Below are 144179 nucleotides of genomic sequence, written 5' to 3'. Positions count from 1 at the left end.
AAGTCTTAGGATTTTGGCACGCGCTGGCCCTTTAAGCAGGGAAGAGTCAGCGCGTGCGCCCTCTAGTGGCTGCAGCCGCAGATCGTGGATGACGGCCGTGGAGGGAGGTGAGAGATGCAGTTACCTGACGACACCCAGAGGCTGCGGAGCGTTCAGATCAGGTCACTGGAGCTCGGGACGAGCATGAAGGAATGGAGGGTACGGGAACTGGAGCAAAGGCCGTGGAAGCAGCAGGAAACGGCGTGGCAGCCGTTACACCTATAAGCTTCGGCTGCCTCCTACTCTCAAAATCCCAACTCGTTCTACGTGTCTCTCATAAAGCCTGTGGTCCTGAACTGTTACAAAAAAATCCCCTGGTACTACAGCAGCTCCCAGTGGTTCTTCTGGCATTTTTGAAGTAAAGGAAATTCTGGACTACAATAGAGTAGGAGGAAAGACTTTCTATCTGATAGACTGTAAAGGCTTTGGTCTGGAGGAGAGGTCTTGGGAGCCTGAGGAGGACATTGAGCTCTCATCCAGAAGTTCCTCACCTGCCACACCAAGTGTCATCTGTACCGAAGTGTCTGCGACTTCTAAAGACCTACATTAACTGTGCTTTGGCCAGCTGCTACACCACTACGGCAGAGCGGCCTAGTGGGTCCACATACCCCCAGTTGTGACAGGAATACTCACAGCACAGAGCAAAGAAACCAGAAAAAAAAAAAGCAATAACTGCCAAAAAGCCCAGGGTCAGGAGGGTTTATACAGTACTGATCTGATGCATTGAATGAGGCTAGAGCAGCTGAGTAAAAACTGCTCCCAGGCTTAAAGTGGTTTTCCTACAAAGGACATTTATGACATATTCACAGGATGTCATAAATGTCAGATAGATGTGAGTCCCACTTCTGGAACCCGCACCTATCTCTAGAACGGGGCACCCAAAACCCCGTTCTGCCACTCTGTGTTGCGGCTGAAGCAGGTTAATTCCGACCATAAAGAAGGAAATAGCGTAGCTTGCTGAACCACGCTGTTTCCGTAAGTCCCACAGAACTGAATAGTTGTTATGGAAACAGTATAGTTTGCATGCTAGTCTGCTTCCGTAACTGCCATTTACTACTATGGGAGATACGGAAACAGTGTAGCTCAGTGAGCTACGCTGTTTTCATAACTCCCAACCATAAAGTCAGGAAGTGGCCGGGAGGCAGCGGGAGCAGAACAAGGTAGAACGGGCGTAGGGGGGCCCGTTCTAGAGATAGGTGTGGGTACCAGAGGTGGGACCGGCATCTATCTGACATTTATGACATATCCAGTGGCGGTACGGCCCAGTGAGTCCACAGACCCTTCGTGACAGTACGCTCAGGCCATGGACCCCGCTGGTCGATTCAAGACTATGATGACGTCACAGGAGATGCGAGCGGATATGCTGGACCTCCGGTCTCGACAGGACAAACTCCTCCAGGCGTTGAACATTCTTGCACGTCGGCAGGAGGCACAAACTGCCGTTTCTCCTATTACACCTCCTGCAAATGTGGATCCTCAGTCTACACCTCTTGGCAGTATTGACCCATGTGTTTCTTTGCCACTTCCTGACCGCTATGATGGAGAAGCAAGCACCTGTCGTGGTTTTCTTAATCAATGCCAGATTGTAATGTCCGTGGCTGCGGGCTGTCAGCTCCAGCCTCCCGCTGACAGCCGCAGCCACGAGTCGGCAAGCGCTGGCCCCAGCCTCCTCTTCAGGAGACGCCAGCGCTGGCATCCACTCACCTCCGCCGGAGCCCGCAGGGTGCGCGCGCACGCTCGTCCCCGCTCTTAAAGGGGCAGCGCGCGCACCGGACATCTTGAACGACCTTTGACCCGTGAGTACCCTGGGCTATAAGAGGGGTCCAGCCCCCTAGTTCGATGCCTGAGCGTTGTTAGTTTTCCCAGTCTGTCTTGCAAATGGTCGCTTAGTGTTTCCCGTTCCTGTTGTTACCCGTACCTTGTTCCCCGTTCCTGTTTCCCGTGCTTTGCCCTAGTATCAAGTCGTGCCACGTCCTGTGTCATCTGCCACGTCCAGAGGAATCTGCCACGTCCTGTGTCATCTGCCACGTCCGGAGGAATCCGCCACTTTCTGTGTCATCTGCCACGTCCTGTGTCATCTGCCACGTCCGTCGGAATCCGCCACGTCCTGTGTCATCTTCCACGTCCGGAGGAATCCGCCACGTCCGGAGGAATCCACCACGTCCTGTGTTATCTGCCACATCCGGAGGAATCCGCCACGTCTGGCGCAACTTGCGGCTCCTGTGTCATCCGCCACGTTTGGCGCCATCTGCTGCACCCATCTCATCTGTGCCAGAGCTGCGGCCACCATCTGGACTATTCAGGTACCCTTGTGCGGGACATTGTATTTCTGGGGTGTCCTGTTGTTTGGCCAGCTGCCTCCCCGCTGCGGCGGTACGGCCTAGTGGGTCCACTAACCCGCTTCGTGACAGTACGCTCAGGCCATGGACCCCGCTGGTCAACCTGAGACGTTGACTACACAAGCCATGCTGGCTGAGATGGAGGATCTCCAGTCACGACAAGACCAGCTCCTCCTGTCGGTGAACGCCATAGCCCATGGGCTGCTTGCTCCGTCCACAGTCATCACCGCACCCGTTCCTGCGGTTCCGCCTGCTACACTTCCTGTCTGTACCGGTACCAACCCCCTGTGTTTCTTGCCGCTACCTCCACGCTACGACGGAGATCCGAGGTCCTGCAGGGGATTTTTGAATCAGTGCCTGATCCATTTCAGACTACATGCCAGGTCCTTCTGCTCGGATGACGTCCGGATCGCCTTTATCATCTCTCTCCTTACCGGCAAAGCCCTGGCATGGGCCAATCCTCTGTGGGAACATCAGGGACCAGAGACCCGGGACTTGCAGTGCTTCTTACGGACCTTCCGCTCGATCTTTGAGGAACCTGGGAGAGTTTCTTCGGCTACTGCATCCTTGCTGACCCTACACCAGGGAGACCTCTCCGTGGGCGAGTATGCCATTCAGTTCCGTATCCTGGCTGCTGAATTGACCTGGAACAACGAGGCTTTGGTGGCTACATTCTGGCAGGGACTGTCTTCAGGGATCAAGGACGAGCTGGCTGCTGGCGATCTGCCATCTACCCTGGACGATCTTATCCTACTCGCCTCCCGTGTCGACATGAGGATCCGGGAACGTTCCCAAGAGGTTCTTCGGGGGAGAGAACTTCCCAGGCTGGATTCTGCTGTCCCGCAATCCTCCTCAGTCGTCCCACCAGAGGACCCGATGCAGAGTAATTATGTTAAATTGTCTACCCAGGAGAAACAACGCAGACGCACTTCTGGACTTTGTTTGTATTGCGGCCATGGAGGACATATTGTGCGTCTATGCCCCCAGAGGCCGGAGAGACCCCATTGCCTAAGATTGGTTGGAGAGACAACACTAGGTGGAACAGAATCTAGCAGAGGATTCGCTTCCAAACTGACTATTCCTGTGACCCTGGTATCCGGCGACAGGACGCATCAAGTCTCTGCCTATCTTGACTCTGGCTCTGCTGCAAAAAGAGCTTGTGGATCATCTTCAGCTGCCCACAGTTCCCCTGGAGACATCTTTGGCTGTGGCCTCAGTTAATGGACTGCCTCTGCCTGATCCCATTATCTCTAAAACCAAGCCGTTGAAGCTCCAGGTTGGAGTACTTCACTCTGAATTTATTTTGTTCCTTGTTTTGCCCAAGGCCATCAATCCTGTTCGGCTGTGCCTGCCTTGGCTTCGACTTCATGCCCCAGTCCTGGACTGGAATTCTGTAGAGGTTCTCCAATGGGGCTCCAAGTGCCATGGTCGTTGTCTGTTGCAGATCCATCCTGTCAAGCCTTCTCTGCCTCAGTCGCTGTCGGGACTGCCTCCCCATTTTGCTCAGTATGCAGATGTCTTCAGCAAAAAGGAGGCTGAGACGCTGCCTCCACATCGCACCTATGACTGCCCCATTGAACTGGTTCCTAATGCCTCTCTTCCCCGTGGACGGGTATATCCTCTCTCCTTGCCTGAGTCTCTATCCATGTCGGCCTATATAAAGGAGAATCTGGAGAGGGGTTTTATACGAAAATCTTCCTCCCCGGCCGGGGCTGGATTCTTCTTCGTTAAAAAGAAGGATGGATCCCTACGTCCCTGCATTGACTACAGGGGCCTCAACCTGATCACAGTCAAGAACAAATACCCGTTGCCACTCATCTCTGAGCTATTTGATCGCATACGAGGGGCCAAAAATTTTTCTAAGCTAGACCTGCGTGGAGCTTACAATCTAGTCCGCATTCGCCGTGGTGACGAATGGAAGACGGCATTTAACACCCGGGACGGGCACTACGAATACCTGGTGATGCCTTTCGGACAGTGTAACGCTCCAGCAGTGTTTCAGGAGTTCGTTAACGACATCTTCCGAGATCTACTCTATGTCTGTGTTGTTGTTTATCTCGATGATATTTTGATTTTCTCCCCAGATCAGACGACTCATCGGAGGCATGTTCGTCAGGTTCTACTACGATTGAGGGAGAATCATTTATACGCCAAGCTGGAGAAGTGTGTCTTTGAGAAGAGTTCTCTGCCCTTCCTGGGCTACATCATCTCGGATCAAGGCCTCAAGATGGATCCTGAGAAAGTGAAGGCTGTCCTGGAGTGGCCACGTCCCCAAGGCTTAAGGGCCATACAGCGGTTCCTGGGATTCGCCAATTTCTACCGTCAGTTTATTCCTAACTTCTCTTCTCTGACGTCTCCCATCTCGACCCTTACCAAGAAGGGTGTGAACGCCAAAGTGTGGACTCCAGAGGCAGAGTCTGCATTTAATAGCCTGAAGAGTGCCTTCACTTCAGCCTCGATCCTCCATCATCCTGACGTATCTCGGCAGTTCTCACTGGAAGTGGACGCTTCCTCTGTCGGTGCAGGTGCACTTCTGTTCCAGAGGAGCTCCAAAGGAAAGGCTGTAGTATGTGGCTACTACTCTAGACTGTTTTCTTCTGCTGAGCGCAATTACTCCATTGGAGATCGGGAGCTGCTGGCCATCAAATTGGCTCTGGAGGAGTGGAGACATCTTCTGGAGGGCGCTGCTCACCCCATCCTGATCTTCACCGACCACAAGAACCTCACTTACCTTCAGTCCGCTCAAAGACTTAATCCTCGTCAAGCCAGGTGGTCGCTGTTCTTCACCCGTTTTCTGTTTGCGCTCCACTACCGTCCCGCGGACAAGAATGTGAGGGCAGATGCCCGGTCCAGTTCGTTTGAGATGGAAGACACGGTGAAGTCCCTCCAGACCATCATAGATCCTTCCTGCATCGTCACTGCCAATCCTCTGCAGGTTAGAGACATCCCTCCTGGGAGGGCTTTTGTTCGGTTGGCGGACAGGAGAATTCTCCGCTGGGGACATAGTTCTAAACTTGCTGGGCACGCCGATGTCTGTAAAACCTGAGACCTGATTGCTCGTCACTTTTGGTGGTCCACGCTACATAAGGATGTTCTGGACTTTGTCTCTTCTTGCACGGTGTGTGCCTCTAACAAAGTGAGTCACAGCAAGCCTGCCGGCCTGCTTCAACCTCTGCCTATACCCAATGCCCCCTGGCAGCACATTGCGATGGACTTCGTCACAGACCTTCCCCCCTCAGCAGGATGTAACACTGTCTGGGTGGTGGTGGACCGGTTCTCTAAGATGGCTAATTTTATCCCGCTGACCGGCCTACCTTCTGCTCCTCGTCTGGCAAGTCTCTTCATCCAGCACATCTTCCGCTTGCATGGCTTGCCTCTTCACATTGTGTCCGACCAGGGGGTTCAGTTTACCTCAAAGTTCTGGAGAGCCCTCTGTAAACTCCTGGATGTGAGATTGGACTTTTCCTCTGCCTATCACCACCAGTCCAATGGGCAAGTTGAGAGGATCAACCAGATCATGGAAAATTATCTCCGCCATTTCATCTCTTCACAGCACGATAACTGGGTACAGCTTCTACCATGGGCCGAATTTTCTTACAACAACCACACAAGTGAGTCCACCACTTCCTCTCCGTTTCACATCGTCTACAGTCAACATCCTAGAGTCCCTCTTCCTGTGTCGACTTCATCCCAGGTTCCCGCTGCTGACTCTGCATATGGGGACTTCCTGCAAATCTGGCAACAGACCCGGTCCTCTATTTTGCTGGCAGTAGATCGCATGAAGCGAAAGGCAGATACTAAGAGAAGAGAGCCGCCTCAGTATCTTCCGGGGACTAAAGTCTGGCTGTCCTCTCGGAACATTCGCTTGAAGATGCCCTCATACAAGTTCGCTCCCAGGTTCCTTGGACCATTCGAGGTCCTGCAGCAGATCAACCCTGTCGCCTACAAGCTTCGGCTGCCTCCTACCCTCAGGATTCCCAACTCCTTCCACGTCTCCCTCCTGAAGCCTGTGATCTTAAACCGCTATTCCAAGACTCCCAGCCCTGCGGTTGCTCCCAGCGGCTCTTCGGACATCTTTGAGGTAAAGGAGATCTTGGAAACCAAGAGAGTGAGAGGAAAGACCTTGTATTTGGTGGATTGGAGGGGGTTTGGTCCCGAAGAGAGGTCCTGGGAGCCAGAGGAGAACCTCAATGCCCCTACTCTTCTAAAGAAGTTTCTCTCTCGCTCCGGTCCCAAGAAGAGGGGGCGTAAGAGGGGGGATACTGTAATGTCCGTGGCTGCGGGCTGTCAGCTCCAGCCTCCCGCTGATAGCCGCAGCCACGAGTCGGCAAGCGCTGGCCCCAGCCTCCTCTTCAGGAGACGCCAGCGCTGGCATCCACTCACCTCCGCCGGAGCCCGCAGGGTGCGCGCGCACGCTCGTCCCCGCTCTTAAAGGGGCAGCGCGCGCACCGGACATCTTGAACGACCTTTGACCCGTGAGTACCCTGGGCTATAAGAGGGGTCAGGCCCCCTAGTTCGATGCCTGAGCGTTGTTAGTTTTCCCAGTCTGTCTTGCAAATGGTCCCTTAGTGTTTCCCGTTCCTGTTGTTACCCGTACCTTGTTCCCCTTTCCTGTTTCCCGTGCTTTGCCCTAGTATCAAGTCGTGCCACGTCCTGTGTCATCTGCCACGTCCAGAGGAATCTGCCACGTCCTGGTCATCTGCCACGTCCGGAGGAATCCGCCACTTTCTGTGTCATCTGCCATGTCCTGTGTCATCTGCCACGTCCGGAGGAATCCGCCACGTCCTGTGTCATCTGCCAAGTCCGCAGGAATCCGCCACGTCCGGAGGAATTCACCATGTCCTGTGTTATCTGCCACACTTGTAGGAAACCGCCACGTCCGGAGGAATTCACCACGTCCTGTGTCATCTGCCACGTCCGGAGGAATCCGCCACGTCTGGCGCAACTTGCGGCTCCTGTGTCATCCGCCACGTTTGGCGCCATCTGCTGCACCCATCTCATCTGTGCCAGAGCTGCGGCCACCATCTGGACTATTCAGGTACCCTTGTGCGGGACATTGTATTTCTGGGGTGTCCTGTTGTTTGGCCAGCTGCCTCCCCGCTGCGGCGGTACGGCCTAGTGGGTCCACTAACCCGCTTCGTGACACAGATCCATTTCAGCCTGTATGCTAGGACTTTTTCGCCTGATGGTGCCAGTGTCGCTTTCATCCTTTCTCTCCTCAACGGCAAGACTCTTGCATGGGCGAACCCTATCTGGGAGAGACAAGGACCAGAGACCCGTGACTTGCCTGCCTTCCTCCGGACTTTTTGCATGGTGTTTGAGGAGCCTGGACGGGTCTCATCTACAGCAGCCTCTTTGATTAACCTGCGCCAATGAGACACCTCCGTGAGTGAGTACGCCATCCACTTCCGCACCCTTGCGGGAGAGCTATTGTGGGACAATGAGGCTCTGGTGGCCGCATTCTGGCATAGACTATCTTCCAGAGTTAAAGACGAACTTGCCGCCCGGGATCTGCCATCTACCCTGGATGACCTCATCCTTCTGTCTGCCCGGATTGATATACGAATCCGTGAACGTCTCCAAGAGGTTCAACGGGAGGCAGCCCTTCCTAGTCTGGTCCCTACTTTGCAGCAACCCCTGCTGTCCTCAGATGTCAATCCTCCTAAGAAGTCGGTAATAACAGACCAGTGTAAGTTATCTACCCAAGAGAGACAATGGAGACGCACATCTGGACTCTATCTTTATTGCGGTCTCGATGGTCATCTTGTGCGCCTGTGCCCCCAAAGATCCCAAAACCTAGGGTTGCTTGGAGTGACAACCTTGGGTAAACATGGACTTTCGTCTAAATTGTCCATACCTGTGACCATAGTGTCCGGCGAGAAAACGCATCAGGTCTCTGCGTATCTGGACTCTGGATCCGCTGCTAATTTCATCCACAGAGATCTGGTGGACCTTTTGCAATTACCCACCACCCCTCTGGAGAGCCCGTTGACAGTTGCCTCAGTGAATGGACTACCCCTGCCAGACCCAGTTATAGCTGTGACCAAGCCGCTGAGGCTCCAAGTAGGAGGCCTTCACTCCGAACTTCTGTCGTTCTATGTCCTTCTCAAAGCTGTTAACCCTGTGTTGCTGGGCCTACCTTGGCTCCGACTGCATGCCCCAGTCCTGGACTGGAATTCTGGAGAGGTTCTCCAGTGGGGCCCTGAGTGTCAAGGTCGTTGCCTGGTGCGGATTCGTTCGGCTCAGCCTTCGCTGCCTCGGTCATTGGCAGGATTGCCGGGTCATTATGCTGCCTTTTCGGACGTCTTCAGCAAGAGGGAGGCAGAGACATTGCCCCCCACATCGGGCGTATGACTGCCCTATCAAACTGATTTCTGGTGCAGCCCTTCCCCGTGGTAGGGTATATCCTCTCTCCTTGCCAGAGACTCTGTCCATGTCCTCCTATGTGAAAGAGAACTTGCCAGTTGTTGTGTTCCCTATAGTTTGTCTATGTGATGGTCTCCTAGTGTTTCCTGTTCCAGTCCCTGTCCCTATACCTATACCTGTTTCCAGTTCCTGTTCCTAGCAATCCATACATTCCTGGTCCAGTACTGAGCTGTGCCAAATTCGTGCTGCGCTACATCCATGTCTGACCTGCTTCACCTCGCCTGACGTCTGCCTGCTACCTAGTACCAGCCAAGCCTGCCCCGCTGCTGTCTGAGCTGCCACAGGTACCTATAGAACTATAGACATTGACCTGCTCCCTGTTGGCCAGCTGCTTTACCACCAAGGCGGTACGGCCCAGTGGGTCCACAGATCCTTCGTGACACAGACCTTCTACTCGATCTTTGAGGAACCTGGGAGAGTTTCTTTGGCTGCTGCATCCTTGATGACCCTACACCAGGGAGACCTTTCCGTGGGCGAGTATGCCATTCAGTTCCGTATCCTGGCTGCTGAATTTACCTGGAACAACGAGGCTTTGGTGGCCACATTCTGGCAGGTACTGTCTTCGGTGATTAAGGACGAGCTGGCTGCTCGCGATTTGCCATCTACCCTGAACGATCTTATCCTACTCGCCTCCCGGGTTGACATGAGGGTCCAGGAGCATTTCCAAGAGGTTCTCTGGAAGAGAGAACTTCCTAGGCTGGATTCTACTTTCCAGCAATCCTCCTCAGTCGTTCCACCAGAGGATCCTATGCGGAGTAACTATGTCAAATTGTCTTCCCAGGAGAAACAACGCAGACGCACTTCTGGACTGTTTGTATTGCGGCCTCGGAGGTCATATTGTGCGTCTGTGTCCCCAGGGGCCAGGGAGACTCCATTGCCAAGGATTGGTTGGAGAGACAACCCTAGGTGGAACAGTACCTAATAGAGCATTATGTTCCAAGCTGACTATTCCTGTGACCCTAGTATCCGGCGAGAGGACGCATCAAGTTTATACCTATCTTGACTCTGGTTCTGCGGCAAACTTCATTCAAAAGCAGCTAGTGGATCATCTTCAGTTGCCCACAGTTCCCCTAGAGACATCTTTGGCTGTTGCCTCAGTTAATGGACTGCCTCTGCCTGATCCCATCATTTCTAAAACCAAGCCGTTGAAGCTCCAGGTTGGAGTCCTTCATTTTGAACTGATTTCTTTCCTTGTTTTGCCCAAGGCCATCAATCCTGTTGTGCTGGGCCTGCCTTGGCTTCGACTACATGCCCCAGTCCTGGACTGGAATTCTGGAGAGGTTCTCCAATGGAGCTCCAAGTGCCTTAGTCGATGTCTGTTGCAGATCCATCCTGTCAAGCCTCCTCTGCCTCAGTCATTGGCGGGACTGACCCGCCAGTTTGCAGATGTTTTCAGCAAAAGGGAGGCTGAGACGCTGCCTCCACATCGGACTTATGACTGCCCCATTGAACTGGTTCCTAATGCCTCTCTCCCTTGTGGCCGAGTATATCCTCTCTCCTTGCCAGAGTCTCTATCCATGTCGGCCTATATCAAGGAGAATCTGGAGACGGGTTTCATACAAAAGTATTCCTCCCCGGCCGGGGCTGGATTCTTCTTCGTTAAAAAGAAGGACGGATCCCTTCGACCCTGCATTGACTACCGTGGTCAGAACCAGATCACGGTCAAGAACAAATACCTGTTGCCACTTATATCCGAGCTGTTTGATCGCATACGAGGAGCCAACATTTTTTCTAAGCTAGACCTGCGGGGGGCTTATAATCTAGTCCGGATTTGCCGGGGTGACGAATGGAAGACGGCAGTTAACACCTGGGACGGGCACTGCAAATACCTAGTGATGCCCTTCGGACTGTGTAACGCTCCCGCAGTTTTTCAGGAGTTTGTTAATGATATCTTCCGAGATCTCCTCTATGTCTGTGTTGTTGTTTATCTCGATGATATTTTGATTTTCTCCCCAGATCCGACGACTTATCGGAGGCATGTCTGTCAGGTTCTACTACGATTAAGGGAGAATAATTTATACGCCAAGCTGGAGAAGTGCGTCTTTGAGAAGAGTTCTCTGCCCTTCCTGGGCTACATCATCTCGGATCAAGGTCTCAAGATGGATCCTGAGAAAGTGAAAGCTGTCCTGGAGTGGCCCCGTCCTCAAGGTTTAAGGGCCATACAGCGGTTCCTGGGATTCGCCAATTTATACCAGCAGTTTCTTCCAAACTTCTCATCTTTGACGGCTCCCATCTCTACCCTTTACCAAGAAGGGTGTGACCGCCAAGGTGTGGACTCCAGAGGCAGGGTCTGCATTTATTAGCCTTAACAAAAGCCTTCACTTCAGTTTCGATCTTCCATCATCCTGACGTATCTTGGCAGTTCTCACTGGAGGTGGACGCTTCCTCTGTTGGTGCTGTTGCACTTCTGTTCCAGTGGAGCTCCAATGGAAAGGCAGTAGTAGGTGGCTACTATTCTAGACTTTTTTCTTCTGCTGAGTGCAATTATTCTATTGGAGATCGGGAGCTACTGGCCATCAAATTGGCTCTGGAGGAGTGGAGACATCTGCTGGAGGGCGCAGCTCACCCCATGCTAATCTTCACCAACCACAAGAGCCTTACCTACCTTCAGTCTGGTCAACAACTGAATCTCCGTCAAGCCAGGTGGTCGCTGTTCTTCACCCGTTTCCAGTTTGTGCTCCACTACCGTCCCGCAAACAAGAATGTGAGGGCCGATGCCCTGTCCAGATCGTTTGAGACGGAAGACACGGTGGAGTCCCTTCAGACTATCATAGACGCATCCTGCATTGTCACTGCTAATGTTAAGGATCTGCCAGGCACAGCTTCTGTATCCACGCCCATAGGTAATCAGTCTGCACCTGCTTCTATGTCTGTGAGACTGACTCCATCTTCCACCACTCAGGATGGCAGGCTTAGGAGTGGGAGAGCCTATCACAGCCTGGCCAGACGGAGATAGCTCCCGCCCTCTGTCTATTTATACCTGCCTTTCCTGTTCCTCCTTTGCTTGTGATTCTTCCCTGTTGGTTTCCTGGCCCTGCTGCAGCTTCTTGAACTACTTGTCCCTGCTTCGTATTGACCCTGGCTTACTGACTACTCTTCTGCTCTGCGTTTGGTACCTCGTACACTCCTGGATTGACTCGGCTTGTTCACTACTCTCCTGCTCTGCGTTTGGCACCTTGTACTCTCCTGGTTTGACTCGGCTCGTTTACTACTTGTGTTGCTCACGCTGTTGCCGTGGGCAACTGCCCCGCTTCCCTTTGTTCTGTGTTTCCTTGTCTGGTTGTCTGTCGTGCACTTACTGAGTGTAGGGACCGTCGCCCAGTTGTACCCTGTCGCCTAGGGCGGGTCGTTGCAAGTAGGCAGGGACTGAGTGGCGGGTAGATTAGGGCTCACTTGTCTGTTTCCCTATCCCTGTCATTACAGCTAATCCTCTGCAGGTTAGAGACATCCCTCCCTGGGAGGACTTTGGTTCGGTTGGCAGACAGGAGAAGAATTCTCTGCTGGGGACACAGTTCTAAACTGGCTGGGCACGTTGGTGTCTGTAAAACCCGAGACCTGATTGCTCGTCACTTATGGTGGCCCACGCTACCTAAAGATGTTCTGGACTTTGTCTCTTCTTGCACGGTGTGTGCTTCTAACAAAGTTACTCACTCCAAGCCTGCCGGCCTGCTTCAACCTCTGCCTGTACCCAATGCCCTCTGGCAGCACATTGCGATGGACTTTGTCACAGACCTTCCCCCCTCAGCAGGATGCAACACTGCCTGGGTGGTGGTGGACCGGTTCTCTAAGATGGTACATTTTATCCCGCTGACCGGCCTACCTTCTCCTCCTCGACTGGCAAGTCTCTTAATTCGACAAATCTTTCGCTTGCATGGCTTGCCTCTTCACATTGTGTCCGACCGGGGGGTTTAGTTTACTTCAAAGTTCTGGAGAGCCCTCTGTAAACTCCTGGATATGAGATTGGACTTTTCCTCAGCTTATCATCCCCAGTCCAATGGGAGAGTTTAGAGGATCAACCAGATCATGGAGAATTATCTCCGTCACTTCATCTCTTCACAGCACGATAACTGGGTACAGCTTCTTCAATGGGCCGAGTTCTCATACAATAACCACACAAGTGAGTCCATCTCTTCCACTCCATTTCACATTGGGGACTTTCTGCAAATCTGGCAACAGACCCGGTCTTCTATTTTGCTGGCAGTCGATCGCGTGAAGCGAAAAGCAGATACAAGGAGAAGAGAGCTGCCTCAGTATCTTCCGGGTACCAAAGTATTCGGAACATTCGTTTGAAGGTGCCTTCATACAGGTTTGCTCCCAGGTTCCTTGGTCCTTTCGAGATTCTGCAACAAATAAACCCTGTCTCCTATAAGCTGCGGCTGCCTCCTGCCCTCAGAATATCCAACTCCTTTCATGTGTCCCTCCTGAAGTCGGTGGTCATGAACCGCTACAGCAAGACTTCTAGTTCCACAGTTGCTCCCAGTTGTTCTTCTGATGTGTTCGAGGTGAGGGAGATCCTGGACTGCAAAAGGGTAGGAGGAAGGACTTTCTATTTGGTGGACTAGAGGGTGTGCGGGTTTGGTCCTGAGGAGAGGTCCTGGGAGCCAGATGAGAACCTCAGTGCCCCTGCTATTATAAAAAAAAAATCCTCTCTCGCTCTGGCCCCAAGAAGAGGGAGCGTAAGAGGGGGGATACTGTAGTGTCTATGGCCACGGGTCGTCGGGTTTACTCAGCTCCCGACGCCTGCAACCATGATTCTGCTCCGGTCTGCTGTGTCCCGTAGGAAACACAGAGGAAATCATCATCATCATCAACTGCCATGATTTCCTGGTCTATAAGAAGGCCCCAGGCATTCTGATCCTTTCCTGAGCGTTGTTAGTTTTCCCAGTCTGTCTTGCAAATGGTCCCTTAGTGTTTCCCATTCCAGTTGTTACCTGTGCCCTGTTACCTGTTCCTGTATCCCGTGCTGTTCTTGTTCCTGTGCCTATTAGTGTCAGAGTCGTGTCACGTCCTGTGTCATCTGTCACGTCCAGAAGAATTTGCCACGTCTGGCGCAACCTGCGGCATCTGTGTCTTCCGCCACGTCCTGTGTCTTCTGCCACGTCCGGAGGAATTCGCCACATCTGGCGCAACCTGCGGCACCTGTGACATCCGCCACATTTGGCGATACCTCATGCACCCATCTCCATCAGTGCCAGAGCTGTGGCCACTGTCTGGACTATCCAGGTACCCTTGCGCGGGACTTTTATTTCTGGGGTTCCTGTTGTTTGGCCAGCTGCCTTCCTGCTACGGCGGTCTCCCTGTTGTAGGGTCAGCAAGGATGCAGCAGCCGAAGAAACTCTCCCAGGTTCCTCAAAGATTGAGCGGAAGGTCTGTGTCACAAAGGGTCTGTGGACCCACAGGGCCCTACCGCTTTGGTGGTAAGGCAGCTTGCCAACAGGGAGCAGGTGAATGTCTATAGTTCTATAGGTACCATTCGCAGCTCAGACAGCAGCGGGGCAGGCTCGGCTGGGACTAGGTAGCAGGCAGACGTCAGGCGAGGTGAAGCAGGTCAGATATGGATGTAGCGCAGCACGACTTTGGCACAGCTCAGTGCTAGACCAGGAATGTATGGATTGCTAGGAACAGGAACTGGAAACAGGTATAGGTACAGGGACTGGAACAGGAAACACTAGGGGACCATCACATAGACAAACTATAGGGAACACAACAACTGGCAAGTTCTCTTTCACATAGGAAGTCATGGACAGAGTCTCTGGCAAGGAGAGAGGATATACCCTACCACGGGGAAGGGCTGCACCAGAAATCAGTTCGATAGGGCAGTCATACGCCCGATGTGGGGGGCAATGTCTCTGCCTCCCTCTTGCTGAAGACGTCCGAAAAGGCAGCATAATGACCCGGCAATCCTGCCAATGACCGAGGCAGCGAAGGCTGAGCCGAACGAATCCGCACCAAGCAACGACCTTGACACTCAGGGCCCCACTGGAGAACCTCTCCAGAATTCCAGTAAAGGACTGGGGTATGCAGTCGGAGTCAAGGTAGGCCCAGCAACACAGGGTTAACAACTTTGGGCAGGACATAGACATAGGTTAACGGCCTTGGAGAAGACAAAGAACGATAGCAACTCGGAGTGGAGAGCTCCCACTTGGAGCCTCAGCGGCTTGGTCACAGTTATAACTGGGTCTGGCAGAGGAAGTCCATTTACCGATGCAACCATCAACAGCCTCTCCAGAGGGGTAGTGGGTAATTGTAGAAGATCCACCAGGTCTCTACAAATGAAATTAGCAGCAGATCCAGAGTCCAGATACGCAGAAACCCGATGCGTTCTCTCGCCGAACACTATGGTATGTAATGTCTGATATTGTTTGTTTCATGTCCCCTCTAAACTGTAAAGTGCTGCGTAATATGTTGGCGCTATATAAATTAAGATTATTATTATTATTATGTTCAGGGGTAAGGACAATTTAGATGGAATTCCTTTCTTACCCAAGGTTGTCTCTCCTACCAACCCTAGGCCTTGGGTCTTTTGGGGACACAAACGCACAAGATGGCCTCCGAGGCCGCAATATAGACAGAGTCCCGAAGTGCGTCTGCATTGTTTCTCCTGGGTAGATAGCTTACACCGGTCCATGCTCACAGACTCCTTAGGAGGATCGGCATCTGAAGAGAGCAAAGGTTGCTGCAAGGATGGGGTCGGACTAGGGAGACCTCCCTCCCGACGAGCCTCTTGGAGACATTCTCGGATCCTCATATCAATCCGGGCAGACGGAAGGACGAGGTCATCCAGGGTAGACCGTAGATCTTGGGCGGCAAATTCGTCCTTAATTTTAGGAGACAGTCCATGACAGAATTTAGTCCCCAGGACCTCACTGTTCCACAACAGTTCTCCCGCCAGGGTGCGGAATTGGATGGCGTACTCGGAGGTGAGTCCTTAGCATAGGTTTAGCAAGGAAGCCCTGGAAGTCATGGGTCTCTGGTCCTTGTCTCTCCCAGATAGGATTAGCACATGCAAGGGCCTTGCCAGTGAGGAGAGAGATGACGAAAGCGACCTTTGCGCCATCAGACAAAAATGCACGACAGGTCCTCGCGTTTCCATCATAGCGGTCAGGAAGTGACAAAGAAAAATGAGGATCAACACTGCCAGGAGGTGTAGTCTGAGGATCAACACTGCCAGGAGGTGTAGTAGGAGGAACGGCAGCTTGTGCCTCCTGCCGACGTGCGAGAATGTTCAAGGCCTGGAGGAGCTGGTCCTGTCGAGACCGGAGGTCTAGCATATCCGCCCCCATCACTTGTGACATCGTCATTGTCTTGGATCGACCAGCGGGGTCCATGGCCTGAGCGTACTCTCACATAGGCTTCGTGGACCCACTAAGCCGTACCGCCTTGCCGGTATGGCAGCTGGCCAACAGGTCTCAGGTCAGAGTCTATAGTTCATATAGAGTACCTGTGGCAGCTCGGACAGTAGCAAGGCAGGCTCAGCTGGGACTAGGCAGCAGGTAGACGTCAGGCGTGGTGTAGCAGGACAGGCGTAGCATACAGCACAGCATGACTACAGCACAGCATGGCACTTGACCAGGATAGCACGGGATACAGGACACAGGAACAGGGAACACTGGGAACTGGAAAACACTAGGAAACTATTTGCAAGACAAACTTCGGGTACGACAACAACGCTCAGGCATCGAAGCAAGGGGCTGGGCTCTTCTGATAGTCCAGGGCACTCATGGGCTGATTACACATGAAACTCCGATGCGCGCACACCCTACGGGACCCGGCCGAGGTGAGTGGAAGTGAGCGCTGGCGTTTCCTGAGGTGGAGACTGGGGCCAGCGCTCGCAGACCCATGGCTGCGGCCGTCAGGAGGAGAGTGAATCTAACGGTCCGCAGCCACAGACATGAAACCCTCTTCTGCCCTCTGACTGAAACCTCAATATTCCTCATAACCTGAGCCCAAACCTGCTTCAACTTGTCTATATATGACAGCTTCAGGAATGTTGGAATCAATGGAAGAACAAGAACCAAAACGAGGATTGAAACCATAATTACAGTAAAAAGGATATGTCTTGGTGGCTCATGAACCCGCTTGTTTAGTGGTAATTGAGCTAGAGTGAGAATTGACACCAAGTCTGTCTGTGTTACGATTAGCAGCAGGACTGCTGCTAATCAATGACTTGTGTTATCTCTGTCTTTGGGCATTGCAAAACAATGCCTTTGGTCTGAGTCTGGATTTGGTCATCATTAAGCTTTGCCTGGTTGGTTAGGGTGGAGTACTTTTCTTGGTCTAATATATATACTTCAGGCTGGGATTACTCAGATACTGGTTATACTGTTCCTGGCATGTGCTAAACTCTACTTTGATTCTGATTCTGCTTTGTGTCTATATTCTTATTTGTGTATTTGTTTGTACTGTGGGACCTGTAGGTCCTCTGAGAAATCTAGTTCTACTGGGTTGTTTGCCTTTCCTGTGCATTTGATCTGTTGACGAGCTGTTGTCTTACCCTGTTTTAGGATAGCATTCAGATAGGGTCAGTGTTAATGCTATTTATCTGCCATCCACTCCATTTATGCATCGTCTCCATCTTCTACTACCTTCCATCTTCTACTACCTTCCGTATTCGTTCCACTCATCCAATGTTGAGTAAATTGTGCCATTTGTTTTCTGTTATTATTGATGCCTGCTTCACCCATTCGATAGCAATTGTCTGGTGTTGCGGTCTTGAGCACCACCAGCAGCGTAACATTATAACCAGCCCCACCGGGAGCCGCCTCATGTCTGATCCTAATCCTGTGCAGATTTTGACTGATCAGACTCAGACCTTGAGTTCTGTCATGCAGAATGTTCTAGCTTATTTGGTTTCTAATGAACAACTTACTTGTAATATGAAGAGGGGTCATGTTACTCCTGTGGCTTGTCCTGAACCTAGTTTAAATTTTGATCGTTCTCAGCTTAAATTTTTTTTGTGAGAGTTGTAGATTGTATTTTTCTTTGAGGCCTAGATCTTCGGGGTCAGAGGCCCAGAGAGTTGGAATTATTAAGGGGTCCAGTCCTTAGCATTCACTCCCCTTCTGGTAAGAGCTAAGATGGGAGCAGTATGGGATGAGAAATTTGGGATGAACTGACGATAATAATTAGCGGATCCAAGAAATCTTGGTATAGCTCGGAGACCCTGAGGACGTGGCCACTCCAAGATGGACTTCACATTTTCCGGATCCATTTGAAAGCCACGATCGAAGACAATATAGCCCAAGTAGGGCAAGAACCTCTTTTCAAATACTCCAGTTTCAAGTATAATTTATTCCCCCTTAGCCGCAACAGAAATTGGCGTACATGCTTCCGAAGCGTCGTCAGATCGGGTGAGTAGATCATGATGTCGTCCAGCTATACCACAACACAGACATACAGAAGATCTCAGAAGATGTTGTTCACCAACTCTTGGAATACCGCTGGAGCGTTACACAGTCCAAAGGGCATGACAAGATATTCGTAGTGACCGTCTCGGCTTTTAAATGCAGTTTTCCATTCATCACCCATGCGTAAACTAATTAGGTTATTAGCCCCGCATAGATCCAGCTTAGTGAAAACCTTGGCTCCACAAATCCCGTCGAAGAGTTTAGAGATAAGCGGAAAGGGGTACTTGTTTTTTACTATGACTTGGTTTAACCCACAGTAATCAATGCACGGTCGGAGTGACCCATCCTTTTTCTCCACGAAGAATCCGGCTCCGGCTAGTGAAGTAGACTTTCTGATGAACCTCCTCTCCAGGTTCTCAATGACATACTCTGATATGGCCTGGGTTTCAGGCAAGGAGAGCGGCTTCAGGGAGCAACTCTATAGGACAGACATACGGACGATGAGGAGGAACTCTCTGCCTCCTTCTTGCTGAAGACATCAGCATACCTGGCATACTGTGGAGGCAATCCAGAGAGTAGCTGAGGTAGTGTAGAATGAACGGGACGAACCTGGGGCAGGCAGCAGTGCAGACATCGGGGTACCCACTAGAAGACCTCTCCGGAATTCCAATCAAGGACTGGAGCATGTTGGCAAAGCCATGGCAATCCTAGCAGGATGGGGTTGATAGCTTTCTCTGTCTTATCCAAAGCTATCAGCTCTGAATGAAGGACTCCTATCTGTAGTCTCAGTGGTTTGGTGATAGACAGGATTGGGTCAGGCAGAGGTTGTCCATCTACAGAGGCGACCGCCAGAGGTTTCTAAGTCCTTCTGCATAAAATTTGCAGCCGCTCTGGAATCCAGTAGGCAGGCACTCTGTGTGATCCTTCACTGGTGACAATTGATAAAGGAATAGAAGTCTGGGAGAGTATTTAGTAGCATGGGTAAATTCACTTAGAGTTGTCTCTCTAATCAACTCCAGGTTCTGGAGATTTCCCGTTTTCTGAGGGCATTGGCGCACAAGATGGACCTTGTGACCACAATCCAGAAGAACGTCTGCATTACCGCACTTGGTCAGACAGTCTGACCAATTACATTGGCTCCTCCAGAGGTACAACAGGAGAATGCAGAAGAAGTTTTTGAAACGTAGGTGCCAATTGATAAGATCTCTTCTTCCGGCAAACTTTACAAGTGTGCTCTTGGATCCTCATATCGATCCGTGTTGCTAGCAGTATCAAAGTATGCAAAGTAGAGGGAAGCTCTCGAGCTCCCAGTTCATCTTTTATATGTGGAGCTAGTCCCTGCCAGAAAGTTGCCACTAGAGCCTTATTATTATTCCAAACATGATCTGCCGCCAGTGTACAGAAGCAGATGGCGTACTCCCCTACAGTTGATTCCCTTTGATTGAGAGTCAGCAGTGAGGCAGCTGCAGAGGATGTTCGACCTGGTTCCTCGAACACTATACAGAAGGTCTCTAATTCAGAGAATTCTGAATCCTCTCGTTCCAAGATGGGGTTCACCCATACCAGGGCTTTGCCAAAGAGGAGAGAAATAATAAAAATGACCTTGGCGGGGTAGAGGGGAAGAGATGGGCACATAACTTGAAGTGAATCGTACACTGGTTAATGAAACCTCTAGAGCTCTTAGTATCCCCGTCGTAGCGAGGAGGTAGAGGCAACGAGGCTGCAGACCCAGGACAGGCAGGACGGATAGCAGGTGGTGGAGCAGCGATAGCAGCCAGAGGAGGAACAGAAGGACGATCCAAACAGCTAATTACGTAGTTTACCGCCTGTAGTAGTTGATCCTGGTGTGCACGGAAGTCACGCATGTCTGCTTGCATCATTTGGACCGCACTTTTAGGTTGACCAGTGGGATCCATGGCCTGAGTATACCGTCACGTCTGTGGGATATGTGGACCCACTAGGCCACTCCACCGTAGTGGAGTAGCAGCCAGCCGAACTACGGTCAATAATAACGTTTAGAACAGGAATACCTGGATAGAAGTTCGGACAGACACTTGGTGTAGTAGACGCTATGGCACAGATGATGCTTTGGCGTAGTAGACACTTTGGAATGAGTCTACAAAAAAAGGGGTCAATTATGGCACAAAAGTCATGAACTATTATAAAAAAAAATACACTTTATTAACCCTTTCACGACCAGTGACGAAAATGAACGTCATGGTCGAGTGCTAGTTCCCGCACCAGGACGTTCATTTTCGTCAGATTTTCAAACTGTCACTCTGTGTAAACACAGAGTGACAAGCCCGTTCTGACAGCTGTCCTAGACAGCTGATCAGTTCTGTGAGTGGTCGAGAGACCAATCACGACGTCCTGGCGCCACGATCGCTATCATTGGTCAGTTACTGACCAATCATAGTACGTGACGTAGCGGGGTCGGTGGAAAAGCCTGTGTTCGGCTCTGATCTCCTCAGTCCTGTCAGTTGTGTTGAGGAGATCAGAGCTGTGCTGCTTGATCCTCCTGTCATCGTCAAAAAGTTAAAAAACAGAGAAATGTAACCCTTACACTGCCTCCCCAATGTCCCTGTGACCATTCCCCTTATCCCTGTTACATTTTTTCTTCTTTTTGTTTTATAAAAAAAAATTGTAAAAAATAAATAAATATATATAGAATTTATCGTTCAGGTAGCGTTAGGTAGCGGCAGGTGTAGGACGTTAGTTAGCGTACTTTTTATTTTATTTTTGTTATAAAGAAAAAAATCCCAAATTTTTTTTTGTAATTGCTTAGTGTTATAGGTAGCGTTAGGGATTTGCCATTCATTTGCGTTAGGTGTAGGGCTAATTAGGTGCATTTTAGGGTCTTGTATAAAGAAAAAAGAATTGTTTAGTGTTATAGGTAGTGTTAGGGATTGGGCGTTAATTAGCATTAGATAGGTGTACGGTTAGTAAGGTACATAGTTAGTCGTTACACATTACCTAGTGCGTGTTAGATATATATATATATATATATATATATATATATATATTTATAAGATTTTGATCTAAAATAATGGCTCAGCGGATGTTTACAGCAGAGGAGGCGTATGCGATGATGTGCTCTGATACAGACACTGCAAGCGAAAGTGAGGAGCAGTTTTTATTATCATCCTCATCATCTAGTAGCGACAGTGATGAGCCCCAAGCACAGCGGAGCAGGCCTAGTGAAAGTCAGCCGAGTGTTAGTGACCCTGATTGGCAGTCCGCCGCCACATTTATTCCCCAAATTCCTGATTTCATACCTGCCGCAGGAATTAACATCAACACCACAGGATTTAGCGAGGGAGATTTTTTTAAAATCTTCTTTTCAGAAGATTTAATTAATCTAATACTTACTCAAACAAATTTATATGCCACCAATTTTATTTTAACTCACCCCGATTCATTTTATGCCAGGGAAAACAACTGGAAGCCAGTTGACAAAGCAGAAATGCTTAAATATTGGGGACTACTATTGAACATGGGCCTTGTAAAAAAGCCGACTATAAGATCGTACTGGTCGACAGATGTCCTGTACGATACGCCCCTATATCGTGCAGTGATGACGCGCAATCGTTTTGAGGCTGTAATGAGATTTATCCATTACAACGACAATGCGCAATGACCCCCAGCAAGTGACCCCAGCCATGATCGGCTATTTAAAATTAGGCCTCTTATAGAGCATTTCAATTTAAAATTTGCAGAGGCATATACGCCTGATAAAAATTTTGCTGTGGATGAATCCCTGGTTTCATTTAAAGGGAGGCTAAAATTTCGGCAGTTTATCCACCAAGAGGGCCAAATATGGCATGAAGGTATATAAAATTTGTGAGAGCAGCACTCGTTTTACCCATCGTTTTAGGTTATACGAGGGAAAGGACACCCAGATCAACCCCCCAGAATGCCCAGCCATGCTCAATGTAAGTGGCAGAATTTTTTGGGACCTAATTCACCCGCTGTTGGACAAGGGTCATCACTTGTATGTAGATAATTTTTATACGAGTGTACCCTTGTTCCAATGTCTATTGGCCATAAAAACTGTAGCTTGTGGCACAATTAGACGGACCCAAAAAGGCCTTCCAAAGACCCTGGTAAATTTAAAATTAAAACGTGGTGAAAAGAAAACCCTTTGTAAGGAAAAGGTAATGTTGGTTAAATACCGAGACAAAAAAGATGTCTTTATCTTGACATCAATTCATGCAGATGAAAGCAGCCCTGTTCCTGTGCGTTGGAGGAATGCCACCATTTCTAAACCCCTCTGCATACAGCAATATAATAAGCACATGGGAGGGGTGGACCTTGCCGACCAAATGCTGCAGCCCTATAGCGCAGTAAGGAAGTCAAAGGTCTGGTACAAGAAATTGGCAAAACATCTGGTGCAAATGGCACTTTATAATTCTTTTATTATTTTTCGGAAGGCAGGCAACAACGGACCTTACCTGAACTACCAGTAAAAAGTAATAAAAAACCTAATTTTCAGAAACCAGGGTGGGGATGGCAGGGCTACTACAACATCAAGTGAGGCCAGCAGGGTTATTCCGGGACAGCATTTCCCTTCCCAAGTGCCCCCAACCGCTAAAAAGACACGTCCACAAAAAAGGTGCCGTGTGTGTTTTAAAAATGGTATTAGGAAAGACACGGGCTACCAATGTGAGTCCTGCCCAGACAAACTAGGGCTGTGCATACACGAGTGTTTCCGAATATATAATTCCTCACTAGATTACTAATTTTTTTTGCAGATTTTATTTGCACTCCTGTTTTGTAACTTCAAACATTTCCATTATTTGATTTTCTGATTCTTTTCACCCCATTTTCCATTATCATATTGGACACGCTAAAATTAAAATATTCATTTTACCCCTAGATGAATATCTTGAGGTTTTTTTAATTCATAGAATTATTTTTCTTTGGCATAACACCTCAAAGCGTCTGCAAAATAAAGTGGCGCCTGGAACGAGCTAGAATTGTGGCATGATGTTTTCGTGAATTTCTAATAAGCAATCTGTTACTTATCAATATACTATGGGCTTTATTTTTCTGGTGATTGGTTGTTTTGAGCACATTTTGGTTCCTACGTTGCCAGGCAGAAACCTGTTATGTTGCGCCACGTCACTTGGCAACATTTATCTCTCATATAGGGATTGATGGGGCTAAAGAGATGTTGTACGACCAATCCCTTTTGAAAAAAATAATAATTTTATAGCTCTGTAAGTCTTATTGCATCCTGAAAACATGCTCAATCTGACCAAACTCAGACCATTAATAATTGCTGTGGACTAATACAATAGCGGGACAACTGCTTTGTTAGCAGGACATAGCCACAAGCACAATAATTTCCATTACTTCTTGCCAAAGAAAATTTGCCATCACGATGTGCACTACAACCCAAGATAGATATCAAGGGGTATATTTTTCAAAGTGGGGTCAGTTCTTGGAGCTTTCTGTCGTTCTTACAGCTCAATGCCTTTGCATGCATGAAATGGGGCCCTGGCAATTATTAATTTGCGCACTCAAAGCCAAAGGGTGCTTCCTCCATTCTAGGCCCAGCCATATTTCCAGTGTGCAGATTAGGGCCACAATGGATACATTTCTGAATATAGAAGAAATAGCAAAATAAAACGCGTAGTCAATTTCCTTAGTCTCCATTGCAAAAAAATGAACATCTCCAAATAGTTTTAGTTTTCTAAATGGGGTTGTTTATGGGGAGTTTCTATCGTTCTGTTAGTTCAAAACCTCTCCAAATGTACAGCGGGGCCTAAAACATTTTCAAGCAAAATATGAGTCCTGAAAGCCTCCGGGTGCTCCCTCCCTTTCGGGCCCTGCCGTGTGTCCAGGCAACTCATTAGGGTCACAATGGGGGCATTTTTGAAAACAGGAGAAACAGGGTGATAGATTTTGGTGTGTGTTTCTTCATTCTCATGGTCGCTTTACAATGAAATCGGTCTTCAAAGTGATACTTTTATTAAAAAAGAGAAATATTATTATTTTTCACCTGCTATGCATTAAATTTAGCAAAAAACTGTGGGGTCAAAATACTCACTACACCCCTAGATAAATACCTTAAGGGGTCTAGTTTTCTAAATGGGGTCGTTTATGGGGAGTTTCTATCCTACTGGCAGCTCAAAGCGTCTCCAAATGTACAGTGGGGCCTAAAACATTTTCAAGCAAAATATGAGTCCTGAAAGCCTCCGGGTGCTCCCTCCCTTTCGGGCCCTGTCGTGTGTCCATGCAATGCATTAGGGTCAAAATGGGGGCATTTTTGAAAACAGGAGAAACAGGGTGATATATTTTGGGGTGTGTTTCTTCATTCTCATGATCGCTTTACACAGAAATCGGTCCTCAAAGTGATACTTTTATATAAAAAGTGATTTTTTATTTCACCTGCTATGCATTAAATTTAGCAAAAAACTGTGGGGTCAAAATACTTACAACACCCCTTAATAAATACCTTAAGGGGTCTAGTTTTCTAAATGGGGTCGTTTATGGGGAGTTTCTATCATTCGGTTAGTTCAAAACATCTCCAAATATACAGTGGGGCTGTAAAGGATCTGCCAGGTCCAGCTTCGGGGTTAACTTCCAGAGGTAATCAGTCTTCACCTGAGTCTATCTCTCTGAGACTGACTCCAGCTTCCACCACTCAATCCTGTCTCCTTCCGGCTGGAGTTACCTCCATCTTTTCGTATACACGACGTGTTTCATGCCTCCCTCCTTAAACGCTGCTCCCCGTCCTTGGCTCCCTCGAGGAAACCTCCTGTTCCCGTTCTCACCCCTGAGGGGGTGGAATTCGAGGTGGCCAAGATTGTAGACAGCAAGATGGTCCAAGGCTCCCTCCAGTACCTGGTCCATTGGAGAGGATACGGGCCTGAGGAGAGGACTTGGGTACCCGCCCGGGATGTTCACGCTGGGGTATTGGTCAGGAAGTTCCACCTTCGTTTCCCCAGTAAACCAGGTCCACTTAGAAAGGGTCCGGTGGCCCCTCATAAAAGGGGGGGTACTGTAAAGGATCTGCCAGGTCCAGCTTCGGGGTTAACTTCCAGAGGTAATGAGTCTTCACCTGAGTCTATCTCTCTGAGACTGACTCCAGCTTCCACCACTCAGGCTGGCAGGCTTAGGAGTGGGAGAGCCTATCGCAGCCTGGCCAGACTCAGCTAGCTCCCGCCCTCTGTCTATTTATACCTGCCTTTCCTGTTCCTCCTTGCTTGTGATTCTTTCCGTGTGGTTTCCTGGCCCAGCTACAGCTCCTAACAATTTGATCCTGCTCCATTCTGACCCTGGCTTTCTGACTACTCTTCTGCTCAGCGTTTGGTACCCCGTGCTCTCCTGGTTTGACTTGGCTTGTTCACCACTCTGTTGCTCACGGTGTTGCCGTGGGCAACTGCCCCTTTCCCTTTGCTTTATATTCCCTTGTATGTTTGTCTTGTGCACTTACTGAGCGTAGGGACCGCCGCCCAGTTGTACCCCGTCGCCTAGGGCGGGTCGTTGCAAGTAGGCAGGGACAGAGTGGCGGGTAGATTAGGGCTCACTTGTCCGTTTCCCTACCCCTATCATTACAGGGGCCTAAAACATTTTCAAGCAAAATAGGAGTCCTGAAAGCCTCCGGTTGCTCCCTTCCTTTCGGGCCCTGCCGTTTGTCCAGGCAACGCATTAGGGCCACAATGGGGGTATTTTTGAAAACAGAAGAAACAAGGTGATAGATTTTAGGGTGTGTTTCTTCATTCTCATGTTCGTTTTACAAAGAAATCGGTCTTCAAAGTCATACTTTTATGAAAAAAGAGAAATCGTATTATTTTTCACCTGCTATGCATTAAATTTAGCAAAAAACTGTGGGGTCAAAATACTCACTACACCCCTAGATAAATACCTTAAGGAGTCTAGTTTTCTAAATGGGGTCGTTTATGGGGAGTTTCTATCCTTCTGGCAGCTCAAAGCCTCTCCAAATGTACAGTGGGACCTACAACATTTTCACGCAAAATATGAGTCCTGAAAGCCTCCGGGTGCTCCCTCCCTTTCGGTCCCTGTCGTGTGTCCATGCAATGCTTTAGGGTCAAAATGGGGGCATTTTTGAAAACAGGAGAAACAGGGTGATATATTTTGGGGTGTGTTTCTTCATTCTCATGGTCGCTTTACACAGAAATCGGTCCTCAAAGTGATACTTTTATATAAAAAGTGATTTTTTATTTCACCTGCTATGCATTAAATTTAGCAAAAAACTGTGGGGTCAAAATACTTACAACACCCCTTAATAAATACCTTAAGGGGTCTAGTTTTCTAAATGGGGTCGTTTATGGGGAGTTTCTATCATTCTGGTAGTTCAAAACATCTCCAAATAGACAGTGGGGCCTAAAACATTTTCAAGCAAAATAGGAGTCCTGAAAGCCTCCGGTTGCTCCCTTCCTTTCGGGCCCTGCCGTGTGTCCAGGCAACGCATTAGGGCCACAATGGGGGTATTTTTGAAAACAGGAGAAACAAGGTAATAGATTTTAGGGTGTGTTTCTTCATTCTCATGTTCGTTTTACAAAGAAATCGGTCTTCAAAGTCATACTTTTATGAAAAAAGAGAAATCGTATTATTTTTCACCTGCTATGCATTAAATTTAGCAAAAAACTGTGGGGTCAAAATACTCACTACACCCCTAGATAAATACCTTAAGGGGTCTAGTTTTCTAAATGGGGTCATTTATGGGGAGATTCTATCATTCTGGTAGCTCAAAACCTCTCCAAATGTACAGTGGGGCCTAAAACATTTTCAAGCAAAATATGAGTCCTGAAAGCCTCCGGGTGCTCCCTCGCTTTCGGGCCCTGTCGTGTGTCCAAGCAATGTATTAGGGTCAAAATGGGGGCATTTTTGAAAACAGGAGAAACAGGGTGATATATTTTGGGGTGTGTTTCTTCATTCTCATGGTCGCTTTACACAGAAATCTGTCTTCAAAGTGATACTTTTATGAAAAAAGTGAAATTATATTTTTTTGCGCCTGCTTTGCATGAATTCTTACAAAAAAACTGTAGGGTCAAAATACTTACAACACCCCTTAATAAATACCTTAAAGGAACAGTGTCATCACAAATTATTTTTTTATATGTTAAAGATGTTAGTGCTTTATTAAAAACGTTTATATTCATTTGTGTGTTTGTGTTTTACTTTTTCTTATTTTTACACTTTTTCTTCCCTATGGGGGCTGCCATTTTTTGTTCCATTTCTGTATGTGTCGATTAACGACACATACAGACATGGAATACGGCAGCCACAGTCCCATAGGGACTGCGAACGGCTCCCGTCCCATTGACTTCAGTGTACGGCGTCTGTGTGGGAACTGCGCATGCGCCGCTCCCACACAGTCCAATTCGAAATTGGCGCCGTCCGGCGCCATTTTCCTGTGGACCGGAAGTCGCGGCCGGACAGTAATATTACTACTTCCGGTCGCGGCTTCCGGATTTGTGCACTTGGACCAGCGGCAGCAAACGGAGCGGACGGGCCGGAGGGAGCCGCGGCGGCAGGAGCAGGTAAGAGATTTCAATGTATGTTCGTGTTTGTGTGTGTTTACTACTGTATGTAAACCTACTACACTGTGTGTTAGCTCAAAAAATGGCGACATACAGTGTAGGAGGTTACACCGTTCAAACCCCTCGTTTATCCCGGCACTAGCCAGGATAAAGGAGGGGGGGATGCTGAGAGCTCACTAGAGCGAGGGCTTTTTACCCAATTTTGCAAAGCTGCAATTTTGGGAATAGCTCCATCTAGTGACCAAAAATGGGTAGTATTATAAATTAGAATTAATTTATAATATTTCCTGACTCGTGAAAAAAATTAAAAAAATTTGAACAATGTTTAATCACCCACACACTAAATGTTTAATTTAAAAAAAAAAAAAACATGTTTTTCTGGCAACACATTCCCTTTAAGGGGTGTAGTTTTCAAAATGGGGTCACTTGTGGGGGTTTCCACCATTCTGACACCTATGAGAATGTGAAAACCTGGCTTGGTGCAGGAAAACAAAATGTACTTCAAAATTTATAGTCTTCTAAATTGCTCAAAATGTATTTATTTTTTTCAAAAGTGCTGCCAAAATAGAGTAAAGAGAAGGAAATATATATTTAATAAAAAAATATTGTACAGTATGTATGTACATATGTGACATATTGCAGTTAAAAATAGGGAAAAATGATAATTTTTACAAAATTTCTTCAATTTTTCTATTTTTTAATTAATTTCCGCAAATCGTATCAGTCTACTTTTACCACTAAAATGAAGTACAACATGTGACGAAAAAACAATGTCAGAATTACTTGGATATTCAAAACTTTGGCAGAGTTATTCTCTGATAAAGTCAGACATACCAGATTTGACAAATCTGGCTTGGTCATTAAGGTACAAACAGGCCCGGTCATTAAGGGGTTAAACCACTTTTCAACTAAGGCAGATTTAAAGTGCTCATATCAGAAGTGAAGAAGACTTGCTGGGATGAAATTGCTACTGTGCTCCATGATCTCACGTTAATGACAAATAGAGAGGACTCCCTAAAGGAAGCACATGATGATATTCGTCAGTACATCTCCCAGCTCTAACTGAATCTTCCCACGCATGTCACATACCTGAAAAGCACCAATCGCCACCTGAAATATTTGAATAATAGAAGGCGCAGAAATAACGTTAGGATGCGGTAGCTATCAGAGGCCGCAGATGAAGAGGCTCTGTCACCACATTATAAGTGCCCTATCTTGTACATAATGTGATTGGTGCTGTAATGTAGATTACAGCAGTGTTTTTCATTTAGAAAAACGATACATTTTGACGGAGTTATGACCTATTTTAGCTTTATCTTAATGAGTTGCTTAATGACCAACTGGGCGTGTTTTACTTTTTGACCAAGTGGGCGTTGTGGAGGGAAGTGTATGACGCTGACCAATCAGTGACCAATCAGCGTCATACACTTCTCTCCATTCATTTATACAGCACATAGTGATATAGCTATATCACTATGTGCAGCCACATACACACACTATAACGATACTCAAGTGTCCTGACAGTGAATATACATTACCTCCAGCCAGGACGGGATGTGTATTCAGAATCCTGTCACTTCTGTAGCGTCTGTGTGAGACTACAGCACAGCACAGCGAGATCTAGCTGTAAATGACAGTTTACAGCGTAATCTCGCGAGACTACGCCTGCTGTGCTGTAAATCACAGAGAAGTGCAGAGACGTGGTCAGGATTCTGAATACACATCACGTCCTGGCTGGAGGTAATGTATATTTACTGTCAGGACACTGCAGTAATGTTATAGTGTGTTTATGTGGCTGAACATAGCGATATAGCTATATCGCTATGTGCAGTGTAAATGAATGGAGAGAAGTGTATGACGCTAATTGGTTGCTGATTGGTCAGCGTCATACACTTCCCTCCACAACGCCCACTTGGTCAAAAAGTAAAACACGTCGGGTTGTCTATTAGGAAACTCATTAGCATAAAGCTAATATAGCTCATAACTCCGTAAAAAATGATCGTTTTTCTAAATAAAAAAACACTGCTGTAATCTACATTACAGCACGGATCACATCATGTACAAGATAGGCCACTTATAATGTGGTGACAGAGCCTCTTTAAGGTTTACATTGGAGGCCATCTTCAATATGATCTTAGGGAATCACCCTCTCATTAAATTAAAATGGACAGAGCTGATCAGGCCCTATTCCGTCGCACTGAAATGTCGGCTATAACATGCAGCCGACACACGCAGCTTATGGAACAAGCACAGCCCATGAGCCCACACCATACTTTCCCTCCCGGCCTCCACCATATATATACATGCCAGATTTCAGGATGGGATTAAAGGGGTTATCTCACCCCTTCCTGTGTGAGGCGCAATGCTGTAACCTTTCGTTTATTCAGGTAATGCAGTAAAGGGGCCACGGCGCTCCAGGGAACAATGCCCCTTCATTCTGTTTAGCCGTGGGATCCCCATCGACCACACATTGATGGCCTACCCTAAGTTTAGCCTATCAATGTAAAATCCTTCCCCTTTAAAGGTGTTCTTCGAAAAAGCACCAGTGGTGAACACAGAAATCCATTAGATCACTTTTTTCATTTTCAGATCCTATGTGGAACAGTTAAAGCTGTAACCTGATTGGTTGCTATGGGTAACACTGACATTTCTTCTTAGAACAGTTCTTAGCTATGAGGCACATTGATGTTCCTCTTCCATTCCCAAACGTTTGGAGGATGTGCAAAACCTTGTGCGTAGTAAAGCCCAGGAATCTATATTCCTAAAGCATCCTGGTAAGCCCCCAGCTCCTATTTAAACGTACAAAGCCACCAACCAAGCCCAAAACGTGTTCTCTCTTATCTATTGTATACTATTGCCCACACTAAACATGGCCGACGGACAATTATCCACTATTCTTTGAACGGTTATCGTCATTTTCCGAGAATTACGGCGGTCATCTTTGTTCCTGGCAACTTCCGCAGAGCATCGCCTGGCCACGCTTCTACGCCTGCGTGCTGACGTTGTCCGTTGGCGGTCGGCCATCTTTTCTGGCGCCGGGGCTTTCGCTCTGTGGTGTGTGCGGAGGGGAGGATAACGGGAGCCCAGGCTGCGAGTAAGTGCTTGCGGCCTGTAAGACTCCTAGGGGGTTTAGTGTACTGTAACCGACTTTGCCGCATACGAACGGCAACTAAGCAAAAGCAGCATCCGCGCCGACCCTTTCCATAAGCGTCATAAGTACGCGCCACTAGCACCGCCATTCACGCCGCTGCCGGGAACACACCGCTTAGAGCTCATTCTCTGTGATAAAGACGCAGGAACACCCAGGTGAGAGCTCCTTTACCTCCATTACGTCTCATTGACGCCCTTTTTCTGCAGGTTGCTTGATGTGCTCTGTGTCGTGTGTCTGGTGACGTACAGGCCTCAGGGTCCCCCACATCCTGCCCCGTTTTATGGAGGGGGCTCTGCACCCTTTAATGGAGCCGTTGCCTCGTACGATCAATCTGAGATTACACGAGGGATATGTGATGAATTTCCCTATAGTCCCTTATTGATGCGTGTAGCGATCTCCGATCCACACTATAGCTGGCTATAGATGTAACACGTTTGTACCATTCATAGCATTGTGTGGATTCCATACGATTTATTTAAATCCATTGTAACCACCCCACCCCCAATCAGAGATTTATCTAAAATGTGATTGTCCCTGCCATCTGATGGCTCTTGTACATTGTTATAATTGTTTCGTTTATTTTATGTTTGCTAAATAAAAAATGATCCTGTGCTGATGATCAGATCCCAGAAATCATGTCTTCTATGACCGAGTGACCACATTGAATTCGGTTATTTCTAAGCAGAGTAGTAAGATCTCAGCAGTCTGTGTAGACCGCCCAGCACCTCCTGTCCTGTGGAGCCTCCATTCATGATAATATGATGGGTGCACGCTCAGTTATACAATCAGCATCTCTTCCATGGATTTCCGGTGTGCTGGTGGTTAATGGAATGGATTCACTTCTATCTATCTCCACCTGCCCCAGTCCTTTATCGCAAATAGCTCTACCACCGTTCTTGCTTTTATCCCATTCTGCACTGATTTGCAGTCACTGGCATTTATGTAATGCAGCAGCAATGCGATAAGTCATGTTTAAGTCGGATATCACATTATTTGTAATATAGCTTACAGCAAGAATATCGTATGATTATTACAGTAGCGCATGCATAAAATACCGTATGATTATTACAGTAGCGCATGCATAAAATACTGTGTGATTATTACAGTAGCGCATGCATAAAATACTGTCTGATTGTTACAGTAGTGCAGGCATAAAATACCGTATGATTATTACAGTGGCGCATGCCTAAAATACCGTATGATTATTACAGTAGTGTATGCATAAAATATCGTATGATTAGTACAGTAGCGCAGGCATAAAATCCTGTATGATTATTACAGTAGCGCATGCATAAAATGTCGTATTACAGTAGCGCATGCATAAAATACTGTATGATTATTACAGTAGCGCATGCATAAAATAGTGTGATTATTACAGTAGCGCATGCATAAAATACCGTCTGATTGTTACAGTAGCGCAGGCATAAAATACCGTATGATTATTACAGTAGCGCAGGCATAAAATACCGTATGATTATTACAGTAGCGCATGCATAAAATAGTGTGATTATTACAGTAGCGCATGCATAAAATACCGTCTGATTGTTACAGTAGCGCAGGCATAAAATACTGTATGATTGTTACAGTAGCGCAGGCATAAAATACTGTATGATTATTACAGTAGCGCAGGCATAAAATACCGTATGATTATTACAGTAGCGCAGGCATAAAATACTGTATGATTATTACAGTAGCGCATGCATAAAATACCGTATGATTATTACAGTAGCGCATGCATAAAATACTGTATGATTATTACAGTAGCGCATGCATAAAATACAGTAAGATTATTACAGTAGCGCATGCATAAAATACCGTATGATTATTACAGTAGCGTATGCATAAAATACCGTATGATTAGTACAGTAGCGTATGCATGCATGCATACGTTGCACCAGCTTCATTTATGGCATAACTGCTGTGAATCAAGGTGCTAAGGTCTACGGTTATCTATTATTTGACCATCTAAATCTCTTCCTATGAGATGGTCTGGGTAGTGTAGCCGTGTTTTATTTCCCTCTGTCATTGCATATACCAGAGGCGATTGAAGTTGTAGGATCTAGGACCGCCAGATGGGACAGAACTGCATTATCTTTGTCTTAGAATGGCCTCCTTGGGAGTTCGGAGACCATCTATAAACAAAAGGTTTCAGCTCATTATCTCCACAATGAAATCAGGAAGTGAGCTAATCACTGCTGCCCCTGCCTCCCTTTGTGGTGTGAACCAATAGTGGGACCTCCCGTGCATCATTTCCATTCACTGTGTCCTCTGCTATTAGGTGAAATATTATCCAACACATTTCCATCATTCAATAGTTTTTTTTTTTATTTCGACTGAAATTCCTACTTTGCCAGTGTGTATATTTCAAATTATGTTTATTAGTAAATTGTAATGTTTTTTTATTGATCTATTGCGGGGAAAATATTTATTACTGACTCGTCCCCTCTATAAACAGTTCTTTAAAAAAGAAGTTATAATATGTACTGTCTTCTCAAGGGCTTTCTATTAGCTTGTCAGTAATAAATGGTGGATCTAAATTGGGGCACAGCTTTACCGGACACCATTTGTAGGAATTAGTGATGTCTTAGTGGTTAGTACTGGGGTCTTCGGATCAAATCTGACTGGAAACAACTGCATGGATTTTGTATCTTCTCATGTATGTGTGGGTTTTCTCCAAAACTGTTCTGCTACGTTCGTGTGTGGCGTATTTGTTGGGGATTGTGCATTTAAATGATACAACAAAATGCAGTACAATAAGAAAACGCCATTTACTCATAGCAGAAAAAAAAATCTGCGTTGGGCTAGATTCAGACAAGCGTGTACGATTTGCGCATGTAAAAAAACGCAGCTTTTTTCCTACATTTCTTGTCCGTGTGTGTTGCGTATTGGCATCAGTGGGCTTTGCATGTGGCATGCGTTTATGGCGTCTGTCCAAGCCCTTAATTTATTTATTTTTTACATTTCTCTGCTTTTCAATGTATTTGATGCATGAAACACGGACAGCAGACAGGTGTGCGTCTGTGTACTGTCCATGGTTTTCACGCACCCATAGACTACAATGGGCAACTAGTTGCGTGAAAACGCACTAATATAGGACATGCAGGGAGTTTCACGCAACGGGCACGCTGCATGAAAAACGTATGTGTGAATAGCTCCATTGATATCAATGGGGCCGTGTGCTGTGCTCAACGCACAGCACACGGACGAGTATTGGGCTCGTCTGAATGACCCCTTAACCCCTTAGTGACCACCAATACGCCTTTTTACGTCGGTCACTAAGGGGCCTTAGGCTAGGCTGACGCCTTTTCACGTCAGCCTAGTCTAAGTCCTGCACGGGTCTCCCGTGCAGGCAGGAGCCTGGGCTCTGCTGTCTGATGACAGCTGAGCTCCTGCTCCAACGCCCGCGATCGAAGTTTACTTCGATCGCGGCCGTTTAACCCGTTAAATGCCGCCGTCAATAGCGACCGCAGCATTTAACTTTGTTTACAAAGGGAGTGAGCTCCCTCTGTCACCCATCGGCGGCCCGCGAATGCAATCGCGGGTCTTCGATGGGGTGTCATGTCAGCCGGGGGCTTGATAAAAGCCCCCAGGTCTGCCCTGGACATATGCCTGTTAGGACGCGCCGGAGGCACGTCCTAACAGATTGCCTGTCAGATTTACACTGACAGGCAATAATGCTCTGGTATACGAAGTATACCAGAGCATTATAGCAGCGATCGGAAGATCGCACAGTAAAGTCCCCTAGTGGGACTAATAAAATAAGTAATCAAAGTGAAATAAAGATTATTAATAAAAGTACAGTAAAAAAATAAATCCATTTTTTTTCCATAAAAAGTGGTTTTATTTAGTAAAAGTGTAAAAAAAAAAAAAAAAAAAGTACACATATGTGGTATCGCCGCGACCGTAATGACTCCATTAATAAAGTTAATATGTCATTTAAACCGCAAGGTGAACACCGTAAAAAAAAAAAACGCAAAAAACCATAGCGAAATTGCAATTTTTTTTCATTGCCCCCCAAAAAAGTCATAATAAAAATGAATCAATAAGTCCCATGCACCCCAAAACAGTACCATTCAAAACTACGTCTTGTCCCGCGGAAAACAAGCCCAAAAAATCACTACATTGATGGAAAAATAAAAAAATTACGGCTCTTGGAAAGCGATGATGCAAAAACAAATAATTTTAGTTCAAAAGTGTTTTTATTGTGCAAAAGTCGTAAAACATAAAAAAAACTCTACATATGTGGTATCGCCGTAATCGTACCGACCAATAGAATAAAGGTAACATGTTATTTACGTCGCATAGTGAACGGCGTCAATTTAAAAACGCATAGAACAATGGCGAAATTTCAGGTTAATAAAAGTTAATATAAAAATGATATGTACCCAAAAATGGTGCTATTAAAAAGCACAACTAATCCCGCAAAAAACAAGTCCTCATACAGCTATGTAGACAAAAAAATAAAAACGTTATAGCTCTTTGAATGCGACTATAGAAAAACGAATAAAATAGCTTGGTCATTAAGGCCTAAAATGGGCTGGTCACTAAGGGGTTAATGTGAGCGTTTACCTGCGGATTTACTGCATATTTTAAAAGGGTTATCCTGGATAGCGTGTACATGTCACGACTTCACTACCGCTTTGTTAAAACTGCACGTTAATAAATGCATGTTTTTTATTGCTTCAACTATGCCTGCGGTTTCTATCAAGGACGCAGTACCAGGAAATGTTCGTAAACTATTTTAATGGGGAACCACACTTGATTTTCAGTGCAGTTGAAATCGATGGGTAAACATATCCAAAAACACACTACAAATAGGATATGCTGCAATTAAAATAAAATAAAAACAATACCCAGTACGCCCTAAAAAAACCAAAAAAAAATTCAATGTTAGCTATAGGGTGAATGGTATTTCATAAAATCCCATGCATAACAATCTGCACAACACAGTAACTACCACAGTGGGGAGACCGCCCAGTTTGTATACACAATCAATAAATTGGTGTCCTATGAAATTGGCCCTATTGTGTGAAATTAGATTGAAATACATCTGGAATAGGTATTTGTATGAGGGATTACAATCTGCAGCGTATGTTGGTGTTACATAGCTAACCGCAAACAAATAGATTCTGCGTCAAATCTTCCACCCACAACATAGAATTGCCATATATTGTTTCTTTATATTTACTATTTAGTTGCTATTTTTTGCAAAGGAGTTAACAATAATTGCAGACATATTGGTTTCACTTTTGATATAGGACAAAGGACGCGCATAGCAGCGGAACACAGTCAGCATGCAGATCAGTGCAGTGTTTAATGTCCACTCATTATTGCAGGTTAAACTGCTGCTCACTGTCAAATAGGTAGACATTAAAGAGAGACTGTCACCAGGTCCTAACATCTAATGTAAATATATTACGTTTAGCCGCTCCCTGTTTCCATCACCATTTTTTGTTTTGTTCCAACCCCCGCCCCCCACCCACTCCCCCCGGGTTCGTTTAGTGCCTGATATGGTAATTTACTACGGGGTATCAACTACGGTCAATCAACCTGGTTGGAGCTATCTTCACTGCCATCTACCATCTTCAGCTTTCAGTGAGAGCATGCTGGGAGAAGACCTCTAGTCAAACACATTTGTCCTAAGTTGGCTTGCGTTGATTGGACAGTGACAGAGGCAGTGAAGATGCTCCACCCAGGGAGACTTAAAGAGGCTCTGTCACCAGATTTTGCAAGCCCTATCTGCTATTGCAGCAGATCGGCGCTGCAATGTAGATTACAGTAACGTTTTTATTTTTAAAAAACGAGCATTTTTGGCCAAGTTATGACCATTTTCGTATTTATGCAAATGAGGCTTGCAAAAGTACAACTGGGCGTGTTGAAAAGTAAAAGTACAACTGGGCGTGTATTATGTGCGTACATCGGGGCGTGTTTACTACTTTTACTAGCTGGGCGTTGTGTATAGAAGTATCATCCACTTCTCTTCAGAACGCCCAGCTTCTGGCAGTGCAGACACAGCGTGTTCTCGAGAGATCACGCTGTGACGTCACTCACAGGTCCTGCATCGTGTCAGACGAGCGAGGACACCGGCACCAGAGGCTACAGATGATTCTGCAGCAGCATCGGCGTTTGCAGGTAAGTCGATGTAGCTACTTACCTGCTGATGCTGCTGCAGAATCAACTGTAGCCTCTGGTGCCGACACGATGCAGGACCTGTGAGTGACGTCACAGATCTGCACTGCCAGAAGCTGGGCGTTGTGAAGAGAAGTGGATGATACTTCTCATCAGAGCGCCCAGCTAGTAAAAGTAGTAAACACGCCCCGATGTACGCACATAATACACGCCCAGTTGTACTTTTACTTTTCAACACGCCCAGTTGTACTTTTACTTTTCAACACGCCCAGTTGTACTTTTGCAAGCCTCATTTGCATAAATACGAAAATGGTCATAACTTGGCCAAAAATGCTCGTTTTTTAAAAATAAAAACGTTACTGTAATCTACATTGCAGCGCCTATCTGCTGCAATAGCAGATAGGGGCTGCAAAATCTGGTGACAGAGCCTCTTTAAGGGGGTTTTACACTGGGTGATTATCATGCAGACAAGTGTTCATAGTACCCACGGCAGCGATCAGCAGATGAACAAGCAAACGCTTGATCATCTGCTGGTCATATCGTTTTAAAAACGTAAAATATTATTGTTGTTGGCTGCGCATCTCACTGTAAACAGGTAGACGCGCTGCCGACATGATTATAATGTATGGGGACGAGCGAGCAGAGTAACGACCGCTCGTCCCTATCCATAGCTCCGTGTGACAGGAGCAAACGAGCACCGATCAACGGTGTCTTGTTGATCGGCGCTCGCTGCAACGGCCGCTTATCAGCCGTTGTAAAAGGGCCTTTACTGGACTTCATACCCCATTGGCTAACTACAGTGAATTACCATATCGGGTGCCTAAAGAACAATTATTCAGGAACAGGGGGAGCAAAACAAAAAAAGACTCATGGAAACAGGGAGGGAACGGGCTGAATTTAATATATGTACATAAGATGTTAGGACCTGGTGTCAGGTCCTCTCTTTAAAGGGGTTTTTCAATCCCAAAAAATGTGTAGCCTATCCTCTGGATAGGTTATTAATATGTGATCGATTCCGGTCCGTCTCCATGCACCCCGTTGTGATCTGCTGTTTTGAAGTGGTTGCAGCGCTTGTTTAATAGTGCTGCTTCCCCTTCATTTCTACTTGCTCACTGCGAGTTGCCGACCACACTTGTAACGGAATTTCACAGTATTATAGTTTTCTCCCTTTCAAAACAGCTGATCAGGGGTGCCGGGAGTCGGACCCCCACCTGAGGTTAGGCCCTCTATGTTTTAGGCTGGAAAACTTCCATAAGAATAATTTAAAGGGGTTGTCCACTACTGGACAACTGATGACCTATCCATTGGCTAGGTCATCAGTACCGGACCTGTGGGGGTCCGAGAACCGGACCCCGCACTGTTAGGCCACTCCGGCTGCCTGTGTGCACCGGACGTCCATGCAGGAAGCTGTTTGCTCCGGTCATGCAATAGCGGCCGAGCTGCAGTACTGCAGCACTGCTCCTTTTCAAGTGAATAGGAGCAGAGCTGCAATTCTGCAGCACGGCTGCTATGCAATGTACGGAGCCAACTGCGTCTGGCTCTGTACATTGCGTAATGTGCCATAAAATCTGGTGCCCGCAGGCCACTGGAGCAGCTGATCGGTTTCGCGGTCCAGGTGTCGGACCCCCTCAGATTATATATTGATGACCTATCCGGTTATACTGACTTCATAGGTTTACGTAGCATTTAAAAGGGGTTGTCCACTACCAGACAACTGTTGACCTATCCACTAGATAGGCCATCAGTATTGTTTACAACCACATAATACACTGTTAGGCCCCATGCACACGACCGTAAAAAACCTCCGTTTTTGCGGACCGCAATTGCGGTCCGCAAAAACGGAGCCATTCACTTTCATTGAACACTGACACCTTTCCGTAGCACTACGGAAGGGTGTCAGTGCCGTGGAAATGTTCCGGGAATTATGGAACATGTCCGCTCTTTCGCATTTTGCGGGCCGTGCTCCCATACTTTGTATGGGAGCACGGCCCGAAAATGCGGCTGTCAGTCAGCGGCCGGCCGTGCCCGCAATCGCGGGCCGTGATTGCGGGCACGGTCGTGTGCCTGGGGCCTTAGATATGGTGTATTATGTGATTGTGAACAACTTTTGAATTGTTTTTTATAAAAAAAATAATAACTTTTTGATCTGCAGCTTATATATATCCTGGATACATAGAATCTATAGCTTGCCGTCTAAGCCAAATCCGTCAGGTCTATAGAGCTGACTGATTTGGTGAATGCTGGCCCTGCTTGTCTCTGACGTGCAGGATCCAGCTATTCTCAATCACACCTACGGTCATGAACTTAGGACCAGCGTTCACTGAAGCAGTCAGTCCTGACAGATTCAGGTTAGGCTTCATTCACATCTGCTTCAGGACTCCGTTCATGTCTTCCATCTGAGCTTTCAGGCAGGGGAACCGATGAACGGAATCCAAATAGAAACCATAGGTTTCCGTTTGCATCAACATTGATTTCAATGGTAACGGATCCGGTGCAAATGGTTTCCGTTTCTTTCAGTTTGCATTCCGTTCATGGGTTCCCATGACGGAAAGCTCAGACTGAACCAATGAACGGAGTCCTGACGCAGATGTGAACGAAGCCTAAGATGACAAGATACAGCTTCTATGAGTATTCTCACAGTAAATTCTATGGAGGGACATGTCCTGTTTTTCAATGGACCATTCACACACTCTGTTGAAACAACATACGTGCGAACAGCCCCATTGAAATACATGGGTCCGTGTGACGGCCGTTGTTTTAACGGCCGTCACACAGACAAGATTAATTTTCGTGTGAATGAGCCCTAAGGCCTTTTCAGGCCCAGTCATTAAGGGTTAAAGGACTTCAAAGACACTGGAGGAAACGCATTCACTAAAAACAATGAATACAAATCATGAGCCAAAACACCATTGAAAACGCCTAAATAGCATGGTGTTTTTTATATGCATTATAAAGGGAACATGCCAGCAGTTTTGAGCCCTCAAAACTTCTGACAACGCTCTGAGCAAAGTAAAGGTAACTTTACACCGGCCGACCCTCGGCCAGTGTAGCGAGCACCGATCAACGAGACATCCTGTCTCACGGAGCTATGGATGGGGATGAGCGTTCGTTTCTCCGAACATTATTATTTCGGCAGTATATCGTGATTCCGACAGGCATCTATTAAAGAGGCTCTGTCACCACATTATAAGTACCCTATCTCCTACATAAGGAGATCGGCGCTATAATGTAGGTCACAGTAATGCTTTTTATTTAAAAAAAACGATCTATTTTCACCCCTTTATTAGCTATTTTAGATTTATTCTAATGAGTTGCTTAATGCCCAAGTGGGCGTGTTTATACTTTAGACCAAGTGGGCGTTTTACAGGGGAGTGTATGACGCTGACCAATCAGCGTCCTGCACTCCCCTCCATTCATTTACACAGCACATAGGGATCCTGCTAGATCCTTATGTGCTGTCTTATACTAACACATTAACAATACTGAAGTGTTTAGACAGTGAATAGACATTCCACGGGATGTCTATTCACAATCTCTGCACTTCGTTACTCTGTCTGTGGTAGTTACAGCAGAGGACGTGTAATCTCGCGAGATTACGCTGTAAATGACAGGTTACAACGAGATCACGCTTCCTCTGCTGTAACTACCATAGAAACAGTAATGAAGTGCAGAGATTGTGAATAGACATCCAGTGGAATGTCTATTCACTGTCTAAACACTTCAATATTGTTAATGTGTTAGTATAAGACAGCACATAAGGATCCCTATGCGCTGCCTAAATGAATGGAGAGAAGTGCATGTCACTGATTGGTCAGCGTCATACACTCCTCTGTACAACGCCCACTTGGGCATTAAGCAAGTCATTAGCATAAATCTAAAATCGCTAATAAAGTGGTGAAAACAGATAGTTTTTTTTAAATAAAAAGCACTGCTGTCACCTACATTATAGCGCCGATCTTATGTAGGAGATGGGGCACTTATAATGTGGTGACAGTCTCTTTAAGCCCTGTCGGAGGCAGGGCTTAATGGGTGCACTAAGATGGCGAACCTGGGGGCCTTCATTAAGCCCCCTGGCCGCCATAGCAACCATCGCCCACCCCCCTGCGCGATTGCGTTGCGGGGGGCGTGATGAGCTTTTAGAGGGGGTCGCCCCCTCTTTCTAACGATTTAAATGCTGCGTTCGCTATTGACCGCAGCATTTTACGAGTTAAACGAGCGGGATCGCGCTAGAGTGCGATGCCGCTCGTTACTCTGAAGTGTCGGCTGTAACAAATAGCCGACACCCGCATCGTACTACCCACACCCGCTCCATACTTCCCCCTATCTGACTTTTGTCGGGAACGGGTTAAAGCTATACGACCAGCAAATGATCGAGCGTTTGCTCTCTCATCTGCTGATCGCTGCCCTGTTTACACAGGGCAATTATCGACAACGAGCGTTATATTAATGCTAGTTTGCCCCATAATCGTCCTGTGTAGAACCCCCTTAAGGAGTACAGTTTAACTATACCAGAAGTGTCGGTCATGCAAGTTGCATCACAGAGAAATCAACGGTTTAATGACCCGGCATTGCGTTCGCTAGAGCTCCATAGGCAGCGTCTTGATCAAGTCCTCCCACTTTCTCCTCACTGAATGCTGCCAGCCTAGCCTATTCCTTCTGAGTGGCGGTTATAGCGGTCTCCTGATTAGACACTAGAGCCGTCACTCAGAGGGGAGGGGCTATTATGGTTCAGTGAGGAAAGACTGGAGCACTCAAACATAAGGGACCTCCATAGCACTTGCGAACGCGGCACCCAGAACATGTCCGACACCACCGGTATAGTTAAGCTTTTCTCCCCACCCTCTGTCAGCAGTTTTGAGGGCTCAAAACTGACAACTGACAGATTCCCTTTAAAACGCTTGAAAAAAGTGTGTGTATGAAGGAGGACTGACGTTCCCACATGTTCTGGAGCAGATAAACACCAACCTACGTACAGCTGGTGCTCTGGGATGAGCTGTGCGCTTTAACTTTCTCCTGGGCAGTCATTTGCCTTAGACTGGATAAACTCCTAATAATTACTGCTACACTGAGGTGTTCTATTTATATAGAAAGGTCTCAGGTGAACTTGACGTTCAGAGCCAAAGTTTAATGGAAAGTATCACAAAAGCGTAAACTGGAAGAGCTCCTATAGTGATGTCATCCTTGATGAAAGCAAAACAATCAAAATAACCCAAAAACACCAATAACTGGATAAAACTGATCTTCATATCAGAACAGGGGCTTCTACCACACTAAGTACTAAAGGCTCTATTACACCGGCCGATCAACGAGACAGCTCGTGGTTCGGCTCTTGTCTGCTCCTCTCACAAGGAGCTATGGATGGGGACTAGCGGTATTTACTCCGATCGCTCGTCTACATACATAGCTGTATCTTGTCATCTTAGGCTTCGTGTTTTTTAACTTTTTACCAACTGGGCGTTGTAAAGAGTAGTGTATGACGCTGACCAATCAGCGTCATACTTTTCATCGTTACAGCCCAGCTGGTTTCACTGCACACACTGCGTGCTCTCGCTGTGAATGGCAGCACAGCGTGCTCTTGCGAGATCACGCTGTGCTGTCACTTAGGCCTTATTCACACGAACGTGTTTAACGTCCGTGATACGCGCGTGAAAATTACACACGTCGCACGGACCTATGTTAGTCAATGGCGTTGTTCAGACATTCCATGATTTTCAAACTAAAACTCACGACATGTCCTATACTTGGGAGTTTTTCGCGCATCACGCACCCATTGAAGTCAATGGGTGCGTGAAAATCACGCGCAGCACACGGAAGCACTTCCATGTGTCCCGCGTGATTTGCGCAACAGTAGATAAAGAAATTAAGGAAAAAATAAAGCACTTCCTTCATTTCTTTTTCTAAGCATCAAAACCACGTGTCATAAGGATGGCATATGCGTGAAAATCACGCAGCATTGACTGATGACACACGGAACTGCAACGCGCGCAAAACGCTGTGTTTTTTGCGCACGCAAAACGCACACGTTCGTGTGCATAAGGCCTAACTCACACATTTACTTTACCGAAGTGTCTTCAGAGTGAATAGACATGGTCTCCAGCCAGGATGCGAGATCACGCTGTGCTGTAGGGATGTCACGATACCAGAATTTGGACTTCGATACCGATGCTTTGTGTTGTGATTTCGATACCAAAACGATACTTTGCCAACAGTAATAATAAAAAATGAATAAATTCTTCCATTTTCTGATTTGAGGCACGAGGTGTTATTGAATTTTGAATGTGCCTCACATTAATAGTAATTAACCCCATGTTGTTTCTCAGTCATAATGGGTTAATGTATAAGGTACATGATGGGGTTAATTACTATTAATGTGAGGCACATGGAGGTTAAATTCATCATCACACCTCGCGCCCCACAATAAGTGAAAGAAAGCAGTTTTTAATTTATTTTTTTACAGTGCACACATCATATGACACAAAAAAATAGTTGTGAAGGTTGTTACGGCCGCGCCAATACAGAATGTGTATATTTTATGTATTGAGGCTTATTTTAATGTTTGTTGTAAAAATTGTGTATATTTTTTTAAATGTAATATTACCTTGTTTTTACTTTATTTTTAAACTTTAATGTACTGGCATACATCTATATGCCAGTACATTATCCTGTGTACGGATCGTACACATGTAGTTCTTAGGACATACCTCAGTATGCCCTAACAGGAAATATGGTAAGACAGCCCTGGGGTCCTTCAATGGGCCCTGAGTTGTCTTACCATATATGGTATGCCCCTCAATCGCGTCACAGGAATTTCCTGTGACGCAATCTAAAGGGCATCCCCTCTTCTAATTTTCCCCTGAATGCTACAGTCAACTTTGATTGCAGCATTCAGGGGAGTAACGGCGGAGATGAGAGGTTTCTCTGAGCTCCGCCAGCGGGACTGCGGCTGTGTAATACAACCATCGCCCCCCGCTCCTGACATAGTGCGTGCGCGGTCAGCATGAGGTGATGCGGCCGCCGCTGCACTAATGAGCAATGGTGCAGGCACTGAAGACCGAACATGGGGGTGTTTTGCAGTGCGCCCGCCATGTTCTGTCTTCATTGCAGGCAATCATTAGTACAGCACCGGCAGCATTACCTCATCCTGACTGCGCACACTTGTTGTCAGGAGCGGGGCGATGGATGTATTACACAGCCGCAGCCCCGCTCTCATACATTCATGTGTTACTATACTGAGCTGTGCTGAGTTATGTTAACTTAAAAAAAAAAAATCTTTATTGAACTGTTTTTTTACCCCTTTAGGGGACTTGAACCAGCGATCGTTGGATAGCTTTCGTGATATACTGCAATACTAATGTTCTGCAGTAGATCGCTATACTGACAGTCTTCTTTGACAGGGCTTCAAATGAGTACAAAGATGGCTGAACTAGAGGCCTTCATTAGGCCCAAAGCTGCCATGACGACCATCGGGACCTCGCGAACACATAGAAGGGAGTCCGATGACGGCACGTCGGAGTGGGCTGTCCCCTGATTCTAACAATTTAAATGCGGCGGTCGCAATTTTCTGCGGCATTTAAGGTGTTAAACATGCGGAATCAAAGTGATCTTTGATTCCGCCCATTGCAGCGAGGTCTCGGCTATTTTGCACAGCCATTACTCACTAAGTATCGAGGGCGCTCAGCCTGCGAGCCCGCTCCATACTTCCCCCTCAACGGCTGCCACATACATGGCATGTCGTTAGTTTTTAGGTTACATGGAAAGCCTTTGGCCTATTTCATTTCATATTTTCCCTACTTACATACTCGAGCTCTCTTCCTGCTACCAGATTTGTGCCAGCTCATGCGTTGTCCAAACCATATGAAGTGTGTATCTGATTACAAAGTGATAAAGGGCACAACTGAGGGTTTTTTTTTTTTCTTTTCCTCCCATTCATTTTTACAGTAAAAAGTAGATGACTTAGCCTATGTGCCTGATGGGATTGAACCCCAGCAGTTACTGCATCCACTGGGTGTGATGCTCCACAATTAAACCAAGCTCATTGTTACTCTTTTTTTTGTTTTGTTTTTTCTTCCTATTTAGGCCTTGTATACATTGTCAGAAATATGTTCCCATTAACCCCTTAGTGACCAGCCCATTTTAGGCCTTAATGACCAAGCTATTTTATTCGTTTTTCTATAGTCGCATTCAAAGAGCTATAAAGTTTTTATTTTTTCGTCTACATAGCTGTATGAGGACTTGTTTTTTGCGGGATTAGTTGTGCTTTTTAATGGCACCATTTTTGGGTACATATAATTTTTATATTAACTTTTATTAACCTTTTTGGGGGGGGGATTATAAAAAAAAAATGAAATTCCGCCATTGTTCTATGCGTTTTTAAATTGACGCCGTGCGACGTAATTAACATGTGACCTTTATTCTATGGGTCGGTACGATTACGGCGATACCACATATGTGGAGGTTTTTTTATGTTTTACGACTTTTGTCCAATAAAAACACTTTTGAACTAAAATTATTAGTTTTTGCATCATCGCTTTGCAAGAGCCGTAATTTTTTTATTTTTCCATCAATGTAGTGATTTTTTGGGCTTGTTTTCTGCGGGACAAGACGTAGTTTTGAATGGTACTGTTTTGGGGTGCATGAGACTTATTGATTCATTTTTATTATGACTTTTTTGGGGGGCAATGGAAAAAAATTGCAATTTCGCCATAGTTGTTTGCGTTTTTTTTTTACGGTGTTCACTCTGCGGTTTAAATTACATATTAACTTTATTAATGGAGTCATTACGGTTGCGGCGATACCACATATGTGTACTTTTTTTTTTTTTTTTACACTTTTACTAAATAAAACCACTTTTTATGGAAAAAAATGGTTTTATTTATTTTTTTACTGTACTTTTTATTAATAATCTTTATTTCACTTTGATGACTGATTTTATTAGTCCCACTAGGGGACTTTACTGTGCGATGTTCCGATCGCTGCTATAATGCTCTGGTATACTTCGTATACCAGAGCATTATTGCCTGTCAGTGTAAATCTGACAGGCAATCTGTTAGGACGTGCCTCCGGCGCGTCCTTAGGCCTCATTTACACGAGCGTGTGCGTTTTGCGCGCGCAAAAAACGCTGCGTTTTGCGCGCGCAAAAGGCACTTGGCAGCTCCGTGTGTCATCCGTGTATGATGCGCGGCTGCGTGATTTTCGCGCAGCCGCCATCATAGAGATGAGGCTAGTCGACGCCCGTCACTGTCCAAGGTGCTGAAAGAGTTAACTGATCGGCAGTAACTCTTTCAGCACCCTCGACAGTGAATGCCGAACACAATATACACCAACCTGTGAATACAAAAAGACTTTCATACTTACCAAGAACTTCCTGCTTCCCCCAGTCCGGGCTCCCGGCCGTTGCCTTGGTGACGCGTCCCTCTCTTGTCATCCGGCCCCACCTCCCAGGATGACGCCGCAGTCCATGAGACCGCTGCAGCCTGTGATTGGCTGCAGCCTGTGCTTGGCCTGTGATTGGCTGCAGCTGTCACTTGGACTGAACTGTCATCCCGGGAGGTCGGACCGGAGTTATCGGTAAGTCAGAACGTCTTTTTTTTTTTTTACAGGTTCATGGATTTTCGGAGCGGAAGTCACTGTCCATGGTGCTGAACCAGTTTAACGCTTTCAGCACCGTGGACAGTGACTGTCTCCTGACGTCGCGTACCCGAACATTTTTTACCGGTTTCGGTCAAAACGATTTTGGCCGAACCCGGTGAAGTTCGGTGCGCTCATCTCGAATTTGACACTCCGTTTGGATGTTTGTAAACAGAAAAGCACGTGGTGCTTTTCTGTTTACATTCAGGAGTTTGACAGCTCTTGCGCGAATCACGCAGTTCGCACGGAAGTGCTTCCGTGCGGCATGCGTGGTTTTCACGCACCCATTGACTTCAATGGGTGCGTGAGTGCGCGAAAAACGCACGATTATAGAACATGTCGTGAGTTTTTTTCTGCGCACACGCGCTGAGCGCAATTCACGCATCGTCTAAACTGCCCCATTGACTAATATAGGTGCGTACGACATGCGTGCAAAGCACGCGCGTCGCACGCGCGTATATTACGTTCGTGTAAATGAGGCCTCACAGGCATATGTCCAGGGCAGACCTGGGGGCTTTTATCAGTCCCCCGGCTGCCATGACACCCCATCGGAGACCCGCGATTGCATTCGCGGGCCGCCGATGGGTGACAGAGGGAGCGCACTCCCTCTGTAAACAAAGTTAAATGCCGCGTTCGCTATTGACGGCGGCATTTAACGGGTTAAACGGCCGCGATCGAAGTAAACTTCGATCGCGGGCGTTGGAGCAGGAGCTCAGCTGTCATCAGACAGCAGAGCCCCGGCTCCTGCCTGCACGGGAGACCCGTGCAGGACTTAGACTAGGCTGACGTGAAAAGGCGTCAGCCTAGCCTAAAGCCCATTAGTGAATCACGTAAAAAGGCGTATTAGTGGTCACTAAGGGGTTAAAGGCTTAGACAAATCATTTTCTAACACACTATAAAGGAATTCTGAGTTTAAGGAATGGTCTGTTGTTTAGGGGCCCCGTCAATTAGCCAGAGCAGAGAGTGCCCGTTCCTTCTTACCTGGAGGAAAGTTGACAACATGTGCAGTCACTCTCTATCGATCATGCATTATAATGAACAGCCGAGCTAGTTTACATGGCTGTATCTATATCGCCCATTCTCTAAATCAGAGATTGAGCACAGGTCTGGCAATTCTACAGTGGAAAAATTACTTTAGAGGCTACCTCTAAAGTGTGTTTTTGCTTTTTCTTTTTTTTTTTTTGTATATAATGCATGTGTTTTGTCATTTTTACATATTTTTTTTTCTAATTAACACTTATTCAAAATTTTATTTAGTTTTAGCGCTGCAGCTTCTATGTAATCCCTATACACAAAAGCTTCATAATGCCGCTGTAAGCTTAATCAGTCAGTGTGCTGGACTCGGCTTACGGCAGCGTTATGCAGCTACTATCTAGTTGTGTGTGTGTGTGTGTGTGTGTGTGTGTGTGTGTGTGTATACACACATAGAAGTTCCAAATTGTGAAGGCATAAAATTGTGAAGCTGTGGCTTCTCTAGGATCATTTGACACTGAGTTTTTGGACGCTGAAAAAACGCGCCAAAAAACTGCTGAAAATGCCTCTCTGCATTTTTTTTTTCCCCCCCGTGAGCGGGAAAAACGGCTCGCGGGAAAAAGGGACATGCCCTATCTTCAGGCATTTACGTGTCTGACCTCTGATTGACCTCAATGGGAGGCAGAGAAAGCGCACTTTGCAGTGTTTTTTTTTGCGCCCAGTGACTGCATGCGAAAAAAGCGGGGAAAATCTGCCTCAAAATTCCAAACTGAATTTTGAGGCAGATTTTCTGCCTGCAATAAACGCTGTGTAAGGCTATGTTCACACGGGGTATTTTGCCAAGTTTTTTGACGCGGAAACCGCGTCGCAAAACTCGGCAGAAACGGCCCGAGAACGCCTCCCATTGATTTCAATGGGAGGCGTCGGCGTCTTTTTCCCGCGAGCAGTAAAACTGCCTCGCGGGAAAAAGCGACATGCCCTATCTTCGGGCGCTTCCGCCTCGGACCTCCCATTGACTTCAATGGGAGGCAGGAGAAAGCGTATATCTCGCTGTTTTATGCCCGCGGCGCTCAATGGCCGCGGGCGAAAAACGGCGCGATAATTGCCGCGAAAATCGGCGTGCAGGGAGAGGAATATCTGCCTCAAAGTTCCAAACGGAATTTTGAGGCAGATATTCCTCCCCCAAAATACTCCGTGTGAACATAGCCTAAATCCAGCCTGAGACTTTTTCTGTACCTTGACTTGTTAGGCAGTACGACATAGATTGATCTGTCAGACTTTCGTCATGAACTCAAGCTGGTTGATATTTCATTTTTTAAAACCTCAACAGAGAAGAGTTTGCTGCTAGTGTGGCATAAGATTATATAAAGTTACACACCAAATGCCAATCCTATTTATTCTGCTTCCTAAGGCGGGATTCACACGACCGGGTCGTTCCCGAACCCGAGTGCCGGCCGGTAAAATCGGCCATTCTGCCCGGCCGGTTTGCATAAAGTTATGCATCCGTGCCGGGCCGGGCAGATCCGGACAGTGACATCAGCGGCAGCTCCTGAAGGGGAATCCCCATGTGTTCGGGGATTCCGCTTCAGGAGTTCCCCCTGATGTCACTGCCCAGATATGGACAGAGACATCAAGCGCTCTGTCCAGGAGCGGAATCCCCGAAAACACGGGGATTCCGCTCCTTTAAGGAGCTAAAGTGCGGCTAGCACATAGCAGAGCGGGGAGATACCTCCCTGCTCTGCTATAGTGGCGTCGCTGCAGTAGTAGCAGCCGCAGCAGCAGCAGCTGCTGCTACTAGCGGCGCCATCGAAGGTGTCGCCGAGCCAGGGTGCTTTTAACAAGCAGGGGAAGGGAGCCAGCGCAGCGCTCCCTCCACCTGCTGTACACCCCGGCCCTGCAACACAGTGTACAGCGATGCCATTCGTCAGAATGGCATCAACTCCTCCTCCTCACATGCACTCTGCGCTGTGAGGAGGAGGAGATAGAGCGCAAGCTCCGGAAAACCCGGCCATCACTCGGAACACATTCCGGTGATGGCCGTGTAATACCCGGCCCCATAGACTTCTATGGGAGCCGGGCGGCCGGGTGCCCGGGCAAAGATAGAGCATGTCCTATTTTTTGACGGCCGGATTTCCCGGCCGTCAAAAAATCGGTCGTGTGAATAGCCCCATTAGGGGTCTATCATTCCTAATGCAGCCGGGTGCCGGCCAATTTATGAACGGCCGGCACCCGGCCGGGAAACCCTGCCGTGTGAATGAGGCCTTAGTGTACAGGATTTTCCATGTGAGTTTTTTTATATTTGATATTAAAGGTTTTTTTTTCACAATTATCACCTTTCCACAGGATAGGTGATAAATTTATGATCGCTGGGGGCCGCACAACTGGACTTTCGCCAATCTCTAATACAGGGAGCCGACACCCCTTCCTTATGTACACGACCGTAGCCAAGTGCACGGCTGTGATTTTCGGGTCGGCCGGCCACGGAGTGTCAGCCGCGAGCCGCCCGCAAATCGTGGGCTTTGCACATGGCCGCAGCCATTATTTTCAATGATCCCGGATCGCAGACCACGGGCGTAATAAGTCATGCCCGTTCTTTCTGCGGTCCGGGCTCCTGGGCTGTGCACGGACCGTGGAAACCACGGTCGTGTGCATGGCCCCATAGGAATGAATGGGGTCGCAATTCTCCCGTGGAGAATTGCGGCCGCAAAAGCACGTTCTTGTGCATGGGGCCTTACACTGCAGGATTGTAGGGGATACGACTTTGAATGGAGCGGAGATTGCACATGTGCACCGCCACTCCATTCAATGTCTATAGGACAGACTGAGACAGCCAAGTGTAGCACACAGCTGTTTCCGTCGGTCCCGTAGATATTGAATGGAGCAGCAGGGCACATGCGGAACCGCTGCTCCATTCAGTCGTTTTCTCTGCGATCGTGCAGTGAGAAGGAACAGGCGTCGGGACACCCATCTAAAGATCGGTGGGGCCTCCAGTGATTCACTTATCGCCTATCCTGTGGATAGGAAATAAATGTTAAGGCTACATTCACAGGACTGTAAAAAAAAAGGCCATTAAAAACTGATCAACTGTCAGTTTTTCATGGCCGGTTTGCATCAGTGTTTGTCCAAATTTTCATCAATTTCCAGTTCGTCTGTCCGTTTTTAATGGCTTTTTGCCATCCATTTTTTAGATATTGCCAGTGCCCACATATAGTGCCACAGTGCCCACTATAGATAGTTCGAGTGCCCACATTGTGCCACAGCACCCATGAAGATAGAACCACAGTGTGCCCTCTATATAGCGCCGCCAACCCCTTGCCATGTAGATAGCGCCACTGCAGCTCACTGTAGGAGCAGAATCCCTCTGACCAGGGATTCCGCTCATAGATGGAGTCCTTGACGTCTCTGTCCATATATGAACAGTGACTACAGGAGAGCATAATCCCCTGCCATAGTTTCGGCAGTGTTCTGGCTGGGTATTCCACTTCAGGAGTAGCCCCAGACGTCCCTGTCTGTATGTGGATAGTGATGCCAAGGGCTTCTCCAGGAGCGGAAGCCCCGGCCAGAAGCTGGCGCCAGGGATTCCGCTCTTACTGGGAGCTACAATGGCGCGGTTTACGTGGGATGCGGGTTGCTATCTATATGATGGGGCGTCCTAACTACAAGACAGGACTCCCCAGCTAGAGATCTTGCGATGCTCTGGCCGGGGACTCCACTGTTGAAAGCCCTGACTTCACTGTCCCTATATGGACAGTAATGTCAAGGGCTTCCCTTGGCTCAGTGCCCAAAGTAGCTGTGTGCGGAGAGTCCTCGGTCAGTATCCGTTTTTACCAGCAGTTACAAGGATTGATTCCTGAAAACGACCGGTAAAAACTGATCCATTGAGTTCTATTAGAGCCGTCTGGCCTTAAAAACAGACAAACGTAGGACACTTCCTATCTTTTGGCGGCCAGTATTCACGGGCCGTAAAAAAAAAACGGCCATGTAAATACACCTATAGAACTTCATTGTTCTGAAAACAGCCGTTTGACGGTCGTTAAAAAGACTGTTGTCTCGCAGCCGTTTTTCACTGTCGTGTGGATGTAGCCTAATTGTGTGAAAACCCCTTTAATGCCTGTTGCACACGACAGAGTGCCACTTGGGCTGTTTTTCATGGCATCCGAGTGGCACCCGAAAGTTTTCTCAGACCCCCTCACTTTAGCGGGTGAATCGGGTTTGTGAAAACCGATCCGACTTTTCGTTCCGTGGAAAGATACGACATGTCCTGTCTCTGCACAGATAACTGATGGGACCCGGCCGCCACATGCGGTCGTGCATGAGGCATAAGGATGTTATGACTATCAATAACCATATTTTCATGTGTGCAGGTGAGAACTGGGCATAAAAGTGAGGCAGAGGCTGTATCAGACTCGATGAGTTTCTTTCGTCATGTCGGAGAAGTCAGGCCAGAGCACAAAAGCAAAGGATGGGAAGAAGTATTCTACACTCAGCCTATTTAACACGTACAAGGGAAAGTCACTAGAAACTCAGAAAACTACAGGTAAGTCTTGGCATCATCATGTAGTATGAAATTACATTTAAAAGCTCCAAATCCACCTAATCAATTTACTATATTTGTAGCTTATATGTACTTATTTTGCATAAACAGTAGGTTGAAGGGGTTGTCTGAGAGTTCAAGTTATTCAACTAGCTGATGGAAATTGTAAAAATAAATAATAATAATTACTTGCCTATTTAATCCCCTGCCGCTCCAGCGCTGATGCTCCAATAGTCCCCGCTGGTCTGTTTGTTTTCCTGGCCCAATGATAAGGCTTCAGTGGTCATGTGATCGAGACCAATAACGTTCCATACCGGTCATCGTGCCAGAAGAATAAACACAGATCACCGGGTGCCATAGGAGCATCGGCACTGGAGTGGCAGGGGATTTAACAGGTGAGTAATTGTTTTTTTACTTTATAAAATGTGCTTCAGCTACTTTTAATTTCTTGAACTCTCAACCCCTTAAAATTGAAAGAATTTAGGCTACCCTTCATCATAAGGGGGTCCTCCATTGAATGGGGATCTTATTCTGGTTGGTGCATGTAATGTAACTTCCCTGTAGTGGATTTCAATATCTTTTAAGTTGCTTCTCTGTAAATAAGGTGCATTATGTAAGAAATAATCAGAGGATAAACAGTGAAAGCGTTAATGGAGAATTAGTATTTGTTACATTTCCAATCATTTCTACACTACTTGACCTGTAATTCTTTGTGTTATCACACATTACCTCATATAGCATAAACAGTATTTTTGACTGTTTGCAGCATTATAGGACTCTAAACTGCAGTCACTGGTGATTTTGATCCTAGGGGTGAGGCACTAAATTGCATTTGACATACCGTCCAGACCAGACGATAAACAGTAATATAGTGCAGAAACCGTACCTGTACAGGATGACACGCTACTGATAACACGTTTGCTCCCCATGTTTTTGCTTCTATATTGTTTAGTAGTATTGCACCATTTACCATACTTTATATATTTACAACTTAAATCTATCAGCTGGGCAGCCGTTATGACTGTCTATGATTAACCGACAGGAGGGATATAAGTAGCCACTGCCACCATAGCAATTTATTAAAGGAGTCTTCCTTACTTAGTCATTTATGGCATATCCACAGGAAATGCCATAAATGTGTGATAGATGTGGGTCCCAGCTCTGAGACTTGCACCTATATCAAGAACGGAAATCACCCAAACCTCGTTTCGCACGTTGTGACGGATGCTGGCTACAGATTCTAGTCGGGGACTAGTGGAATGAGGGGCCGCGTATGTTTGCGATTTTCTCCGTTCTGTTTAGCGGGAGTTACGTAAACAGCTGAACAGCTATCCCCTCTCTTCTAGTCCCCATCTGGAACAGCCAGCTGCCGGCGACCGCACCAGGTGAAACTGGGTCGATATTTGTGCAGGTTTCTGAGCTGGCACCCGCGTTGATAAGACATTTATGGCATATCCCGTGACTATGCCCTAAATGTCTATGTTGGGAATACCCCTTTAAGTATTTAGAAGCAGTGGGCAGCCCCCATAACTATGGTTGGGGGCAATAATGGGTGTACTCTATGCCCATTGCCGCTCTTTAAGATTCTGCCTTTGATGGATCAGTCTCGTGACTGATCCATTTTGAATAGCAATAGATTTACATCTCTCAAAATCTACTCGGCGTTATCTGTATATAGATACCCTGTACACTAAACAGAGCGGCATATTCACTATATGCATTGTCCAGATGCTCAGCATCAATTGATTGATAGATAGATCTGTCTGTCTGTGCCTGTCTGTCTATGTGTGTCTGTCTCTCTCTGTCCATGTCTCTCTGTCCATGTCTCTCTGTCCATGTCTCTCTGTCCATGTCTCTCTGTCCATGTCTCTCTGTCCATGTCTCTCTGTCCATGTCTCTCTGTCCATGTCTCTCTGTCTATATATATATATATATATATATATATATATATTATAATTTAAGGCTTCGTTCACACACGTGGCATCCGTTTTAGTGGATCTGTTGAAATTTAAAAAAAATGGACAGACTGAATGCAACGGTAAAATGTTTTTGTTTTGGACGGGTCAGTTTACCAGATCAGTCAAAAAAAATGGACACTCTTTCAGTTTGTCATCAGCTAGCCCTTATTCACACGACAGGGTTTCCCGGCCGGGTGACGGCCGTTCATAAAACGGCCGTCACCCGGCTGCAGTAGGAACAATAGACCCCTAATAGGGCTATTCACACGACCGTTTTTTTGATGGCCCGGGAAACCTGGCCGTCAAAAAATGGGACATGTCCTATTTTCGGCCGTTTACCCGGCCGCCCTGCTCCCATAGAAGTCTATGGGGCTGGGTAATACACGGCCATCACCGGAATGTGTCCCGAGTGATGGCCATGTATTCCGTCGCTCGATCCCTCCTCACAGCGCAGAGTGTATGTGAGGAGGAGGAGTTTATGCCACTCGGACAAATGGCTGGAGGACTTCTGTAACGTTTCTGTGGTACTTACAGCAGAGCAAGCATAATCTTGCGAGATCATGCTGTAAATGACAGGTTACAGCGAGATTACGCTTTGCTCTTCTGTAAGTACCACAGAAACGTTACAGAAGTGCCGAGATTGTGAATAGACATCCCGTCCTGTCTGGAAGGAATGTCTAGTCACTGTCTAAACACTTCAGTAACGTTAATGTGTCAGTATAAGACAGCACATACTGATCTAGCAGGATCCCTATGCGCTGAGGAAATGAATGGAGAGAAGTGCATGACGCTGATTGGTCAGCGTCATACACTCCTCTGTACAACTCCCACTTGGTCAATAGTAAAACACGCCCGGTTGTCAATTATGAAACTATTTAGCATAAAGCTAAAATCGCTAATAACATGGTGAAAAAAGATAGCAGTGCTTTTTATTTAAAAAAAACTGTCACCTACATTATAGCGCCCATCTCCTTATGTAAGATATAGGGCACTTATAATGTGGTGACAGAGCCTCTTTAAAAGTAAGTTGGGTGATAAGTATTTTATATGGAGTTGCCTTTTTTATGTGGAGTATAATTATCTTTTTTTGTAGTTGCTGCACGCCATGGTCTTCAAAGCCTGGGAAAAGTTGCCGTGTCTCGGCGCATGCCACCACCTGCAAATTTGCCCAGTCTAAAGGCAGAAAATAAAGGCAATGACCCAAACGTGAATATTGTTCCCAAAGATGGCACTGGCTGGGCATCCAAACAAGAGCAGTCTGAAGAGGAAAAGTAAGTTCCACACATTGATGCTCTTCATCTCTTGTCTCTTCTTTATACTTAATTTGTTGCTGTACGATCCATTTTCATTTTTTTACATTTTTCTAAGTGTATTACCATTTATTTCTTCTAGAACACCAGAAGTGCCGCCTCCACCTCCAAAGCCAGTCGTTCCCCCTGTAATTGAGGTTCCTGTTGTTACCAAATCTTGGGCCAATACCAAGCCAGGTGGGCAAGGAGACGGTAAGATGGGGTTTGAAGCTATTACTGCTTTCAATCTTACTGTGTTATAGATGGGTTGCAACTATTGTTCCTTGCGTTCTAGAAGTCCACTGTTCTAGAATGAAGTGCAGATCGATCTTTTTCTGCATAACACTGTCAACTTGAATAAAACACTGGACACTTATACTGAGTCACGTATATCCTACAAAAATTATGAGCACTAAGTGCTACAAAATTACAACCTTATTGTATATGTAAACCACAATTTTTTTTAAATTCCTGGATTCAAAGAAAAGCCGCAATGGGCAGCAAGGATGCCAAGTCAAACCAGGCAGTATTACAGAATCCATAAAAGGGTGACCCTGTTACATTCCAATAGATAGCAAGATGTGAAAATACAAATGTAGATGTCCCCACTAACGTTTGCAGGTTTTGAGCAGGGTAAGGGCACTGCAGACATTAAGGAGTTAAATGCACAGGAATGGCAGTGAAATAAAGTACATATTTGCACCCAGCAGCTAATACTGAGCAGAGTAGGCAGGTAACAGACAATAATCACAAACTATAGCACAACGTACCCATTGAATGTACTAATGCTTAAACTGGCAGGCGTCCACCCCGATGCGCGTTTCGGCTATGGAGCCTTCATCTGGGTTAACACCCTGGAAATAACATGGAGGATTTGTAATACGACCGTGTGCATAAGGCTTATTTGCCAGATACAGTTGTCATAACCTTACAGTCCCGCTTGGCAACTATCAATTACTAGCCATGATTTAGTTAACTTTCCCCAATTATTTATTAGAAAGATATGTACCAAAATAAACCACATGTCAAAAGTACTTGTACAAATCATACTGGTTCATGAGATTTTGCAATACTTTGACTACAAGTTTACGGTATTAAGACAATTGTAGGTATTGTATCTGGTTATAAAGTGGAGATTGTGTTGTCTTTCCAGGTGTTCAGGTGAACAGTTATTTTCAGCAAGAATTCCCCAGTCTGCAGGCAGCTGGGGATCCGGAAAAAAAAGAGAAAGATGCAACTGACGACAATTATGGACCTGGACCCAGTTTGCGGCCACAAAGTAATGCATATATCCGTGTTGTGACTTAGTGTTTTACGTTATTAAATTTGCACGCAAAGATGCATCTTGCCACTAGATGCAGAACATAATAATTCTGTTTTACAGGGGCCTTAAAGAGTGACTTATGAGCTTTCTGTATCTCAGTCTTTGTGAATTGACCCTCTAATCGCTGACTTCTGAAATTATTGCATTGTAGTCTTTTTGTTTCTGACAACATATGTCAACTAGTGGAGGTCTGGGATATTCTGGGCCTTAAAGACCAAACGGTTAACCTTTTTTTAGTACATTTAGGTTAATGACTGACATTATTTATTTTATTATTATTGATATGCTTTTTAACCCCTTCCCGACATTTGTCGTAAGTATACGTCATAGAAAGCCAGTGCTTCCCGCAAAATGTTGCATACTTACGACAAATGGATGGCACCGGCTCAGAAGCTGAGTCGGTGCCATCATCCCCAGATGTCAGCTGTATCATACAGCTCACGCCCTGCTGTAATAGCAGGGACCGAAGTTAGCTTAGATCCCCTTAACCCCTTAAATGCAGCGGTCAAAAGCGATCGCTGAATTTAAGGTGTTTTTCAGCTCATCGGCACCCTAGCAATGAAATCGCCGGGGTGTCGGTTGCTGCAATCGTAACCGGAGGCCTAATAGTAGCATCCCGGTCTGCCTAGCACGGAAAACTTCTAGCCCCCGCCCGGAGACTGGGCCTAAAAGGCTTCCGTAGCCGTCTGCAAGATTGCGCCAGCTGAGCCGGCGTCATCGCTGCATCTTTGTGGTTGTCGGCAGATCGGCAGCCCTGCCATGCAATCAGGGCTGCGGACTGCTACTATGGCAACAGGAGACCTAACAATGGCCTCCTGCACTGCCATTATGGAGGCCGACTCACGGATCTAATACATTGCACTACATAGGCAGTGCAATGTATTAGAAAAAAAAAAAACTTACAGTTGGATATTCAAGTCCCCTAGTGAGACTAAAGAAAAGTGGAAAAAATAAGTTGTGAAAAATATAATACGTTTCAAGTAATATAATAAAACCCAATCGCCCTTTTTCCCTTATCAAGTCTTTTATTATTTAAAAACAAACATACATATTTGGTATAGCCGCGACCGTAACAGCCTAAACTATAAAAAATGTATTTATTCCACGTGGTGAACAGCTTAAAAAAAAATTCCAGTATTTCTGTTTTTGGTAACTTTTGTCCTACAAAAATTGAAATAAAAAGTGATCAAAAAGTCGCATGTATCCAAAAAGGATACCAATATAAACTATAGCTCGTCTCGCAAAAAACAAGCCCTCATACAGCTACGTCGACTAAAAAATTAAAATGTTATGGTTCTCTCAACAAGGCAACAGAAAAAATACATTATTTTTACAAAAGTAAGTTTACTGTGCAAAAAGTTGTAAAACATAAAGTGCTATAAATTTGGTATCGCCGGAATCGTACTGACCCGCAGAATAAAATTAACGTGTAATTTATGACTGGTGGTGAACGCTGTATATAAAAAAAAAAAACTAAACTATGCCAGATTTGCTGTTTTTTGGTCACCTTGTCTCCCAAAAAATAGGATGAAAAGTGATCAAAAAGTCGCATGTACCCCTAAATGGTACCAATAATAACTACTGCACATATCGCAAAAAAAAAGCCCTCATACCACTAAGTCTATGAAAAAATAAAATTAGTTAAGGCTCTAATAAGTCAGGAAATAAAAATATGCGGTTGTGCAGGTCCGAGGGGAACATTTCTTCTGTTTCAAGAGGCGATTTATCAAGGCCCTAAAATTAGGGAACCAGGAAGGGGAGGGCCCAAACAGATCTGCTGGAAGAGGGGGTGCCTGCATTCTACCAGGACAACACTTCCCAGCAAAATTCCCCAAACTGCAAAGGTGCGGAGTGTGGACCAAAAGGCGGCTAAGGAAGGACATAATTTATCGGTGCGACACCGGCCTGTGCATAAAGGATTGCTTCACAGCGTAAGGCTTCGTTCACATCTGCGTTGAGGACCCGTTCTGATGTTCCGTCTGAGCTTTCCGTCATAAGTCAGTTTGACTACATTTGGGGTATTGCCGTACTCGGGAGAAATTGCTTTACAAGTGTTGGGGTGCTTTTTCTCCTTTTTCTTTTTTGAGAAAATGAAAACTTTTGAACTAAAGCTACGTCTTACTGAAAAAAAATTGTTTTCACTGCCCGATTCAAATTAAATTTATGAAACACCTGTGGGGTCAAAATTCTCACTACACCCCTAGATTAATTCCTCAAGGGTTATAGTTTCCAAAATGGGGCTACTTGTGGGGGGTTTCCACTGTTTTGTCCCCTCAGGGATTCGCAAATATGACATGGCCTCCGCAAACCATTCCTGCTAAATTTGAGCTGCAAAAGTCAAAATGGCACTCTTCAAAATGTTCACACGGCATATTTTCGGGCCGTAAAAAAAAATCTCAAGCAGAACGCCTCCAAACATCTGCCTATTAATTTCAATGGGAAAAACTGTGTTCTGTTCCGACGAGCCATTTTTTTGAGCGGAAGTTTTGAAAAACGGCCGCGAAAAAGAAGTGCAGGTCACTTCCTGGGACATTTTTGGAGCTGTTTTTCATAGACTATTGAAAACCGCTCCAAAAATGGCCGTAGAAAACACAGCGAAAGTCGCGAGTGGCTTAAAAAAAAGTCTGAAAATCAGGAGCCGTTTTCCCTTGAAAACAGCTCCGTATTTTCAGACATTTTGAGTTTGTGTGTGAACATAGCCTAAGCCTTGCTGTGTGTCCTAACAGCCGTTTATGATCACATGTGGGGTATTGTTTTACTCAGGAGAAATTGCTTTAAAAATGTTGCGCTGCTTTTTCTCCTTTAGTTCTTGTGAAAATGAGATTAGCTAAACATACATTTTCGTTGAAAGAATGTCAATTTTTCATTTTCATAGCCTACTTTCAATAATTTCTGCAATAAACCTGTAGGGTCAAAATGCTCACTATACCCCTAGATAATTTCCTTGAGGGGTGTAGTTTAACAAATAGGGTCACTTTTGGGGGATTTCCACTATTTTGGCACATCAAGAGCCCTTCAAACCTGACATGGTGCCTAAAATATATTCTAATAAAAAGGAGGCCCAAAATCCACTAGGTGCTTCTTTGCTTCTGAGGCCAGTGTTTCAGTCCATAAGAATACTAGGGCCAGATGTGGGATATTTAATAAAAATGCAGAACCTGGGCAATAAATATTGAGTTGCATTTCTCTGGTAAAACTTTGTTACAAAAAAAAATTTGATTCAAAATGAATTTCTGCAAAAAAAATATTACATTTGTAAATTTCACCTCTACTTTGCTTTAATTCCTGTGAAACGTCTACGGGTATGTTCACACGATTAACAAAATACGTCTGAAAATCAGGAGCGGTTTTCCCTTGAAAACAGCTCTGTATTTTCAGACGTTTTTTGAGCAACTCGCGTTTTTTACAGCCGTCTTTGGAGCTGTTTTCAATAGTCTATGAAAAACGGCTCCAAAAACGTCCCAAGAAGTGTCCTGCACTTCTTTTGACGAGCCGTCATTTTACGCGCCGTATTTTGACAGCGACGCATAAAATGACCGGTCGTCGGCACAGTACATCGTAAGACCCATTGCAAGCAATGGGCAGATGTTTGCCAACGTATTGGAGCCGTCTTTTCAGGCGTAATTCGAGGCGTAAAACGCCTCCATTACGTCTGAAAAGAGGTCATGTGCACATACCCTCAAGGGTTAAGAAACTTTCTAAATGCTGTTTTGAATACTTTGAGGGGTGAAGTTTTTAAAATGGGGGTGACTTTTTGGGGGTTTATAATATATAAGGACCTAAAAGCCACTTCACAACTGAACTGGTCCCTGAAAAAATAGCCTTTTGAAATTTTTTGCTAAAGTTCTAAGCCTTGTAACGTCCTATAAAAATAAAAGGATGATCAAAATACTATGCCAATCTTAAGTAGACATATGAGGGATGTTGGCAACAATATTGTGTGGTATAACTGCCTGTCTTACCAGAAGATATATTTAAATTTAGAAAAATGTTAATTTTTGCAATTCTTCACCAAATTTTGTTTTGTTTCACAAGTAAATATCGAATTTATTGTTTTTGAAAATTAAATACTAAATGTACTGAGCAAATTTTAACAGTAACATAAAGTCCAATGTGTCACGAGAAAACAAATCTCAATCGCTTGGATAGGTAAAAGCATTCGTCAGATTTGAAAAATGAGGCTGTCAGGAAGGTCAAAAGTGGCCAAAGCGGGAAGGGGTTAATGTACCTTTTTTTTTTTTTTCCTTAGGAATTATGCTAAATAAATAAATAAATTTGCAGCGTATTGCAGTAGCAGCAAAGTGAATGGGATTTTAACATATCTCCATTTGCTGCGGAAAAATTCTGCACATAATACGTGCATAAATTGACCTGCTGTGAGAATTATAAATCCATAGCATGCAAAGTTATGCTGCACATTTGTTGCAGAATTTCCCCATTGAGTTCAATGGGACAGTCAAATTCCACAACATTTGCCATTTTTGCGGAATTTGCTGTGACTATGCTGAGTATTGCAGTACGTTCTGCAGAGTAAAAAAAATAAAAATAAAGCCTATACTTGACTCTCTGGGCAATATTCGGCTGGATTTCCGCGTTCTGGTTTGTATACACTACAGACTTGTATAAAATACCCTAAAAAGACTCCATTCTAACTACCTTAATCTGCTATCCCTACAGCTGATGTGGCCAGTTGGCGGGAAGGTGGAGGAAGAAACCTTGGAACTCCGCTGCCACCCTCTGAACAAGAAAATGCTGCATCACTTGGAGAGGAAGGATCGGCCCATCCTGCTCTCCCTGGTGCTGCAGATCAAAGCAAGATTGCTGATAAACGTGCCGCCACGACTCAGCTTAAACTGAATGGACAGCAACCTGGCCTGCCGCCTCAGTACAGAGGCATGATGCCTCAATTTGCTGGAAATGTAAGTAACATTAGTCTCCTTAGTTGGGATCCCAGTTTATTATATTAAACTCTGTATGTAGGGTCATTCAGACTGTTGTCAAAAAACGTTTAGTGGAAGGTTGTGCAGCCAATTGAATATTTGTTGAACAGGGGAAGCAGCTAAATTTCTACTGTAAGTAGCAAATCTGAACTACATGCTTTTATTCTTCAATTCCGTTCAAGGCTAATACCCTTCTGCTAAACAGACCTGCTGTCAAATGGGGGGGTTGGTGACTATATTTACACTTTCTCCCTAAACCACTCTTATTTTTCCAGATGTTCCCTTCCTACCCTCGACTTCCGTTCCCCCCTGTGCAGGGACAAACTAGATATCCTACACCAGCAGAGGCCAACAGGTAAATATGGCACGTTCTGAACATATTTAAAGGGTGGGGGGGTGCAGTTTCATTATAGATGAGAATGTAACTGCGCTGATATATTTATACATATATATCGTCCTAACTATTGAACGTGACTGCAACTCCTTGCAAATATATGCACCCTAACTAGGAAAAAGGGTCATTCAATCCTAACTATTTATATCAAATAGTATAAAATTTATTGAAAATACATAAAATATAGCACATAATCAAATCAATGATGGATCACCAAAAGACCAGTACACGTACAAAATAAATAGTGGACAGCCGCATTAGAATAGGAGACTATTATGAAGTAACAGATCAGTATACATGAAAGATCTCTAATATAGCAGATATATAACCCAATAATGATTTATGTAATACAGTGATATAATAGATTGCCAGTTCACAATGTTAAACACTATGTAATATGGGTAATAAATGCAATAAAATTGTATCACCTATCAAGAATGGAACTGGAAAACAATGTATGTGTATAGGTACAAACTGCACTAGATCTATCGGGTATAAACAGTGAAAAAATAGCTAATCTCACACGCGTTTCTAATTAGTTTTCCTCAAGTGGCGTGATCTATTGTAGGTATGCAAATCTGTAGTGTATCTTGCGTTTCTTAAAGTTTTATTTTTCTGGCAATTTTTAAGCTGTAATTTTTTTCATGGTTATTTCTGAGCCTCGTTAGAAGGCTTTCTAATTACTGTGAAAAACGACTGCTTTGTATAAAATGTCACTGGGGATTTCATAGATTGTGATTCCGCTAAATGATTTAATATTTTCAGACAGCCTAGACGACCACAAGCATGGGCTGCTGAGGGCATTGAGCGCCCTTCTATCATTAGTGCCAGTGAACTGAAAGAGCTGGATAATCTGGACACTGAAGCAGACGAAGGCTGGGCAGGTAAATTTTTCTCGCTTTATGCTTTGAGTAAGGATGGATTCAAACGCGGCAGATTTTCTTGCTGAATTGTTCTGCGATCGAAACTCCGTTTCATTCATCTGAATGGGGTTGTTTCTGCAGGAGGTGCATGGATTTCTGCAAGTTTCATTCAGATAAATGCAACTGATTTTCAGTCGCAAAAATTTCTGCGTCAAAATTTGCCCCTAAAACTGCACCCTGAGGCCCCGTGCACACGACCGTATCTTTCATCCGTAATTACGGACCCATTAATTTCTATTAAGCTACTGACACCTTTCCGTAATATTACGAATGGTTGTCCGTGCCGTAGAAATGATAAAACACGTCCCTTTTTTCGTCCCTAAGTACGGCACCAACTCCCCATAGAAGTCTATGGGCGTGTCCGGAATTACGGAAGAGTTGCTATGCGACGCCAGGGGATTACCCAAGATTCCTACCAGTTTCAATAAATAAAGTTAATCCTTTTGTATAATCAAGTTATACAATTTTCAAATATACTTTTTAGTAGCAATTCATGATGGGAATCCTTCAATAGAAAGCTTAAACGTCCGTGTACTGTAAGGCCTCATTTACACGTCAGATTTGGTTAGGATTAAGCATCAGTATTCTGAAGCCATAACCAGGACTGGATCCTAAACACAGAGGAAATATAATGGAAAGATTTAGGTTGGGGCTAGACCTAGACTACTTTTTTTTTTTTTGTAGCGAGCGATTAATCGCTATCCATTGGAATGCAGCAGACTAAAGCTAGCGGTTTTTAGTTTTTCTTTGGGGGGGGGGGGGGTTTGTAGTGAGATCATTCGCTCTACTCAAATGCATTCCTATGGACAGCGGAAAAAAAAGTCTGTCTAGACAGACTGGTATGGTATGTCTGGTATGTGAACACAGTGTTTTTACTCAAGCAGAAAAAATCGGGCTCACTTTTTTCTTTATTTTTAAGGCAGATTTTGAAATGCAAGTAGTTGTTTTTTTTTATTTTTTTTATTTAGCAAATGGGCAAATCGCATTGATTTCAATGGAGGTTCAGAAGCGGAAACCACTCCACGATAGGGCATGAGGTGTTTTTCTTTTTCCCCACAAACTGACAAACTCCCAGTAAAAAAATTAAAAGCCTACCTGTTATTGAAATAATTTGAGGGAAATTTGGCGTCGAGTCCGAAGGGGTTTCTGTGTGAAAATCGGCATTAGAAAAAGCTGTTATCTGGGCCTCAAACTACTTTGCATTCGCTTCTGATTTTGACTTAAAGAGGCTCTGTCACCACATTAATTGCCCCATCTCTTACATAATGAGATCGGCGCTGTAATGTAGGTAACAACAGTGTTTTTTTATTTAGAAAAAGATCTATTTTCACCAAGTTATGAGCGATTTTAGCTTTATGCTAATGACTTTCTTAATGCCCAACTGGGCGTGGTTTTACTTTTGACCAAGTGGGCATTGTGGAGAGAAGTGTATGACGCTGACCAATCAGTGACCAATCAGCGTCATACACTTCTCTCCATTCATGTAATCCGCACATAGTGAACAACGCAGGATCACTATGTGCTGTCATATACACCCACATTAACGTTACTGAACTGTCCTGACAGTGAATAGACATCACCTCCACCCAGGACGGGATGTCTATTCACAATCCCGACACTTCACGAACGTTTGTGTGGAATTTACAGCACAGCAAGCGTGATCTCGCAGTAAACTGTCATTTACAGCGTGATCTTGCGAGATTACTAATGTACTTTTTTTATTTTTTCTTAGGAATTATGCAAAATAAATAAATATATTTGCAGCGTATTGCAGTAGCAACATAATACATGCATAAATTGACCTGCTGTGAGAATTATAAATCCATAGCATGCAAAGTTATGCTGCACATTTGTTGCAGAATTTCCCCATTGAGTTCAATGGGACAGTCAAATTCCACAACATTTGCCATTTTTGCGGAATTTGCTGTGACTATGCTGAGTATTGGGCGTTTTTACTTGTTTTACTAGCTGGGCGTTGTGAATAGAAGTGTATGATGCTGAATAATCCGCATCATCCACTTCTCTTCGTTAACACCCAGCTTCTGGCAGTGATGCAGGACCTGGGGCAGGAAGTGACGTCACAGCGTGATCTCTCGAGAACACGCTGTGTGTCTGTGCACTGCCAGAAGCGGGGTGTTAACGAAGAGAAGTGGATGATGCTGATTCGTCAGCATCATACACTTCTATTCACAACGCCCAGCTAGTAAAACAAGTAAAAACGCCCAGATGTACACACACACAATACACGCCCACTTGGACTTAACTTTAAACACGCCCAGTTGTACTTCATAAAGGCTAATTTGCATAAATATAAAAATGCTCATAACTTGGCCAAAAATGCTCGTTTTTGAAAAAAAACAAAACGTTACTGTTATCTACTTTGCAGCGCCGATCACATGCAATAGGAGATAGGGGTTTGAAAATCTGGTGACAGAGCCTCTTTAAGAATGCTTATACAAAATAATGACCATTTCTGCAATGTGTGAATGAGTGCTTAACTGTATTCAGTCCTGCACCATCACATGATTAAGACAGCTTTTTATTGACTAAGTAAAAAATAAAGGCTCATGTTGAATGATGGCAGGCAAAGATCTTGAAAACCGTGAGGAATTAACACAAAGTATAAAATGGTATAACTTCGTTCTGTAAGGAATAAAAGGCTTCATTCACATCTGCGTTGGGATTCCGTTCATGGGTTCCGTCGGAGCTTTCCGTCAGGGGAACCCATGAACGGAATCCAAACAGAAACCATAGTATTTCAGTGGTGACGGATCTGGTAGAAAATGGTTTCTGTTTGTCACCGTTTAAAGATTCTCTCATTTTGACTGAATCAAAGCAATAATAGACAGCGCTATTCTGTCAAAACGAGGGAACCCTTAACCCTCTCATGCCAACAATCTGTAGATATACGTCCTTTACGCACATACCCTGTGATGCCAGGGCATGAATATTCAGATCCCTGTTTCAGCCGGCATACCGCTGTGAAAAGCGCTCGTAAGCCGGCGGTGTCCGTGTCCACGGCTCCCCAGCAACCTGTTCTCTGACAGCCGAACCGATTGGTTCGGCTACAGAGAATATGAACACCGTTATGAACTGCTTCCTGACCGCCCACAGTAAATTCACGTTGGCGCTTGCTGGGCTCTGTGCAGCGCCGACGTGAATTCACAGTGGGTGTTAAAAGCGCGATCCGGGTGTCTCAGAGTAGCGCTGACACCCAGGTCGCACTGTTAACCCCTGCCTCTGGCCCCGGAGACATGACCGGGACCTGATTGTATCTGGTCCCGATCATGTGATCACAGGGAAAATGTGTTGTAGCAAAAAACTAGAAAGTTTGTTGCTACAGCAAACTTTCCTGAAGAGTGATTGCGGGTGCCGCCGTTGGTTGCATGGCAAAACCGGAGGCCATACAACGGCCTCCGGTCTGCCATTCACGGAAGCCTGTGAGGACCAGCTGGTCCTCATAGGCTTCCTGTCAGTGTGACTGTCAACGTCACACTGACCGTTTATAACACGTTTCACTACCTAGGTAGTGTAATGTATTATAGCAGCCATCAGTGCTGCAGGTCTTCAAGTAAATAAAAAGTTATAAAAATGTTTTATAAAAGTGTAAAAACCAGTTATAAGTTACAAAAACAAAAAATTATTTTTTTCCTATGTCTTTTTATTATAGGAAAAAGAAATAAAACGTTAAAGTACATGTATTTGGTATCACCACGTTCGTAACGACCCCAACTATAAAACTATAATATTTTTTTTATCACCCCTCCCAAAATATAGAATAAAAAGTTTATCAAAAATTTGCATGTTACCCAAAATAATACCAATAAAAAGTACAACCCGTCCCGCAAAAATCAAGCCCCTTACACAGCTTTTTTGACTGAAATATAAAAAGATTATGGCTCTCAGAATATGATGACACAAAAAATAAATCATTTTATAGAAAAGTGATTTTATTGTGCAAACGCCAGAAAACATTAAAAAAAAAACTATATACATATGGTATCGTCGTTATCGTACCGACCTGCAGAATAAAGTAAAATGTAATTTATAGCGCACAGTAATAACTGTAAAAAACTGTCAATGTATGTTTTTTTTGTCACTTTGCTTGCCTAAAAAGTGATCAAAAAAATCACATGTACCTTAAAATGGTACCAATGACAACTACAATTGTAATGTAACAAATAAGCCCTCGCACGGCTCCAGTGGAGAAAAATAACAAAGTTCTGGCGCTCAGAATATAGCAACAGAAATTGTGCAGTGTCCAAAAGCGGATAAGATTGGGCACCATTTATCAGTGCGACACCGGCCACATAATTATGAATTATTTATTTACCCCATTATTATACCCTCTTATTATGCCCTGATGTACTCTGCCCAGCTTACATATGCCACCACATTATAAACTGAAATACCAGCAAAACCCCAAACAGAACTGCTACCAAGCAAATTCTGCGCTCCAGAAGCCAAATGGCGCTCCTTCCTTTCTGAGCTCTGCCGTGGGTCCAAACAGCAGTTTATTACCACATATGGGGTATTGCCGTAATCGTGAGAAATAGCTTAACAAGTTTTGGGGGTGCGTTTTATTCTTTCTTCCTTGTAAAAGTTACATTTTTTTTAAAATATTTTTTCAGAAAAAAAAGTAGATTTTCATTTTCACAGACATATTCCAATAAATATAGTAAAAGACCTGCCGGATCAAGATGCTAACTCTACCCCTAGATAAATTCCTTGAGGGGTGTAGTTTCCAAAACCACTTTTGGGGAGATTCCACTGTTTTGGCACCACAAGACCTCTTCAAACCTGACATGGTGCCTAAAATATATTCTAAAAAAAATCCTCTAGGTGCTCCTTTGCTTCTGAATATTGAGTTGCATTTATCTGGTAAAACCTTCTGTGTTACAGAACAAAATGTATTACAAATGAATTTCAGCTAAAAAAAATGAAATTTGTAAATTTCACCTCTACTTTGCTTTAATTCCTGTGAAACGCCTAAAGGGTTAATAAACTTTCTGAATGCTGTTTTAAATACTTTGAGGGGTGCAGTTTTTAAAGTGGGGGTTATTTATGGGGGTCTATCTAGTACATAAGGCCCTCAAAGCCACTTTAGAACTGAACTGGTCCTTGACAAAATAGCCTTTTGAAATTTTCTTGAAAATGTGAGAAATTGCTGCTAAAGTTCTAAGCCTTGTAACGTCCTAGAAAATTAAAATAATGTTCAAAAAACAATGCAAATATAAAGTAAACATATGGGGGATGTTAGTAATACCACACAAAATTGTTGCTAATTTGTTTTACAAGCAGATTACATTTAAAATTCGAAAAATTATAATTTTTGCACATTTTCTTTACATTTTGGTGTTTTTCACAAATAAGCTATGAATTTATCGACCAAATTTTTCCACTAACATAAAGTACAATATGTCACGAGAAAGCAATCTCTGAATCGCTGGGATAGGCAAAAGCATTCCAGAGTTATTACCACATAAAATTACATATGTCAGATTTGAAAAAATGGGGCTGGTCATTGAGGCATCGATGACCCTTGGTCCTGAAAGGGTTAAACAACGTTGACAAACGGAAATCCATTTGCACCGGGTCTATTGAAATCTATGGTGATTCAAACGGAAACCTATGGTTTCCGTTTATCTCAGTCAGGATTCCGTTCGTGGGTTCCCCTGATGGAAAGGTCCGACGGAACCCATGAACTGAGTCCCAACACAGATGTGATATAAGCCTAACCTTGATTTTCATAAACAAATACCCCTTTATACACATGGGAATTTTGTGTTTTTTAACTCCTTAAGAACCAGGCCTATTATGTCCTTTAGACCAAGCATTCTTTTGGTTTTTTTATTGACACATTCCTAGAGCCACAACTTTTTTATTTTGCCATCGACATAGTTGTATGAGGGCTTGTTTTTTGCGACACTAGATGTTTTTTTTTTTATTACTACAATTTTTTGGCGTACATGGGACTTTCTGATTTAAAGAGGCTCTGTCACAGGTTTATAAGTGCCTACCTAGGTAATCTGATAGGCGCTGTAATGTAGATAACAGTGGTTTTTATATTGAAAATTGATCATTTTTGAGCAAGTTATGAACAATTTTAGATTTCTGCTGATTAATTTCTTAATGACCAACTGGGCGTGTTTTTACTTTTTGACCAAGTGGGCGTTGTTCGAGGAGTGTATGATGCCGACCAAACAGCGTCATACACTTTTCTTCATTCATGTTTAGCTGTACTCCCAGCACAGCGTGGGATCCAGCCAGCATGCGATGTCTATTCACACTCGATGTCGCGCGAGCACAGTGATGTCCATGCATGTCATTCTGTGTTGAAAGGGTTAAAGTGCACTGCCACTTCAGGGATCTGGTGGTTAAAAAAGGATTTTCCGTCCAAACATAAAACTGGCTATATATTAGTAATTGGTTTTGCTGAAAGATATGACTTTTCATTTTTTTGTTTTAAATTTGGTTTAAACTTACACTAATGTGAGCTTATTTTAAGAGGGAGAAAATTTTTTTATGGGGAGAATATCAGAGAATCCAGGGGGCCATGGCCCATAAACAGACGTACCTGTTTATCACACAGCAGCTGTGCCCTCTGATGGAGGTGCATCTACAGTAGACACATGAACTGCTGAGTGACTTGAGAAGGGATAGTAGCTGGTTGACACCAGAGGATAGAAATTGTTGTCCGCCTAGGCAACATCCATTACACATGGCATTGAAGGCACTTTACAGTAGTCAAGGCACAATATGTCAGTGAAATTGTTACAACAAGACCTCAAAATGAACATTAACATCCATCCCTCTCCTTCCCCTGATTCTTGTGTATAACATGCATTCTCTTTTCTCAGAAACGAATAAGTATTATGTCGTATTACCCAATGTCAAACCATTTGCGGTACTAGGATTCTTAATATATTTAGTCTGCCCCAGGTCCCTGCCACATTGTCCTCCAGATAGCAGGAGGTGCATCTAAACGCCGTCATGAAATGTTTAATCTCCTATTTCATTAAGACCCCCTTCACATCACGTTTGTGCCCTATCGTTATTGTGTACGTTTATCTTTAAAGGTGTTCATAGAGCTCCACTAGCCTGACGGAGAACTAAAGACCCGTCGGGCTGGTATACATTGGTATACCTTTTTCCTCGTTCGTCTGGGGGACATGGACCATGGTTATACACTGTTGCCACTAAGAGGCTTGACACTAAAATGAAAGTGGCTTCTAATACAGTATTTGCCCCCTGCCCAGACACTGAGCTATTCAGTCTTGGCTTAGTGTCTGTAGGAGGCAGACACTTTTTGCTAACGCAGCAGAATATTTACCATTTTTTTTTTTTGTTACTCGTTTTCACGGATCCTACAAAAAAAGTGTACCGCTTGGTGCACGTTTTTTTTTTGTTTTGTTTTTTTTTAAACATGAGAGCCTGAGGGTGATGGATGCTATTGTATAGCATCAGTCACAGGTATATTTTAAACTTCTATATCAGAAAGCTCCCGACATTACTGTCCATAAATGGACAGTGACGTCAGGGGCTTCTTCAGGGCCGGAGCATCCAGCCAGAGTGACTGCGATTCTCTGGCTAGGAACTCCGGCATTGAAAAGCTCTTGACATCATGGACAGTGGTGTAAGGAGCTTCCACGGGCACAACACCTCAGGTAGCACTCTATCCAGGGGTACCGGTGACATATCCCACTGTATGCCTATACAGTGAGATACATTGCAGTACTCCTTCGGAGGTATACCTCCGATGGAAGGTAAAAATGTGATGTGAAGGGTGCCTAAGAAATATACAAATAAGGTTTTTTTACTTTAAAAAAAAAAAAAAGTTGCTTGCCTGTTTCGTCTGTTATCTATTTTGTTTGTTTTTTAATAAGAACCACAGCTTCTACTAGTATGGGACATTTCAGATATTTGTGTATGTCTTCTATATACTGTCTTTACAAATGGCTTTAGTGGGGAACTTTGATACATTAATTTTTTTATTTGTTTAACATTTTTATCACCTGCAGGAGCACAAAGTGAAGTAGATTACACAGAGCAGCTGAACTTCAGCGATGATGATGAGCAATCTGCAAATCACAAAGACAAAACAGAAAGCTGGTAATCTACCCTCTTTTTGTCTTATTTATCCATGTATCTGCTGTCCAACTTTAAGAATTTTATGATTTTGTAATGTAGTTGGCTTATAGCTCCTGTATTATTTTGAACTGTTTGTATTTATCCCCTTTTGTACTTTGAATTAAAATACTGTTTTTCTTTACTCTTCATGTGTTCTCCCCTCTATTTTGTTTGGTCACATTATGAACATATAGGGTCGAATATTTACTGTCCATAATGGTCTGGCTCAACCCAGACATTATAGCCTCACCTCTAAAGAGCAGTCATGTCATCAACAGAATAATGACTGATCTTTGATCTGCCACAGAGTGCTCTTTAGTGTAGATGAGAGTTTGTATTAGTTTCAGCTGCATTTAAAGGGAACCTGACGCGTTGAACATGCTGTCTTACGTCATTATTTTATAGAGCAGGAGGCGAGGACGAGAAAGTTTTGTGCGCAAAGATTCAGGATAACCTGTAATTTATTCATTTTAAATCCCTGTGGGCTAAAGGGTCCAGTGGGCGGTCTCGACCGTTGATTGACAGTCTTCCCTGTATGGTTGTGAATGCGGAAACAGCTGTCAATCACTGAGTAGGACCGCCCATCGCACACTTAAGGCTATGTACACTTTTGAAAAAAAAAATGTAATAAAAACGTGTACGTGTTTGGCGCAACTTTCCAATAACTTATTATTAAAAATTATTTTTAATTTTTGAGATGCAGTTGCTTTGTATTCTGTATACAGAGCAGCTATATCTTGCGCTGAGACCTGAATTAGTCAGGTTCAGTGACAGCTGGTCCTGTTTGTCTTTCTGCATACAGCTATATATCCATTTGCTCAGCTCCTCATACTCTAACATTCTGCTCACAGATCAGACTGCATGTTTGACGTGACGGATTACCTTTAAGGTTTTCATCATTAAATAATGTTGATCTTGTCTAGTAATTCATATTGAAATTTTTATTGGTTTAGTAGAAAGTGATCATCTTTTTACCCATCAAAAAAATTATAAATGGACAGTGTAACGTAAATTTATTTATTAAATATTTTACTAAACTATGTGGTCCTAAAGTGAGGTATAGCAAAGAGCGGAGTCTTAATTCCATTCCAGAACCTGTCACGCCTACACACCGTTTCTCCTTATGGGCATTTGCTCACATGGGAGCAATTTATTAAGACTAGCGCTTCATACACCAGTCTTAATCTATAGATAGCTGGAGTAAGATGTGCCCGTCTGCTTCTAAATTAGGCACATGTCTGACTGTCCGTGTGCCTGAAAGTAAAATCTGGCGTAGATTTGCGCTATAATTTCCATCTGTTTCTGGTGTAAATTGCGGTCGCAGCAGGCACCGCCCCCTTTGTCAAGCCCCACCCTCTTTTTGGAAATGTGCTGTTGGTGATTTAAATGCAGCAAAAGTCAACATTTTTGCACGAATTGCAAGTTTTCATGCATTTGTTTTGGGGTTTTTTTCTTCGCCAGAAAACTGATGTAGAAAGTTAATCATTTCCCCCAAGGTCTCCTCGGTCTGCTGTTTTATAGTTCCTAAGAACACAATTCATCTGGCGATTAGGAGAAGTTTACATTCATGTGGCATGCAGGCTTATGAAGTCTTAGGCCCCATGCACACGAACGTGTTTTTGCGGCCGCAATTCCCCCGAAAATCCACGGGAGAATTCCGGCCCCATTCTTTTCTATGGGGCCATGCACACGACCGTAGTTTTTACGGTCCGCGCATGGCCCGGGAACCCGCACCGCAGAAAGAACGGGCATGTCCTATGACGGACATCTTCTGCGGTCCGGGCTCATTGAAAACAATGACGGCGGCCATGTGCATGTCGTACGATTTGTGGGCGGCCCGCGGCTGACAGTCCGCAGCCGCCCGACCCGAAAATCACGGCCGTGCACACGGCTACGGTCGTGTGCATGAGGCCTTAATGCCATAACAGACTATATGAAATTATGTACAATGGATGACCTGAATATTGCCTTTATTATACATATCATGATCAGTATAATTGGAGGTTAAACCTTTGGATGTGAATTAGCCAATTTGCACGCACATGTCATCTGTTCCTATACATTAGCTCAGTCTTTTTGCTGATAACTTAAAGGGTAACTAAACTTTCAAAAACTTCTGACATGTTATATTGACTTGTCAGAAGTTTTGATCGGCAGGGTTCTTGGCACCGAAGCCCCCACCAATCTCTAAAGCGAAGCGACTGAAGCGCTCGTGTAAGCGCTGAGCCGCTTCGTTTCTGAATGTCTTTTCTCAGAAGACCAAGCAATTGGTGTACAGGCTCAGAATTTCTATTGAGCCCGTACGCCAATTGCTCGGCTTTCCGAAAAAAGCCAATCAGAAAACAATCGGCTCAGCGCTCGCTATGTCAGAAGTTTTTTGCATGCTTAGTTACCCTTTAAGAAAAGGGGCACAATGTTGTATCCAAATTGGGTTTCTTTACTTGGCATGGGGTGTTTGACAAATCATCTGTCCCTTAGGCCTTATTCAGATAGGCGTATCGTACCCATGTGTAATATAACTCAATGCATTTGAATAAAAACTTCCCCCTAAATCTACAAGTACAGCCCTGATCACACGATATCTCTGGCTTGAATTGGTCCCATCAGGCTGGAGATATTCTGCGATTAGGGCTCGTACATGTAGGTTTAGAGAGCTTTTATCCACCTGCAGTGTCTCTTTTAAATAAGTGTATGTATATGTTGTATTATGCCCAAACCCTATGGTGTTTTACACTTTTCAGGAGGTTTATTGCAGTTTTGTCTGAGATTTTCATATGTAATAATAAAGTACTATTCTGTTTAGCTCTCCGCATGTAACACCCGCAACCCCCAGAGTTTACATCCGGAATAAGGACCGTTGTATAATACACCCATCTGAATAAAGCCTTACTTGGTCAAATTCTGTCTTGCTGGTAGCTGGAACTATGTGTACACAAACACGCGCAATGGGGCTAAAGCTATTGCAACACTGCTGTCTCTAACATTGAAAGAACTTTAATAGTACATGCGGCGGTCCTGACATTTTTTTGATGTTACATTGTAGTGTATTGGCTTAAAAAAAAAAAACGAAATGCGTAGCACAAGCACAGCAGCTTGTTTTTTAATTCAGAACCTCAACACCGATATTTCCGATGGACCAACTAGAGAAATTTCCTAAAATTATTACTTTTCAAAATCTGCGATCGCCGTAAAATCATACAATTGTACATTGTGGTAACGATGCAACCTTTTGTTGCACTTTTATACTTTATGAATGTACCATAAGTTCTTGTAATACCAATAAGGCTGTATTTGAAATCTTGTAATAAAAATCCCCTCAAATCGTTAAAACACTCTTTAGTTAAACAAAATATATGTGCGGTTTTAGGCCTCGTTCACATCAGCGTCGAGCTACGTTTGGGGTTTTCGTTCATCCATTGCTTCTGTTCCAAATGGTTTCCGTTTGTTTCCGTTCTGTAAGGTTTCCTGTTTTGTTTGCGGAAACAATAGCGTAGTCGACTATGCTATTGTTTCTGCTAAAAAAACGGAATCCTTACAGAACGCAAACCATTTACAGCAGAAGCATTACCATTGAAATCAATGGTAATGCAAACGGAAACTATGGTTTCCGTTTAGCTTTCCCTTCATCTGTTCCTCTGGATGATCGGAAGCCCCAAACTGAACCACACACTGATGTGAACGAGGCCTTAAAGGGGTTTTCCTTTCAGAGATATTTATCACATATCCACAGGATGTCATAAATGTCAGATAGATGCGGGTCCCACCTCTGGGACCTGCACCTATCTCTAGAACGGGGCCTCCTAATCCCCGTTCTACCTCGGTGTGTTCCCACTGAAGAGTGTGATTTCCTACCATGTAAGATGAAAACAGCGTAGCTCGCTGAGCTACACGGTTTCCGTAACTCCAACAGTAGTGAATGGCAGTTCCGGAGAACAGCATAGCGCACATGCTACGAAGTTTCTGTAACTGCCATTCACTACTGTTGGAGTTACGGAAACAGCGTAGCTCAGAAAGCTACACTGTTTTAATCTAAGATGGTCGGAAATCATACGCTTCAGCCACAACACATAGCAGTAGAATGGGGTTTAGGAGGCCCCGTTCTAGAGATAAGTGCAGGTCCCAGAGGTGGGACCCGCATCTATCTGACATTTGACATATCCTGTGGATATGTCAAAAATGTCTCTGAAGGGAGAACCCCTTTAATAATAGTAAGCTTGGTCTTTGTACATGTTCAGCCTTCTAACATTCTGTGGATTCAAATCAACATCCCCCAACTATGTCTACATCCTAATCCTATACTCTGTGTGTATGTGTTAGCATTGATGTGGGTGGTGACTTGGGATCCACAACTGACCGAATGCAAAAAACTGAAAGGAAAATGTATGGTTGTTAGAAGGCTACAAATCAAGAAATCTCCCATTACTGCAGCACCAATGAGTGATGCCGTATTTTACTAATTTCTATAGTAATCAAATAGAAAGTGAATATCTGAAATGGTTTCATGTATTTTTAATGTCCGCAGACTTTATTATTTAATTAGAATATTCATATTAAAACACATGTGAAACTCTTGTACTTAGGGATGATCGCATCTCAAAAAAAGAGCAGGTTCAACCAAAACCTAATGATAATTCAGAAATCTGCAAAGAAATAGAGCGACCTGCCAGCACTTCTTCACAAGCTTCTACTGAGCAGAAATCTCTCCTTGGGAAAGGTCCACCTCCTGATCCACAGGTAGGTTGGATTGTGTGTTTGCAAATTAATTATAAAATATGTATGTGTGGAATATTTTGTGTGTTGGAGGTCACCACCAGGAAGTATGTTTGGGGCATTTTTAAAGTCTGGAGCCGTTGACCACTAGTACTTCTAAGTATAGGATAGTACAGGGGTCAGCAACCTGTGGCACCGGTGCCACAGCCGATGCATGGTTTGCTGGCACGCTTACCTCTGTCCAGTGCTGTTGTGTGGTTGGCGTCGCTAAACACAGGGGGAGGGAGCAGCGCTTCATTATACGCTGGGTGGTTCTGATCAGCAGTGACAAACACAATGAAGCACTGCTCTCTCCTTGTGAATACTTGGCAAGCACACAATGCAGCACTGCTCTCTCTTTTGTTGTTCAGCATTGCCAAGCGCATAATGAAGCGCTGATCTCCTGGAAATCACCGCTGCAAGGACAGAGTTCAGTAAGGCTCTGTTAAAGAATAAGATAGCAACAGTTAACAGTTCTCTCCTATGTGCACTCTCCCGAGCTGGTGCTCAGTAGCCACGGTCTCTCCTATGTGCACCCTCCCAAGCTGGTGTTCAGTAGCCGTGGTCTCTCCTGTGTGCAGATCCTTCCAGCTGGTACTCAGTAGCTTAGTATGCACCATAGATGAATCATCTTTGCAAAGAAAGTCAGGGACAAGGGTTACGCTTATATGAGAGATTAATTAATTGGCTTATGTCACGTAACTCATGACTCATTTTTGCCTGGCACACGGAGTACTTTATCATTTTGTTGTTTGTTTTTTGGCACACCATACAAAAGCTTGCCTACACCTGGGATACTATATAGGTTATTTATTGTATGTAATACAGTTATGGCCCATATTCCACCTGTATCATACTCTGGTTTTCTAGTGTTCAGGTTCTACACTGTTGGGCATTAGCCTGGAGGCCTAAAAAACTCAAATACTACAAAAGTATTTAGGTTAAAGAGGGAAGAGGTATATAGGTTGGCCAGCATCTGGGTTACAAAGGTTGGCTGACAACTTAGCGCCATCTATTGTAGTTCACTGGTTTCTGACCAGGAAAGATGGGCAACTACCACCTCTCTTGCTTCTCTGACAGAATGGTAAGCAAGGCCTGAATTATGTATGTCCATTTTTAGACAAAATTATTTCTAGAGCTGTTGGACAATTTCCATTTTGTATATATTCTTCCTTACGCGTGTGAACGTGGCCTCTGATTGCTTGATGATTATGGTCTCTTCAGGGTGTAGTCACGCGTGCAAGTTTTGTTCAGGATTTTTACAGGATTTTTTTTTTTTTTGTCATTCTACTTTTCCTCCTCTTTGAGTCAACTCCTGGTTTTGGCTTCAAAAACGTCTTGAAAAACCTGATCAAAACCTGTGTGTGAATATACCCTAATTTGGCTATTTTCACCTAATCAAATAACCAGAAGAGCCTGGGGCCATTCAGACTCTTGTCGCCAGCTACATTGGCAACTGTCGCATAACTGCTACAGTATCAGATGCGTATTTGGCGTTTATCTTATTACATGAGATCCTAGTCTTGATATTGCCACACGACCGTCGTGTAAAAACACAGATATATTCCTATGGATTCATAAGGCTATGTTCACACGGAGTATTTTGCCGAGTTTTTTGACGCGGAAACCGCGTCGCAAAAACGGCCCGAGAACGCCTCCCATTGATTTCAATGGGAGGCGTCGGCGTCTTTTTCCCGCGAGCAGTAAAACTGCCTCGCGGGAAAAAGAAGCGACATTCCCTATCTTCGGGCGCTTCCGCCTCTGACCTCCCATTGACTTCAATGGGAGGCAGAGAAAGCGTATTTCGCGCTGTTTTATGCCCGCGACGCTCAATGGCCGCGGGCGAAAATCGGCGTGCAGGGAGAGGAATATCTGCCTCAAACTTCCAAATGGAATTTTGAGGCAGATATTCCTCCTGCAAAATACCCCGTGTGAACATAGCCTAAGAATGCTCCATGACAATCCATGCCGTGTCAGCCTAAGTCACAAACACTTGTTTACTTGTGTAAATTTGAGACTTGAGAATGCTATACCCAGGCGTGAATGCTAAAAATAAACCGGAAAATAACTTGCCAATGATGTTTTCTGTAGAATCCTGAAACTGTCGTGCAGAGAACGCTGCTGTTTTCGGGGTGGGGCTTAGACAAAGCGAGGTGCTTATCATTCCTGTTCTATATCAGACAGAGCAGTTGGGGATGTTTCCTTCAGCCTAAGGGTATGTGCACACACACTAATTACGTCCGTGATTGACGGACGTATTTCGGCCGCAAGTCCCGGACCGAACACAGTGCAGGGAGCCGGGCTCCTAGCATCATACTTATGTACGATGCTAGGAGTCTCTGCCTCGCTGCAGGACAACTGTCCCGTACTGTAATCATGTTTTCAGTACGTGACAGTGGTCCTGCAGCGAGGCAGGGACTCCTAGCATCGTACATAAGTATGATGCTAGGAGCCCGGCTCCCTGCACTGTGTTCGGTCCGGGGACTTGCGGCCGAAATACGTCCGTCAATCACGGACGTAATTAGTGTGTGTGCACATACCCTTAGGCTTCGTAAACATTTTAAGATATCTGACAGTTGTCATTGCCCTATTAAATAAATAGAATCAACAGAGGGAAGATTAAGAGGAAATTCCGGGTTTCATTTTGATGCGGGAGGGCAGTACTACTTTTTCTACTTTTAGACCCACATTTATTAAGCCTGACATTTCATACATCAAAAAAAAAAAAAAAAATTCTGCAAATTGTGCCAAATTTATTAAAAGGCGCGCGCACACACCTCCTAAATAAATTTTGCCGTGTTTTGCCCTGTCCTAAAGTTGGAAAATAAAATCCACACCAGCTGTTAGCGGATTTGCAGACCACGCACACTTTTCGTTACACTATTCGAAATTGGCGAGTGCCGAGAAGTGTCACAATATTTGTGCAAAAATGGCGAGCATCATCATTTGACTTTTTTTTTTTTTGGGGCTCCGTGCATGCCAAGAATTGGCATAAACTGATTAATAAATGTGGGCCTTTGTGGTGTTTAATGTAGTTTACTACCAATTTTTCAGTCTTATAAATCATATGTTCTTTGTCATGTTACAGGATAGACGCCAAATGCCTCCATCCCTATTATCTCTTGATAAGAATATTCCTCCCCTTTTGCAACCAAAAACCGCTCCTCAACAGGTATGTTTTTTAGGGTCTTTTGAAATTTTGAGCATTATAAATTACCCAACTTCTAGAGGTTGTATCTAATATGCTCTGTATTTGAAAAATTTTAAGCATCATTTCTTGAATTAAAAACTACAATTTCTCGTGTCTTTGAGCACAACAGCGTCTGGAGTATAGATCCTGCCACTAGGAGGCTGACATTAGATAGTGTGGGCTCCTATGCAGGCTATACCCCTCCCAAAGGCACTAGGATTATCAGTTTTAGTCCTCTGTCTGTAGGAGGCAGACACAACCTGCTTATCAGGTCTGCTGGATTGTTTACTTACCTACAGGTGGTGACGGCAATAAGGGTCAGACTCTTTCTCCCCTTCTATGTCCGGGTTGTCCTAAATGCTGGGCCACCATGTTAGTCGCACTTTCCTGTAGTTGCCAGGGAACTAGGCCAGCTGCTTCTCAATCTTATGGTCTCCCACACCTTCCTGTGGTGCTCCTCCACACACATCCCATCAGGGACATCAATCATAAATTTAGGCTAGGACGGGAGGTGCTTATCGTATGGATACATTAGAGCAGGGGTCAGCAACCTTCAGCACCCCAGATGTTGTGAAAATACAACTCCCAGCGTGCCCTGGCAGCCAAAGTCTTTATTATTTCAGTCAAAGGCTGTCAGGGCATGCTGGGAATTGTAGTTTCATAACAGCTGGCGTGCTGAAGGTTGCTGGCCCCTGCATTAGAGAATGGGTCTTCCTTAGCAGTATGTTAATGTGCAGGCTTTCTCCTCTCACCCCAGACAGAGGAGCATCATTATTCATTCCCTGCAATCGTCATAGCAGTCCGCTTCTTGAACAGGATAAAGATTAGGATACACGGCTCCATTTTTGCTTGCTTGACCAATCCAGTTCTCTCTGCTCGTTATGTCTTGCCCTAAGATCGCTCCAGAACTCCTCTGACAGCAGGCACAACCTACATGGACCAGGTCCTTATGCCAGGCCATAGACCTGTCAAGAGACTTGCAGTTTGATAGCGGCCTTATAGCGTCTGCCACCCCAGCAATCCGCTCAGGCTGGTCCCTCTGCGGGATTTAGGATCAAGACGGGTCACATTTATCCTAAGTATCTACTAAATGATCTCCTGTTAGAACAATCGCTGCTAAGACTCCCTCCTTAGAGGACCAGTCCGCCTCCTCAGTCTAGTCCTCTGACTTGGATTCTGAGTCAGGGTAGGAAACTAAGCTGGCTTCCGCCATGCGGGATTTAATCTTTACTGTATGGGACACAACATTTTTAGGATGATGCCTCCTCTCCTGCTCTGGAGGAAGTAACCTTTCATCGCCGTAAATGTTAGCATGTAATCTTCCCTAAACGAGGGAATTTGAGAAAATCCTTCCTAAGGACCAGTGCCTATCCACTTCCAAGAGGACAGATATGCTGTTTTTCTTTTTCAGAGGATCTGGTAAATAAGTGGTCTGTTACTTCTTCAGTGGACCTGCTTTTGTCAAGCCTTTCCAGAAGTACCACACTTCCTCTATCGGACACAGTATCCATTAGCGATTCCTTAGATAAGAAGCTTTGTGGCAGCTCGATCTACATTGTGCCCGGCCTTTGTTTCCTCCTGCATTAGCAATACCTGTACTGTCTGGGCTGGACTGCTATAACAGGACATTTTTCGCAGGAGCACTACACGAAAATTTGGCATATCTTGTTGCCTAGACGTCAGCAAGTATCAAAATATTTCCAAAGATTTCATTCCTTTTGTGACTTTTATCCTAGAAATCCACTTGAAGGTTTGCCCCCACTCGAGTCCCTTTTTTGGGTGGAAGGACGACTTTCAGGAATTTTTTTTTGCTGACCTGGACTACGCCTAGTTCGAGAGGTGGAGTCCGTGTGCAGCATAGAATTCTCGTCATTTCTTCCAGGTTCTTTTTTTTTTTTCTGTCAATACCACCTTGGTCTTCCTTTCACCAAGCTTTTGTCTCTCCTCCTTCAGGGAGTTGTCCCAATTCCAGGGTTGAAGTCTTTCAGGGGCACTGTTCATAGTACCCAAAAAAAGAGGGTCAGGCCTATTCTGGGTCTGAAAAGGCTCAACTGTTTTGTTTGCACTCGCAAGTTCCGCATGTAATAGTTTTGGTCGGTGGTCGCATTAAAGGAGGAGACCTTGCAAATTAATCTCCTGGAGATGTGGGCCATATTCCTAGACCCCTCGCCTTCAGAGCTATTCAGTCAGGATGCAGTTTGACAATTCTATGGCAGTGGCCTCTCTGAACCAGCGGGGGGGACGCATGAATCAACACGGCAATGCAGGAGTCCTCCCAGATTCTGCATTGGGCTGTGGATCACGTTTCAGCCCTATCAGCGGTCTATGTGCCTGGAGTAGACAATTGTGCTGCAGATTTTCTATGTCAAGAGAGACTCGATCCGGGAAATGGTCTCCCCACCCAGAGGTTTCTCCTCCAAAATCTTCGAAAAATGGGGGACCCCAAACATGGACCTTATTCACGTCTTGTCTCCGCTATAAGGTTACAGCCTACGTAGCCAGAGCTCAAGACCCTTGCTCTTTTGCGGTGGACGCCCCGATACCTTTGTAAGAGTTCACGTTTCTCTCTCAGCGTTCCATGGCCTCTTTCCCAGCGGTCTGATATTCTTTACCAAGGTCTGCTATTCCTCACCGCATTTACCTAAGCTGTGTTTAACATGTTGAAGCCGAGGTTCTAAGATGTTGCGGGCCTCCCTAAAACGGTCATCCAGACCATGCTGAAGGCTCGTAAACTCTAATCGGAAAAAGTTTACTTTCGCAAACGGAAAGTCCATTTCTGCTGGTGCTAGGAGCACAGCTTACACCCTCTCGTCTGCTCCACTTACAAAATGCTGTCTTTCCTCCAGTCTGATGTCGACCAAGGCCTGGGTTCGCTTCTCCAAACGGTCAGGTTTCTGTCCTGTCCCAGCGTACTCTTGCCTTCCGCTCTCAGGTGAATACGTTATTTGCAGGCTGTGGCTCATAGAGATTAGATTTCAGTCTGTGATCGTGAAAAAAAAACTGTTGGGGCATCCTGGGCGGTATGGCATTGGCCTCAGGTCTACAAGGTTGCCACTTGGACTTCAATTAATGCTTTCTCAGGACCAAAAGATACTCCAAGCTGTTGCGCTCTAGGCTGGTACCATGGCAGATCTCTTAATTCCCCCCATCGCGGACTGCTTTAGGGTGTCTCACGGTGCTATGTCCCCCAACAATGTTAATTAGGTGTACTCGCTATAACATAATTTTCTCATTAGATTTATTGGGTGACACAGATTCTGCCCTCTGGTTTTTCCTGGACCTGGATTTCATGATTGCTCCGCTTAATCCCAGGATCTGTTTGGTTTTTCTGTTGCTTCTCAATGTGGCCATTTCTTCTCGTCATCCTGTTTTTGCATAAACGGTTTAGCCTAGCGCTTGGGGGAGGGGTATAGTCTGCATAGGAGGAGTGAACACTTTTTTTATTTTATTTTATTATTATTATTGGCAGGGACCTATACCCACGTCAATGATAAAAAGGATTTTACGTTGAATTAAAAAAATAAAATTATTTTATTTAAGCGGTTTAAAAGAAAAATCATGTGCAAATTGTATTATGATTTTATTTTTATTTGTTTACATGTTATAGCATCCATCTCAAAGTCGCCCAGGGGCACCATCAAGATCAGCGCCTGCGCAGTCCCGTCCCAGTGAGGATGAGTTATGGAAGCAAAGACGTAGACAACAAGCAGAAGTTTCTGCTGCTGTGGAACGAGCCCGGAAGAGACGTGAAGACGAGGAAAGACGAATGGAAGAGCAAAGGAAAGCTGCATGTGCAGAAAAGTTAAAGCGATTGAATGAGAAGTTTGGAACTGCTGTAACAGTCACTTCTTCTGAGAAACCTGCATCTGAAAAACAACTTGACGAAAAGCTAGTAACTGAGCAGTCCGTTCAAGAGCCCGCTCCCCTCCAGGAGGAAGAGGATGTCACTGAACTTGAAAAGCCTACGGAAGAAAAGGAACCAGAAAGAGCAGAGACTCCAATACAACATGAAGAAAAGGAAGACCTGATCCCTCAGCCTGATATTGAACCACCAGAAGAAAGTGAAAGTGCCAGCGTTTTGGAAGAAGTGTCATCTAATCTAGGTATAGTGCGTGTTCCATGCAAATGTTTTAGTATTGATGTATTAAATACACTGTAAGGACATGAATCTGGGTTATTAATGCCCCGTTAAAACTAGGAAAATATGCTGGATACAGATGGACCAATTCTTCCCAATTTAACATGGCAATGTGTATTTTTTTTTTTTTTTCCATAGGGTCAGAAGAACCATTATTTGCTAGGAAGGATAGCGTTTCAAGTGACAGAGCAGACACCCCTCCAGACATACCTGTCCAGCTGCCAACACCTGTTCTTCAGCCACCTTCAGTTCCATCTTCTGTGTCTAATCTTCCACCTTCCCCGTCACCAGAATCAAGGCCTGTAATACTACATGAGAGTGAATCTGAAAGTGGCACACAAACGCGTCCTCCACTTTCTTCTGGATACTCCAAACAGTTTCAGAAATCTTTGCCTCCAAGATTCCAGAGACAGCAGGTACAATTCTGTAAAGGTTGTTTTTAATAGCTTATGAAAAGGAACTAGTTATAGAACACTTCTGACATGTTAGAATTCCTCATTGTTGTGGGTCTGTGCGCTGTGATGCCCACCGATTGCTGTGCTGTTTGTCTCGTATTCACCTCTCCCAAATAATGCAAACTAGTGCAAGTTTATGGCTTGCTTTTGCCAATGGGAGCCAAAAAGTTTGTATAGCGCTGCAGGCACTTTGTTCTAACAATCGGTGGGGTGCCCAGCACTCTGACTCCACATATGAGGACTTTAAATATGACAGACTTTTTCAATGAAGTCCTATGGAGTTAAATTAAAGTACACCTCTAATTAGACCTTAAAATGTTTGAATTCAGTGAATCCCAAGTCGTTATATAGTTCTAGAATGTGAGATGATGTCTGCATGCTGGTTTTCATGGTATCTGGAGAAGTCAGGCAGAGACCATTACTGTTAACAACCTAACAAAATTGGAGCTCTGTCTGATTAAACAATTCTACTTTTTCACCCCGAAAGCCATTGGTGAAAGAAATTAACCCATAAGCGTGGCTACAGACACCTTAAGTTCTAGGATTTGGATGGAGTTATTGTTGTAAATATTTGCTGCTTATTTATTTTCTCAGGAACAGATGAAACAGCAGCAGTGGCAGCAACAGCAGCAAGGCGTGCTATCCCAGCCAGCCCAGCCACAACCTACTAGCCCTATTCCTCCACCACAACACAGGCCTCTTTACCAGCCCTTAGGACCACATCCACAACATTTGGCTTCCATGGCCTTTGATCCTCGCTGGTTAATGATGCAACCTTACATGGATCCTCGTATCATGTCTGGAAGGCCAGCAATGGACATTCCACCAATGCATCCTGGTATGTTTTTATTTCTTGCGCTCTGATCACCTGTTTTACTATCTTTTCACTTAATAAAGATTGTTCACAGTATGTATAGCTTTCTTGCTGACATGACCTTTGCCTCTGTCAAACATATTGAGTAGATACATTGTGCTCTTTGTTCATACAGGAATGATACCAACCAAACCCCTAATGAGACGTGAGCAGATTGAACCCTCAACATCTGCTACTGAACCGTATGAACACATGGCTCGATCCGTTAGGGACCATGGTGTCCCGATATCTGAGCCTCGCATGATGTGGGGAGCTGAGCCCTACCCACACTCGGACAGCCCACAGGTTTCTTCCTCTACTAAAGAGCCGGAAGAGCCTGAAGATTACAGGTAGGATTGTTTGCCACAGTGTAGTTTTAGTCAGTCAAACAGTAGGATTAGGGTTAAATTTATGAACTACATGCCAGAAATTCTGTATATACGAATAAATATTTTAAGTAAGCTTGTATTAATCACTGCACTGATTCTATTTCAGTGGGCTAGTGAGTAGCAACTAGTCTGAGCCATATATTGGCGACCTGTAGATTTCTGGGCACTGCAGTTTTCTAAGAGAGAATTTTAGTTAGTTATTCCCTTCACTAAGACCCCCAGCGATGCTGAAAATGAAGGGTCCCGCAGCACTGGATTAGCGCTGTGGCACTTTAACTGTTTTTCCCTGCACAGCTTCGCTCCCATTCACTATTTGTGCAGGGAGCTGCAGATCTTGATTGGGGCCGTGCTGCAGTCCACTGCAGAGCCTGTGGTTGGCTGCTGTTCAGGGAAAAACATTTAAAGGGCTGTAGCGCTAATCTAGTGCGATGGGCTCCTTCATTCCCAGGCTCTCTTGGGGTCCCAGAGGTCTGACCCCCACCAATCAGAAGGTGATGGCATATTTATCGATTTGAGAGGGAAAAATCTTAACACTAATGCAGTTGTGTAAGTCAGAAGCCTTTATAGGTATATTGTCATTATGGAATTTTACAATTTGACGTATATCCATCTGGTTTTCCTTAGGTCTGAAGCGTCACTGGACCAAGATGTCATCACTGAAAACTACTCATTGGACCATAGTCCATTTGAACCCCAGCACAAAACTGATTTCTTTTCAAGAACAAGAGAGCCAGATCTTCACAGTGCCCCGATTAGACATTCAGAAACTGTTCAACTACCTCAAGCAGAAGAAAAAGACATGGGAATATCAGCTTATGAACCATCAGAGAAGCAAGCACCTACTGAAGAAGCATCTCACATTGATATTCAACCTGTGCTAACCAGAACTTTATCCAATGAGTCTGCCCACGGTCAGAAACAAGAAGACCGGAGATTAGATACAGTACAGATGAATGCTAAAGTATCTGTTAGACCACCTGAACCAGCAAAAGAAACCATAGATGAGAGGCAAAGAAAAGAAAGTTTTCAGAGTTCTAAGCCACTAGATATATCAAAAATGGAAAAGCCTTTCAAACCCAAGTCTGAAACAAGATGGGGCCCCAGACCAGGATCCCGAAGCAGAGAAGAAGGTATAGATAGACCAATAAGACGATCTGGCCCCATTAAAAAACCTATCCTTCGTGACATGAAAGAGGAGCGTGAAATGAGAAAAGAAAAGGAAGAGGAGAAGACTGGACATGAAAAACCTATGAAGCAAGAGAGAGTTGAAAAGAAAACACTACCACCGCAGCCAGTGCCAAGTCCAGTGTCGGCAATAAATAAAGCTGAGCAAGATAAGCCTTCACCTGAGACTGCTACTCTTCCTAAAGTGTCAAATTCTAGCACATTACATTCAGAAAAGTCATTGGAAAACATTCCAGATTCAATACCCAAGCCTGTTGCCCAACCAACTCCAATCGCTCAGCCAAATAAGGAGGATAAAATAGTGCGTGTGGTTAGCAAGGAAAATAAAGAAATTCCTTCTGAAAAGCCCAAGCCAGATACTAAACCACCGTTAGCGTTTCAGCCCCCACATGCAACAGTGCCGCATCGAAGGGACACTATTTATCCACCAAGGGCTTACAGGAAAGAGGCTAGGGACAGAGACTGGTTTCCTGACCAGGGTTATAGAGGTAGAGGTCGCGGTGAGTATTACTCCAGAGGAAGGAGCTATAGGGGTTCCTATGGAGGCAGGGGACGTGGAGGTAGAGGACAAAATAGGGATTATCCACATTACAGAGATACTAAGGCACGCTCTGAACCGGCTCCTCCTGGAGCTGCAAGGCGCAGGGATGAAAGCGAAACACGTAGTGAAAGCTCCGATTTTGAGGTCTTGCCCAAAAGGAGAAGACAACGTGGTTCTGAAACAGACTCTGACAGTGAAGCTCATGAAAGTGCAAGTGACACTCCTCTTTCAGATAAGGAGACGTCCAGTAGAAGCAAACCTCGTAGTGATTTGCGCACTGACATTAAAAGAGCACCTAAATCTGTTTCTACTTTAAAGGCAGAAGCCGGAACTTCAAGAGCAGAAGTGAAAGCACCCGAAAGACACTTCCCTAGAGAAGATGACTGTCGAACAAGACCTGGCTTCTTGCCAAAGGGTGAGCCTTCCCGTAGAGGTAGAGGGGCTGGAAGTTTTCGCCGTGGTGGTAGGGAACCTGGCATTCGTCCAACACGTCCACCTCCACCAAGAAGATCCAATTATAGAGATAATCAGTGGATTCCACGGCAGCAGGATTTAAGACCACCACCTCCACGAATGGATGAAGGTGAAAACAGACATCAAGAGCACCAAGTATTGCCTTTGGGTGATAAGAGACCACCTGTTAAATTTGAACGCAAGTTTGACCCCTCAAGGGACAGACCAAGAAGGCAAAGACCTACACGACCACCCAGACAGGATAAGCCGCCACGTTTTAGACGTTTAAAAGAGAGAGAAAGAGAAGACGCTGGCAAACCATTAGAAGTTAGTGGATCTTCTAATCAAGGCATGCCTGCTTCAAATAGTGTCCATGAACTCCCATCAGATTTTTCGGGTAACAAGACTCCTGATTTGTCTAATCATAATTCTTCGGACCAGGCCAATGAAGAATGGGAAACCGCTTCCGAGAGTAGTGACTTTAATGAACGAAGGGAAAGGGATGAGCGAAAAGCTGCAACATCAGCTAGTATCCAGTCACCAGCCCCTAGCAAAACCACTGATGGTTTGGCGCAATCACCACCCAAAAGGGAGAGTGCAAAGAGAAGTTTCTCCAGTCAGAGACCTGGCATGGATCGTCAGAATCGTCGTGGCAATTCTGGTCCTCCCAAACCTGGTAGACATTACTCTGGGCCCAGGGGCGAAAGGCGAAGTGGAACATCATTACAAAGGGGGAAACGAGGGTAAGACATCTGCTATAGCTTCTGTTGTGTTGATGGCTCTAGTTTGCATTGCTGTGGTTTGTGTATTCGTCAAAATAATTTATAGATAATGCTATTGTGTGTTGTTTCTGCTTCTAAATGCGGTCTTGTGGGCAGTTGAGAACTTTTTTTTTTCCATGATTGAACCCCCAGGGGATTTGATGAACAGACTTCAGGATTAAACGCAGTAGATTCATCTGGTGGCAGCAGTAATGCTCATCATCACTATCACAACTATCACCCACATTCTGAAGATGGGAGTATCTCAGCCCAATCAAAAGCTGCCAAGGATGCTCCTAACAAGAAGAAGGAAGAGCCTAAGCTCGTTGTCAAGAAACCTAAAGAGAAAGTGGATGCCTTGTCGCAGTTCGACCTGAACAACTATGCAAGTATGTGTTTTTTTTTTTTTTTTTTTCATATTCGCATGCTTTGCTCAATGGTATCCGTTTATTTTCCCTAATTAAGGGAGGCACACTGATGCTGTGTTCACATGTCGCGGTCAGTTTGCAATTATTTTTTTTTCCTATTGCCACAAAATGGCGCTGTTTCGTCGCAACATGTGCACGTAGGCTTATGGAGTTCGGGCGACGGTTATCTAAAGGGTATGGCTAGCCTAAGTATTGGTATTGCATCTGCATGTTACAGCAATGTTTTAACTCTTCTGTTGGAGCCTATCAAGGTTTTAGGGGTATTTTTTTTATTTTTTATTTTTTATAGCCATTGTTTCTCTAACCCCTTAATACCGAAGGTATTTTAAACCTTAACGACCGAGCAATTTTTTTAGGTTTTTCCTTCGTTGCATTCAAAGAGCTATAACTTTTTAGTTTTTCCATCGCCATAGCTGTATAAGGGCTTTTTTTTTTTTGCGGGACAAGTTGTATTTATAATCGCACCATTTTGGGGTACAAATAATTTATTGATTAACTTTTTTTTAGTGGGGTACTGTAAAAAAAAAAAACACTGAAATGTCGCCATTTTCTTTGCGTCATAATTTTATGCCCTTTACCGTGTGGTATAATTAACATAACTTTATTCAGCGGGTCGTTACGATTGCGGCGATACCAAATTTATATAGGTTTTTTTTGTGTTTTCCTACTTTTACACAGTAAAAACACTTATAAAAAAAATATATATATTATTTGGATTGTGTCACCATATTTTAAGAGCTATAACTTTTTTTTATTTTTTGACTGATGCAGCTGTATAAGGGCTTTGTTTTTGAGGGGCGACTTGTAGTTTTTATTGGTACCATTTTGGAGTAGATGCGACTGCTGGATCACTTTTTATCAAATTTTTTTGAAGGTAGAATGAACAGAAAACAGCAATTCTGGCGTTGTTCTATTTTATTTTTATGGCGTTCACCGTACGGGTTAGATAATGTAACCGTTTTATAGTTGGGTTCGTTACGAACGCGGGCATACTAAATATGATTAACTTTTTAATTTTTTTCATAATAAAGTAATTTGTAAGGGATAAAAGTGTTTGTTTTTTTTTTTAATTTTTTTGCTTGAGACATTTATTTATTTCAAATTTTATTTAACTTTTTTTTACATTTTTTTTTAGCCCCCCCCCCCCCCCTAGGGGACTTTACTGTATGATCTTTTGATCACTTTTATAATACACTGCAATACTTCTGTATTGCAGTGTATTATTGCCGGTCAGTGTAAAACTAACAGGCACCTGTTGGGTCATGCCTCTGTCATGGCCTAACAGGCAATCACTAAAGGCAGACCTGGGGGCCTTTGTTAGGCCCCCAGGCTGCCATAGAAACCATTGGCACCCCGCGATGCACGCGGGATGCCAGTGGGGTGAAAGAGGGAGCCCCCTCCCTATAAAATCACTTAGATGCGGCGCTCTCTATTGAGCGCTGCATCTGAGGGGTTAAATATGATCGGAGATCACTGCTAGTGGTCTCCGATCGTTGCCCTGAAGCCCGAGGCTGTTAGCAACAGCCCGGGCTTCAGCAGCACTCCGCACGATGCGAGAAAAGTTCTCCTGAAATGCCGACGTGAAAACGCGGTGCTTCAGAAGAACTACCCCAAACGGCCAACCTAAAAACACTGTACATCGGTCGTTAAGGAGTTAAGTGACCAATTCTTCATGTTAAGTGATTGACTATCCCGATTATTATAATCTTCAATATTGGGCAATGATATATTTAGCTAAAAGTACATTTCTATTCTCTTTACAGGGGAATTACTGTAATGCCTCATGCACAGGACAGTATGCGCCAGCCGGGTCCCATCCGTGATCCGTGTAAATATAGGACATGTCCTATCTTTCTACAGATCGGAAAGTGAGGTCGGTTTTCACGGACCCGATTCACCCGCTAAAGTGATTGGGTCCGTGAAAACTATCGGGTGCCACTCGAATGCCGCGAAAAACGGCCCGAGTGGCACTTGGTCGTGTGCAACGGCCATTATGAAGACCTGGAATAAATTTCTAAAAAAGTTGCAATTAGTCTTGAGGTATTGAACATATAGCTGCTTTTTCCTATAGTCCACTAAATTATCTTCTTTGGTCTCAGGTGTTGTAATAATAGATGATCATCCTGAAGTAACAACACTAGAAGACTCTCAGTCCAACCTCAATGATGGGTTCACAGAAGTAGTCTCCAAAAAACAGCAAAAGCGTTTACAGGATGAAGAGCGCAGAAAGAAGGAAGAGCAAACGGTACAGGTATAATGTTGTAGTAGTTCAACAATGTTCAGTAGACTTGTGTACATTATAGTATTTCGCATACAAATTCTCTCTTTCCCCCCCCCCCCTTCCCCATTCTGAAAGTCTGCTACGCAGTATATGGCAGTGCGGTTACCAGAAACATCTGAGTAGGGGCAGTATTTTTTCATCTTACCTGCTGTCCAGTTCTAAATAATAGTCTAGCCTTTCAAACTTGAGGTGAGGATTTGTCTATTAGTCTGGCTCCCTGCTTCCTTAATTTTCTCTCCTGCATGGAAAATGGATAGTGCTGTCTGCCATGTTGCCAATTACCGACAACATTAAAGCAGCACTCCCTCCCTATCTCATCTCAGGCACTATGTGACGCTTCATTGCCTGTAGGAGAGATTAGTGAGTCTTCATTTTACGTCCACCACGCTGAGCATAGTCATATGGCAAAGGCATGGGAGCTTCCATCATTGCACCAGAATAAGGTAGGAAGTCAAAAAGGGGAAATAAATATTTATTTTTACTTATATAAAGGGCTAATAATAATATACAGCACTATACATTGCAAATACAGTAGAGATGACTGTTCAGGTGAACTTCTATAGCAGCCCCTGCCCAGCTGCAATGTGGCCAAAAATCATACAAATGTGCGTTTTCATTGCAAATTAGCGCAGTTTTCAAATGATTGTATAATGTCTGCGTGGTTTTTGCACGTAAATAGCAGTTTTACCATCAAGAGACACAAGAGCATTAACAATCATTAACACAACTTAAAACCTTGGTCGGATTAGGGCCAATACATGTGTCTGTACCTTAAAGGGGTTGGTCAAAAAAATGTTTTTTCTAAAGTGTCCCCCAGCCTTGGTTTGCCTTCCCTTATACCCCCTACATACCTTCTAACCAGTTTCAGTTTGATCTCAAACGTCACTGCTGCCCTGTCGTTTACATCCCTTGCTTCTGTTCCTGTCTGTTTCTGGTCTTGTAACCCACCATACCCATGATCCCTTGCTGCATCTGAGGAGACGGCTTACATGCTCCCCCCTTCCTCCACAGCATCTCTGCTATTTGCATGCTCTATGTTCATAGGTCATTCCCTGCTCTAATTAGTCATCCAGCTCGCTCCCTGCACTGTCCTAAACAGCCACTAATAATCATTATCCTTTGTGCCTCCATCTATCCCTGCTCTAATGTAGTGCTGTGGTTTGTTGCGAAATAAACCAGTCCAACAGATAGATGAAAACTGTTTGAACACTTTATTCTATTCACAAATTTTGTTGCAGACCGTAATTAGGCTAATAGATAAAAAAGGGACAGCAGCGATAGGAGGCTGGTGCCCTGAACATAGAGAAGGAGGAAGAGGGGGCGTGGTGGACAAAAGGAGGAGGGGGCGTGTTATAGGAGGGACAAGACGGGCAGGCAGTGCGGGAACTGCAAGTGTGAAGGATAAGGAGGCGTGGACGACGGGATAGGAGGAGGAGGCGTGTTAGAGGAGAGACTAGGCAGCCAGGCAGTGCAGAATCTCCTAGAGTGGAGGAGGCGGTGTGGAGGACAAGATAGGAGGAGGGGGCGTGTACAAGCAGAGATGACTCTCCATGGCTTTGCTCAGCCAGCCGTTCCGGCTGTGTAGAGACACGGCCATCATCCACTATGTTTACAGGCGGCAGGACCATGGGAGGCGGAGCTCTGAAGAGAAACATCCGCACGGCCCACTGCCTGTAAACTTAGTTGATGACACGCCGTGCCCTGCTCAGCTGGAAATGCTGGCTGAGCAAAGACACGCAACGTCACAGGAAATTAAAAATTCACTCTGGATGTGGTCACGTGACCGCAAATCAGAACCCAGTAACGAAGCCAGAGGTAATTAGATATTATATTAGAAAGTTACTTATATATGTCCAATTAAGTTAAAATATAAATAAAATGTATTCCTGGACAACCCCTTTAAATCTTGGCAACATAACCTATTCGTCTAGTGTGAATAGGCAATCAATAATTCCGTTCTTTTCAGAGGAGACGCAAACATGTGGGATTTCTCCATTCAGCAGTAAAAGCCTTTCTTTGCACGCCTTTTAATTCAATATTTTTGTTTCACCAATAGGCTGTAGTATTACAAAATTAAAACTGCATTAAATGCAAATTATGGAATCTTATTTAAGTTAAATATTTAGACTCGTTATCTTGAATGTTACACTTTTAGGTTTGGAATAAAAAAGGGTCTGGTGAGAAAGGACGAGGCCAAAATTCTAAGCTTCCACCCCGTTTTGTGAAGAAACAGCAGCAGCAAGCGGCAGCATTACAGGCACAGTCCTCAGGGCTTACTACTCCACAAAGTGTAACTCAGGCAGTAACTACTGCAATGCCTTCAAGTCAACCTCCAGTACCGGTTCAGACACAGCCAACCACAAATGGGTCCGAGTTTTCTGCGCCTGTTAAACCTCAACCTCCATCACAGCCACCCAGTGCTCTGGGAACAGAGCTGTGGGAAAATAAGATGACCACCCCGAGTGTTCTCAATGACTTGTCCAAGAAATGTAAGTACTGTTTATTTATGAATACAATCTTTGCCAGAATTGAATACCTCATTTAAAGACTAAATTAAAGAAGATATCAATGGTGGTGGCTGTTGGATATTCATTGGTGATCTGAATGGATTAACCCGGAGATTAATATAAACCTACTAGTATCTTTATTTAATAAAACTGCAATACCCAGATTGCCCTGAGTACTTTTGGCAGGAATAATAAAGAATGTGACAGTCATGACATGCTGGGAGTTGTAGTTTAACAGCTGGAGTGCCAAAGGTTGCTGACCCCTGTTGTAAATTTTTTACTTGTACCTTTTATTAACACTAAATTGCCAGCGACCTCTAGTAGGAAAATCTTTCTACTGTCTTTTAAAGGAAATGTATCATCAGACAATGACATATTTAATTCTGGCTGAAATATTGCACTTTTCACGCTGGCCACTAGAGCAGATACAATAGGCTGATGCTTCTGTAGCTCACTTGCCCACTTTGTTCTATATACAGACACAGTTTAAGTTCTCATGTCGTTAGAAGGTGCGTGAGTAAATGACGGCTCCATTGTACTCTGGAAGCCTAGAATAAGATAGGATAGCAACACTATACATACACACAGATATGGCTCTGTAACCCTTAGCGTCTGGAGGAAAGGGTTGTGCGCCATCACCTCCTGGAGACAGTAATAATCTATAAAATTTGTGCCCATGGTCTCCCATTCATTTTGCTGCCACAAAGCGCGCGCACCCTGCTATACTGTCTATGCATACAATACTAGAAGGAAGTGTGTTTTCAATATGACCTCCCCAGGGAAGTTTTTAAAAACAAAAAATAGCTACATCCATAATAACCCCAAAAAAAAAAACTCATTTCTATTTTACAGACTTGGGCTTCGTTCACATCTGCGTCAGGGCTCCGTTCCGTCGGAACGGAGCCCTGACTGACACAAACTGTAACCGTAGGTTTCCGTTTACATCACCATTGATTTCAATGGTGACTGATCCGGTGCCAATGGCTTCAGTTTGTCTCCGTTGTGCAAGGGTTCCGTCATTTTGACCGGATGAATACCGTAGTCGACGACCGTTTCAGTCAGGGCTCCGTTCCGACGGAAAGCTCAGGCGGAACAGAGCCCTGACGCAGATGTGAACGAAGCCTTACATCTGTTTAAGCTGAAATTTAATACATGAGATGTTCCCTTTTAAGGTATAGGTCTAGCATTGAGATTTCCTGCATGTCATTTAAAATTGTTAGTCATAATGTCCCTTTGGCAAAATAGTGCAAGCTATCGGCTTACCGATGTGAGGGAACAGGCTGTAGTCTGTTACTAAGGAGACGGTGAGAAACACCGTTTAACCATGCTGCAATACTCCAATGGCATTGCTTTATTTCTTATGCCTTTTTATTTCAGTGGGGCCTATAAATCATCCACAGCCACCATCTTCCAGTGCCTGGAATAAACCGCTAACAGGATTTGTGGCAGCCACCAACTCTGAGGTACTATTTAGCACACAGTATATGATATGCCTTCTTAGTCTATGTAGATTATATTGCTCATTTTAAATTGGGAAATATTCTTTTTTGTGCTTTAGACATCTAAAAATGGCCAAGATGTGTCTGTTGACATGACAATGGAATCTATTCAGTTTGGAGCTCCTGCATCCAGCAGCAGTGACAATGAAGGTGCACCGTCCCTGTCTGAAAAAGCAGATTCTCTACCTGAGCCAAAAGAGCAGAGGCAAAAGCAGCCCAGAGCTGGCCCAATTAAGACCCAGAAGGTAGTTTGTTTTTTATGTACAACATTAATAAATTCTTGTTTAAAACTCGTTCAACTCATGTAAAGAAATTAACATTTTATTGTGCGTTATTACTATAGCCAGCTTGTTGGGATTTATAAATAGTCATTCATAAAAATGAACTTATGTGTAGTAATGTTTTGTTTTGTGCACGTTTACATTGAAGGGGTGTTTTGAAGGTATACTGCTCCTTTAATGATTAAAAAGATGCTTTGCTGAATAGGAACAACCACAAGGTGGCAGAAGATTATTCACTATCTGTTTTGTCCGTTACTTTTAAATATAGACAATATCACTTGGTTGTTCTCTGCCACCTAACTTTACCCGTTTTTAAATTTTCATCCTGTGTAAAATTAACTAAATATAAAAAATTTAAAAATCTATATCTCCACAGTCGAGTCACATTATTATGACCACCAGGTAATATCCAGAGTAACCGACATGTGTAGGTTGTCTCCGGTGTCTGGAGCCATGCTGACTGCAGTACATCCCACATTTGCTACAGGATGCGTGGGGGAGGATCCATAGAGCAAACAAGACGATCAAGGTCCCAAAGATGCTGAATTGGGTTCAAGTCTGGTGATTTAGGGGGCCAGGGAAGTACATGGAAGTCTTGGTCGTGCTCTTCCAACCACCGTCGGACATTTCTAGCCATGTGACATGTCACTTTGTCTTGCTGGAAGATTCCATCTGCCCCAGGGAAGACAAACCGCACGTATGGGTGGACGTGATCTGCAACGATGGAGTCATACCCAAATCGGTTCAGAGTCCCTTCCACATGGATGAGTGGGCACAGAGAATGCCATGAAAAAATTCCCCAGACCATAAGGCTGCCGCCACCAGCATTGTATTCTTCCAGTATTGGTTGCCGGGTGTTTGTCCTTTGATGTTTTTAGTTTGACACGCCAATCTCCTTCCGTTCCATGTAGCAAAAAACGTGACTCATTGGAGAAGGCAACCCTTTGCCAATCATTGATGGTCCAAATCTGATACTGCTGTGCAAATCGAAGCCTTTTTTTCCAATGCACCTTTGTTTGCAAAGGAGCAGTGACCATTCGTCTGCTTCAGAGCCCCATACACAGTAGGGTTCACTGAACTTTTTTAGAGGCACGTCTGGTTGATTTTCACAGTGAGCTGCTCCACTGCAGCGTGTCGATCGGCCCTCACGCACCTTCGTAGCAGGCGTTCATGACGTTAACCTCTCACATCAATAGCAAGTGGTGCTCCGCAGTTTCCACATTGGTAATTCCATATGGTGCCATTTATTCACCACAGCAGCACGCGAACAGTTCACAAACTGCGCTCTTTGAGAAATACTGCCGGCCGAAAGCCAATCATCCCTTTTTTCAACTCTGATAAATCGCCCCTTTTACCCATGGCAACAATGAGTGATGTGTTCAGACAGCCTTTCGCGCACCTTATATACCCACCAAGCCAGCCCACAATACATCACTTCCTTCATGGGCTATGCGCTGCCGACGTCAAAAGTAGGAGGTGGTCATAATAATGTGACTCAACTGTGTTTTGTTGGGTTTTTTTTTTATACATAATCGCAACAGGCCATTTTTTATGCATTGTACTGGTTGGAATATCATGTTTTATGTCATTTTTATTTTTTTTCTAGATACAGGATCTAAATGCAATTCAGAGTAAGGAATATAAGCCAGGACCAATTGGTAAGGAGCGATCCCTAAAGAACCGAAAAGTAAAAGAAGTACAGCAGCAGTCTGAGCCAGAGACTCCAGAAAAGCAAATTCCAAATACAGTTCACACGCCAGAGCCGGTTCCTTCAAAGGACAGTAAAGTTATAACAGAAGTAACCAATGAGATCACCAGTATACTGTCCGCGTCTGCGCCAGAATTTGGAACAAGCAAAAAGGTACGAAGATCATATGATTGGAAACAATGCAGAAGTGTGTGTCATTGATCAGAAATGTGAACATTTAAAATTTTGATTTATTCCTTTTGCATCACTAAGGAAACTATAACCGACTACACAAGCCTGTCTAACGCCCTGCCTAATACTTCATCATCTGGCAGCTCTAAAATTGAGTCTACTTTGGTGCCTAATGTAAGTGTATTAATAGTAAGCTTTTTCACGTAACTGTCTTTTACTCCAAGCAACTTTACTCAGCATCTTAACACTATCTATCTGACATGGTGTACTGTTATTTCAGGTACCCCTTCCCCACAGTCTTCCCTTGTCTCGAAGAGAGACTCTTCAACAGAGTTCAAGCCTAACTCCTGTGTCTCCTGCAACTGTTGACTTGACTCTCAAGGTACATTACACACTTTGTTACACGTATTGCTACCTTGCAATTTAAAGAAGTAGAAAAGTGCCATAGTAGGATCCTGTAAACTCACTCTTGTGATGTGTGCCATATTTCTCAATCATTTGCAAAACAACGTTGAGACTGCTTTTAAGCTTTAACGGTCCTTTTACACGGGCAGCTTTTTAGCTCCATTTAAACTGAGCAGTGATTGGAATGTAGGGGGGTGAACGATCGTTAATACATTACTTTGCTACCATACGTTTAGCACCTTGTTGGCAGCACATCCCCCCGTTTTACACGCGTTTGCTCGTGTGTCGGCTGATAGCTGCCCTATTTTAAGGGCAATTATGGGTAATTCGTGCTCTAACTAACTCTCGTTCACTCGGTTATTTGTTCATGTAAAAGACACGAAGGTTGCCTTTCAATAAGGTCATTGCAGGGATGTGGCATGCATGGGGCCCGTCACATATTTATAAAGCTGTGTCTAAGGACATAATTTTTTCTTATAAAAGTGGAGCACAGATGAAGCGAACTTGTACCTCTTTTCTGAATAGTCTTCAGTATCTAAGACCCTTATTGTGAGCTGTGCACCAATTGAAGTATGTTGCAGTCATTTAAAATGTGGCAAAATCGTGCACCAGATCTCTTGGTTACATTCTTCAAAGGATTGAAGCTGTCTCCGCTTTTGTTTAATCATTTTTTTTCTCCCCACCCCAAAGTGGCGAGGGGACCGTGCACCTGGCAAGTTCCCTGACGCATCTTTCCTAACCTGGCGAATTCCATGACATCTCTTTCCTAACCAGGCGCTTCTACGTTGGGTGCCATTTTTTTCCTCCTGCCGCCGGTACAGGCAGGCCGCCAGACATCACAACGGTGACGCCCCATATCCAATGTCCCTGCCTGCCAGTTGTTTTTTTTTAGCAGCAGGCCTCCATTTTCCTGCTCTTGGTAGCAGGTGGGAATCATGCCTCTGCTACTAGTCAGCGATTGGTACACGGCAGTCATGTGATCGCCGGCAACCAACTGCTGTATGCGGAAGGGTTGTTTCCTTTACTACTCTATGGTTCTCATAGACAAGCCAGGGGCACTGCACACAGGGCATCTTGCAAGGAGCTGCTGCTGTTGGTGCTAGGATTGATCAGTACACTCTACAAATTGGTAGGATCTACCGGTGGCACCCCCTTCTTTCTTCTTAATCCCCCTCAGACACTGAGCCAGTGGACTACAGTAGGGTGACATATACCTATAACATCCTAGGTAACCCAGACGGCCATTGCACCTTTTCAATGGAGTATTGCCTTGCCTTTTGCAGTATCTCAAGTGGATTCATAGTCACTAGTCTTTCTCCCAGTTGTTACTGAGTAACAAGGTGACCCATATACTGCCATATCAGACACCAAAGGAGAATCCTCCTGACCCGTATCTCACACTATGCCTGTTCCACATGTGGCCAAAAATTCTCATATGGTCAATCTACTCCCCTTTGCGATGCATGCCGACCTCCACTTCATGCATCTTTGGATGTCCACCCTGTGGCTCAGCCACCCCAGCATTGCCCATGCCTAGTGCTGAACAGGCCAAACTGCAATGGGTTAATTCCCTTTTCAGGTTCATCATTGACCTTTCCAATGTCAGCCAGTCCATAATGGGCAACTTGGTCCGCCTTTCCGACGGGCCTTCTGGGGACTCCCCGTCTACATACTTTTCACGTGGCAGGCCTCCTAAACAGGTCAGATCTGTGTGGTCTCACCTGCCCTCTGTATTCCCTTCCTCGTCAGTCTTTCTTCACCCTCCAAGGGACCAATCTACCGCTATTTCCCCTCAAAGGGAGCCTCTCTCTGAGGGAGAAACTTCCGGTTCTAATTTATAACCGGATGAAGAGCAATCCTCTAAGCTGTCCTCTACGGCAGAAAGTCTTATCACTGCAGACAATACACCATACATCTCATGGATTCTAACCTTTCTCCCCCCAATGGAAGTTGTCACTTTTCTCTGTCCTAGACTATCTCACAAACCTTTTCCCTCTCACTCAGTTTGAGGAGGTAGTGTCCAAGGAGTGGAAACATCCTGACAAGAAATTTGTCCGGAGGGTCAGGAGGCAAGAGCACTCAAATCCCTCAGACTAAGGTTTGTCTTGCTCTAGGAAATCTTGATTTAGTTTTCGCCCCTTTCTCTGATTCCTTAGTCCGTGGGCATCGAGGCAACTTTCCCACCGGGATGCAATGAACAAATTTTCTTTTGAGCACTGTTCCTCTTGGTAGCCTTTCACTCAGGCCACTAAGCCCTCAGTGGGTAAGACCAATTCTGCCTGAAGGTACGTCCCCACTCAGGTGAAGGGCAGACTTTTAAGTTTCAAGGAAATCTGTCTCCAATCTCATTCGACTGGGTGCGGGACGTAGTCTGCACAAGATCTAATATGTGCACGTTCCACCACTACCAGTTTGTGGCGCTCCCATACGTCCTGTTGATGGCCCCGTGATTTTTCACCAAAATCGGTGGTGATATTTCTTCGTTCCAGGGAGATTTCATGTGTCCCCTATCTGGATAATATCCTCATCAAGGCCCTGTCCCGGGAGGACAATCTGGCCAGTCTGCAAATCACTCTGGATACCCTGGTTCACTTCGGATGGATAGTCAACCAGTCCAATTCCTGTGAATGGTATTTTACATGGTCTCTGCTAGGGTCTCCCTTCCGCTATACAAGCTGTCCACCCTCCAACAGGGTGGCAAGGCACACTGACTTCGCTTCTGCATGAAAGTTCTTGGCCCCATAGTGCCTTTCAATGTGTCCATCCTCTTTGCCCAGTTTCACACTCGTCTGCTTCAGAGGGCGATCCTCTCCAGGTGAATTTTCTGGACTGCTGAATAGGACTTCCCTTATCCGACAGTCTCTCCAGTGGTGGCTCTCCTCCCCAGCAATCCCTCACAGCGCAAGTCATCTGGTCTCACCAGGAATGCAGCCTTCCCATCAACATTCTGGAACGGAGGGTGACTATCGCTGGACAACTCTTCTGACCAGCAGTCCAGTCCGAGTCCCGACAGACCATGTGATGGCAGTCGCCTCTCTCAATCACCAAGGCAGGACGTGGAGTTTGGCGGCAATGATGGAAGCATTCAAGATCATGGCGTGGGCAGAGCTTTATGGTCCTGCTCTCTTGGCAGTCCATATTCCCGGGGTAGACAATTGCTTCAAGGATTATCTCAGTTGCGGACCGGTCGACCCAGGGGAGTGGGCTCTTTATTACCAGGTGTTAGACCAAATTTATTCCAAGTGGAGCATACCAGACATGGACTTGCTGGTGTCTCGACTTAATTGCCAGGAATACCTCATTATTTCCCGGTCTCTGGAATCCAAGGCGTACATGGTAGAAGCTTTGGTGGCCCCATTGGATCAATTCAGCCTGATTTGCTTCTATTTTACCTCTGCGTCTTCTTCCCAAGCTCTTCAGGAGGTTCAAGGCCGAGGGGATTAAGACCATAGTCGTTGCTCTGTACCTCTCTGGCTTGATCTGCGCCTCTCTTCCACCCGAATTTGCAGTCGCTGTGTTTAATGGCGTGGCTGTTGAAGCCACAGTGCTGAAGGCACTAGGTTTATTACAATGTGTGATCCGTACAATGTTGAAGGCTTGGAAAACCTTTTTCAGCCCGCATTTGTCACCGCACATCTCCTTGCCCTTAGCTCTCTTAAAAGGCAAGTATTTGTGTTGTCCATTCTCTTTAACAGACCTCTTGTGTCTAAATCTGATGTCTGGACCTTCTATTGGCCCCAACTCGGTCTTGGAATCTCACATTTGTCCTCTCTGTGATGCAGTCGGCCCCTTTGTACCTCTTCAAGAAATTTAAGTGTCTGCTCACCTGGAATGGGGTGTTCCTTGCGGCTGTGACCTCCATCTTGAGCATTTCTGAACTATCTTGTCCGCCATATTTAGTTCTCCACCAGGCACTGTTTATCTTTTGTTCATTTCCGGTGCATCCTAAGGAACGCTCTCTTTATAATTTGGATATTGTTCGCGTTTTGCCGGTCTACCTTGCGTATTTCCTCTTTCCACAAATCCAACACCTTGTTCGTGGTTCCGGAAGGTCCAAGGAAGGTTTTGGTGGCTTCTAAGGCTACAAACTGCCCGACTGCTGCGGTTGGCTATCTGTGAGGTCTACCAGGTCAAGGGTAAGGGACCCCCTTTCTGGATTATGGCCCATTCCACAAGGCCTATTGGTGCTTCCTGGGCTGTGCAAGGCAGCTACCTGGTCATCTCTGCACACGTTTAACAAATTCTACAGGATGCACACTTTTGCGTGTCCGGATGCTTCTTTTGGTCTGGAGTCGTTATTTACGTATTTTTTTTTTTCTTCTTTTGGTTCTCTCTATATGGACTGCTTTGGGACGTCCCACGGTCTGTGTCCCCCAATGAGATGAACGAGAAAAGGGGATTTTTTTGAAAACTCTCTTGTCTAGTCCAATATCGGACACAGCCTCCCACGCTTTTGTCATCAGGTTGATAAGTTTGTCTCATGTCTAGTTCTGATACTGTTTCTCTTACCTTGTTTTCTGCTTGTCATACTGCTTTTGTACAGACTGGCTAGCTCAGTGCCTGTAGGAGGAGGTATATACTGTAGGAGGATTCAACCCTTTTCTATTCTTCATGTCACACCACCTAGTGGCAACAGCATATACCCACGTCCTGTGTCCCCCAATTGACTTTAAGAGAAAAGTGTTTTGTTTTTTTCTGGCGCCTATTTAGTGTCATTTTGTACATGCCCTTTTTTTGGGCCTTCTTGAAATCCTATAGAGAGGCCTTTTTAGTAAAACACCAGATAAAAACTCCACACCCAGCGCATTCTGCGTTTAAAAAAAAAAACGTGACTGACCAAAAAAGCATCAAAAACGCTGCAAACCAAAACACTGTTGCATATAGTTCATTTTATATATCACAATAGACTTTAAAGAAACATCTGGCCGCACTAAAAACGCTGTGTGTGAATCCAGTCTGAAGCACACCTGTACTATACTCAGATGGTCGTAAAATTGCTGTCTAGAATTAGACTCCACCATCTGGCAGTCTGATAGATGAATCCGGGTTTGACAGGGGCCAGGAGAGTGCTCTCTGACAAAATACATGGGGCCAACGGTTTCTTGAGCGAAAGAATAACAGTGTTTGTGCCCATCATTTTACAATGGGTTGTTACACAAGCAGATATGAGTTTTCTATAATCATGTACTTTTAGTTATTTAGTGTCACAAGTAATTAGCATTCTTGCTGACTTTTTTTTTATTTTATTATTATTATTATTATTATTATAATGGGTGTTTTTTGTGTTCAGATGGAGTCTGCTCGAAAAGCATGGGAAAACTCCCCAAGTGTTGCTGAAAAAGGATCTCCAATCCCCTCTGCAGCACCTCCCGCCAGCACATCAGGAGTAGGAGCTTCCTCCAATTCCAACACTGGAGTTGGTAGTGTAACTGCTAAAAGTGGAAATGCTGGCCCCCCTCTACCCAGCAGTGTTCCATACAATTCTTTCTCCAGTGCACCTATGCCACCTATCCCAGTAACTATCCCAGTAGCTTCAGTAACACCGACTACTTCCCTATCAGGTAATTTGGAAATTATGACTTGCGTTTTTAATGCTTTATAGGATTTATCATGTTGATACTATATACTGGTGCTTTTTCTGTCCAGGTGCTGGAACATACACCACTTCATCACTTAGCACAAAATCTACTACAACCTCCGATCCTCCTAATATCTGCAAAGTGAAGCCTCAACAGCTCCAGAGTAGCAGCAGTATGCCCTCTGCCAGTCACTTCTCCCAGCTCAGCTGTATGCCCTCATTAATGGCTCAGCAACAGAGTCCACAGGTCTACGTCTCCCAGTCTGCAGCAGGTATGCTTTCTCCTCAGCTTCACATTTTCTTTAGCGTCACTATAAAGCTCTTATTAAAGCGGACGACTTATCATACTATGCTGTCCTGTAAAATAGTAGGGGACAGGTCCACTCTAAAATTAGTCTGAGGCTCTGTTCACATCTGCGTTGGGGTCCCCTTCTGACGTTCCGTCTGAGCTTTCCATCAGAACGAGACCCTGAACAGACACAAACTGACACAGACGGAAACCAGAGGTTTGCGTTTCCATCACCATTGATTTCAATGGTGACGGATCCGGTGCCCATGGTTTCCGTTTGGCTCTGTTGTGTGCCGGATCCGTCGTTTTGCCGGAAGCAATAGCGTAATCTACTACGGTATTGATTCTGTCAAAACCACGGAACCCTTGGCTAGGTTTAAGAGTTCTGCATAAAATTGCAACATTGAAAATTGCTCCATTTGCCGTTTTGAGTTATTGTATTGTGTAAAGGAGGGTAGTAAACTAAAAGCTTAAGCTTTTTTTTTTTTGCTTTTTTTTCTAAAGTTGTTAGCTGAGCTTTCTATATCACACGTATCTATTTAAAAATAATGTCACAAGCGCAGAATTACCTATTTGCTAGTTTGACTTTTCCAAGCTCCTGAAAGAAAGACTTGTGGATTTCAGGAAGTTAAGAGGGGGTGGGCTAGTTTGGTATACTTTGTATGCAGAACTAGGGGAGGGGTTCTGCTACAACAAGCTGCTTTCCAGCCATAGATATTACAGCCTAAGCTCCTAATGTTTTCTCAAACTTGTTTTGCATTTTCCTAAGCTAATGGCAAATGCATCTTTACTTTGTTTTTTCCATGTATACATTTATTTTTTTAATGTGTTTTTTTCTTGTGGCTCAGGGCCGACCGCACAGATTCCTGCATTCTATATGGACACAAGTCATTTATTTAGTACTCAGCATGCACGATTAGCTCCTCCAACCTTAACTCAACAGCAAGGATTCCAGCCGGGTCTCTCTCAAGTGAGTTCTTTTTCTCTTTTGGACATATTGACACTTAGTTCTTTGGACGTCAAAGAACTGTTTTAAAAACTCAAACAAAAATCGCCTCCTTGGGAAAAAAAAATAAAAAAATTCAAAGATCCATTAATAAGGAACAAAGGACATCTCCCACTTGAAAAATGCAAATAGACCGAAGTGTTGATATTGCATATGAATACATTCTATTCACGTGGGGATCTGGCTTGGTCACTTTTGGCAGCAGCTCGTGTTAGGGAGCCACTCCAACTTGTTTGGATGCTGACTAGCAAGCATTTGGTGAAATCGTTCATTTGAAAGTTTGAAGGACTTTCTTATGAGAAATGACTAGACTAGCAGCATTCATTTATAATCTGTATAATCTTGTATAAGAACAACTTGAAAATGCACATTCATGCGTTTTAGTTTTTGTGTTTTTATTTCCAAATCTTTTTTTGCTTTTCTAGATTCCAATCCCCATCTATGCTCCCCTTCAAGGGCAACACCAGGCTCAGCTTGGCTTAGGACCTGCTCCTTCTGTATCCCAAGCCCAAGAATTGTTTACTTCCTCTCTTCAGCCATACAGGTAAGAAAATGAATTCCGGCTTGTTAGTAACTTGTACGCAGAATGGAAGAATGTAGATGAGAAGTGATGATCAAAATGGACCACTTAATATCCAACCTTTCTATTGGTATTGTCCTCTTTCTGCAGATCACAACAGGCGTATCTACAGAGCAGTTTGTCTCAGCCTTCCCAAGTTGTCTTGTCTGGCGCTGCCTTACATAATTTCCCTGGAGTACAACATCAAGACCTTGCTAAAGCTCAGTCCAGCCTTGCATATCAGCAGACAACCAATACTCAACCCATTCCAATTTTATATGAACACCAGCTTGGTCAGTCTGGCTTAGGGGGATCTCAGCTTATCGATACACATATTCTTCAAGTAAGAATTTGATTGGCGCAGAACAGTGTTGTGCTTTGTACAATTTATTTTTCGTTAAAACATGCAACTCCATACCTCTTAATCCCCACAGGCACGACAGGGGCTTGGACAGCCTTCTAATATGTATTCTGGACAGCAACCTAGTCAGACCAGCTTCTACAACACTGCTCCGTCTCCCACAACTCTTCAGCAGGTAAGCATTGGCCAGAATTAACAACTTGTTTTGTGCATTATATGAATAAAAAAAATAAAAATCTTTTTGTTTTTAAAGAAACCGCGTCGCCCTTGATGGGCTTTGTCTGGTATTGCAGCTCAGTCCCATTCAAATGAATGAGGTTGAGCTGCAATGCCAGACACCGCACATTGACAAGAGCGGCGCTGTTTCTGGGGAAAAAGTATATAGTAGTTTAATGTTGTACAACCAATTTACCCAAGGAATCCGTAGGGGTTAATGAAACAACCTGTGATATATGGCCAAAAGTATGTGGACACCAGACAATCGCATAAATATGAGCTTGTTGAATATAAAATGGAGTTAAGCCCCTTTTTGCGGCTATAACTACTTCCACTCTCCTGTGAACGATTTCCAAAAGATTTTGGAGTGTCTGTGGTAGGGTTGTCACGATACCAGAATTTGGACTTCGATACCGATACTTTGTGTAGTATTGCGATTTTCGATACCAAAAGGATACTTTGCCAACAGTAATAATAAAAAATAATAATAAGTTCTTCCATTTTCTGATGTGAGGCACATGGTGTGATGAATTTTGAATGTGCCTCACATTAATTGTAATTAACCCCATCATGTTTCTCAGTCATAATAGACAACATTGGGTTAATGTGTAAGGTACATGATGGGGTTAATTACTATTAATGTGAGGCCTATGGAGGTTGAATGTGTCTTACATTAATAAGTGAATGAAAGTAAGAAGTGTATGTGTATTTGTTTTTATTTAACATTACTTTTTTTACTTTTTTATTTTTAAACTTTAATGTACTGGCATATATCTATGTGCCAGTACATTAGCCTGTCTAGGGATGGTACACAGGCAGTTGTTAGGACATACCTAAGTATGCCCTAACAGGAAATCTAGTAAGACAGCCCTGGGGTCCTCCAATGGACCCTGAGCGGTCTGCCCATATATATGTCCCTCAATTGTGTCACAGGGATTCCATGTGACGCGATCCAAGGGGCATCCCCCTGCTCATTTTCCCCTTGAATGCTGCGGTCCGCTTTGTGCGGCTGCACAGCTTAGTATCGAAATACATGAAATAACGGTATTGAACAGTTTCAGGGTGCACGGCATCGAAATCGTATCGAAGTTTCGATGCTTTGTGCATCCCTAGTCTGCGGGTGTTTGTGCCTCTTCAGTCAATAAAACATTTGTGACGTCAGGCACGGATGATGAAGGTCTGGCTCGCAATTCGCACTCCAACTCATTCCATATCATTCCTGTTCAGTGGGGTTGTGGTCAGGGCATTGTACAGGCCACTTGAGTTTCTCCACACCAGATTTGTCAAACCATGTTTTTATGGGCCTCGCTTTGTGCACAGGGGTACAGTCATACAAGAAAGGGCCTTCCCAAAACTGTTGCCACACAGTGGGAACCATACAGTTATTTAAAATGTCTTTGTCTGCTGTAGCAATAACATTCCCCTTCACTGTAAATAAGGAGCTTAGCTCAAACACTGAAAGACAGTCCTAGACCATTATCCCACCTCAAACAACTTTTACAGTAGCACTATACATTTTAGTTAGGTAGCGTTCTCCTGGCATCTGCCATACCCAGATTTGTCCATCAGACTGGCAGTAGTAAAATATGATTCATTACTACAGAGAACATTTTTTTACTGCTCCAGTGGCAGCGTGCTTAACACTTCTCCAACCGACGCTTAGCACTGTGCCAGGTGCTCTTGGGCGCTGGACTGTGGAAACCCATGTCCTAAAGCTCCCGACATACTTGTGCTATTGAATCTCTGCAGCGAGTGATGCAACAGGAAGGTGATTATTTTTGCTTTAGCACTCGGTGGCCCCACTCTGAGTTTACGTGGCCTATTTCTTTGTGTCTGAGCTGTTACTCCTAGACGCTTCCACTTTACAATAATAGCACTTAGACCTTCTTCACACTGCGTGCACTTGACGTGGGTTTGCTGCGTTTTACTCGCCGCAAAACGCGTCAAAAACGCATTCTTTAAGCTTCCCAGTGACATTAATGGGAAACCGCAGTGTAGTGCATACAATGCGCTTTTTTACACTCGCGTGTTTAAAAACTGGTCAATTCTTGGCACGTTAAACGCGCCTAATGCCCATAGTCAATGGGAGTCCTAATTACGCGCCCAAACGCGGTAAAAACCACCTGTACTTTAAAAAGTGCTTTGTAGCGTTTTTGACGCGTTTATGCGTGTGGGGGGTTTTAGCGCCTTGTGAACACGGCCTTACGGTTGAATGTTGCAGGTGGCATCCTATGGCAGTGCCATGTTTAAAGTCTTTTAGCTGTTTGGTACAACCTATACTACTACTTCTACGACTACCACCGTTGACTGTCTATGGAGATTACATGGCTGTGTGCTTGATTTTATGCACCATTTGCAATCTGTGTAGCTGAAACACCTAAACTCCATAATTAGGTGGTGTCTCCACATATTTTTGGCTGTATAGTGTATGTTTTGAGCAAGGTTTCTTATGTTTCCTTTGAGTGTATCATGCACCCTCACACGTGTGCTCTACTACTGCTGTTTTTTTCCTAAATACATTTTTCAAATCAGAACATTGTAGTGAAGAAAGCATGCTCAAGAATCACACTAATATTCCAATATTGATTTCTTTACAAATGAAACTAGAATTAATTTTCTTGTGAGATTTGAAATTGACTTTGATATTTGTAAGCTATTCTCACTACAAGGTAGCATAATCAAAAAAAACATTGCATTACCCCTTAATTTATCCATTAAAGGCAGTTTATCACCTATGTTTGTTTTACTTATTGAAACCAGATAGTTAAACCTAATCTATTTTTCTAAACTGTTTTTTATTTTTTGGTGTATATTTTATTCTATTTTCTGTACATGATTATGGGGGCAGCAATCTTGCCTTACAGCATTTAGAGATATGCTTTACAGCATCCACGTGGACCCTATGAGGGAACCTATTGACTTCCATGGGAGAGTTTTCTAAGCATGCTCTGTGACCCATGCAGATGTCATTGGGAGGGGGGCTGTGTCCATCACCTATTGTCAATGGTGATGGACATACCATTGACTGTTCTCTAAATCGGTGTTAGGTTTCATTGTAATCCTGCCTGTGATAATGCAATGACTGAGAAGTGTATTCATGTATTAGTGAGATTATATTAACCTTGTACTTCCAGATGACGGGACCTTTGCAAGGATCACAGCTGTCCTTGTCCAGTTTTGGTTCTACTGTGGGACAGCCCCTCATTGCTTTATCTCAAGCCCTGCAACCTCAAGGTCAACATCAGAATCTTTCTAGAACTGGCCAAGTGAGCCAGGCTTACCGTGGCCTAATCCCTTCTGGCAATCCGCATGGAATGATCACTGGCAAGGTGATAACTGAATTTTTCTCTTTGCATTTGGGTGATTAAAAAAAAAAAGTCGATCTACGTATTTAAGGAAGTACCGTTTTTTTAAATTAACTTTTTTTGTTGATATTGTGTTGAAAGCGGGACTGACTGGTTCAGTGTCAGCGGTTCCTGCATGTCTCTGACACGCAGGATCGAGCTGATATCGATCACATCTAAGTACATAACTTAGATGTGATCGATAAGAGGGGGATCCTGCATGTCCGACACGCAGGAGGCACTTTCACTGAACCAGTCAGTCCCGCGGAGCTGACTGATTAAGGTTTTAGCGAACAATACAGCTGCTCTGTATAGAGAACACAAAGCAGCTGTATCTCTAAAAGAAAAAATAATTTTTAATAAAATGTATTTAGGAATTTGCACCAATCGCAGTGATGCACAGTTTTAAAAAAAAACAAAGCATTTTTTTCAAAGGTGTACATAGCCTTTAAATCTCAGGTAATTGCATCTGAGATTTAAATATATTATTTGTTTGAGCAGGTGATAAGAAGCAGGGATTATGGTTTACCATTCTGCAATCTAATCTAGTAGTTGAGGCCTTTGTAATGCTCTTATAATATTTGGTTGCTAGTGTTGAAGCCTGTTTATACCGGCAGTTTCATTCATTTTTAATGCTGTTTTGCATTTTTCCATTTTATCCTCCATTATTTTATTTTTTTTTTATTTTTTTTTTGGATCATTGCTCACTTTTCCTTAAAAAAAAACAAGGGGGGGGGAAGAGCTTAGTGTCTCCTATCCTAAGGATAGAGCAGTAGAAGTTGAGTAGACTGATATAATGTGTGAAAAGATTCAGCAAAACTTGTATTCATTTAAACGTCTGCTCATTCTAGGCTTAGTAGCCCCGTGGGCGGTCCTACTCAGTGATTAGAATTCCTGTATGTGTGTGTACAGAGATGGCTGTCAATCACAGAGTGGGACCGCCCACGGGACTGACTACTAAGCCTAGAATGCGTGGAGATTTAAATGAATACAATGCAATCTTTTCACACAAAACTATTATTCTATTTAACTCCCCCTGCTCTATAACATGTTGCAGATCGGACGCAATGTTCAACATGTTCTCTTTAAATTAACACAATGTGACAAATGAATACTGGTGTATTGCTCCGATCAGTTAAGTGCTTGATTCTCATTGCTGGAGGTGATACATTTTAATACTTCCTGTTTATAGCATAATGTAGCTTGGGGAAGGAATTGATAGACTGGATTTTTTGCTTAGGTAACAAGGTTTAAAAGCCTTAAAAAGTGCTGTAAATGATCCACATTACTAAACAGCTGAGACTTAACATTTACACTGTGCAGTTAGTGTCAGAGGCTGTTAGAAAAAGGGGTCCCCTGTCCCCCCTGAAACCGCACCACACTTGTGAAGTTGCTGTCTGGTATTGCAGCTGATCACCATTCAAGTAAATCTAGGTGAGCTACAATACAAGACACAACCCATGGACCAGCGGCGCGGTTTCTAGAAAAACGGTTCCCTTTTTTTTTTTTTTACCACCCCTTTAATTTACACATCTTTTTACCGCTATTTAGGGCTTGCCTTCATTGTTTTATTTTTTTACCGTTTTACTCTATTGGCTGGCTCTGTCTTTGACTTTGCCATGCTCACTTAATTGCACCAACTATAGTTGTAAAGACTCATAACTGCTTTGTTTTAACATATATTTTTTGAGTTGTGGCGTGTAGGAATACAGCAGCTGAAAGTTAAAAAGTTCACCAGAATTCGGATTTAGTTAGAACCTTCTATAATTGGATTGTTTACAGTAAAATGTATTTTAATCTATTGCAATTGATTTATTTGTATTAATCTGAATTTGTCTCCCTGTATAGATGACTGATCTAGATCTTAAGCCTTATTGCAGTGGTTTAGACCATGTCAAGCCTGGCACCCCACCTGTAGCTGGAAGAAGCACCACACCGACTTCCAGTCCTTTTCGGTAAGCTTAATTGTATTTTGGCATATAATTGTTGCAGCGCACACATCATGTGTTGGTGTTTTTTTGTTTTCTGTAAAGTGTACCTATTGTAAAAGGAGGACCTGTTTTATTTTATAACCCATTAGCCCCTTAAGAAATCATTTTCTAAATTTTATTTAAAAAAAAAATGCAAACATATCCACACTATAAGTGTACTTTCACTATGCAAATAAGCCTTGCAGGAGTCTGCTCCCTAACTTATGGGTAGTGGTATCCCGGCATACCCCACGGGAGTATCACCGCTAAAATTCACGATCTCGCTGGTTCTCTCTCGAACGCTAGCTGCTGTATTAATGAAGCACTTAATGATCGGTAACTGCTGATTTAGTTCTTACTGATCGGTAATTGCTATATTAATACAAGAGTTAGCGTTCTTTGAGACTGAACGCGATCTCTCACATTCTGAACTTGAATGCTGCCGTAGCGGATGCCAGGAGGACGTAGAGGATGTCGGGATACCCCTAACCGGAACATATATATTTAGAAATAAATTTATTGAGGGGCTAATGGGTTAACAAATAAAACGGGCCCCCACTTTCACAGTCTGTCCACCATTGAACACCATTTTACAGTGTATACATCAATCTAGTCTACATAAAAAAAAACTATTGAATACATTCCATTACTTGTACAGATCCTGAGTTACAGCCTGTATTATAGTCCATTCTTTCTGTGTATCTGTAGGACCAGTTCAACTAGTCCCAGTAGCCAGTCAAGTAAGATGAACAGCTTGGTTTACCAGAAGCATCAATATCCCTCAGCAGCATCCAGTGTAAGAATTGGTCAACCGCCGTTCCCCACACCACAGTTCCCTCATCAGGTAACCATTCAAAAATGTTAAACATGAGTTGAATTTTTTTCTGTACTGTACACTTCCTGATTTCTCGTTTAACTTGTAATTGTTAAAGGAGTTGTCTGGGATTGTTTAAAAAAAAAAAAAAAAAAAGACCGTTCACTGCGATTTAAAATGTTGTCTCCTGCTTCACTTCTTACTAGGCTACTATCCCTCCTACTGTTTTGACGGCCTGGTGGAGAACCTTTTTCCCACCAACCTGTGGCCACATCAACTACCTGCAATCAGCTGGAACTGCCCTGCATGCCTGACCCCAAAACCGACATCTGTGGCCTCGCCACATCACAAAAGCAGGCACTACTCGCTCGAATATAACTTTACCAAAATTGGGTTTATTCCTTGTCTGCAGCTGCGAACGAGCCTTAGGTTTTCCAGTCATGATGGGTATCCTGGTTGTCATCTCGCCGATTAGCTACCTCCATGGAACGTGTCTCAAATCCTGGAGGCAGCAATCGTATAAGGACTACGATTGACCCGGTCTCGCTCTACCCTTTATCTCAAGGTCTTAACCACTAGTTCAGAGTGCGGCTTTTTTCAGGTGGAGTTTTTAAGGACAGTGATGACCACCATGCCACAGGGTGATTTCCTCTCCTTCGTGGATATAAGGGATGCACTTTTCCACATTTTAATATGCCTCAGTCACCCTTATAAATTGTAGCTCTTCCTTTCGGCCTGGTGGCCGCTGCTCGTGGCTTCAAACTACTATCCACAGTCGCGTCCATTCTCTGGTCCATTGGGTGTTTTTGGTGATTCCCTATCTGGACGTCATCTTGGTCTCCTCCTTTCTGGGCAAACACCTTGGACAGCCCTTTGTTCCTACAGGCAGGTGGTGAACTTCATGTATTCATCAATCCAGACCATCCCTTATGCTCGGTTTCTCTCTCGCCCACTCGAAAGGATGATTTTGTCATTCTGTATTGATCCGGTCCTCGCTAAACCGTCCCATCCTGATTCTCAGGAACGTGTGTTGCACACTTCAGTGATATGTCTTTTATCCGACCACACTTTAGGCTCACTCCTTCCGCTCTGCTGTCTGATCCTCCCAACCGACGTAAGTCTTCAGGGTTGATGTTGCAAGGAATTCGGTCACTTGAAAAAACATTTCTCTACCTATCCCTCCTCCGTTGGACTCCTGAACCATCAAGACTCAACTCGCAGCCTGGTTCCTGTCATGGGCGGAGAATCAAGTACCGGCTTTTTCTACAGTCCACATACTCGGAGCAGATAACTGGATAGCAGACTTCCTCAGTGCAGAGTACAAAAGCCAAGGAGCGCAGTTTCTGCAACCGGATTTGTTTGACCAACTGTGTACCAGTTGGAAGACTCCAGTCGTGGACCTGCGTGGGATCCTCTAGCGCAGGCAGTGGGCACACTTGTTCCTCCCTGGTACTGATACAATCTTCTGTATATCTTCTCTTTCCTGACCTTTCTTCCCAGGATCCGCAGACGCATCATATCTGAAGACATCCCATCAATTCAGGTAGCCCCGACAGGCACTGTACGCCAACATGGTCTATCTTCTGACAGAGGTTTCCATCCCTCTGTCGCTCAGACAATCTGCTTTTTCTGGGAACCAATCTTCCAGTAGCATCTATGTTCGCTCTGCCGTCCTAAAGCTCTGCAGCTTCTCAAGTCTGTCAAGACCGTGACTACGGCCAGGGACACTTCCCGAATTTAAAATAGGACCTGGAAACCCCTCTTTTACGCAGGTGTGGGGTATGTGATTACTTTTTTCTCTCCTTTTTTTTTCATTAAGTGTCTGAATTTTTCCTCCAAGGGTGTCTGAAACGTGGCCTGGGCCTAAGTTCTCTTTACAGTCTTTTTTTCGCGCTCTGTCCTCTTTCAAACAGGACTTGTGATCCTTTTGCAAGGGGATTGTCCACACAGCCCCTTCTTACCAGCACTCTACTCTTTGTTGGCACCTAAGCTCGGTCCTTAGTGCTCTGCACTCATCTTTTTTGAGCTTTCATTCCTAACTTCTCCTGGAAGGTGGTTTTACAGCGGGCACCACTTCCTTACATAGGGTGTCTGAACTGACCTCTTCATTCTGTCGTCTCCCATCTGCTGGAGCATACTGTTCTTCTTTCCTAAAATTATCTGGATGTGGTTACAGCCATTTGTTTCTACGTTTCCCAGACGGCCTCAGGAAACCCGTTCCGTGTCATGATACATTCTGCAGGAGCATGGGGGCCTTGTGGATGTACACCATTGAGCAGATGTGCAGAGTCGCTACCTGGTCTTCCTTTCTCTCCATTAATGGTACGTCTACACAGGAAGGAAGATTTTGCCGGATATACATCTGCAGAATTCGCTTCGAATTTGCAATTTTTTGTTGCGATTTTTCACTTGAATTTTACCCCACGTGAAAGTTTTCCACAGTGTGGATGAGATTTCTTAAATCTTATCCACTTTGCTGCTACTGTAATATGCTGCAGGTTTTCGACCCACAAATCCGGACAGAATATTTGCAGCATATCCGCCACATGTAACCTACCCTTTGCTTTACATGGTGCACACTTGTTGCATCTTTAGATGCCTCCCACTACTCCCCCATGTTTTGCTTTAGGAAGTTTCCTGTGTCCCCCAATGACCCGAGCAAAATCCTTTTCTTCTAGAGTTCATCGGGACACACAGCTTCCACCCAGTAACCTATTACAAGAGGACTGAGCTACGTGTAATTATAATATTTGCATAAGATTTAGTCAAATACATTTCCTGATATATGGACACATATGGGAAGACCATCTACATCTTTTATACTGGCTACAGGCTGCCCAGGGGATTAATAAGATGCTTACATAGTGAATTTTTCTCAAATTAAATTAACTGGACATACAACTGCAAAATAGCAGTTTAGGCAGTAAGTGTTAGTGGATGGTGACTGATTTGTTGAATTTACATAAATATGTATGCCTTTGTTAATTACTGGAATCCCACGTGTGGAAAGTGAATGAGGCCAGTGGTGCAGTGTCTATTGCATTTCAGTTGTGATGCAACAATCACATTTTGCATCTTTTACACAAAACAGTTGTGTAACTTTTTATGACACTTGTGAGTTGTATCAATGTTTTCTTACTAGATTGTAAAGTAGCAGCTACTTGCTCCTAAAGCCCCTATTACACGAGCCAATGATTGGGCACATGAGCGTTCATATGAATGCTCGCTCCCGATCATTGCCCTGTGTTTTCAGGGCACCGATCCGCTTATCAACGAGCAAATTATCGTTCATCGGCTGATCTGCTCTTCTATGGAGAATTTCAAATCGTCTGCAACACATCACCCTGTGTAATAAGGGAGATGCGCTGCTGACATGATAAAAATGTACGGGGATGATCAATCGGAGTAACGATCGAGCGTCCCTATACATAAGTAATCATTGCTGTGTGTGAAAGGAGGATGCAAGCGTTGATAGGCGCTCGTTTAGACGGCCCACGTCGAGCCGTGTACCTAGGACCCTAACTCTGCTCAAAACCTGAAGTTTGTCACTGCAGTTCCCGTATTTTTCCCTGTTACAGGAGTCTTGGTGGCTTGGCAGGGTGTCCTCACAAGAGCCTGGTAGTCCTTTCCTGTATAACAAAATAGCAGCTATGAATGGATATGAAACCAAAAACTTTAGAAAGCCCCGGCAATCATCTGTTATCTCCAGTAGACGCTCCAGCCAGCCATGTATCCATGTACTAAGGGAAGTGTATGGCAAATGATTGGCAGACCATTTAATACAAGAGTGGGCTGGGACCACCGACCTCTTTGTAAGTGGCTTATTAAGCAGGGATGGCATATGTTCTAATATGGCTTATGGAAAAGACTGGTCTTCTGAGACCAGAAGTTTAAGGTTGTCAAAGAAAAGATCTTACTTTCGTAATATTACATGCCGAAATAAGATAAATTAACTTTTTCTCGTTTTCAGATACTTTCCCAGCCTAATCTGGTTCCACCAATGGTCCGAGGACCACATCCAAACACGTTCCAGCCTCCTGTTCAGCGTCCACCCATCCAAATGACCAGCCAGATGCCCACAGGCTTAATGAACCATCCGCGCCTTCACCATGTGTCCCGAGCCCCTCCTATTCCACCTTCTAGTGTGCGAGTTAATGCCGCTATAAAGGCAGAACAGGATCTGAAGGTCAGTTTGGTTTCTGGAATGAGATTGTATGTGCCATGTAGTTTTGAAAATCATAAATGCTCCATTTCTAAATACAGTTGAGCACGATTATGTGAATTAAATGCAAAAAAAAAATCCTGCTACAAAACTTTTCTAAATGTATTGATTGTTGAAATATCTACTGAATCATCACATGATCCACCACCGCTAATTTACTGAAAGCTATATGGAGAAACATAGATTAGTAGGCTGTTTACACACTTTTACAGGAAATGGCTACATACATAAATGCGGTGGCTAGAGGCCCTGACGTTTTCTAAAGCTAGCATAAGTCCTATGTTGTCTTTATAGGAGTGGTCTCATAAAGACGTCTCCTGTCCACATGCGGACGTCATGGTTGATTTCCCCTTCTCAAGACTCCCCTCTGAGCGAGAACATAGAGCTGCTGTTTGTGTGGCGCCCACTCTAGTGCACCGGCTTGTCCATGTGTTCTATGGATGGCCGTTAATAAGAATGGCTGGCATGTAATGATACATTTCTGACTGGCGAGAGGCGGCTTCCCTGACCATAACAAGGAATCGCTGCACGGCCTGTCTTTTTTTCAAAGGGTAATCCTTATGAGACCTTTAATGTGTAATTCACAAATATTTCCTTTATATTGCTTTAAGGGCAGGCTGCCGACTGTCCCTCTATCAGAATATTAAAACGTAGCTATATTTTGTTAGTGCAGGGCCTTTAGCGGCACATACTGCAGTCTGCCTGTAAAGTAATTAGAAGCAAAATATTTAGTATTTCACTCCCCAGAAATTTTTGTGGGGATTTGATTTGGGTATTGTAACGAACAAAGGCCCTGTTGATACCATGTTTGTAATGTACGTTTAGCGTGTATTCCAGGAAAGCTCCCGACTAGGGCTCCATTAGTTAAGAGATGGTCCTTTTGGCCGCAGGCAGGTATACATAGATATACTCTTTTCTGCTAGTATAGAATAGCGTAGTAGCCATTCTACGCAACTGGATCCTGCAAATTAAACGTATACGTCACCCATAGGCTCCAAAGTGTTTTTTTTATGCCACTGTACGTCACAGGCATCCGTTAAATGTATATAAGTCATGAGCTTTTCAATAGTTTTAAATGGATGTCATAAAAGTTTTGGATGACCGATACCTGTGACGGATGCCTAACAGTGGCATCTGGCATCCATATACTATTCTGGCATTTAACGCATATGTCGTGATAGTTCATAAAGTCTGTGTTGGATGTATCCCATGGTAGTCTATGGGTGACGGATGCAGCTGTTAGGAATCCGTCACAGCTTACGTTTAACTTTACTTTCAAAGCTTTTCCTGGCGTATATGCTAAATACTGGGGGGGGGATGTGGGGGCAAATATGTACAATAGTAAACCATTTCCTAAAGTTATACTGTATAATCTTAATTATTAACTCTTGATGTTAATGTTTTTACTTTCAGAATTGCAGAAAAGCGGTCTAATGAAACAAGTGAATATGCCTTGACACATCTTAATTTATGGGACACGTCTTTTTTTCCCTTTTCTTTCTTTTCCTTTCCCTTAAGGCAAAACAGAGAGCAGAGGTCATTCAGTCGACACATCGCTTCTTTGAACAGCAGCAACAACATCAACAGAGCAAACCTGTGATCCCCAAACCTCAGAAAACTGCATGCGGCCCTTCGAAGCCATTAGACCCCATAACCGAGCCCTCTATGGTCTCACAGGAGAAGGTCGAAGAGATCTCGGCGGTCTTGCCTCAAACTACGATGCCGACCACCACAAAACCCATCAGAACTGGACCAATTAAACCTCAAGCCATCAAAACAGAAGACACAAAATCATAGGGACAGCTAGGCGGGTCGTTGCGTTCTAAGCACTACACTTAAGTGTATAGATAAGAATTGATTTCTTTACTGAAAAATGCAGCAGCTGATCTAAAATTAGGAAATGGAATCGGCAAGTTTAGTTAACCACACGGATCAGAATAGCGTCTATCGATCCGATCAGCATTTCAAGACGTAAAACGTAGAAGACACTGCTCAGACGGCTTTGGAGTCTTCTAGTTTCTACTAGGTTTATCTGACTAGCGAGTGCAGCGTAATGCTGACAGTTTTAGAATTTTCAGTGTAAAACACTGTATACCACGCGGAAAAGCTCGCACTGTATGGTGGATTAGAAACACTACCCTGCAGTTATTCTCAATAACCTCTCTAAACCAGAGTGCGCTAAAGTGCAACTCGATCATATATGTACACCCAAACACGCTTTATGGTCTTGTTTAGGGTTACATAGTTGGCTTTGTCTCACTCAGTGTTTGCTCTCCCAATATTTGGCTCTTCGGTGTGTGCGTGTATGTTGTGCCCTTGATTAAAAAAAAAAAAATTCTCTTGAAATGCTATCAGGCAATTATTAACATTAGGAATCGGGGGTGCATGAGGTCTTACAGGTGGCGAGTGAAGATCAAGGCATTGAGCTCCTGTATTTTTTCCCCTGAGGCAGTCTGAGGATATAAATAGATATATATATATATATATGGTCTGTGGTGTAGAAAAAGACCTAGCTTCATTTTATTTCTCCAAACCGTGCTATGGTAGAAAAATTGAAACCATGCCAATGTTGCTGCTGTCATTTCAACAATATCAGTCTATACTGTACCTTTTAAGATCTAACCTCTGTGACGTTTTTTTTTTTCCTTTTTAAAGTGACATCACTTTATACAGCAACTTTTTTTTATATATAAATAGGAAAGCAGGAGGGTACTTCTGTTGACAAGACAAAACTGTACATTATAAGATATCTTGTAAATGCAGCTATGTTGTGGTAAAGGTGTTCTTATTAAACTTAAAGAAAAAAAAATATTTTGCCCAATATAATGGTTTTGCTTTTGGTTTGTTTTTTTTGTTGTGTGTTTTTTTGTTTTTTTTTGTTTGGTTTTTTTTCAATAGCTATATAAAAGAAAAACCTGATGAGAAGTTCTCCGAATTTAAGACTTATTGGTGTATGCTTAAAATCTGCCTAAACAGAATAAGAAAGGAATTCAGATAAAAGGGACATTATACACTATTTGTGGGTCAGTCATTATGGGGTATCTCCCCTTTTTATAAAACTATTTACAGTGGTTAGCCACTCGTACGGACTGTTACTACTTGTATTCCCAGTCATTTCCATTTAGGATTTGAATTTCTGTTTCTAACTGAAATGTTTCAATACTACCCAAAAGTCATTGCATAATTGTCACTTGGCCTGCTGTACAGAATAGTTGCAGACAGCGAGCTGCAGTTTAGTTGTATTTTTTTTCTCTTTTAATATAAATATATATATATATAAATAAATATACAGGTTTTTTTTCTTTTTAGCAGTTTTGTCATCTTTTTGCAATTAAAGAATGGGTATAGTATAGTATAGGTTTCCCACACATCCCTTTAGCTTTGTACAGAATTTACAGCCAATCTTGGCGCTGCTCTGTAGAGAGAGAGGGAAGGAAAAAGAGAAATACATTGTATGAAAATATGTAAGGTCTTTACTTTATCCAGGTTTGATTACAGGAACTAATAAAGTATTCTCTAAATAAATAAGCATTGCTGCTTGTCATGCATGAATGTTTTTTTTTTTTTCCTCTTGCGGAAAATAAAATGTTGAGAAGGGTTGTCTGGTTTCAAAAAATTTATGTAATCTTTTTGTATAATTAAGTTATACGATTTTTCAATACAATTGCTGTATTAGTTCCTCACTTTTTTCAAGATCTCTGCTTGTTGTTAGAAGTTTACTCACTAGAAGTAAACAATGACTGTCTATGATCATGTGATGGACACACAGGTGCACGGCTCGTTACAGTATGTATCAGATCTGTGTCTACTAACAAGCCGTGCACCTGTGTCCATCTTCTCCCCTGGAAGTCAACAATAAATGTTCCTACTGGATAACAACAAACTGAGAATTTTAACCCCTTCCCGACATACAGTTACGTCATAGCCGGGAAGGGGCTCACGCAGTGTATGTTACAGCCGACACTTCAGAGTAACTAGCTTGAGCGCGATCCCGCTAGTTTAACTAGTTATATGCCACGATCAATACCAACCGCAGCATTTAAATCGTGAGAAAGAGGGGGGCGACCCCCTCTAACAGCTCATCGCGCCCTCCGCAACGCAATCACGTGGGGGGGGGGGCGATGGTTGCTATAGCTGCCTGGGGGCCTAATGAAGACCCCCAGGTCCGCCATCTTTGGCAGGGCTTAATAGATGCCTGTCAGAATCACGATATACTGCAATACATTAGTATTGCAGTATATCGTACAAGTGATCTAACGATCGCTGGTTGAAGTTCCCTAGGGGGACTAATAAAAAAAGTAACAATTAGTTAAATAAAGTTGTTTTTTTTTGTGTAGAGCATAATAAATAAATATACATAATTGATATCGCCGCGTCCGTAAAAGTCTGAACTATTACAATATATCATTATTTAACCCGCACGGTGAATGCTGTAAAAAAAATAAAATATTGTAAACGCCAGAATCTCTATTTTTTGGTCACCTAATCTCTCATAAAAAGTGATCAAACCGTCGCATTTACACCAAAATGGTATTATTAAAAACTACAGCTTATCCCGTGAAAAATAAGCCCTGATACCACTTAATCGACGGAAAAATAAAAAAGTTATGGCTCTCGGAATTTGGCGACGCAAAATAAATTTTCATTTTTACACTTAGGTTTTTAATTGTAAAAGTTGTAAAATATAGAAAACTATACATATTTGGTATCGCCGTAATTGTATTGACCCGCAGAATAAAGTTAACATGTTGTTTTAATTGTACAGTGAATTCCGTAAAAACGTCGCGCAAAAAAAACATGGAGGAATCGCTGGTTTTTTTTTCATTTTCTACCCCACAAATAATTTTTCCCCTGTTTCCTATTACATTATACGGCAAAATAAATGGTGCTACGCAAAACTACAACTCGTCCCGCAAAAATCAAGCCCCCATAGTACTATATCGACGGAAAAATAAAGACGCTATGGCTTCTGGAATGTGGGGAGGAAAAGACGAAAATGAAAATCTGAACGTTGTTTAGGTCGGGAAGGGGTTAAAAGCACCAGGAATTAATACAAAGTGTATTGAAAAGTCATATATATTTTAAATATACAAAAAATATCATTACTTTTCTGAAACCAGACAACACCTTTGGCCGAAGGTGAATTTACAGACTTGATCATAGGGGTGCACTCTACACCTTAAAGTGTAGCTAAACGTTTGGCAAACTTCTGACATGTCATAGTGACATGTCAGAAGTTTGGATTGGTGGGGGTTCGAGCACTGAGACCCTCACCAATCGCTAGAACTAAGCAGTTGAAGTGCTCGTGTTTAGCTACAGTTTCAGTGAAGTGTAAGACCTAGTTCACACAGCATATTAGAACAGTAGTAATGCATAAAGCTCCTTCGATGTGGTCTGTGAGGAAAATGGGAAATATCCTCAGCTGCTGGTGACTAGTAAGTATCCGGATTCTAGATAAGAAAATAAAATTTTAAAGAAATACGGCGGTAAGAAGGCCGGGGAGCATTTTAACTGCCTCAGAGAAAAAGGTGCCTTGTTTTCCTTAGCAAACAATTTTTATTCTCTAGTGCATATATACGCTATACGAAGCAGGGTCACTCTTCTGTGGACCTAAACTCTCTTAATAAAAGTAAATCAGGGATATAATGCAGACAGTAAGGCCTTATTCAGACGAATGTTGTATACGTCTGTCTGCTGTCAAAAAAAAAAAAACCTGACCACGCGGGCCTATGCAATTTAGTGGGGCTATACAGACGTCTGATTTTTCTGTTGCTTGAAACTCCACGGCAGTATGTCCTATTCTGGTCTGTTTTTGTGGACCATGTCGCCCATTGAAGTCTACGGGTGCATGAAAATCATGGACAGCACACTGATGTCATCCGTGTGCTGTTTCACATACCAGTTGCTAAAGAAATGCTGAGAGAAAAAAAAAGTGCACCAACACGGACATTAAAAACTGATGCCACACTGACGGCACCAGGAAGTTAAATGCATTAAATACGGTCCGTTTTTTGCGGACGCGGAACGGACACGCTCGTCTGAGTCAGATCTTACTCTGGATCAGGGCAAGTAAAAAAAAAATAATATTTTAAAAAAGATGAGCGGTTTTCTAAATATGAAAACGTGGCTCTAATAGCCAAATAGGTGGCTCTTTTCACTCTAGACAGTATAAGGTTTCCTGTCCAATCAGCATACAGCTTCTCCCCCTTCCCCGCACAGCAACACAGCCTGATCTTATAGTATACCACTTACATTCCCGACTGTGTATTTGACTGGTGATATCTTTGGTTGTGTTGCAGCTAGAACTGTGAATCTCATCTTTCATATGCCACCAGAACTGCTGTTCTAGGTGGTCCCCAGCCACATACATGGCTATTTGAAGTGATCCTCCAGCCTCAGTCTCTCACACTGTGTGAAGCAGCTTCATGCTGAGGGAATCGCTGGTGTTGACACCCACTTCTCTAGTATAGCCTCATTTGCATATTTATAGGAGGAAAAAAAAAAAAGCTCATAACGCTTAAAATAAATGTTTTGGGACACAATTTTCACTAGCATTATCAGTGTGACAGCGCCTATCAGATTAGCTAGAAGATGGGGCATTACTAAACTAGTGGCTGATCCTCTTTAAGTAATGTTTTTAAAAAGGTTAATATTTGTCTGGGGCTAAATTATGACACTACCAGTTTCAAGTTGTACAGAGCCATTATATAGTGTCCATGAGGTCCCAATAATGCAGATTTATTGCAGAAATTACCCCACACGTATGGAACAGATTTTCAGTCAACAACTTTTCCACACGTGAGCATACCCTTATACATGCAGGACAATGTGGTGGCAACGCAGAGTGTATATGACTGTGCGCCATTATATAGGCTCATTGCGCTTGACACCTTATGCCAGTTAGCATACAAAAAAAAAAAGTTAAAAGTTATATCTGAAAGTGGACATGCACTCAGTATAAGATCTTAGTTGCGGCGGTGTGCATGAGGACCTTTATATTTATAGGCTGCTACAATGTACTAGGACTCCGGAAGTGAAATGTAAGATTTAGCACACTGAAGGACAATGGTACACAAATAAATGCCCTGGGATAGGACATGCCACTTTGAAAGCACCGCAACATCTACTGGAGTAAGTGTGCCTCTATGGCTTCGTTCACATATCTGTCAGGGTTCCGTTCCCTGACTAGAAGCTCAGACGGAAGGCCTGAACAAAGCTCTGACACAGATGTGAACGAGGCCTAAGCTGTACTGTGTGAATGTGACTTTTAGCAATTAGGCTGGGTTCACACGAGCATGTTATGTTCATAAAGGACGGAACGTATTTCGGCCGCAAGTCCCGGACCGAACACACTGCAGGGAGCCGGACTCCTAGCATCATAGTTATGTACGACGCTAGGAGCCCTGCCTCGCTGCAGGACAACTGTCACGTACTGTAATCATGTTTTCAGTACGGGACAGTAGTTCCACGGAGAGGCCGGGACTCCTAGCATCGTACATAACTATGATGCTAGGAGCCCGGCTCCCTGCAGTGCGTTCGGTCCGGGACTTGCGGCCGAAATACGTTCCGTCCATTACGGACGTAACATGCACGTGTGAACCCAGCCTTAACATGAAACATCGGACCACTGTGGCGTAACATCAAAGACCGTAGAGACCACTGATGTATGCCAGCGCAACATGTATCACGTATAATATAGTTAGACATGTGGTGTGCTAAACCCAGCAGCAGTAACAAACACTATTACTGGTATGGATCAAGCAATACATAAAGTTCACACTGAGAGATGCTCCAATACACAGTCTCTCATATCTATTTTTTTAAATAACTAATATGGAGGCTAAATCAATATGAAGGCCCTTGTCGATAAGAACGATCTCTCGCTTCTGTTCCCCGTTAAAGGTCATTTTAAATAGGACTTGACCGCTAGAAAATACAAGTAACTTGCATTAGGAGAAATATGTATGAAAAGGACAACGCTGATGCCAGAGAACAATAGCAAGGCCGGTTACCCCATTTGGCTATGTGAAGCCACAGCAATCTTAGTGTGTCGGTCAGGATGAGTGTGTTGCAGACTCCATATCGCCTTGACACACTTCCGCGAAGAAGAGAAGATATAACTGGGCAGTGTTTCCCATCGAGGAGAATGACCAAACTAGTCGTGGATCATTTAATACAGCACTCTCAAATGTAATGCGTGTTGGGAAGCAATTCCTTTTTTTCAAACCATAGAGATCATCTCTCCTGACATGTCTGTCTTAGTAAATACTTGTATTCCCCATGGAATGAGAACTGGCCCTTGGCGCCACACTTTGGGAAGACCCACAGGTTAAAGGGATAAGGATGCACAAAAGGGCATCAGTGGGGGTTTCAGGCCACCACTGATCACATCTTTTTACATGTCTTTATATCTACTCTTTAAAGTGGACCTGTCACCTCTCCTGACCTCTATTTTTATTAAATACTAAATAGTAATAGTAAATATTTCCCATGAAACAACAATGTTTGAGCGCCTTGTCTACGTTCCTGTTATTCGTCCTAAAAATGTAGGAATAAATTGATAACTGGATATTACCTTTCCCCTTGTCAATAGTATGTGTCCCTACGTACTCTCTGACACGTCCAATCAGTGCTGTGTAGAGACACGCCTCTTAACAAGGGTTAGGCTGCGATCACACATGCAGTTTTCGGCTCCGTTATTTAGCCAAAAGTGGATCCATGGGGAACGAAAGGTATAAAGAAAATGCTGATGCATCTACATTCTTTGTGTCCACTCCTGTGTTTGGCTAAAAAACTGCATCAAAACTTTTTGTGTGATGGTGGCCTAACAGTAATGCCTAGTTGTCAATTTATTCATAAATTCCTAGACGAAGTTGCAGAGGACGACCGCACAGTTCTGAGACAAGGTGCTCAGACATTGTTTCATGTGAATGGAAAGTATTTACTAAAATAGAAATGTCGGGCCTTTAAGGAGAGCTAAAGATCACTTCCGCCGCTATGTTCCAGCGATCCACTGAGTTCTTGGTACCCACACTGCCACTGATCACATCTGGCATGTTACACATCAAATGATCCTTACACTCTTCAGCATGACAAAGATGGGCATCGACTTCCGGTACGCAGATAGCCGTAACTAAGGGCTCATTCAGACGAGCGTGTAACTCGTCTGTGTGACGGCTGTTAAAACAACGGCTGACGCATGGGGCTGACACGTGACCATTGTTTCAACAGAGCATGTCCTATTTTCTTGTGTTTTCACGCATCCCTCCATAGACTCTAGTCTATGAGGGATCCGTGATAACGTCTCCCGCACCTCGGACGTGAAAAACGTTAGTTTTTCACCTCCGAGGTTGCACACGCTGGTCTGAATGTAGCCTTAGGGTGTTGCAAAGAAGTAAAAAAAAAAAGTAAGAGCAATCATTACCTGAATGTTCATAAGCGTATATTCAGACAATGCAGTTGATGCAGCGCACTGTGCGTTTTTACTGCATACTGATGCGGTTCGTCAGCTAGTACAGGTAAAGCTCACTTAGGCCTCATGCACACGAACGTAAAAACTGACATAATTACGGGCCCATAGACTTCTATTGGCCACGGGTACCTCCCCGTATGCTTACGGGAAGGTGCCCGGGCCGTCGAAAAATATAGAACATCTCCTATTTCAGGCCGTAATAACGGCACGGGCAGTCCCATAGAAGTCTATGGGGCTCCTGCAATTACGAGTGGCTACGTGTGTGCACCCGTAATTGCAGGAGCTTTGCTAGGCGACATCAAGAGATAGTCACTGTCCAGGGTGCTGAAAGAGTTAAACGATCAGAGTGGGATAGAGAGAAGGGGCTGCACTGATCGGCTGTAACTCTTTCAGCACCCTGGACAGTGAGTACCATGTGCGGCGCTCACAATATAGATGTCTAAAGTTACTTCAAAAACCTGTAACAAAAAAAGTTAATACTTACCCAGAACTCCCTGCTTCTTCCTCCAGTCCGGCCTCCTGGGATAACGTTTCAGCCCATGTGACGGCTGCAGCGGTCACATGGACTGCCGCATCATCCAGGAAGGTCGGACTGGATGTCAAAAGATGGACGCTTCACCAAGACAACGGCCGGGGTACATATGAACTTCTTTTACTTACAATCGCTGCGTTCCGCTGCAGAAACTCTGCCCGAAAGGGCTGCCCCTTCTCTCTATCTAGCACTGATAGAGAGAAGGGGCTGCCGATTAGTGCAGAGAAAACGGGTCTGTTAATACGGGTGGAGTACTGGTGCCAACGGACCCATATTTACGGGCACGGGTCCGTAAATACTGGTGGAATATGGGTCGAATATGTGTGACAAAGGACCCGTATTTACGCCAGTATTTACGGGAGGAAAAAAATACGTTCGTGTGCATGAGGCCTAAAACCATAAAAAAAAGCATCAATTTGTGGTAAATAAAAAAAAGGCACCTGTTTTGTTTTTTTTCCAACATGCCTGAGACAGCAACTGCAGCATCAGAATATACCTGAAGGGAAAAATTAATGAACTCGAAGGGTACGTTCACACGGCTATGTTTGAGGGTGAAAAATACGAAGCTGATTTTAAGGATAAACAGCCTCTGAATACAGGCGTTTTTGGAACTTATTTTCAAAGCGCGTTTTCGTCTTTGCAAGCGTATTTTGAGGCGTATCTGCGAAATGGTTTTTGTACTGGGAATGAAAATTCTGTTTCAAAAATGCCTCAAGAAGTGACATGCTACTTTTTATGAGGCGTAATTTTACGTAGCGTATTTGAATTCAGGGTGTAAATATACGCCTCGTCTGAACTACACAGTGTATTTCTTATTAAATTCAATGGTAGCTGTTTCTAGGGGTTTTACACTCCGAAATACGCCTGCGATTTGCACATGTGAACATACCCTGACTGATTAAATCGCAGAAGTTGGTGACGGATACGCTTTAAAAACTGCATAAGAAATGCTGAACTCAGTAAATGCCCAAACTCCTACAACTTTGAGTAAGGATTTCCATAACTTAGGCCCCATTCACACGACATTGTTCAGTCCGTGATATACGAACCACATGTCGGCTGCATTTCCCGGACCGAACACCGTTCAGGGATCCAGGTTCCTAGCATCATAGTTATGTATGACGCTAGGTGTCCCTGTCTCCCTGAGTGACTACTGTCCCGTACTGAAACATGTAACATTAAAAACCAGACGAAAAATACTGATAAAACTCTGAATGAGGCCTTGGGCCGGTTTCAGACAGCAGTAAAGCGGCTGGAATTTGGAATCCTATGATGATCTAAGTTCAGTTCAATAGGGCTACGTTAACAAAAGGTGGATACGCTGCGTAAAGGTACACAGTTTATCCGCCCTGGTGGCCGCAGGGATTTCCAGCCGAAAAACTGCAGCAAATTGTGGTGCAGTTTTTCAGCTGGAATGTTAGGTGCGGAAAACAGCAAATTTAAAAGAAAAACAAAAAACACAAACTTATCCTCTGACGTCCTGCAGACCAGGCCTCCTGGAATGATGTTTAATCCCATGTGACCTCTGCAGTGGTATAAAACGTCATCCTAGGAGACCGGCTTGGATGAAGAAGCACAGGATTCTGGGTAAGTATAAGATTTGCATTTTTTGCAGCTTTTCTGCCGCAAAAATATTTGTCGCAGGTTTCACCTCCCCATTGAATTAAAAAACAACAATTATGCAAATACAATTGACATGCTGCGGATTACAAAAACACACCGAAGGTCAATTTCGGAGCGTTTTTTTCCCGCTCAGGATTTATGCAGCGTGTGGATGGGAGTTGTTCATCCACTGTGCTACTACTGTCTTATGCTGCGAATTTTCCGCAACTAAATCCGTTCCGGAAAATCTGAAGTATTTACGCTACATGTGAACTTACACTAAGGGCATGTTCACACGCAAACGCAAAATCCGTCTGAAATTACAGGGCTGTTTTCAGGCGAAAACAGCTCCTGAATTTCAGACGTTTTTGCAAGTACTCGTGTTTTTCGCGGCGTCTTTTACGGACGTAATTGGAGCTGTTTTTCATTGGAGTCAATGAAGAAAGGCTCCAAAAACGTCCCAAGAAGTGTCCTGCACTTCTTTGACACGGGCGTATTTTTACGAGCCGTCTTTTGACAGCGATGCGTAAAATTACAACTCGTCTGAACAGAACATCATAAAACCCATTGCAAGCAATGGGCAGATGTTTGCAGACGTAATGGAGCCGTCTTTCGAGGCATGAAACGTCTGAATTACGTCTGAAAATAGGTTGTGTGCACATACCCTAAAGGTTCCGAAGAAAGCAATGTCAGCGCAGCTAGACTTGTGTTGGGGAAACGGCAGGGGTCCTTTATACATATGATAATCAGATAACTGGCGTAAGGGTGTATTCACACGTGCAGGTTTTGATCAGGTTTTTTAATGTGGATTTCGAAGCCAAAACCAGGATTGGATTAAAAAAAAGAGGAAAAGAGGAAAAGTAGTATCTGTTCTTTATACTTTCTATCTATTTTGGCTTAAAAAAAACTGCAAAAACCTGATCAAAACCTGCACATGTGAATACACCCTAATGGAATTGATACATGAACTTCTGTGTGTAGCCCCAGCCTAGTGAAAGCTTTAATTAACTGCGTCCACTTCACCAGGTGTAAGTCATTACTTAAATACTGGTGGATCAGGTAACTTGGGTGAGTGTTTGCAATGGATTCGGGTGAGTGATGTTTAGCCTTTGTATAATGGCAGCGTTTTATCAAGTGTTTCTCCAGATACCCAGGTTTTTTTTAAATCTATCTGTGGGGCGACTGGACCGTTGACCTATGAAAGTATTTGGACAGATTTAATATTTAGCTTTACTTCCTCTCTGTCCATGAAATTAAATGAACATTTTTGCATCCTTTTCATGGCCATGTTTTTTTCTGCATGGATTTTTGGCCACAAGTCAGCGGTGGAGCCTACAGAAAGGAGACGTGTAAGGGTAGTTTCATGTGGTGTGTTTTTTTTGCAAAACCGCTGCATTTTTTTAGGTGATTGTGGCACAATCAACCACAAAAAATGACTCCTGTGAACAAATCCAAGGCCCTGTTCACCTGCGTTGTTTTCCATGTACGACTAGTACCAGCGGCGCATAAGGGACCCCCATTGATTTACAGTGGGGCCCATCTGGTTCCAATTTGGTGTCTGTTTTGACAGGAAAAATAGCCCTGCATTCAAAAGTCGCACCTAAGGCCCTCTTCATATAAGGTTTGTGCTGCAGGTCTGATGTATAAATTTGTATACTGCGATATTTTCATAGATTCTGTAGGGCATAGGTATGTTTTGTCATTTTTTGCTTTTATGTTACAGTATGGGATACAGATGTGTTTTTGTTTTAAGAAATCGCCAGTAGGATTTATTTTTAAACTCCTAGATGTCAGTCATTTAGAGGCTGGGTTCCTATGCAGCATTAATACTGTGGAATCTTTGCAACTGAATTATGTGCGAAAAATTTGCAGTGTTTATAATAGCGGCAAAGTGGACGATATTTGACCAAATCTTATCCACACTCTGCGAAAAAAAAATCTGCTGAGCAAACTTTCATAAATTGACCTGCGATATAGTTTTTTGTTAATCCATGGCATGTAAATTTATGCTGTGGAATTTTTGCAGCCTTTGAGGTAAAAACTGCAGCAAATTGCAAATGTTGCGATTTTTGCAGCGGAAACCATGCAATTCTGTCACAAAAAATCGCAAATCTGCGAAAAAAAATTAACTTTTGTTTAAATTTAATGAAAGTCTGTAGTCCTGTTTCATCCTGTGTGACTGCTGCAGCCAGTGAGGTAAGTATTGGCTTTTTTGGGTGGGGGGGGGGGGGGTTTCTGCAGCGGCAATTCCAGCCAAAAAATTGCATTACAATTCGGTGCGGTTTTTCGAAAGACACTCCATGCGGGTTTTAGGTCGGATATGCTGCGTACTTTTTTTTTTTCGCAGGGTGTCTCACCGGTGGGAACATAACAAGAAAGTTAAAGAACTCATTGGGTTGCTATGGACAACATAACTTTTTAGTTGCCCAACTTTTTGACGGGTGGATCGATCAGTGATTTGTTCGCGCATGTTATTATATATTTTTAAATCTTTTTAGTATGTGAAAATGTATGTATTCTAAGCAGACTCCAAATCTGTTGCTTACAGGAAAGTCCGCGTTATATACTTGATCGCTTTATTTTGTGTTTTGTATAGGGGAGCAGTTAGAAAGATGTGCCAAACTGGAGATTGAAATAAATCATACAAACAAGGTCAGTGTGATTTTTTTTTTTTTTTTTTTTTTTTTTTTTTTTTTTTTTTTTTACATGGCTGTATTACTCTACTTATGTAATGCGGTATAAGCTTTATGGAATGTATAAGTGGTTATGTGAGAATAGTACTTATATCCGCATTTTCAATTTCAAGCGTACATCTTCTGCGAGATCACACTTTATTGTAGGCAAATCAATACTAATACGTAATGTGTCAATTATAAGGTAGTCTATGAACATTACATAGAACTATGCATGAATCTAGATGGTCCATGTATTACACTGATGGCAATTTATTTGACCGCCTGGCATGAAATAATGCACTTTCACGGCAGGGGAATTGCATTGCCAGTTGGAGCCTCCTACAGCAATAACTGATCACTAGGGGTTTCTGAAGCTGGACTCGCAATGTTTATGATGACACAACCCCTCAAAGTATTATACCCTTACTTTAATGGTTGACGTTTTTTATTTTTTGGGCTGACACAGGAGTATATCGAAGATGAACCCTTTCAAGACATTACAAACTTGGCCGTAAAACTAAAGAAACTTAAAAGTGAGTAGCGGTTTGCTATGTATGTGTCCAGAAATATTGGTACAATGCCTATAGTAGGGAGTAATTTTATTTTTTTTCATTTTCTGTAAAAAAAAAAAAAAAACTTCCCTTCACCCTCCAATGGCACCTGACCATGAGATGATTCTCTGCCCACCAGGTGGGCACAGTATGCTTAAAAGGGCCCTCCAACACCTTCTCAATAACTTCCACTCCATGTGGCAGGAAGAATGTCTTCCGAGTGGTAGCAGGTGCTGCCTTGTCGGACTTACTTTTTTTTTTCTTTCTATAGCGCTACCCACCACAATAAACCGTGGCAGTCTGGTAATCCCCTTTTGGAAAAAGGATTATGGTGACTGGACACCCAGGGGGTCCCTTTAGTGTTTTTATCGGCTGCCCCATATGTTTTGCTCCAGTGGGTGGACCTGTTAGCAGAGCACCCACGTGATGCCTGTAAAAATATGGGCGACATCCTGTGACACGCTGCTATTGGCTCAAATTCTGGCGCCAGATCTGAGGTCTGGAAGTAAGCTATTTAAACCATGTCTTTAAATCTGTGTGTCTCCTCATTTAATGTAGAATCTGATTAATAATCTGACAGACTCTCTAAATATAAAGTATTTATTTTCTTCTGATAAAAATAAGTTACTAAAAGCTTTGTGTGCCACCATGAATCTTGAAGATGTTAAGGTTTACCGTTCGGATCATGAAGTGTTTAGTGGATTTGAACAAAGGAAAAGGCGTGTTTTTTGGATGGGGGGGTGTTTCTCTGGTACGTAGAAATGTACGTCCTTAAGGGCGGATTTACACGAGCGTGCGCAAAAGGCACTTAACAGCTCCGTGTGTCATCAGCGTATGATGCGCGGCTGCGTGATTTTCGCGCAGCTGCCATCATTATGACACTCCGTTTGCATGTAAACAGAAAAGCACCACGTGCTTTTCTGTTTACAAACATCCAAAGTTTGATAGCTGTTGCGCGAATAACGCTTGTCCCACGGAAGTGCTTCCATGGGGCATGCATATTTTCACGCACCCGTTGACTTCAATGGGTGCGTGATGCGCGAAAAACTCCTAAATATAGAACATGTCGTGAGTTTTACGCAGCGGACTCATGCTGCGCAAAACTCACGGACTGTCTGCACTGCCCCATAGACTTGTATAGGTTCGTGCGACCCGCGTGAAAACCACGCGGGCTGCACGGATGAAAATCACGTTAGTGTGAATCCGCCCTAAGAGCGGAAAGCACCAGATCGGAAAGTGTTTATTCCAAAGTCTTATCAGGTGTAGACTCCCATTTAGTGAGAAGGATGAAATAACCGGAGTCACTAGTCCTAGATAAATAGGTAGATTCCTGACTAAGGCCCCATTCACACGACCGTAATATCGCCCGTAATTACAGTCTGTAATTACGGCCCCATTCATTTCTATGGCCGAAAGACCCCTTCCCGAATGTCTACGGGAGGGAGTCTGTGCTGTAGAAACCTGCCGGAAGAAAAAAAAAAAAAAAAAAGAACATGTCCTAGTTTTTTATTTTACGGACAGTGCTCCTATACTTGATAATGGGGGCACGGTCGTAATTACGGGCACGGTCGTGTGGATGAAGGACTTGGGAGTCCACATCTTGTTTGTTAGCCTAATGTGGCTTCCACATCAGTGGTAAGACTCTTAGAAATCTGGCTTAGGACCTGTTCACATCAGCGTTGCCTTTACGTGGAGGGGTTCCATCGGATGTTTCCGTCGGGTTAACCCCTCAACGGAAACCTTAACTTCCGTTTGCATCACCATTGATCTCAATGGTGACAGAAACGTTGCTAAAGGTTTCCGTTTGTCACTGTTGTGACAGGGTTCTGTTGTTTTTGACTGAATCAATAGCGCTGCCAACATCCTAATGGTTTCGAGTGATCAGAGTAACAACCGCACATTCCCATACATGGCTCCTTGTGACAGGATCAAACGAGCGCAAAATTGTCTGATGTAATAGTGCCTTTAGGGTGGTCTTACATGGCCCAAGTCGGCTTGTGAAAGGAGCAAACGAGCGCCAATCAACGAGCTGGTAGGAAATGGTATTCTGGAACTATTTCACATGGGAGTGATTGTTCCCGTAAATCAGTGTAGTCAGGCGCATTACTCCAGTCTGTCTAGTATCAAAACCCAACAGGTCATTCTGGCCTGTAATTCATTTAAAACCACTAAACACATTTATTAAGTATGAAAATGTCAACATTAAGTTAATAAGGTCCACAGTGGAATTACTCCAAGAAGTGTACATGGCATCACTAGATCTGCAAGCTGCGTACGATCGCCTTCCAATTTTTTTGTCAACACCGAAAATTCTTAGGACTAGCCGTACGCCTAAAAGGGAGGTAATGTCATGTTCGATTCCAGACACTCCCGTTTGAAATTACAACTTGCCTTCTAAGTCAGGCATAATTCTAGTTCCATACTTGGACGATAATGGCAAAGCCAAAGGAGATTCTAAAATCCCATATCTCAGACTTGCCAGCTGTTCCAATTAGGTTGGATAGTAAATTGGGTAAAAAATCCAGCATGTGCCCAACTCAAAGGATTGTGTTTCTTGGAATATTATTAGATTCTCCAGATGTGTTTTCTCCCTTAAGAAACAAATCTTAAAAATTTAGGAGAGAGTAAGGGTATGGTCACATGGCAACAGCAAATACGTCTGAAATTACGGAGCTGTTTTCAGGCGAAAACAGCTCCTGAATTTCAGAAGTTTTTGCATGTGCACGCGTTTTTCGCGGTGTCCATTACGGACGTAATTGGAGCTGGTTTTCAATGGAATCAATGAAAAACGGCTCTAATTACGTCCCAAGAAGTGACATGCACTTCTTTGAGGCGGCCGTCTTTTTACTGCGGCGCGTAAAAAAAAAAAAAAAAAAAAGCCCGTCTGCACAGGACACCGTAAGACCCATTGAATTCAATGGGCAGATGTTTGCCGACGCTTTGGAGCCATATTTTCGGAGCGTAATTCCAGGCGTAAAACGCCTGAATTACGTCCATAAATGGGGAGTGTGAACATACCCTAAGAGTAAGGCTGGATTCACACGAGCATGTTCGGTCCGTAAAGGACGAAACTTATTTCGGCCGCAAGTCCCGGACCGAACACAGTGCAGGTAGCCGGGCTCCTAGCATCATAGTTATGTACGACGCTAGGAGTCCCTGCCTCGCTGCAGGACAACTGTCCCGTACTGTAATCATGTTTTCAGTACGGGACAGTAGTTCCACCGAGAGGCAGGGACTCCTTGCGTCGTACATAACTATGATGCTAGGAGCCCGGCTCGCTGCACTGTGTTCGGTCCGGGACTTGCGGCCAAAATACATTCCGTCCTTTACTGACCGAACATACTCGTCTGAATCGAGCCTAAAAGATCTTCCTGCTTCATTTGATAAGGCTGTATTCACGTTTTTTCACAAATGATTTGCACCCGTGTGGGACCCGTTTTCATGGATCCCTGATAGATTTGAGTCTATTGAGGGATCCTAGAAAACGGGCAAAAATAGGAGATGTCCTATCTATTTTTATTATTTTTTTTTTCACGGGCTGTTCACGCGGTCAGTTATAATTAAAAAAAAACCACTGTAAATAGCCCCATAGACGTGCATTGATTTTAATGCAGCCGTGTGACGGCGATTTTAAAAAACAAAACAAAAAAAAAACGTCTGTCGTGTAATCCATTTATCCCTGTTGTGTGAATAAGCCCTAAGAAAGAACATTATAATGTGTTGTAACCAGTTAACAAAATGCATACAACATAGGGGCTTATTTAGAAAGCCTAGAAAAGATCTTGTGTAGCAGAATTCCCTTTTACTCATCAGTGATTTCCTAGAAGCTAACCGGACTTGGGGCGCGACTTGTCAGAAGACCTTCAGTATGGATGTGATGCGGCTTAGCCAGTTCCCCCAGTGTATATGTGAAGCGTATATCCGATGTTTACTAGATGTAAATGGTTCTCCTGGTGAAACTAATACATATTTTTGTCTCTAGGTGTATTTATGAAACATGATCCCACCAGTGATGGAGAAATAGGTATGTTCTCCGTGTCTTCAGTTATGTAAGATAATGCAGCATCTACAAGTTACATCATTGAAAAGGCCTTCTCTTCTACAGAATGGAATTTCTGTGTATGATCTCTAGAATTTTAGATTTAGTACAATTGGTTTTATTCACATTTTCTTCTGCTCTAGATTATATTGCCTTACATGCAATGGCTCAGGACCTTGGCATTATCAGAACTTTGGCTGAGCTGAAGAAGAGAGTGCAGGATATAACAGGCAATACTAGAAATGCAATATGCTATAAAGATACTGCCATGGCATTGCTGGGACGCCGCTCTACTATGTGCCAGAGGTAAATGCTGAAGTGGGAATTCTAATATCTGGAGATTATCGGTTTATGACTCAAAATTTACTTTGTAGTGTGGGCAAGAGATTTTTTTCTTTTTTTTTTTCTTTCACAAGCATTATTGTTTCAATTGGTGGCGATGGCATTTTTCTGATCTCCTGCGTTGTGTGAATCCCTAGGCCATTGTGCTCACAGCACTTTGAATGTTTGACAATGCACTAAAAAGACCATTGTATCTTCAGTTGACCTTTTGTAAGATACACGCAGCTTAACCCCTTAAGGACATGGACAATTTTTTTTTTATATTTCCCTCTTTGCATCCTGGCACTCATAACTTTTTTTTTTTTTTTCTTTATTGTTTGTACGACGTAGTTGTATGAGAGTTTACTTTTTGCGGGACGAGCTGTACTTTATGTAGGTAACGTTTTTTTTTTGGTACGAATACTTTTTCGTTTAATTTATATACATTTTTATTTTGGCGAAAAAGCCGTTCCGCTGTGGTTTTCATTTATTTATGATCGTTTTTTTTGTTTTAAATTAACATTCATTTTTTATAAATAAACTTTTTTGTAATGCCATAGAGGAATTTGTTTAACTGTAGTGTACTGGCATATATCTATATGCCGTACATTAGCCTGTGTACTGATTGTACACAGGCAGTTGTTAGGACATGCCTCCGTATGCCCTAACAGGAAATATGGTCAGACTGCCCTGGGGTCCTTCAATGGACCCTAGATTGTCTGGCCATACAAGTTATGGGCTTTGATCGTGTCACAGGGATGTTCTGTGACTCAATAAAAGTGCAGTCCCTCCTCATTTAACTTTGCATGCCGCGATCAGCTTTGATTGTGGCATTCAAGGGGTTAACGGCGGAGAGAAGGGGTTTGTCTTCTCTTTGCCGTTATGGCAGGGCTGCGGCTGTGTATTACAGCCGTTGGGCCCCCTCCTGATCGCGCTCGGACACTGGCTGTCACACAGGACGAGAATGCTCGTCCCAATGCGCGAAGTACCTGCCGCTCAGGACGTATTCTCGTTAAAGGGACTCGCTCCTGACATCACTGTCCATATATGCATATATATATATATGTCCACTATGGCTGCTACAGCAGTAGTTACACTGCCTCCTAGACAGGGGTTACCTCTCTTGCACTCCTGGAGATGCCATGACTGCAGCGGCCGAGTGGTCCCTGGTGTTTGCCGGGTGCTGGCACCGGCCCTGGTACAAGACATAGTGGAGATTGATCTGTTTATACTCAGGACTTTAACTATAATAAGAGGGCATCCAGTAAATCTACAGGAAAGGAAATTTCTACACCAACATAGAATGGTATGCTTTACTGTAAATTAGTGACACTACGGAACTTTCTGCCACAGTATGTTGTCATGGTCAATTAATTAAAAGCATTAAAGAGGTGTGGATGCCTCTCTTGAAAGCAATAATATAAGTACTAGATTACTGTGGATGGGTCACTGATCCAGGGATTTACTTGGCTAGATATTACAGGGGTTTCCCAGAATACCTGGAACCTGTATGAAGTGATGGGGGAAAAAACCCATTACATACTAATTATGCTATATTCAGACGAGCGTGGGCAACCTCTGATGTGAAAAACTACAGTGGTCACGTCCGAGGTGGAGCCGTGCAGGTCGTGCTATCACGGATCCCCCATAGACTAGAGTCTAAGGAGGGATGCGTGAAACACAAGAATAAAAGGACATGTCTTATTTTTTTCAGACCCCTTCACACGCTCTGTTGAAACGGTTGTGTGAATAGCCCCATTGAAATACGTGTGTTTTGTGTGACAGCCATTGTTTTAACGACCGTCACAGGGACGACTTATACTCTCATCTGAATTGGCCCTTACGGAAAATTTTCTGTTCTCCACCGCTGGTAAATTCTATTTACTTCTACATATTCATCCCGAATAACTGTTTTCTTTACAGGATAATGAGGTTCAGTGGTCAAGAAGGAGAGTTTGAGAAAGAGCCCTGCTGGTTGGATCGTATCAACCTATCATATGTCAGTTACTTGGAATTTACTCTACCTTCTAGTCTTCCATCTCCAACTTCATTCCTACCCCCTCCTCCACCCCCTTCTCCTGCTGACGTGGGTTCTGTGGAAATGCAGAGACCTATCCCGCTGCGTGAACATCTATTCTCTAAGACTTTGATATAAAATGTAATTACTCATTTGTTAGCAATTCTGACTTTAATAAATGTTTCATACAAAACTTGGAATCTTACTGCTGTCTTCATGCTCTAAAACGTTTTGATTACATTCCTCCACCACTTTAGTGATCTAAGAAAAATAAATTCTGCCCCCCTGCAAATTTTTAATATGTGGTGACTTGTAGTGTAATGAGTATCAACGTACCTGGTGCTGTATTCTCATGGGTAACCGCTCCGTTCCAGGCTGTGTCTGGGTCATGTGATCTTCACTCAATCTCTTGATCCCTACAGTGTCTGCTGTAGGGACCAAAAGTCAGTGCCTTAATGCAAGTCTGAGAGCCTTGATGTGAGCCAATTATCTTCATTAAAGGGGTCATGTGAAAAAAAAAAAAACAGGTCCCTTTAATGGGACTGAGCTACAATAGCAGATACAGACCATGGACAAAAGCGGTATTTCTGGGGAAAAAATGTTTTTGTTTAATATAAACCCTTTAGAGCCCATGCACACAATATTATAACTATACTGTTGGGCGGATCAGTAATAGGGAATGTGCACACGATAGCAGGCATTTACGTGTGAAAAGACAGACTGTTTTCAAGAGAAAACAGCTGCCTCGTTTCACACGTAAATGCTCCTCCTCGTAATATACGAGGCGTCTATGACGCTCGTAAATCTTGAGCTGCTCTTCATTGAGTTCAATGAAGAACGGCTCAAATTACGTTGCAAAGAAGTGTCCTGCACTTCTTTGCCGAGGCAGTCAATTTACGCGTCGTCGTTTGACAGCTGTCAAACGACGACGCGTAAATGACAGGTCGTCTGCACTGTACGTCAGCAAACCCATTCAAGTGAATGGGCAGATGTTTGCCGGCGTATTACGCCTCGTTTACGCCTGAAAATAGGTCGTGTGAACCCAGCCTTACAGTGCAATAGGCTATGTGAATGCCATATTATACAGGTGTTCTCTCCTGGAAGCGTTGTTTGTAGGAGAGAATACGGTGCCGCTCGGCAGGACCCCTTGCATTTGCTAGCATCTTCATATACTTACCCGCCCTGCTCCTGAGTCAGGTTTTCTTCGGCTCTGGATGCAGCACTGGGTCCTGACTCCATTTAGCATCAGGATGTTGTATGCACAGTGCAGATAATGTCCTGACTCTAAATGACATCCAATGCTGCGCCGGAGTTAAAGACCCGACTCAGGAGCAGTTAGGGTAAGTATGTTGTCTAGGGCCCTGTATCGAAGCCTATCACGTGTGATCCTGTCTGCTGGTGCTGTGTAATAAAGCCGGTTATGTGTGCCTACAGCTCTGTAATGCAGGGCTCTGTGCCGCTTTTACAAGGTTTTCTGCATGCAGCTTTTCTATGTGCAAGCACCTGTAAAGTGTTGTAATGATGCCGCATTTTTCACACCTCTTTTCCATGCAGCATTGAGTGTATTGTGGTTGAGAGAAACTAGCCTGTGATGTTTGCCCCAGCTATGACATGAGCAGCATCATTATCGCGTCAGTGGTGATGCTGCTTCCTTGGCCACAACAGATGCAAAACGCACAGATGGCGCAGGTAAGGCTACATTCACACGAGCGTATCTGATTCACGCATGTGAAAAACGCGTGTGAATCTGGTCCGTTATGCATCAGTGTGCTTTGCGAGTGGCATGCGTTATTCACGCACTCACAAAGCACATCTTTTTATTTTCAATTAAATTGATGCGCAAATCCCGCATCGCACACGGCTGCATCAGTGTGCGGTGCGTGGTTTTCATGCACCCATTGACTTCAATGGGCGCGTTGGTGCGTGATAACGCACCAATATAGGACGTGCAATGTGTTTCATGCAACGGACTCTCGCTGCGTGAAAACTCCTGCATGTGTGAACGGCCCCATTGAAATCAATAAGTCCGTGTGCTGCACGTGATTTCTATATGCAGCGCACGGACATCATTCACGTTCGTCTGAATGAGCCCTAACACTGCAGGCACTAGCCGTGTCAATGTGAAACAAAATCACAGATGATGCCTTGGAGTAGTTGTAATATTATTGGCTACAGTGGACTGTGCGAGGCCATGTAAGCATTATTTCCAAGCCACATGTGAGTTCTAGGAAGTTGACTATCTAATTATAACCGTTCATGTGGACATAATATGGGTGCGTTTTTAGTGCCCATATTACAGCTGCAACATCTGGACTGCCCGTGGTTCAAATGAATCAAACTTGGATTACCATATGGTAATCTAAGTTTGGTTACGTAATATGGATGCTAAAATGTGCTTGTATTACAGCTGTGTGCTGTGTATTAGCGGCCCAAGTGATACGTAACTGAGTTGCTGGAGAAAATTTCTGCGGGATTTCTGCCGCGGAAAAACCGCACAATTCTGTGCAATGTTTACTGCAGAAAATGGTGCGGATTTTGCTGTGTTTTTCTCAATGCCAGGAGATGGTGACATCTGCTCGGTAAAACGCAGCAATTCAGTCCACTTTCTGGAGCAGGAATTGACATGCTGCGATATAAAAATATGCACCGCAGGTAAATTTCTGGTCTGAAATTTTACGCAGCGTGCGGATGAGATTTGTTAAGTCTTACCCACTTTGCTGCTACTGTACTCTGCTACGTATTTTTCATCTGCGATTCTGGACAGAAAATACGCAGCAATTCCGCTACGTGTGGTCGAGCCCTAATACAATAAAGCATTTACTACATAAGACAGGGCAGATCAACAAATGGACCAGTTACCAAAGTAAACGTAGAAAATATATTTTTATTTTTTATAACATACATACATTTTAATTTTTTTTTAAGAGCAACAACTGCATTTTACATCAAACTGTTTGATACATTTTGACCAAGTTCTTATGTATTTATCTAAATAACAAACTTGTAGTGAGGAAAAATGTTGAATTCTATCATTATGAACATAAATGGAATGTATAATTTATTTTTTTAGTCTCTTTCCCTGCATGATAAAAAAAATTATGCCCTACATTAAAAGCTGTTTTTTTTAATTGAACAGAGGACTAAGTGTCAGGTCCTATAGATCTAGGGTACATATGTGATTGAACAATATACAGTTTACATTCAGTCATACATTTATCGGCAGTGCACTTTGTATACATATATCTGTAGTAGCATGTGCTTTTAGGTGTATAATAAATCCCTTACTACCCAGATGTCCAGCAGCATTAAGTTAGCAAATACTATAGTGACAAATTCTGAATTAGTGTTTCTTATGTATGTACTTTGCAAATAGTCACCCGATGGCATAGGTGGAAAATATTTCTTGAAATAGATTTGAACTGGCACACATTTATAACATTTAAGTGGTCTAAGTATAAAATAATGTATCTACTTGAAACCACCTACTAGAATAAGGGCTCGTTTACACGAGCGTGATGTGTGTGCGCGACGCGCATGCTTTTCACGCGTGTCGTACGCACCTATATTAGTCTATGGGGCATGCAGACAGTCCGTGAGTTTTGCTCAGGGTGAGTCCGCTGAAAAAAAACCTCACGACATGTCCTATCTTTGTTCGCGCATCACGCACCCATTGAAGTCAATAGGTGCATGAAAATCACGCGTACCACACGGAAGCACTTCCGTGGGATGTGCGTGATTTGTGCAACAGCACTCAAAAGTCTGTTTGCAAACAGAAAAGCACCACGTGCTTTTCTGTTGACAAACATCCAAACGGAGTGTCATCATGATGGCGGCTGTGCGAAAAGCATGCAGCTGCGTATCAAACAGGGCTGACACACGGAGCTGTTAAGTGCCTTTTGCGCACGCAAAATGCCGTGTTTTTTTGCGGGCGCAAAACGCACACGCTCGTGTAAACCAGGCCTAACCTATGAGCTGCAGGAATCAAGAGCAACCATCAGACTTTTCCTGGACTTCCTTCTAAGCATCTATGTTAATAAAAAAACAGATATTTATGATATCCCAATGATATAAGAGGACAATAACCACCCATAATCTTATTTATTCTCTTACCAAGAAGGATCATTGTTCAACAGTCCCTACAATATTCTAACCTTTGTCTTAAAGAAATATTGATTTATACATAGATGGAAAACCTTTCTTGTAGACTAAAGGTTCGATATGGTTCTATTCAGCCTTAATAAGATCACGTTATATAGGCACAATCTGACATGCAGATACTACTGAGCTTTATACATGTAGAGTTTGTTTAAATACGATCACCGCTGTAGGATCAGAAGTGCAAATACGTATATGTATATGCAGATTATTTAGAGTGGACAGACCTTCAATAAATCTGGTCACGGTGGTCAATGGGTCCAATTCTCTATATGTATACAATAAACGGTGCTAGCATAATTTACCATATTTTCAATCTAAGAAAGAAAACCTGGTTTCTCTCTAGGTTCTGCATTCTGCCAGTATCTATTAATGCCACAAAACTATGCAAAGCGTTATTTGTTTTCCGTTTACTCATGTGAGTAAATGAGAACTCGCTGCAAGAAAGAGAGCAATTTTCCAGTGGCTAAAGCACATATAATATTGGGAGATGGTGCATGAGATGTAGTTCCTCTCAGTTCTTGGCTTTCTAATTCAGCAAAGCTTACCCCTCCATCCCTATGTACCACATGCCAACCGGCAGTCTTCCCACCCTGCCCTTTTCACATAAGATCCTCTACTTCCATGTCTCCTCACATTTTGGAAAGCCTGACATCATAGGCAACCATGTTATAATTGTCCCAGCCATAAATTTTTTTCTCAGTAGGGTTGTAATCCACCATACTAGCATAGCCGTAGAGATTCTGAAATGGAACGTTAATCTGTTTCTGGACACCTGTGTGAGTATCAAAAGCAAAATTGACAGTGGTGGTTGGAGAGGAATAGCTTCCAACCGTGTACAGTGTGCCACAGACCATGAATGCATTAGCCACTGTCTGCTTTCGAATAGTGGTGTTCCAGCTCTGCTTAACTGCCAAGGTTTTGGGGTCGAACTGTGAAATAACTATAGATCCTTTAGCATTCTCTGTGCTATAGATCACCCACAAACCCATCTCATCAACTGCTAGATCAATATCTGTATAGCCTCCCCAGGAATAAGGGTATTTACCGTGATATCCAGCATCAACAAGTTCCTTCTGAATTGCAACAGATTCTGTCTTGAAGTCGTATTTAACCACTATTCTTGATTTTCTGCGTACATAGTAGAGAGATCCCTGGTATACCACAGCCCCATTGCTTTCCATAGAACGAGGAATAACATACACTTTGGTAGGATAACCTTTCACTAGTTGATCAAGATTTTCATATTCAAAAACCTGACGTATGTCTGCTCCCACAGTATTGATTCTCCAAATGGTGTCTTGGGTAAATGGTGATGCTGGTTCTGGGTCTCTCATCCAAACGCCATATTTACCAGCAATATTATCTGCCTTTCGGTAAGTGGTAGGTTCTCCGACCCATGTAAGTTCCCCACATCCTGAAAAATAGTTGCGATATATGTTACTTTTCACTTTTTTGGGAAAAATTTTAGAAAACCCTTTCAACGTATTTCCTACTTTCTATTTCACAACCTTCTTTTTCTAAAGAATCAATTTTAATGAGCTGCTCATGAATATGACGACTGGCAGACTGACCTGTTCCTTAGACATGACATACATAACTATTTCATAGCAACTCCTACTGAAATTTAAATGAACTTTGTGTGTGTGCGCAGTAACATTTAAGGTCATTTGGGGAAATGCTAATGGCACATTTAATGGCTGTAAGGTTGGTGTAATAATGTATCCATGGGTAACATGGGTCTCTTTTTCCTGACACAAACATTAAATATGCAAAAACAAAAATGTACCAGTTGTCCCCGAGTTCTCGGAGTCTCGACTTGTTGCGTGACTTTCTGGAAGCATTCTAGAAGCAGGAAGTGCTGTAAGCTCTGATTTCAACTCCAGGTACCCCGCCCCATCCGCTCCCCAGCGAGACACTAAAATATTAAAAATCATACTATTAAAACGAGAACAATATTAGAAGTGGAATGAATTCTGTAGAAAGTGCATGCTATCTATAATGTGAGTTCTATGTTTACTTGATACAATGTATTATTACAGTGCAGCATTCGCCCATAGATATAGTAAAAAAAAATCTAATAATGCAACAGCTTTAAATGCACAGAAAACACCAGGTGTGCCTTCCTAAAGTACAATATTTGTATTCGTATATTGATGAGAAACCCAATAAGTTTTCATCATATTATACTATAGATTTTCTTACATTCAGTTGGTCCTCCTTTGCCTTGTACTGAGGAGGTCCGGGCTCCGCCACCATGATTATTCAGTGCTGGAAAATGAAAAACATTGTAAAAAAAATGAGTCTCTAATCTAGGTGGGTTCTCTGTAGCAAGATTCTTTAATAACATCGCAAAGGCAAACACACCACTACACCCCCTTAGATCCTCTTTTTCCAACCGAAAGCTGATGGGGATAGGATGTGACGTTGCTTTTTGATCATCTAGTGAGGAATTTGGGCATTATTGCTGATCAAGAGTTGTGATCATTCTCTCAAGGAATAAAGGATAGCCGCCAGAGAAATGAACCGTTGTGTATGGTGACAATCTACCTTTGTGGTAAAGGGATACAATTACGGAGTGTGACATATCACCCAAAAATACATTGAGTGTCTCCAGCAGTGGAACATATAGTGGGGTGAGATGCATTGTACATGGCTGATATATCTATATTGAACACAAGGTAGAATAGAGACAAAAGCACATTTCATGGGAGGATGCGAAAGTTGGGAAATTAGTTACATGCTTGTCTGATACTACAGGTATGTTCACACGGCAACACCAAATACGTCTGAAATTACGGAGCTATTTTCAGGTGAAAACAGCTCCTGAAATTCAGACGTTTTTACAAGTGCACGTGTTTTTCGTGGCGTCTTTTATGGACGGAATTGGAGCTGTTCTTCATTGGAGTCCATGAAAAACTGCTCCAATTACGTCCTAAGAAGTGTCCTGCACTTCTTTGACGCGGCCGTAATTTTACGAGCCGTCTTTTGACAGCGACGCGTCTGCACAGAACATCGTAAGACCCATTGCAAGCAATGGGCAGATGTATGCCAACGTATTGGAGCCGTTTTTCAGGCGTAATTCGAGGCGTAAAACGCCTCCATTATGCCTGAAAAGAGGTCGTGTGCACATACCCTTACTCATGCACATCCATGGCTCAAACACCCTTCTGTTCTCAATTGGTCATCGCAAGCTACTATAAAACGGCTATTGCTGCAGCGTCAGACTACACCACCAAAGGACCACAGCATTCTTCTCAAGGTCCAGGTCCTGACGTAATATGGGTTCTTCCTAAGACAATTCCATCTAGAGATAACTGTAGAGTAGATCATTTTCAGCTAGGATCAATAATAACTTAAATAATCTTTAAATCTTTATTGATCATCTGATCTTGGCAAGAATGTATCCTGTATAACTTTAGGCTGGG

The 144179-nt window shown here is 43.9% G+C and overlaps 2 protein-coding genes and 1 pseudogene across 7 annotated transcripts in view; 2 read left to right on the top strand and 1 right to left on the bottom strand.

The window, feature by feature from the left end:
- Window positions 1-30652: 30652 nt before the first annotated feature.
- PRRC2C (proline rich coiled-coil 2C) lies at window positions 30653-118915 on the top strand. 6 transcript variants are annotated; one of them, XM_075833306.1, is made up of 35 exons: window positions 30653-30969; window positions 51907-52079; window positions 55128-55305; window positions 55427-55521; window positions 56477-56602; window positions 61325-61566; window positions 61863-61942; window positions 62747-62865; window positions 70926-71016; window positions 75615-75768; window positions 78872-78955; window positions 82581-83076; window positions 83250-83527; window positions 84161-84404; window positions 84556-84769; window positions 85433-87730; window positions 87902-88137; window positions 90276-90427; window positions 92613-92946; window positions 94342-94427; window positions 94523-94708; window positions 96351-96605; window positions 96705-96797; window positions 96904-97005; window positions 102319-102589; window positions 102675-102878; window positions 103744-103865; window positions 104327-104445; window positions 104572-104803; window positions 104895-104996; window positions 108172-108366; window positions 110230-110336; window positions 111060-111195; window positions 115136-115351; window positions 116906-118915. In XM_075833306.1, exons 2-35 carry the CDS (start codon window positions 51968-51970, stop codon window positions 117182-117184), a joined length of 8238 nt encoding a protein of 2745 aa, XP_075689421.1. In that variant the 5' UTR covers window positions 30653-30969; window positions 51907-51967; the 3' UTR covers window positions 117185-118915. The 6 variants fall into 6 exon arrangements, with proteins under 6 accessions (XP_075689421.1, XP_075689419.1, XP_075689420.1 ...); XM_075833304.1 differs by having other exon boundaries at window positions 55427-55536; window positions 90276-90421; XM_075833305.1 differs by having other exon boundaries at window positions 55427-55536; window positions 116915-118915.
- A 9159-nt stretch (window positions 118916-128074) lies between these two features.
- LOC142657450 (allograft inflammatory factor 1-like) lies at window positions 128075-136706 on the top strand (annotated as a pseudogene).
- A 3860-nt stretch (window positions 136707-140566) lies between these two features.
- The window catches only part of MYOC (myocilin), a 12326-nt gene continuing 8713 nt past the window's right edge, over window positions 140567-144179 (bottom strand). Inside the window, exons 2-4 of the mRNA XM_075832207.1 lie at window positions 142957-143022; window positions 142541-142669; window positions 140567-142168 (exon numbers count right to left, since the gene is read on the bottom strand). Of these exons, the coding sequence (XP_075688322.1) occupies window positions 141384-142168; window positions 142541-142669; window positions 142957-143022 (980 nt within the window). The 3' untranslated portion in view covers window positions 140567-141383. The remainder of the gene's footprint in view (window positions 142169-142540; window positions 142670-142956; window positions 143023-144179) is intronic.

This window comes from Rhinoderma darwinii, chromosome 7, assembly GCF_050947455.1.
Source record: "Rhinoderma darwinii isolate aRhiDar2 chromosome 7, aRhiDar2.hap1, whole genome shotgun sequence".
Lineage (NCBI taxonomy): Eukaryota > Metazoa > Chordata > Amphibia > Anura > Rhinodermatidae > Rhinoderma > Rhinoderma darwinii.
This window is presented reverse-complemented; position numbering and strand designations above follow the sequence as displayed.

Bases quoted from the DNA above. Each gene is read 5' to 3' on its own strand.
- PRRC2C (XM_075833301.1), top strand. From the start codon at position 51,968: ATGTCGGAGAAGTCAGGCCAGAGCACAAAAGCAAAGGATGGGAAGAAG. The intron at 55,537-56,476 runs GTAAGATGGGGT...TTGTCTTTCCAG, and splicing joins GCCAGGTGGGCAAGGAGACG to GTGTTCAGGTGAACAGTTAT. The intron at 115,352-116,905 runs GTCAGTTTGGTT...CTTTCCCTTAAG, and splicing joins AGGCAGAACAGGATCTGAAG to GCAAAACAGAGAGCAGAGGT.